At 48.0% G+C, this 121,896-nt stretch overlaps 4 protein-coding genes and 1 pseudogene across 4 annotated transcripts; all 5 read right to left on the bottom strand.

The window, feature by feature from the left end:
• Positions 1–5,964: 5,964 nt before the first annotated feature.
• LOC136660253 (solute carrier family 2, facilitated glucose transporter member 5-like) lies at positions 5,965–27,392 on the bottom strand. Its single transcript, XM_066637378.1, has 12 exons — positions 27,195–27,392; positions 23,582–23,695; positions 20,422–20,576; positions 16,889–17,025; positions 15,840–15,992; positions 15,634–15,759; positions 12,615–12,802; positions 11,863–11,976; positions 10,392–10,493; positions 8,267–8,342; positions 8,029–8,156; positions 5,965–6,207 (listed from the first exon to the last, which is right to left on the bottom strand). The coding sequence occupies exons 1-12, from the start codon at positions 27,390–27,392 to the stop codon at positions 5,965–5,967; spliced, it is 1,734 nt and encodes a 577-aa protein (XP_066493475.1).
• A 1,986-nt stretch (positions 27,393–29,378) lies between these two features.
• On the bottom strand, positions 29,379–57,205 carry LOC136660252 (solute carrier family 2, facilitated glucose transporter member 5-like). Its single transcript, XM_066637377.1, has 11 exons — positions 57,167–57,205; positions 56,506–56,604; positions 54,441–54,601; positions 37,884–38,008; positions 36,376–36,528; positions 35,768–35,893; positions 34,398–34,585; positions 33,031–33,141; positions 31,186–31,287; positions 30,649–30,724; positions 29,379–29,398 (listed from the first exon to the last, which is right to left on the bottom strand). Exons 1-11 carry the CDS (start codon positions 57,203–57,205, stop codon positions 29,379–29,381), a joined length of 1,200 nt encoding a protein of 399 aa, XP_066493474.1.
• Positions 46,406–51,305, bottom strand: LOC136659948 (solute carrier family 2, facilitated glucose transporter member 5-like). Its single transcript, XM_066636833.1, has 8 exons — positions 51,176–51,305; positions 50,971–51,096; positions 50,633–50,820; positions 49,447–49,557; positions 48,500–48,601; positions 48,100–48,175; positions 47,859–47,986; positions 46,406–46,549 (listed from the first exon to the last, which is right to left on the bottom strand). The coding sequence occupies exons 1-8, from the start codon at positions 51,303–51,305 to the stop codon at positions 46,406–46,408; spliced, it is 1,005 nt and encodes a 334-aa protein (XP_066492930.1).
• On the bottom strand, positions 51,624–51,740 carry LOC136660722 (5S ribosomal RNA; annotated as a pseudogene).
• A 1,727-nt stretch (positions 57,206–58,932) lies between the features above and the next one.
• GPR157 (G protein-coupled receptor 157) lies at positions 58,933–78,111 on the bottom strand. Its single transcript, XM_066637373.1, has 5 exons — positions 77,729–78,111; positions 64,878–65,091; positions 63,341–63,535; positions 60,940–61,224; positions 58,933–59,626 (listed from the first exon to the last, which is right to left on the bottom strand). The coding sequence occupies exons 1-4, from the start codon at positions 78,109–78,111 to the stop codon at positions 61,000–61,002; spliced, it is 1,017 nt and encodes a 338-aa protein (XP_066493470.1). The 3' UTR covers positions 58,933–59,626; positions 60,940–60,999.
• Between the last annotated feature and the right edge of the window lie 43,785 nt (positions 78,112–121,896).

The raw sequence follows: 121,896 nt of genomic DNA, 5'->3' as shown, positions 1-121,896 counted from the left end.
AAATTGGCTCGCGACCCACCTAGTGGGTCCCAACCCACAGTTTGAGAAACACCGCAGTAGGGCTATGGAATTGGAAGCAATTCTGGGTGGGGTTGGAGTCAGGTTTTGTCTACTAACTCCACAGCCCTGGTCACTAGCTATGTTGTCTGAGGGTTAGTTTTGTTCATGATATACTAGTATTGGCACCAGAATGTGACAGGCTGTGGGGTGGGGCAAGATTCTGGCCCCCCGCATGCACGTGCACAGGTCCCCTGCGCATCGCCATCCATCCTCTACACACACACGCCATCCAGTCCCATAGTTTCCTTTGGCATCAGGCAATCCTCCAGGTTTCCGCTGAGCATACCTTACCAAGGCTCTCGAACCCCACTTGCCTGGGAAACTCTGGGGAAGGAGATGAGAACAAGGAAATGCTCACAGAGGCACATCCTCCTTTATCCCCGCCCCAGCAGTCAATTGGAATTCTCCCTTCCCTGGGTTCTAGAGTGTGCTTGGGAGAATCTCATTGCATCCTGGACACCTCACAGCCGCCTAGAACTTGTGTGGGAAAATCTAGAGCTGTGCAGTGACTCTTTATTTTCTCACACAACTCCTGGCCTGCTGCAAGCAGGCATTGATGGAGTGGGTCATCCCTGCAGGACCCTTGGGGGCTGTTAGCCCTTCCCATGGGCAGTGGGGTAGCTGGCAGGTAACACCCTTTCTTTACATTCCACGTAGGGAAACAGCAAGTGGTTGAAATGCTCAGCACAGGGCCACATCCTTTCATTTCCAGGATTCTCACTATGCCAGCTGTAACCAAAAAGGGCTGTTACGTTTTAAGGGGAATTATTATATTACCCTTTTTGGAAACTTCAGGATCGCAGGCTGGATAACAAAACAGCGTAATGCAGAGATAATCCCTTGTAGCTTAAAGAGGAGACTGGGAGAAAGATAACTTTCAATCAACGATTATATTTTTATTACAAAAAACACACAGGTAAACATAATGCAAATGGAAAATGGTAAGTATATGTTTCTTGGTTCCTAGTACTTGGATCCTGTGTACCTAGCTTTATGGTGGTTGCATGTGCCATGTATTTGGTGCATCCGAGAAGGAATCAGAAAGGATAGGTTGTAGGGAAGGATTTTAGGGGTCCCTGGTCTGCATAACCCAGTTGCTAACTAAGATGGGGAGAGAAGGGGAGAAATAGGTAGGATAGAAGGGAGAGAGAGTTCCAGACGCAAGATATAGTTACCTGTCCTGAGAAGCAGTTGGGGGTAAGGGGGAAGAGTCCTATGGAGCACCTGTGCCTTGGAGGGCTGCCAGAGAGAGACAGCATGTGCTCCGGCCTCTCTTTTAAAAGGGTTTTTGCTGACCTGGATGCTGACCTAGAATTACCCGGATGTGTCCTAGAGCTGTCCTAGATACGCATGCTCAGTATACACAGTGGGACACGTGAAGTATGTAAAACAGTGGAAGGGTCCAGAAATCAGCTATCAGCAAAGGCTGGCTTTCTGGGAGAGGGGGGTAGCTGGCTGTTTGAGTACGGTACTTAAGAGTGATTAAGCTACAACAATAGGAAACATTTAAACATTGAGACAACAATAGGAGACATTTACTCTTTAGCCTTGGTTGCTAGAGTCTTTCTCCCCTAAGGTGTTTGCATATACAGTGATTAAGAGACACTTCCAGTGTCTCTAGAGAAAAGGGTAAGCTTGTGACGTGACTCCTTTGTGGCCTGTATGAGACGTTTTAGGCCTGCATGATATTTTAGTCCATAAAATCACAACTTAAAAGGAAACAGGGGGTTTTCACGTAACACAGCCTCCCTGGCAAGATCAGTCACATTCTGGATAGTGCCTGGGAGGAGACAAACCTGATGGCACAATAACTGGGCAAAAAAGGTGCATTTCTGGCTGGCTGAAGTTGAAACCTGCCCTGCTGGTGTGAAGACACAGGACAGGTGAACTCTCTGGGTCTCCCGGTGGTTGCCTCTGCAGACTTGGGCATCCAAATCTGCTTCTCCAGCACCTACTGACTAACAGCATGATCTGTTAGCACTTGCAGTGTCCAGGAGGAGGACTGTGTGTTCTTGGGAGCCTGTCCCCTGGCCCTCACTAGAGCTCAGATGACCTGAGGGGAAGGGGTGTTGAGGCCCTCAGCAAAACCCCTGTTGCAAAACTTCCTGTGGTCATGTGGCGCAAACTAGTTCTCACTCTCTTGACGGGGCCAATTTCACTTTCAGGAGTGTTTTTTTCCAGCCTCCAGGGCCTCTGAGAGGAATTTCATCAGGGGGTGCAAAGTTTCTTTTGGGCCCCTTTTCAAAGTGGGAGTGGGGGAGGTTAGTGATGGGCAAGCAGAATGGGGGTAGGGAGGGGAAAACAGGGAAGGGGGATGGTAGATACAGCTGGAGAAGTCTTTGAAGCCCAGATCTACCCACCCATATGGGCATCTGCAGTTAGATACAGTAATATGGAAAACCAAACATACTCCTAAGTCTCTCTAAAACCTTTTAAATATAGAAAATCATACTGTTACCCTGCACATGCCTGATCTCGTCTGATCTTGGAAGCTAAGCAGGGTCAGGCCTGGTTAGTACTTGGATGGGAGACCGCCTGGGAACACTGGGTGCTGTAGGCTTATACCATAGTCTTTCGAGACTGAAGGTTGCCAAGCATAGAAAATCATGTAGAAAATTAGCATCATCATATTTAGGCTCACACTAGAATGGAACCTGTCCTATTTGTACCAAAATTTGCTTCTGCAGCAGCTGTAGCCCCGCAGCAGTGTCCCTGAGCTCCTCTACACTCCTTCATGGCAAGCAGATTCACAAGCCAAAGAGCTATTATAGCAGGCCAATTTCCTCCCAGATGGACACGGTGTTAAGGAGTGTCATGCATGCATTCCTCGGCCCAGCATATATGGCTTGCTAGTAGCTGCAGCTGCAAGCTCATGGTAGAGTCACCAGCATCCCGTGTGGGCAGTAAGTCTGAGTAGACAGGAAAATGTAAGATCCCAGGAAATTTCTGGACCCCCTCCTTTGGCTTCTGGGCCCCCGTTTTGACCCTGGGCCCAGGTATAAATTACCCCCCTCTCCTAGGCCCTGCCAGTCTCAGATTGTCATCTGTAAAACCATCAAATTCTGCAGTACTAGAAGCAAGAGAGGACCTGTGGCAGTACCAACCGAGGACCCCAATGCCCCGTTAGTGATGCAACCAGATGTTCATAGACATTCTCACTGGTAGTGACGTCAGCATTTGTGGAGGGTGGGCGAATCCTGCTGCAGAAATATCACAGCTTCCAGTAATGAGAATTGGGAGCTGGGCCAGCCTTAGAAGCTGCGGGGCCCAACTGGAGACTTTTTTGGCGGGGCCCCAGGTTCACAGCCAAGGTCTGTCGAATTGCAGAGATATAAATAACATTTATTATATATCTCTATGGTAGAATGGAAAGCAGTCAAAATGTGCACTTAAAAGTGCATGTGAGTTAATGGACCAAATGAATCTAAGTACATTTTAATATAAAATTGCATATTCTGGTGTGGGGGGACCCTTAGGCATGGGGCCGAATTGGGAGCTATTGGTCCAATCGGCTTAAAGCTGGCCCTCCCTGGGAGACTGGTTTGGCCGGACGAGAGAGAAGAACTTTCCAGTAGTTCAGCACCAGAGACGATTCAGAGACTCTAAATTTAAAAAAGGAAGGAGGGGGGACCAGGAAACTATAGGCCTGTCAGCCTAACATCTATACCAGGTAAGATGGTGGAATGCCTCATCAAAGATAGAATCTCAAAACACATAGACGAACAGGCCTTGCTGAGGGAGAATCGGCCTGGCTTCTATAAGGGTAAGTCTTGCCTCACGAAACTTATAGAATTCTTTGAAAAGGTCAACAGGCATGTGGATGCGGGAGAACCCGTGGACATTATATATCTCGACTTTCAGAAGGTGTTCGACACGGTCCCTCACCAAAGGCTACTGAAAAAACACCACAGTCAGGGAATTAGAGGGCAGGTCCTCTCATGGATTGAGAACTGGTTGAAGACCAAGAAACAGAGAGTGGGTGTCAAAGGGCAATTTTCACAATGGAGAGAGGTGAAAAGCGGTGTGCCCCAAGGATCTGTCCCAGGATCAGTGCTCTTCAACCTCTTCATAAATGACCTGGAGACAGGGTTGAGCAGCGAGGTGGCTAAATTTGCAGACAACATCAAACTTTTCTGAGTGGTGAAGACCAGAAGTGATTGTGAGGAGCTCCAGAGGGATCTCTCCAAACTGGCAGAAAGGGCAGCAAAATGGCAGATGTGTTTCAATGTCAGTAAGTGTAAAGTCATGCACATTGGGGCAAAAAATCAAAACTTCACGTATAGGATTATGGGTTTGGAGCTGTCTGTGGCAGATCAGGAGAGAAGATCTTGGGGTGGTGGTGGACAGGTCGATGAAAGTGTCGACCCAATGTGCAGCGGCAGTGAAGAAGGCCAATTCTATGCTTGGGATCATTGGAAAATGTATTGAGAACAGCTGTTGGCATCCTTCAGTCTCGGAAGACTATGGTATCACGCTCTGAATGGTGGTTCTGGAACAGAGTGTCCTCTCCAGTGCGCGAAGCCTGAGTAAAGTAGATATGGAGGATAGCCTGTTTCCAATGCAGCAAATCCCCCCTCTCCACGTCGCTGAAATGGTCCAATGGAAAGGCAAAGGCCAATACGGTTGGTTCCAGCGGCGTTGCAAGAGTTGCCAGCGCGTGACTGTGTTCACCCATGAACTGCCTCAGGAACTCCGGCTCTGGATTTTGCCTTGAGGTTGACTCCTGAAGCCTTTTCCGTAACTGGATGTAGCCACAAGGCAGTGGAGGTTTGAGATCAGAGTTTTCCTTCTCTCAGATGAGCTGCCTTCCCAGGCTGATGAGCCCCATCTACCCGTTGGCTGTTTAGTCGCCTCTTACTACAAGTACAGCCAAACTGAGGGCCCATTTTTATCCCCAGCCCCCAGGGGATATTGAAAACAAAACGGCTACTATTATAATGCCATTGTACAAATCAATGGTAAGGCCACAGCTGGAGTATTGCCTCCCATTCTGGTCGCCACATCTCAAAAAGGACATAGTGGAAATAGGAAAGGTGCAAAAGAGAGCGACTGGGGCTGCAATCCTAACCACACTTTCCTGAGAGTAAGCCCCATTGAACAAAATAGGACTTACTTCTGAGTAGACCTGGTTAGGATTGTGCCCTAAGATGATTGGGCTGGGGCACCTTCCTTATGAGGAAAGCCTCTGGCGTTTGGGCCTCTTCAGCCTAGAAAAGAGACACCTGAGGGGGGACTTAAATTGAGACATACAAAATTGTGCATGAGAAGGATAAAGTGGATAGAGAGATGCTCTTTACACTCTCACATAACACCAGAGCCAGGGGACATCCACTCAAATTGAGTGTTGGGAGGGTTAGGACAGACAAAAGAAAATATTTCTTTACTCAGTGTGCGGTTGGTCTGTGGAACTCCTTGCCTCAGGATGTGGTGATGGCGTCTAGCCTGGACGCCTTTAAAAGGGGATTGGACAAGTTTCTGGAGGAAAAATCCATTATGGGGTACAAGCCATGATGTGTATGTGCAACCTCCTGATTTTAGAAACGGGCTATGTCAGAATGTCAGATGCAAGGGAGGCACCAGGATGAGGTCTCTTGTTACCTGGTGTGCTCCTTGGGGCATTTGGTGGGCCGCTGTGAGATACAGGAAGCTGGACTAGATGGGCCTATGGCCTGATCCAGCGGGACTGTTCTTATGTTTAGAGTAGGGGAAGCAGCGCAAGGAACAGATGAAAGAGCCAAGAGAGCATTGATGTGCTCAGCTCTAGTATGGATGCACCTTATAATTTAATAAATTAATTTTCATGGCAGCAAAGTCTGTAATTAAAAAAAAACAAAACCAGTTCGGGTCACTCCTTTGGACCAGAAGGGAAGTGAGGATCACCAGTGTGTCTGCAGAGCCAGCACGTTAGGGAAACAAGGTCTCTCTCCGCTTGCTTCTTCGAATAGAACGCTGTGTGGCCCGTCGACTGAACTTCTTTCTGCTTCCCTTTGACTTGCGCATCACGATTTTGAGCACATGGATGGTCATGATCCTCCGGATGTCCAGGAAGCTCCTGTTTGTGGTTTCCGGGATGATCTTGAAGACATAAATAAAGTTGGCTACGCAGAAAGGCCAGTACACAAAGAAGCAGTAGGCTCCAATCTTTTCCTAAGGAGGAAAAACAAAGAGGGAAAGCGAAAGAGATGGACATGAGCAGGACAAAGAGGCTTTTTCATTTATTCCAGGGTATTGCTTTTCATGAACAATGGAAACATTGACCACCCTCATGAACGCCCTGGAAAGTCCATATCAGGTCTGGCTGCAGCAGGTGGTCTCTTGTTGTGAGCTTAGGATGGGATGCTGTGCATGAGAGTGGCACTGGAGTCATACCCAGAGGCAGTTTATAGCTGGATTGCCTGAATGGACACAAGAAGGTGAAAGCAAGGCTTGCCCACCCACAAGGCTGTCCGAGGTCTCAGGCAACTGTCTCAGGCAGCAGACTGATAGGAAGTGCCCACCTTTGCTTGCTTCTCCCACTCCCAAGCTTGTAAAAGGAACAGGGGACTGGAACAAAAGTGCAAGAGTGGGGGACAGAGCAAAAGGTGGAGGAGAGTGTGGGGGGGGGGCTAAAGTGTTGGGAAGTGGGGGGAGGAGAAGCTGCTGCATCATCAGGGGAGGGCCAGCTTTTGGGGCTCTGACGCAGATGCCAGGAAGTCTTGGAGCAGCTCTCGGTTAATCTGTGACTTCCCTTCCCGGAACCCCAGCTGTGCTGCAGCCTCTGCAACATTCCACCGCTTGGAGAAAAGGGACACGTAATGCTGTGAAACTAAACTGGGGGTGGTACATTTCAATCAAATATTTCTGTAGATAAATACATAAGACGAGCCCTGTTGGATCAGGCCAAAAGCCCATCTAGCCCAGCTTCCTGTATCTCACAGTGTATCTTCCTGTTATCTCATGACTGAAGGCGAGGTTTGAGTTGGACCTTGGAGGTGTCCAGTGTGCGAGTGATCTTGCTTTGCTGACCAGGCAAAAGAAGGCGACCGGACTTGGTTCATCATGAACCAAGCAGGCTTCATACTGCCCGCTAGTTGTAGTGGCAGATGTTGCATTAATACCCTATGTCTGAAAAAGGCTCTGATCCCTGAACGCGCACAGTTGACAGTAACTCCCAGTCTTGGACTGCAAGGCTCCTAGCTAAAGCCCCAGATCCCCTGACAGCAAGTGAAGCTGGAAGAGAGTAACTTACTTAAGATGAGGCAGAACGTTCTGTGGGCAACGGGGAATTAGAGCTCCAGTCAGGGCCACTCCGCCACATGTGAAGGATGCACATATCTGGCGTGCCCTATTGTTCAGTTTAAAAGCAGTAACACCATCTGAATATTTCAGGCAGCAAACAATAATGATTTGGTCAGCCTAAAGACACACACACCTCCTTTTGGGGGGCGGGTGGGCCAGGGCTTGGGCTTGATTTACAGCCCAAAACCACCTAGACCCCCATGTGATGATGCAATGGTGCTGCTGTGGCCTCCACTGCACCCTGCAGGGGAGTTTTGTCTGTTGAAGTTCTTCTTACGGTAAGGAGCATTTGTCCCCTTGCCCTGGGGTAAGCCCCAACAGCTGCTTTGGGTCAATTCAGACCTGCTGGCACAAATTCATGTTGACCCATGTAGGTGGATCAGGCCCAAGAAGTGGGTTTGGATTTGGCTGGTGCCTCCCAAACCTATCCACTTCTTGGGCCCTGTCCACCCCCCTCTGCCCCATCTCCTCCCTGTTCCACCACCCACCCTTTCCACCCCTTGCACCAGGCTTACCTGCCTAGACAGCCTCCCAACATCCTGCTCTTGCCAACTGCTTGTGATTTAAGATTGCTTTGCAGCAGCCTGTGCTGGTAGAACAAGCATTCTGCTGGTACTATTATTAGTTAAGACTGGGCTGTTAGTATCTCAGACAACCCATTCCCTCGCAAAAGCAGCAGAATCATCTCACCTTTATGTAAACAAATGCGAACCCGGTACAGAAGCTGCAAAGCCACTCCACAAATCCCCCAACCACAAAGGCTGAAGACCTCGTTGACTGAAAGAAGAGTTCGGTGACAATCACGTCGGGAATCGGACCTAGGTGGAGAAAAGAAGATCGAGGCGCTGAGTGTCTTTTTGCATTGGTTCATCTCATTTGTTGCTTGCCTTTTCCTCCGAGGAGCCAGGTACACCATCCGCATGCTTACTTGGCCCCATGACGTGTCCAGTGAGGAAGATGAGGATCAGAATCAGGCTGATGTAAGACATCCATGGGAGGGTGGCCTGTTGGGGAAAGATGATGAGATTGCCAGAGGCTCCTTTTCTTAAGGAACGTCTCTTCTTGGCAACTGGCATCCTTTATTACACTGCATTTCTGGCCCATAGAAAGCAACAGATGCTACAAAATATCAAGGGCTATGTGGCGGCAATGTCAGCTTTGCAGGAAATCTCTGCCCGTGGGAATGCGTGCGGCCGCCCAATCAGCTCCCCGCTCAAATTCCTGCGTCACGCAAAATGCAAGTGCTTTCCAAATTCCAAAGTAACTGGCCTTCACGTGTTTTCCTGCCAAGATTCTGCTTTTCAAAATATCACTGTTTGAAAACATGCCTTTTAAAGTCATTCATTCATTCAATTCATTTCAAAACACGTGTGTCCTGCCTTTCCCTTCCGAAACAAAAAGCCCAAGGTAGCCATGGTCTGTGTAACTCAGGGGTGTCAAACATAAGGCCCGGGGGCCGAATGCAGCCTGTGGAAGCTTTTTATACAGCCCTCAGGCTTTCAGCTGCTGAGTAGTTACTGTTGAAAGGGCCGCCCACATGAAAATTGAGCTCTCCCATATCTTGAAATATGATCAAGATTTGTATGTTTTCTCTTTTGTTATTTGCAGCTTATGAGTTGCTAAGTGAGAAAAAAGTGTTTGTTTTTGGTTATGACCTGTTTAATGACATCACTTCTTGCCTAATGACATCATTTCCGGCCCTCAACAGGCATCATAAATGCTATGTGGCCCTCCGTATGAAATGAGTTTGACACCCCTGGTGTAACTGGTCTGTTAAGTCTACCAACAGTTTCCCGGCAAACGCTAATCTGTACACATCTCGGGGAGGAAAGAGAGGGAGCCAACAGTTAGCCCATTGTAGGATTATGCATGGGAAATTATTCTTGGAAAGGATAGAGAGATGCTCTTTACACTCTCACATAACACCAGAGCCAGGGGACATCCACTCAAATTGAGTGTTGGGAGAGTTAGGACAGACAAAATAAAATATTTCTTTACTCAGCGTGTGGTTGGTCTGTGGAACTCCTTGCCACAGGATGTGGTGACAGCATCTGGCCTGGACGCCTTTAAAAGGGGATTGGACAAGTTTCTGGAGGAAAAATCCATTACGGGTTACAAGCCATGATGTGTATGTGCAACCTCCTGATTTTAGAAATGGGCTTTGTCAGATGCAAGGGAGGGCACCAGGATGCAGGTCTCTTGTTATCTGGTGTGCTCCCTGGGGCATTTGGTGTGCCGCTGTGAGATACAGGAAGCTGGACTAGATGGGCCTCTGGCCTGGTCCAGTGGGCCTGTTCTTATGTTCTTAACTACAATTCCCAGGAAGCCTTGCAGGTCTCTTGTTATCTGGTGTGCTCCCTGGGGCATTTGGTGGGCCGCTGTGAGATCCAGGAAGCTGGACTAGATGGGCCTATGGCCTGATCCAGTGGGGCTGTTCTTATGTTCTTAACTACAATTCCCAGGAGGCCTTGCAGGTCTCTTTTTATCTGGTGTGCTCCCTGGGGCATTTGGTGGGCCGCTGTGAGATCCAGGAAGCTGGACTAGATGGACCTATGGCCTGATCCAGTGGGGCTGTTCTTATGTTCTTAACTACAATTCCCAGGAGGCCTTGCAGGTCTCTTGTTATCTGGTGTGCTCCCTGGGGCATTTGCTGGGCCGCTGTGAGATCCAGGAAGCTGGACTAGATGGACCTATGGCCTGATCCAGTGGGGCTGTTCTTATGTTCTTAACTACAATTCCCAGGAGGCCTTGCAGGTCTCTTGTTATCTGGTGTGCTCCCTGGGGCATTTGGTGGGCCGCTGTGAGATCCAGGAAGCTGGACTAGATGGGCCTATGGCCTGATCCAGTGGGGCTGTTCTTATGTTCTTAACTACAATTCCCAGGAGGCCTTGCAGGTCTTTTGTTATCTGGTGTGCTTCCTGGGGCATTTGGTGGGCCGCTGTGAGATACAGGAAGCTGGACTAGATGGACCTATGGCCTGATCCAGTGGGGCTGTTCTTATGTTCTTATGATGTTCAACTCTGAACTCTACCGGCACTTGACAGCTTACAAACCTGAAGTTCCAGACTCATGGTCAGCAGAATGCAGGTGATGCTGCAGATGGCAAAGCCCGTGAGAAGCAGAGTCCTCCGCCCCACAGTTTCAATGATGAAAATCTGGAGAATATAGCCAAAGAAGGGGGCAAGGGGAGAGAGGATTTGTGAAGGATGCTCTGCCGGAATATTGGATTTAGGTTTTGATCCAATCCGTGCTCAGCTGTAGCTCATTGGCTGATGTTGGATCCATCGCTGTGGGCAGGAGAGCCATTTTCTTCTGCCAGCTGCCTGGAGCTCATTGGAAACGGGCAGAAGAAAAATGTACACAAAAGAAAGTGTGGCTCTTACGTGGTACGGGCCAGTTTGTGGGCACTTCTTATGAATGAATTGAACTCACATGGGCATAGGAGGGGTACATACCCTTCCTTGGTGACAAGTCCCTTTGTGAACTGCACAGACCCAAATGGATTGTTGGTTCAGTTGGTGGGACTCTTGCCACTGTCAGGAGTCAAAGCCCTTAAATGTCAGGGAACTGAAGCAGACGTGGAGGGTGTTCCTGCACCTCCCACTGAACTGGTTTGTCATCGCTGTTCCCCAGAAAATTGTAGAAATGGGTGGTACTGCGCATGGGGGAGAAGAGTTAGGGCTTCCCATAGAGTTGGACCAGAATTACAGTTCCATTGCTGAGGTCACTTCTGACACAACTGTTCCCTCCAATACAGAAAAACAGCTGCCCATAGATACAGTTCCACTGATGCTGTAGGAAGCAGTGGTCAAATTGGGCGTTCACCATGGCTGTGACTGTGTGTGTGTGTAACTATAGGCGCAATCTAAGTGCGCCTTGGGCCAGTGCAGGTCCCCGTTTGCGCCTCCTCTAGAGACAGCTGGGCAGGGATGCGTGCCAGCCTGCGGAGACTGAATCTAGCCTCTGCGCCAACTTGAGCAGGGAGGCTTGTGTCAGCTGAGCTTGGCCGACGCAAGGGTCTGGGGTGGGCAGGGAGGAAGCAGGAGGGAGGCATTCCAGGGTGGGGGGTGGGCAGGCAGAGGGCAGTCCTGGGGGTAGGCAGGCAGGGAGCCAGAGGTAGGGCCAGGATGTGGCAGATATGCCGGATCCTAACCCCTGTTCCTGAGCAGTGCGGAGTGGCTGCAAGCTGCTCTGCTCTCCTCGGACTTATGCCACCTCAGGAGGTGGCACAAGTCCAAGGAGACTCATAGGGGCTATGGTGGCTTACCTGGGGGTAAGGGGAAGAGTTTCCCCTTGCCTCCGGCTGAGCCACTTTGGGCCCCTATCTTGTGCTGGATACAGTGCAGGCCTCCTGGCCTGCCTGTTCTGGCGCAAGATAGGATTGTGCTGTACTCTCTAATGAAAGATCCCTCTTCAAGCTACTGTTGCCAGGATTCTGTTAGCTCCACTGGCATGCAACTCACATAAACATTGATAGCAAAACTAGGAGTGGCTTGACGATGAGGCGAGGCAGGAGAGGCTTACCGTTATCAGGAGAGTGATGATGACAACAGTAGTAGACCCCATGCTGACGTACCGAACCTTTTCCACTGTTATCCCTGCTGCATTTACGAACAATAGTTCTGCATAATAGTATGCCTGAAATTGGACACAGCAACCAAAGTCTCTTAGCTGCGTGGAAGGAGCTCGTGGAGACGCAGACTTTTTGGTGGGTTAAGAACCCTGTACCAAAGCTTTGCTATCGACTACCCATTTTCCATGGGTGGGTCAATGGACAGGTTGCCTGTGATTCTGACTTCTGAACAAGTATCTTGAGAACAGAATCTTCCCCCAAGAGCACAGAAGTTGGCCCTTCCTAGAGACATACAGTGACTTAGGGATGTCCCAAGACCACCAGTAGAGATAAGCCCCTGAAAACACTCTAGAATGCTCTAGACCAGAGTAACTCAAAGTGTTCTTGTGGGAGCCCTGGGATGCCTTCAGGGGCTCCACAAGCACACCATAAGTGGCTGCCATCTGCTCAGTGCCACTCTGTGCATGTGCCAGCACTTTGGGGCTCTCCAAGACTTAGCGCATGCGCTAGTGGGGCTCCCCAAGAATCTGTTTAGGAGAGTAAACGGCTCTGGAGGCCGAAAAGTTTGAGATCTGCTGCTTTAGGAAAGAGTTGGCAAATTGAAATAGCAACGATCTTTTCACAATCTCTCAATCTTGATTAACACAAACCCCAGTGCCGGTGTCTTTCATCACATGATCTCCCCAAACCTCTTGGGACTTACAGCATTGATGCCTGAGAGCTCTCTCCCAACCATCAAGATGATGACACTCAGGAGCTGCCACCGCAGGTCTCGGAAGCACAGGAGATTAAAAACTGTTATGTCTTTCTCCGGCATCTCAGCTATGTCTTCCTCCTGGAGCTCTTCAATCTCATCCTCCACATCATCTTGGCCTCTTAGCATTTTTAAGGCTGGATTGGAGGAGAGGAAGAGAGGGGCTGAATGCATGAAGGGAGTGCAGGCTCATGGGGGAATCTTTCAGGTACCAAACCTCCAACCTGAATGGCAAGCCAGTGGAGCCAGCAGCTCCAGGATTTGGGTGGTCCTTGTGCAGGGCCCCTTCAGCATGTCCACCAGAGGTGGAAGGTTAATAAAAACAGGACTCCTAACCAGACAGACCTTGCTCTAGGAGAAATACATAATTGCTAAGAGGCAAGAGGTAGCAACTGTTACCCTGCACATGCCTGATCTTGTCTGATCTCAGAAGCTAAGCAGGGTCAGGCCTGGTTAGTACTTGGATGGGAGACCGCCTGGGAATACCAGGCGCTATAGGCTTATACAATGATCTCGGAAGCTAAGCAGGGTCAGGCCTGGTTAGTACTTGGAGGGGAGACCACTTGGGAATACCAGGTGCTGTAGGCTTATACCATAGTCTTTCGAGACTGAAAGTTGCCAACCAAGGAAAGGGGTTAAAAATATCAGCTGTGACCTCAAATGGAAGATCTTTCCTCATCCTTGAGGGCATCACTGTAGAAGCCCAGCTTCTTGCAGCTCAGTTCTCATGTTCCCCACTGCTGGAACATGATGCAGGGCCTGATCTGAGAAGTGTAACTGGCTCCAAATGGATGGTCTATAAATGCACATTTACGTGTGCATTATACATTAAACGAACATATGTACACGCACACACAACACCACATATGCAAAATGAAAACTGGACAAGACAGAAGTGCTCTTTGTCAGTACGGGACCCAATGCAGGAGTCAGTGAAACGCTTGTTCTGGATGTGGTCGTACTCCCCCTGAAAGATCAAGCATGTTTTGTGGTGGCTACTTCTGGATCTGGCTTTGCTCCTGGATGCTCTTGTGGTAACTGTGACCAAGAATCCCACGTGTGAGCTACACTCCTTAGACACAGCTGAACTGGCCACTGTCACTTATACTTTGGCCATACTTGAGGCTGTTTTTGAAAGTTCATTATAGCAAGTGACTGACTCCCTCGACCTACCTTCGGCACTGGCTTCTAGTTCGTTTTTGGGCACAATTCAAGGCGCTGTGTCATATTTAAAACCCGCCGAGTTGGTTTGAGACCCAGTATCTTAAGGGCTGTCTCATCCATATGAACCTGCAAAGACTGAGAACTTTCAGTGGGTTCCGGCTTTGGTGGCATTCTTCTCAGAGGTAAGATTGACAGTGACTCGAGACAGAGTCTATTGAGTGGTGGCACCTTGATCTCTTGTTCCAGGCATGATTAGGGGCCATAATGTAGCTAGGTGATGATGTAGCTAGCGCAGTGGTCCAAATGGGAGTTCCAGCAGGGATTCCCACCTTGGATAACTGAAGGGCGATTGAGCTTAGGAGAAAGTAGCAGGAGAAATAGGGGGTTTGGCCTCTTGAATAGCTCTGAGGGAAGACAAGAGATCAAGATGGATACTATAATCTAAGCAGGTTCCAATGATGCTCCAATCTGGAGCTCACTGCAGAGGTATATATGTTGTTGGCATCCTTCAGTCTTGGAAGACTATGGTGTCACGCTCTGAATGGTGGTTCTGGAACAGTGTCCTCTCCTGTGCGCGAAGCCTGGGTAAAGAAGGTATGGAGGATAGGCTGCTACCCATGCAGCAAATCCCCCCTCTCCACGTCACTGAAATGGTCCAATGGAAAGGCAGAGGCCAATACGGTTGGTTCCAGCGGCGTCGCAGGAGTTGCCAGAACGTGACTGTGTTCAGCCACGAACTGCCTCAGGGACTCCGGCTCCGGATTTTGCCTCGAGGTTGACTCCTGAAGCCTTTTCCATAACTGGATGTAGCCACAAGGCAGTGGAGGTTTGGGATCAGAGTTTTCCTTCTCTCAGTTGAGCTGCCTTCCCAGGCTGACGAGTCCCATCTACCCAGTGGCTGTTAAGTCGCCTCTTATGACAAGTACAGCCAAACTGAGGGCCGATTCTTATCCCAAGAGATCAAGATGGATACTATAATCTAAGCAGGTTCCAATGATGCTCCAGTCTGGAGCTCACTGCAGAGGTATATATGCAGCTATGCTAATTAGGGTAGTTTGCTTTGCCCCGCACCACAGGAAAACTTTCTTGTGCCTTAAAGAGTCCTTGTCCAATTTTGTGGGCATTGGCTATGCTGGTTCCTGGGGATGTTAGTGCCATTGGAGGATCCTTTTAGGGGTCCTCAAATTCAGAAAAAAGGCAGAGCAATGTTTTCTGCTCAGGATATTGGGTCCGGCACCTGGTGTTCCCCTTGTGCAGAGGGTTCAGGTGGGTTGACGGAGTCCAGGGTCTGTGGCGAAGGAATTCCCATCCCAATCTGCTTCATCCTCTGAGCTGTCCACCTCTTTTCTGAACTGATCTGTGCCTGCAGACATGAAACCAGGCTATGAAATTCTCTCCCACTGGAACGTCAGACCCCATCACTGAACTGCTTTTAACTGCTGGGCAAAAACCTTCTCGTCTGGGCAGGTATTGGCCTGCTGAGCATTTTGGCTGAATTTATATTCTGTCTCCTGTTGGTTGTTTGTTTTTGTACTTTTATTGGATTGTGTTGCTGTTGCATTATTGTATATATCTGTGTTGTACACTTGTTTGCATACATACATACATACATACATACATACATACATACATACATACATACATACATATATATATATATGATCAATAATGTTAGGAGATCACATGAGACAGGCCTGTGATGTTTGCCACACCAGGTTGTGTTGGGAGATGACAACCTGAAGAATTATCACAGCAACATAGGATGCTGTATATACTGGGGCCTTTCCAGGACTACTGATTGTACCTTGTCTGGCTTTCTCTTCTTTCCCCTTCCGAATCAGTAAATACCTAGGACTTTCAGGAAAAGAGGGCAGTAGAAAGAGCTGAAATATCGCCAGGATCCCAGTGAAGCTCAGATAGAGCGGCCAACCTGTACGAGAAGATAAAGTTATGAACTGTGATGACAGATCTGGTTTGCTGCAGGCCAAAAGATGCTCTTCTCCCATTTACCTTTTTGGGTTCCCAGGATCTCAGGACGGCCGAGAATTTGAGCCACTAAGACACCAAAGGCGACAAAGAGCTGAGCCACCATGATGATGGCTCCCCTCAGTCTTTGGGGAGCTATCTCTCCGAGGTACATAGGGACAGCGATGGAGAATATGCCTGGTTAGATGGTAAATCAAGTGATAGTTCACAATAAGTATGTGGCATGTGCAGAAACATATCAACATTTTCATGGGTCCAGTGATAGGTCACCCCCCCCCCCAGATATTCTCTGTTTAGCTCGACAGGGTGCTGTTCTAACATCTGTGCTCACTGGTGGGTTGTGCTGGGATGTGGCGATGCTGATGGAACTTGGTTCCTCTGAGGTCACACAGAAAAGCCTTGTGAGTCCCTTTCTCTGATGACTCACCAGAGCCAGAACTCTGGATTGGTTGTTGTTGTAGCCAGAGAGAGGTTGAAAATAATTAGCATATACCATTCCCTACCCTGAGCCCTGGTGCTAGGATGTCCTATAAATCAAAAGGTCAGCACAGTGATCTTACTTCTGCACACCAAGTCAGAGCATCTTTTTCCCTTGCCGTTTTTATGGTTTTTATAATAATACGTTTTCCACTGAGTTGCAAGATCCAACTCTACACACTCTCCCACTCACATCCCTGGAATGCTTCCTCTTCATCAGGGTTCCAGAACCTGGCCCTGATACGAAGCGGTGGACTGTGCATGCCTTGAGAGACGCATGCTCTTTGCTCATGCTTTCCTTGGTACACTGGCTGCAGCAGCTCTGTCTGCCAAGAGGCAAGCCACTGTTTGGTTGAAGAGAACAAATGGTCTTTTCTGTAGTGGTAAAACTTTCAAAACAGAGTTGTGGTCAAGGCTCTCCTATGCGCAAGCACACATGGCAGTTCTCTTTTCCTGTGTCCTTGCCCGATGTGGTGAATGAGGGGAGTGTTTACCTGCACCAGAAATGAGGCCAAACACATTCAGGCATATTTCAGCCCCAGCACACGCACACTGTTTTTTAAAAAGTAGACCAGTGAATTCAAGATGGCGACTACCTGAGCATATTCCAGTGATCCCACGTGACAAGAGGGAGAAATGGTAATAGTAGAAGGTCCCCATCATATAGTTAGTGGAACTCATGATGATAGCAGAGATTAAGGATAGCAAGTTATTTACCACCAGGGCTCCTTTCCTGAAAAGACAATGAAATGGAGCAGGGGAGAAGACGTTAAAGGACATGTGGTAGCATAAAAGGAGCAGGGCTGGCCCCGCCTCCTCCCCCATTCACGATGAAGGGCCAGCCTCTACTCTTCTTACTCCCTGGTTTGGAAAAGGAAGAGGGGTGACAGAGCAGTGGAGAGGAGAGGAGAGAGAGACACTCTAGCCCACCACTTTTCTGTCCCCCACGCTTCCTCTTCTGCTCCTTCCCTCGCTTCCTTTTCCAATCCAGGGAGTGGAAGGAGGAGCAGTGAAGTGGGCAGACAGACGTGGGAGCCTTTTGCCAATTTGTTACCTGAGGTGACCACCTCAGTCAGCTTTGTGGGTGGGCTGGCCGTGGCGGGAGGATTGGGTTGGGGGAGGAACGAAGGAATTGGAAGGGTCTTGATCTTTCCATGCCTAATCTGATCTTGTGAGTTATAAGAAGAGACAAGGAGCTGCTGAAACTCCACCCCACCACCACCCCCACTGCAAGCCTTATACCCTGTAAGCCATCTCAGTTGGTTTCTGAGGTTTCGGCAGGGCATTGCTGACGTATTTTCATCTCAAAAAAGACATAGTGGAAATGGAAAAGGTGCAAAAGAGAGCGACTAAGATGATTACGGGGCTGGGGCACCTTCCTTATGAGGAAAGGCTACGGCGTTTGGGCCTCTTCAGCCTAGAAAAGAGACGCTTGAGGGGGGACATGATTGAGACATACAAAATTATGCAGGGGATGGACAGAGTGGATAGGGAGATGCTCTTTACACTCTCACATAATACCAGAACCAGGGGACATCCACTAAAATTGAGTGTTGGGCGGGTTAGGACAGACAAAAGAAAATATTTCTTTACTCAGCGCGTGGTCGGTCTGTGGAACTCCTTGCCACAGGATGTGGTGCTGGCGTCTAGCCTAGACGCCTTTAAAAGGGGATTGGACGAGTTTCTGGAAGAAAAATCCATTATGGGGTACAAGCCATGATGTGTATGCGCAACCTCCTGATTTTAGGAATGGGTTAAGTCAGAATGCCAGATGTAGGGGAGAGCACCAGGATGAGGTCTCTTGTTATCTGGTGTGCTCCCTGGGGCATTTGGTGGGCCGCTGTGAGATACAGGAAGCTGGACTAGATGGGCCTATGGCCTGATCCAGTGGGGCTGTTCTTATGTTCTTATGTTCTTATGTTCATGAGGTCTAGAGATTTGCTTTTGCAGCCTTGCTGTGCAAGGTCCTTCTAACCGGAGACTGAACCTGCCATCTTCTGCTTGAAACGCCCGAGTTCTGCCACTAAGCTATGGTCCTTTCCCGAGTGGCACACTGGAGCTGGAGACTGCCCTTAGATAGTGCCCTAGAGACAGGACTGATTGCCGCCAAATTGGGCAATATTATCTAGTGGTGGAAGGACAAGCTCTTTAAAAAGTTCCATTCGCTGGTAAAGAGGAATCTTTTTCCGGTTCTTGGATTCAAAGGGCCTAACTAAATGTTCTAGAAAAAAAGGTGGCTGAGATGTTCCCCGTATAGACACAAGTGATGTGACATCATAGTGTTGACCCAAATCTTATTATTTACAGCCCAATCCTAATGGGATTGTACCTATGCCACAGTACAGCAGTGCAGAAACAATCGCCGCTGCATCCCAGGTGCCAAGGAGGCAGCTGGGAACATTTGTTCCTTTACCTCCTTTACCATAAACCCTGACAACTTTGAACGGTCTTCTCAGATCTGAACCAGCTCAATCACTGGTGCAGATCAAAGTAGCCTCATGGAGGGCTTTCAGGCCCAGGATGGTGAATAGGATCTGGCGACAGTTTCTGCCACCATCATTGCCTTCTCCCCGCCTCTCTCTGCCTCTATACTGGTGCCCCCCTCCTTCGGGCCACCATAAAGCGCCTTACAGCACTTTTGTGACAGCCGTCTCCTGGGAAGTTTGTGGGAGACTGGTGCTGGCCCGGGGTTTGATTGAGTTGTAAGTGTATTTGTATACAGCTTTTCAACAAAAAGTAGTTCACAAAGCAGTTTACGTAGTAATATAGATCCATAAATACTTAGCACTTGTGTAACTCTCTCTCTCTCTCTCTCTCTCTCTCTCTCTCTCTCTCTCTCTCTCTCTCTCTCTCTCAGTGTGCAAAGTACTTTACATGGATTATCTTGGTGGAATATCTACAACAGCCTTGGAAGCTACTGTCTACAATTTATCTGAATATTGTAGATGGGAAAGACTGAGGCTAACAATGAGCAGATCACCCAAGACCACCTAATAATAATAAACTTTATTTATATCCCGCCCTTCTCCCTAAAGGGACCCAGGGCGGCTAACAACATGTAAAAAACACATTTAAAAACATAAATTAAGACAAATAGCAGATAAAAACATTAAAAACACATTAACAGAGACCATAAAAACAGTAGTCAGATTAAAAGACAGAATAAAAAGAGTGCAAAAGAGCAAGTCACAGAGGAATCAGGCCTGTAAAAACTACAAAATGTGTAAAAAATGTTAAAAAGGCCAAAAAATCAGAAGGCTTGTGTAAACAGCAGTGTCTTCAGGCCTTGCCGGAAACTCTCAAGAGAGGGAGCCATTCTCAAGTCAAGGGGAAGGGAGTTCCATAATGTTGGTGCCACTACCGAGAAGGCCCTATTTCTTGCAGCCGCCCCCCGGACCTCCTTGGGTGGCGGCACTTGCAAAAAGGCCTTCTCTGATGACCTGAGAGGGCGAGCCGGATTGTACGGGTCTCTAAGATATTCTGGCCCAGAGCAGTATAGGGCTTTAAAGGTCAAAACCAGCACCTTGAATTGGGCCCAGAAACGAACGGGCAGCCAATGTAGCCCCCGGAGAAGCGGGCTGACAGAGTCAAACCGCCTAGCTCCAGTGACCACACGGGCTGCCGCATTCTGCACTAATTGCAGTTTCCGAACCGTCTTCAGGGGCAGCCCCACATAGAGCGCGTTACAATAATCTAACCTCGATGTCACTGTGGCATGGATCACCGTGGCCAGGTCTGCACGATCCAAGTATGGCTGCAGCTGGCGCACCAGCCGAAGGTGAGCGAAGGCCCCCCTAGTCACAGCCGCCACCTGGGAATCCAGGAGCAGCTGCGAGTCCAGGAGGACCCCCAAGCTGCGAACCTAGTGAGTCCGTGGTAGGGGTGAGATTCAACCTTGAAGTCAAATTTCCTGCTTGGCCTCTGTTAGCCACTATGCTACACTAGTTTTGAAATCCTGCAGGCAGGGAAAGGGGAACTGCTTAGAGGCAACAATTCCACATATTCATTTTACTAATGTTATCAGGGAGCCCTGGGTTGGTGGCCGCCACTCTTCCTGTCTGTCCATCCCCTCCATATGGTTACACCCTAGGAGAGGTCATTCATCAATCACAGAGTCATCCCTATATACCTGCCACATTTATCCGTCAGGATTCCAACCAAAAGGGATCCAACGAGGCCTCCAAGGGAAAAGAAAGATACTAGGAGAGCTTTCCTGAATCTCTTCTGTTGGTCAGTGAAATGGGTCATGTGTCGGAAGCTTTTATTGAAAAATTCGCTACTGAGCTAGGAAAGAAGCACATCATAGTTGCATTAGAACCTCTCCACCAGTGAGCATGGCTGAGCATACATCTTCACAGGGAGCCAGTCCTGGTCGCACAATGCATGTCTGTGTTGCTCCCTTTTTTCCTTTTTTAGGCGTAAAAATGCATTTTTATATGTTTATTTTAAAGCATTTGAATCCCCCCCCCCCATTCTCCTTACACTTAAGGTGCCCAAAGTGACAACAGCACAAGAATCAGAACCGTGCAACTAATAAAATTGTGCAAGATACTAACAGCTGTGCAAAAACAGAACAAGGGAAACGCCAAGCCACAAAAATTACATGTACTAACGGGGACCTGTCGGTGCTCTGTCCCCTGACCCAATGAGACTTCCAAAGAGGAAGAGCAGGATCCGACAGTGGCCGCAGCTCAGATGCAATCTCCAGTGTCAACACTCCCTGAGCGTCAACTGGTGGCATCAACATCCCCACTGCCTACGTTTGGTAGCCTGAGAACCTCAATCTAGGTTCCAACGGGCAGTCCAATCCTGACCTTCTAGGCACCTGCTGGAGCAGTGGCACCAAAGTATCCAGCAGGCAGCCAGAGGTCTCCTAGGAGGAAGGGGATTTTTGTCCCCTTCCTCTGGGGAAAGCCCCAAGCCCCGCAATGGGGCTTCTCAAGCCTGCACCAGCGATTTTGCCGACGTGGTCTTTGAGAGACTGCGTTGGGCCTTCTGGCCCAATATGGATTTCAGGATCTGGTGGAGCAGAATTCTGTCGGTCACACCCCTTCCTGCCCTGGATTCTTCCCTCGCCCCTCCCTCCTTCTGCCCTCCGCCACCTCCCAAAAACTGCATCCCCATTGGCAGTATGTCCTCCTTTCTGCTGACACTGGGCCTGGTACCTGACTGGGAAAGGGCCAGTGCCAGTGCTCCCCACTTCCTGAATGCTGTAAACTTGCTTTAGGGCACATTTATGACACCCGGTGCCAGCGCTAGGGCTCTGCACTGGTGCTGAGGGAGCTCAGGATTGGGTCCTAAGAGAACTGAGCACAGCCAGTAAGCAGTTCCTGGATTCAATGTCATACAGTGGGGGTGAGGGGAGCCCTCAGCAAAAATCCACTGCATCCCCGCTTAACTTGCTGGGTGGTGACATGCTGTGCAGCAGTGTTTACAATCTGGATAGGCAGATATGGAAAGAGGGACACCCAGCACACCATGGTTGCATGCACGCACAGATACATGCATTCACAGTAGAGTCAAGATGTGTATCCCCCCATCTTCCTCAGAGATTTGACTTTGAGAGGCCAAGGGGAAGGTACAAAAACAAAGGCACCCACATGCAGACAATGCACCCCCAACCAACTTTCCAAAAAGAAGGGTCTCCCACATAAGAACATAAGAACAGCCCCACTGGATCAGGCCAAAGGCCCATCTAGTCCAGCTTCCTGTATCTCACAGCAGCCCACCAAATGTCCCAGGGAGCACTCCAGATAACAAGAGACCTGCATCCTGGTGCCCTCCCTTGCATCTGGCATAGCCCATTTCTCAAATCAGGAGGTTGCACATACACATCATCTTCCCCAAAGGCCAAATAAGGAAGAGGTATTGGAAATATAAAAAATCTTTGGTCAGTGGGGAATCACCAGAGCCTCTGCTTTAACCCCTACTCTAAGAAGTCACCTGCATCTTACCGCAAAGGGGTGGTTGATGCCCCAGAGGTGGTAACCAAATTGGAGAGAAGACCCAAAGGCAGTCATCAAGACAAGCAGGATAAGCGTCACTGTCGGCTTCTATGGAAAGGAGCATCCTTTTTTGAATTAATTGTTTATTAAATGCATGTAGAAGAGAGGAAAAAAAACCAAAACAAAACCTCAACTGATATATAGAATAAAGGAAAGTGTAGGCATTCAGATGTCTGATAAGTAGTGTGTAGACTGAAGAATACAGATGTGGGTCCATTCCTCTTACATTTGTTGTAATCAATGCTAAATGTGAAAGGAAGGGGCCGCAGCCAAGGGATAGAATGGTAGCTTTGCACACAAGTAGTCTCATGTTCAATCCCTGGAGGTATCACCAGGTGGAACTGGGAAAGGCTCTTCTCTGAAACCCTGGAGAGATGCTGCCAGTTAGTGTTGAGTACTTGGACCAAGATTCTGACTCAGTAGGCAACGGTTTCATGGGTTGGCTCATTTTTTTAACAATGGAAATGGTTCTGTGTTGCAGACAAGACGATATGCTCTTGTGCAAATCGAAACAACAGGAGACTGTCGTAGCAGTCAAAGACTAACATTAAATACACTCAGGACACTTACAACCCCAAGGCTTAGAGTGAGCCCCGTTCAACCCATAGTGGGACTTGCTTTCAAGTCAACATATATAAGCAGTGCCGACAAACGCTGTGGTGATCAGAAGCCTCTGAAAGGGATGTAATTAGATGAAATGGACCTGGGGTGGTCACTGAGGTTGGCCAGGTCAGTGACTTCCTGTTGTTTCCTGGGCCTTGTAACAACTTTGTAATAATTAACACATACCCTATTTATTTCTGGTGTATTTATGGAACATGGCTTTTGGGCCCCATCCTATTGAACTTTCCAGCACCAATGCAGCCCCAAGGTAAGGGAATAAATGGTCCCTCATCTCGAGGAGGTCTCCACAACCAACCCTCCAACCTCAGGATGCAGAGTTTACCCATTGATAAGGCTGCATCTGTGCTGGAAATTGGAATAGGATTGGGTCCTGTCTCTTTCCCAGAAGCAGATGGAGGGTCTATCCATAATTAGTACCCATTAATATAGCTTACATCAGCGGTTCCTAAACTGTGACTTTGGACCTATTGGTGGGTCATGACCTGATTTTTGGTGAGTCCCTGGAGGGTGATGTAAAGATCAGATAAGTAATTGCCTCAAGCCCTGTGTCTATTCAAAAATCAGATACTGTAGCTGCTAATTACACTGCAAAGAGCTCAGCTCACTTTGGCACACCAATGAGTAGAAATCTGTTGGGATGGACAAACACACTAAACTCACCTGTTTCTTGGGTGGCTCTTCTTGTTCTTCTTCCGATCTTGACTTTGATGCCTGTGTTAACTTTCCTCCTCTTTCTGAGTCTTCTGACATTTCCATGGGCTCCATGGGTTCTGCCTACTTATGGGGAAGAAAAGAGGGGGAATATCAGGAGATTGACATAAACAGCACTATGGCAAGAAGAAGGTACGGACTAGTATAGACGTAATGCTGCCTGCTTTCCTAGCTTTGGTTAAGAGATTGGTAGTGCCCCATAAGCTCACACAGTCCCCCCCCTTCTCTTCCTGTCTCATGTGCACATTTTCTCCTTCCTTCCTTTTTTTAGGGCTAACCATGGTTAGCATGCCATGTGCACTGATCTAAATCCTAACCATGGTTAGTGCAACCCACATGCATTGATCCAAATGATAACCACAGTTGGTTCCTGGTTAGTGCAAACCAGAGTTTGTTTCTGTCACTAACTCTGCCTTGCATCTAAACATGGTTAAGAGTCAACCCAAAGAGATGTGGCAACCTTTCCACCTAGGTAAGGACTGGCAACGCCCTAGGTGAGAAAAGTTAGGTGAGAAGAATCGGTGCATTTGAGCTGCCATACTTACTTCTCAGTAGTCGGCAAGGCATCTGGCAGGGTGGAAATCATGGAGCCCTTGTAGAAATGCACAGCAATCCTATGCATGTTTACTGAGAAGTAAGACCCACTGTGTTTAGTGGCACTTAAAACCAGGTAAGTACACAAAGGATTGGGGCCACAGGATGGCAGTTGCAGATACCAGTGTAAGAATGATTTTGCTGGATCAGACCATTCTGTTTTCAACAACAGCCAGATAGATGCCTCTTGAAAGCTCCCATGTACAGCACAAAAATGCTGACTTGTGTTGTCTGCCTTCTTAGCATCTTGGACTGGGGGTACACAGACTCTCAACACGGGGGTCCTGTTTGACTGGCATGACCAAGTGATAGATGTGACTCCTGCATGAACGTCCCAACAGTTTTTAAGACATCACCTAAGCTTGTGGCACTGAACGTTCCTGGGAGGGCATCGCTCAAAATCTCTGATATGTCCTTTGCATGTTGAAGTGACAGCAGAAGCCAGAGACAGCTCAGGAGCTGCTGTGCCCCCCAAGTACTGACTGCACAAACCAAAGGGTGTTTTGTTTTTCAAGTCCTGCTTCCTCCAACTCGCACCACAAAACCCTTCCTGCAGTGAGCGAGAAGGTCTGGCTGTTGCTGCTGCCTCCTGGTCCTCCTTGTCCAATCTGCCCCCTTTTCAAGGGGAGGGACCAGGCCTTACAGCCACACCCCCACTTCTGTGGGACTAGGCCAGGCAGAACAGGGCCATGTGGTCCCCATGGCCAAGGCAACACTTTACACACATATCAAAGAATCAATGTGGCCAAGTGCCATTTGCTGCAAAATACCACCAGCTGGCTGAACAGCAGTGGTCGAAAGAGCCTGGCAGCTGGTTAATGGGGCAGTATGCTTCCAGGAGCCACCCCCTGTATGAAAGAGGGCATCATTCCCACCCAGGTGGCTGGGGACCAACAGACAAAGGATAGGCAGACTGACCAGAGCTTTATGTAATGGTTCGTAAGGGAGAGCTTCACCTTGCCTTATTTTTTCTTGAAATAATTGACTCGAAAGGATAGTGGCCTTGCGAGAACCAATCAGGAGAAGGATTCCAGAAGGTTCCAGGGAAAGCTGTTAACAGTTGCAAGTTGGCTTGAGGCACAATAGAGCCATATAGTATTGGGACAGCCAGGATGGCGTAGTGGTTCTGGTGTTGGGCACCAGAACCACTTGGCAGAACTAGGTTCAAATTCCTTGCTTAGCCATGAGGCTTCCTAGTTGACCTTTGGTCAGTCACTGTCTTTCAGTCTCACCTACCTCACAGGGTTGTTGTGAGGACAAAAGGAGGGACTGTGTATGCTGCCCTGAGCTCCTTGGAGGAAGGGTGGTGTAAAAATGTGAAAAATAAATAGTGGCTTAGACACTTTCCACAAGATCATCTCTGCCATGAATGTGGCACTTAAGCAAGCACTCTTGCTAAGCCTCACCCCTTCTATCTGCATCGCTGGAATCATCTTGACCTACCTTATGGTGGTGGTAGGACTGCAAGATGTTTGCAAAGCCTGTTCAGCACTGCTATGGAAGTGCTATATATTAGGGTTTTTATAGTACTGTCTTGTAGGCTTGCCAACTCTGGCATGGTTCAGCATATTCAGCATGATGTTGTGTTGGAAATTCTTGGAGGCCCAGTTCAAATCTCCAGAATTGCTTTCAGCAGTCACTATGTCAGGCAGACAGACAACCTTTATTAGGCATAGAACTTGGCAGCTGCCTGAGCAACTTACACAAAGATTGCATTCAAGCAGGTCATCAGGACAAAAATAAGCGTAGATTCAGATAAAATTTCCCTCCATCTTACGTTTAGTTAAAACGTAACTCATATAAAAGTCTGCCATTGGTTTTACCATTTTCTCATTTGTAAGTAATATCTGTAATTTCAATTCATCATGGCAGTCAAAGTGATTGACAAAGAACGGATCCAAATACATAGATCTAGACTCCTTGTAAAGCGGGCAGTGGAGCACTACGTGGATCAGAGACTCCCTGGATCCCAACTCACTGGAACATGTCAATTGCTGTTGCGTAGTTTTATTAAATTTCAGATCCAGTTCTCAGGAGGGGAACACATTACATCTGGCAAGCATAAAAGCATGACGAGATAAAGGATTATCTAAAATATATTAAAATCTAGAACACTGGCCAGAAGAGGGATAAATCTGAAAGTGTAAAGGTGAGTGGGTTTTGTTTGCCTCAGCAAGGAGTTCCTGGTATTCAATATCTTTCAGTCTAGAAATTATTATCTTTCTGTCCCTCATCAAAGAGTCATTACCCACCAGGTCCTCCAGTACACCAATCGATCGTAGCTTACTAAAAAGGCGAATATAGCCAGAGTGAGTCCAAGAATCAGAAAGCAAATCCTGAATCAGTGAGTTATTCCACCTATTGAAACAAATACTTAACCAAAAACTGAATCTACACCAAGCTGTACATTCAGGTCTTTGTTGTCCTGCTTCTAAACAAAGTGCAGTGTAAGGGACACAATGGGGTAAGCCAAAAATCTTATAAAGAAAAATTGAAAGTACTCTTTCCATTTCCTTATTGAAAATAGCAGTCCAGATTGGTATCCCATAAAAATGCCATATATGGCTCTCTCTTATTGAGCAGTCACCATGTGATGAATGCTGATGGAGACACCAGGTCAATCATGGCAGGTTTGCAACTTTGACTTTCTCCAGGATTCAATCTGAACTAGTGTAGAGAGCTGGTACAGCACAGCGAGTGAACAGAGAGGCCCAAATGCAGATCAGGATTTCTCTGCTCCAAATATTACCCTGCCATGAACTCACTAAATGACCTTTGTCAAGCCACCGCCTCTCAGCTTTACTGCCCAATCCAATGTAAATCCCAGCGTGGTGATACAGTGGTACCTGTGCAAGGGCAGACCCAGTGTTTGTGTTGGGGGGTCCATGAGCCCTCCTATAACTCCAGAGCCCAGGTCAAATGGGTAGGTAGACCTGGGCTCCCACCTGAACACAGAGCCCAGGTCTACCTGCTGGGTAGACCTGGACTCCCACTTTAGCTTATGGCCTCTGTGGTTGTTTGCTGGGCAGATAGTCTTGGGCTCCTGTCTGGACATGGAGCCCAGATTGACCTGCCGGGTAGACTTGGGCTCCCATTCCAACTCTGCTCCCTCGGCCACCATTGCTTTGCCCAGTGAGCGTTCCCCTGGCTCCTGGCTTGGCTCCATGTGTCAGTTGGGGGGGGGGCATGCACCTGTTGGCTATGCTGTATCCCACGGCGATTTTTGGCTGCTGGAGGTCTCCTGGGGTTAGAGAGTATTTGTCCAGCAGATCAGGGAAACCCCAGCAGATCTGTCCGCAGCAGCAACGGGTCCTCTTGGACTGCACCAATCAGGCCCGGAAAGGAGGGTTGAATACGGCACTCATCAGGATTGGGCCATTAGTCTTCCCCATCTGCAGTATGGGGATAATAATACCTTACTACTAAGGTAGGCTCCTTCACATATACAAGACATTAGTGATTTTGCAGTTGTTGACACCTAAACAAAGATGGTTGAAACACCCGCTTGAATGCTAGGTCTGCAAGTGTGAGCAGAAGCTACACATTAACCAGGAAAATACACCCTTCACATGCTCTGAGGCCTGCTTCTTTTGTGGTCACCTTCCAAATTAATAAAGATACTTAGCATTTGCACAGTATTTTGTGGTTTAAAGCAGGGGTCTCCAAACCCCGGCCGGGGGTCAGATGTGGCCTGCGGCAAGCCTCTATCTGGCCTGCACTGCACCTGTATTATGATGTCCTTAGTCTTTCTAGTGAGTCAAACCCTTGATCCATCTAACTTAGTAGCATCATAAGAGACCAACAACATTGTTCCACGGTTTAAAAGTCAGGGGTCTTTCACAGCTCTAACTGGACATGCTAGAGATCAAACTTTCCACATGCAAAACAGGGGCTCCAGCCTGTTTCTGTCTGTCTTCAGTGGGTTGTCTGAGTTTATTCAATGTTTTTATAAATGGTATTTTTAAATCTTTTCTAGACTCAACAAGAGAGTCTGGTCCAACAAGAAGCCGACGGAACATAGCAAGATCCAGGTCTACAGAGCTTGCATCCTGAGTACACTTCTGTTCTGCAGCGAGTCATGGACTCTTTGCTCACAACAGTAGAGGAAACTGAACACTTTCAACATGCGCTGCCTCTGACGCATTCTCGGCATCACCTGGCAGGACAAAGTTCCAAACAACACAGTCCTGGAATGAGCTGGAATCCCCAGCGTGCATGCACTGCTGAAACAGAGACGCCTGCGTTGGCTCGGTCATGTCGTGAGAATGGATGATGGCCGGATCCCAAAGGATCTCCTCTATGGAGAACTTGTGCAAGGAAAGCACCCTACAGGTAGACCACAGCTGCGATACAAGGACATCTGCAAGAGGGATCTGAAGGCCTTAGGAGTGGACTTCAACAGGTGGGAAACCCTGGCCTCTGAGCGGTCCACTTGGAGGCAGGCTGTGCAGCATGGCCTCTTCCAGTTTGAAGAGACACTTGGCCAACAGACTGAAGCAAAGAGGCAAAGAAGGAAGGCCCATAGCCAGGGAGACAGACCAGGGACAGACTGCACTTGCTCCCGGTGTGGAAGGGATTGTCACTCCCGAATCGGCCTTTTCAGCCACATTAGACGCTGTTCCAGAACCACCATTCAGAGCGTGATACTATAATCTTTCGAGACTGAAGGTTGCCAACTACTACATTTTTGAATCTATAAATTGTAAGCCGCCTTTGGTATCTGCTCCGGCAGAGGAAAGGCAGGATAAAAATCTTTTAAATAAATACATAAAATAAACAGAGCCAAGACAAGTTGAAGGACAATCAATAAGGCTGCAATCTTGTGCATTTTTACTTGGGAGTAAGCCTCATTACATTGAGTGGGGCTTACGTCTGACAAACATGTGCATTGGATTGCACTATAAGAGCTCTTTAAAAAACAACTTCTTCAATTTTTGGAATCTGTACCTCTTTTATTATTACAAATTATCAACATTATATAGATGACTTCTAAGTTTTCTACGTGTCCGTCGGCTTCCTGACCAGAACCTTCCTGGTTTTGTGGGCTGCCATGAGACTCCTGATTTCCAGAAAGGTCAATTTCTTAGTTTCTGGAATAAACTTGAAGACATAATAAAAAGTGGCTACACTGACAGGTAAGGAGATGAGGAAGCTATAGAACCCGAGATGTTCCTAAGAGAAGAAAGAGAGAGGAGAAAAAGAAAGAACTGTATCAAATGGATACAATATAGATGTGTATTTATCCATCACCTGTACCTCTTGGTCATTTTCTACAAAGGATCTCCACGGGCCCAGCCCAAACCAAAATGGCACCCAAAGTGGCACCCAAATTTTTCCACCTCCTCTTTTCACATTTTTGTATATGCACTCATTAGCATGTGCATCCTGCAACCCCCTCCCCTGCCGTTATCCCCTCCTCATCTACGTTTTAGGGTTTGATGGCACTGGGCTTGATTTACTGGTTGAGGCCATCCATTCCCCACCAAATGGATTTGCAAAATCACACGTGTGTCAGCACCTAATTAATCTGCAGAACTCCTTGCCACTGTATGTGGTGATGGCAACTGTCCTAGATGCATTTAAAAGGAGACCGGACTGATTCATGGAGAAATTTCTGTCACAGGTTACAAGAAAAGATGACTGCAAGAGAGCTCTGAGTTTTAGAGGTGGCCTATCTTTAAATGCCAGATGCAAGGGAACGGCAACACGATACAGGGATCTTGTTGACTTTTGTGCTCCCAGAGGCACAGAGACACAGGAAGCTGGACTAGACACACCCTTGGCCAAATCCAGCAGGGTTCTTCTTGTGTTAGGTAGACCACAGCTGCGATACAAGGACATCTGCAAGAAAGATCTGAAGGCCTTAGTAGTGGACCTCAACAAGTGGGAAACCCTGGCCTCTGAGCGGCCCGCTTGGAGGCAGGCTGTGCAGCATGGCCTTTCCCAGTTTGAAGAGACACTTGGCCAACAGTCTGAGGCTAAGAAGCAAAGAAGGAAGGCCCACAGCCAGGGAGACAGACCAGGGACAGACTGCACTTGCTCCTAGTGTGGAAGGGATTGTCACTCCCGAATCGGCCTTTTCAGCCACATTAGACGCTGTTCCAGAACCACCTTTCAGAGCGCGATACCAGAGTCTTTCGAGACTGAAGGCTGCCAACACAAAAATGTACACACCTCTAAAACATGGAACAGCAAGTCCGAAATAAAGCACAATATCCAATGTACAAATCCCCCAATTGCAGAGCCTGAGGCTCGGGATGACTGAAGGAACAGCTCTGTTGTCATCAGGATGGGAACAGGACCTGGGTAGGAAGACAGGGTCAAGTTTTTGAATCCCATTTTGCATTGATTCACCAAGCTATCCACCCCATTTGTATCTTGCACTTCCTCCGAGGACCCCAGTACATCATCTGAGCGTTTACCTGGCCCAATGGCTTGTCCAAAGAGGAAGATGATGATGAAAGCTGTGCTGAAGTAAGACATCCATGGGATGGTGCTCTGTGGGAGAAAAAGTGTCCTTTTTAAACTCATGCACAAGTGAGGCTGCTAAGTGCTCCTTGCCTTAGGGAATGTCCCTGTTTTTGCAAGTGGCTCGTGCTACGTTGTAAGAGCTTTTCTTTATCTGTATATTTTTAATGTTGTTTTTTTCAGTTTATTGTGTGCTTCTTTTTTCCTCTTTCTTTCTTCTATTATGATAAAGTTAAAAAAAAAAAAGAGTCTGACCAACATGAAATAGGGGACAGTGCACAAGCAAACCTTTTAGGAAAGATCTAGAAAGGGGAACCTCTGTTCTTGCACGCACCTCCACTTGAATCCACAATTTCAAAGCATACAGTACATTATTTTTTTTAGGACTATGGCCAGCTCTTGCCCAGAGAACTGTCTACTGATGGATTGCTTCTCCTTTTGTGGAAGCTACAAAGTTTGCTCATTTGGCTAGAAGGTTTTAAGTTACAAACCTGCAGTTCAAGACACACAGTCAACGAAAGGCAGGAGATGCCGCAGATAGCAAGGCCAAGGAGAAGTGGAAACCTCCGACCCTCAAAATCAATCACATAAATCTAGAAAATATAAAGGCAGAGAAGTGTTGGGGAGCATGAAGCCGTTGTGAACTGGTCTGATGCAGTGGAAAGAGTGCTGGGGCTTCTCTCTGGGTTGAATTCTTGGTCATGAAACACATTGGTTGAAGTTTGGTTCATTAATCAACACATTGGTTGAAGTTTGGTCCAACCATCAAACACCAGGATGCACACACATCCTGTGTGCCCAACTGAGCCTCCCTCTAGCCTGGGTGTTTTATCTCCTGTTCCACTAATGCCCTGACTCTTCAGCAAGTCTGGCCAAGCAGACATCCTAGAGAAAATATATCTTTGCGTGGTGATCTTCAACCTGCCCAGAGCAGGGACTCACCTGGACCCCCAACCTGCAAGAGCCCAGAGGGCCAAAGCAATCCCTCCAATGTCTCCTGGGTGACTGACTTCATCTAGGACCTCTTGCTCTGGCGCTGTTCAAACTGTGTAGTCCTGAGCCTCAAAACAAAATGGTGGCCCCAGCATTGCCACATCCCACCTGAGGTCCAGTTGGCACCCATTTCTTGGTCCTGACCCACATGTGCTCTGGCGTTGAACGTACCAGACGTAGTGAGCTGACTCCCCGGCCGTATTAATTCCATATCTCAAAGAAGCCTGGCACTGGCATTCTGAGCAGTTTGAACTAGGGCTGATCTGCTTTGCCACTGCCATTTTCTCCAGCCTTTGAAATTCCAGAGCAAATGACGGTGGGGGTCTGCATTTTAATGGGGTAGTTCATGAAAATGATCCATTTGCGGGGCCTACCAGAGATGTTTGGGGGCTTCTTTCATAAGAGCTTAAGAAGAGCCCTGCTTGATCAAGCCAAAGGCCCATCTAGTCCAGCTTCCAGCATCTCACAGTGGCCCCCCCACTGGAGCACACAGGACAACAAGATACCTGCATCCTGGTGCCACTCCCTTGTGCCTGGCATTCTGAGGTAGCCTACTTCTAAAACCAAAAGGTTGCATATAACTCATCATAGCTTGAAACCTGTGATGGGCTTTTCTTCCAGGTTCTTCCTAAACCCTGAGATACTGCTGCTTTTGCAAGCAGCTGTATCACCATTTTCTACCCTAGATTGCACCTGTGCATCATGAGCACATATGATGCCCTGGTGCATCTCGCTCCGTTCAAGTGGCAATTTCACCACTGCCGCTGCCCAAGTTGTCTGGGCAAACTGGTGCACTATTTTCTGAACTGTGTCCATTTTCCCGAACAAAGCTTAACATGACACATGGGGCATTTGGTGGGCCGCTGTGAGATACAGGAAGCTGGACTAGATGGGCCTATGGCCTGATCCAGTGGGGCTGTTCTTATGTTCTTAAACTACCATTCCCAGGAGGCCTTGCAGGTCACTTGTTATCTGGTGTGCTCCCTGGGGCATTTGGTGGGCCGCTGTGAGATACAGGAAGCTGGACTAGATGGGCCTCTGGCCTGATCCAGTGGGGCTGTTCTTATGTTCTTATGGGGATCTATGGCCTTGAAAGCCACTTTTGAGGGTGATGTCCACCCATACTGTTTTTGTCACTTGGTGTGCCATAGATTTGGCATAGCTGCCCACTTTTCACATGCCACACCAATAAATAGTATCTGAAGTATGTTTGGGATGCAGCTGGTCCGCTGTCCGCGTGCTTTGAGATAAGCTGTAACAGCTAAACTGATGGAAAGCCAACATAAACAGTTGTCTTTTTTGAGCAGACGAAGTTTGGGGACTTAAACAGAGGAGAGGCTTACCATGACCACAGTCACTAACACAAGGAACATAGTTACTGGCATTGCAATATACCACATATCATGCTGCTGGACCCCTACGGATGTGTAGATCCTCTCCATATAAAAATACACCTGAAATCAGAGCACAAGAATAAAAAAATCTGACTTGACTGCACAGAAAACATAACAGCAATGAAATTTTTTTTGGGGGGGTGAAGACTCTTGTGAAGACCCATGATATCAACTGCCCATCCACAAGACATCCACAAGACATGCTTTCCTTTGCTGCCGCTACTGCATCACAGACATGAAACAACAAGGAGTGGAGCGAGCCCTCATCTCACAGCTCATGGGAGAGGTCAAACAGTAGCCCTCACGCTGAGAGCAGTTGCGTTGGGCCAGTGTGGGCTCCAACAAATCTCCGGAGGGCCAGAGGCTCATTGGAGACTAGGGGCTGCACTGAGAGGCCTCGAGGGCCGCAAGTGGCCCCAGGGCCAGGGTTTGGGCACCCCTGCCCTAAGTGATTGTTTCTCAAACTAGGCGGGTTGCCAAACAATTTCAGGTGGGTCCCCATTCATTTCAATATTTTATTTTGAATATATTAGACTTGATGCTACCATGGTATGCGACTGCATTTGGGGAAATGTTACAGACCTGTACTTGTAACAAGCTACCTATGTATATTATTTTAACATTTTAATTTATTTTAATTTTAAGTAAATGGTATTTACTCCTTGCAGCCTAGGATTGTTAAAAATTTTCCTGCATGATGACGGCCGCAATCCTAACCCTTTATATCAGTGCTTTCCAGCACTGACTTAAGGGCAATGCAGGTCTGAGGTAAGGGAACAAACATTCCCTTACTTTGAGGAGGCCTCTGTGAGTGACACCCAACTGCAGGATGCAGCACACGTCCCATTGGCACTGCTATGCCAGTGCTGGAAAGTACTGACATAAGGGGTTAGGATTGCGCCCAATGTCACTTCTGGTCAGGACATCGCTTCTGGTGAGTCCTGACAGATTCTCATTCTAAAGAGTGGGTCCCAGTGCTAAATGTGTTAGAGCCACTGCCCTAGGTGATACCATCATTACAGATGTCATTATCCCCCCCCCCCATGAGGGCATTGGAGGGTTCTTCTAACCCCCATGCAAACAAAATACCCAGAAATGGGTCATCAATTTGTGACCCACACAAATTGGCTTCCTCTGTGACTTTTGGAAGTCTGGAGATCATCTGGGAAAATACAGGCCTGAGAACAACCTGAATTTCCATATTTTTATGGAAAAGAGCTGACAAATCAGAAAAATGGTCCTCATGTCACAGACTCTGGACCCTGATTGTGCCTCTGGCCTAACTCCCTAACTTCTTTGGCTCTTGCTTAACTTGCCAGATGGATGCCGCTGAGTTGATGGCTGGTCAGCATCACAATTTCAGTGAAGAGGTGACTCCGCAGGGCATGCAAGCCGATAAGTTTGAGGGGGCTCATGTGCTTTTCAGCGTCATCACAGATGTCCTCGAGGTAGAGCTCTTCGATCTCATCCTCCACATCATCCCAGCCCCGCAGTTTCTTCAGGACTGGATGGAGCGAGAGGCAGAAGGGATTTGAGTAGGATTTGAGGAGTTTTCCAAGTATCACACAAAGAAATTGAAAGACATTCAGATCTAGGGACAGTGGGGTTACCAGTGGGGACAGTGGGGGGACAGTGGGGTTATGCATTACTCTGTCATCACCCTCTCCCCTCCAATTCGTCTCTTCCCGTACTCCCAAAATGTAGATGATAAACTTGGTTGGGCAAAGATTTGCCTTTACTTAGATTCTTGGTCAAAAAGTGCCATTCATTTATTTACTTTTTTTGGAATGTGTTAAGAATGCCTGTCCAAAGCTCAATGCAAATTATTTCAAAACAAAACAAAACAAAAAAACCCATGCAGAGCTACTGCCAGTCAGTGTCAATCATACTGAGCTGGATGGACCAATCATCTAACTCAGGCTGGCAGTATCCTATTTTCCACAGCCACAGAGCCATCCCAGTAAAGACTAAATCTGGCTGCTACAGTTGTAATGTTTCATTCAGTTGCGGACCTACCATAGATGTCAATGGGGCAAATGCCCCAGGTTGTAGGATTCCGCGTGATGGGGTCGGAAACTGTGCTTCTAGTTTTCCGGAAGCACAGTTTATAGCATCGGGGAACCTCAGAGAGATTTCCCCGACTCAGGCTCAGGTCACACGAGTCTCTATGAGCCTCAGGTGAGTGGGGCAGGCAGATTTTCCTGCAGGAGGCAGTGACAGCCCACGGAGGGGCATCATTGCAGACCTTTGCCCTGGGCGCAGGGCTTGGAAGGTCTGCCGCTGGTTCCATTCTGATGAAATAAAAACCAGTGTCTGTTTTGATTTGTGCAACTGGCTCCTCAGAAACCCTAAATTTATAAACGGTACCTCTTTGGAACAAAAAGCCATTCACAAAGCAGTTTACAGTGCAAGATAAACAAATGGTTCCCTGTCTCCAAAGGGTTAGCAATCCCAATCAATCAATAAATGTTTGCTGATGGACATTTTCATGTATATTGATAGCTTCACAATGTGGTACGTATGCATCAGAGAGAGGGGGGGCGTTTCTCCAGACTGAGAGTTATCACTGCTACATGGGATATCTGCACCCAGAGGTCTTTGTGTAGTTCTGTGCCATTGTAATAATAATAATAATAAAACTTTATTTTTATCCCGCCCTTCTCCCTAACGGGACCCTAAATTGTACCTTGCCTGGCTTTCTCTTCATCCCTCTTCTGAATCAGTAGATACCGAGGACTTTCGGGACAGAAGGGCAGTAAGCACATCTGGAATACTGCTGGAATCCCAGTGAGGCTCACCATTATTACCCAACCTGTACATGAAGGGTACCAAGACAGTACAGTCACAATGGGAAAAGGGCACAGCCTCCCAATCTCTCTTTTTCCCTTCCCTCCTCTCCTCACACAACCACAAATCCTATCTTGTTTAAACTGGGGCTCATGAGAAGGCAGAAACCATGGTTCAAGTCTGACTTCCAAACTAGGTTGTGAAACCAGCGTTGAAGTTGGTTTCACATCCTGGTTGGGAAGCCAGAGTTAAACCATGGTTTCTGTTTTTTTACAATATTTACAGTTGGTTCACAGTCACATTAGTTTCCAGAGTCGAGGATGAAAGAAATCAGGGAGATGGCAATTCTGAAATCCCAAGGGGTTGGGAAAGAGAGAGTCCACGAACCCACAGCTTTCCAGGCTCATTCCTGTGGCAGGGACCCATGGTCTCCCATTCCTTCTGAACCGGCTCACAGCTAGTAGCTGTGGTGTGACCCATCCGATCAGGACAGGCTCTTCCATTTACCTTCTTGATCTCCGAGGGCTTTTTGAAGACCAACTATCTGAGCCACCAGGATGCCAACAGTGAAAAAGAGCCGATCCATTAGGACAATGCCGCCCCTCAGGTTGTGAGGAGCCACCTCTGCAAGGTACATAGGAACCACGCTGGAAGATATGCCTAGGTAGACAATAAATCAAGGATAGTCCTTCACAATAGCATCTGCAAAAACACAGGAGCATCTTCATGCAATAGAGGAGGCTCCAAAGGGCTGTGCTGGGTTATGGCTCTTCATGTACAACATTCCTCTGGGGGGGAGGGGCTGGTAAAGTGCCATTTTACCAGCCTATATGCATTTTACTCTCTATATGCATGAGAGGCAGTTGGGTGAAATTATATACAGCAAGATGCTATTCAGTGCCATTTGGGGGGACTGAAGATGTTCAGCTGTACCTCCCCACCAGATCAGATCCTTCACACCAAAACATCTGCAGTCCCTGCTTTCCACTTTCCTGCTCAGTGCTGAAACATGTGCGCAAGGACGATCGTGGCTGCTGACTGTAGCCTGGCCACAGGGATGATGAAGCAAGGATCTTCCCAAGTCAAAGGCAGAATTCATCCCTGGCACTTTTCTTTGTTTAATAAAGTGTAAGGCGTGGAAAGGCGTGTAAGGCGTGGTGACGGCATCTGGCCTGGACGCCTTTAAAAGGGGATTGGACAAGTTTCTGGAGGAAAAATCCATCACGTGTTACAAGCCATGATGTTTATGTGCAACCTCCCGATTTTAGAAACGGGCTATGTCAGAATGCCAGATGCAAGGGAGGGCACCAGGATGAGGTCTCTTGTTATCTGGTGTGCTCCCTGGGGCATTTGGTGGGCCGCTGTGAGATCCAGGAAGCTGGACTAGATGGGCCTATGGCCTGATCCAGTGGGGCTGTTCTTATGTTCTTAAACTACAATTCCCAGGAAGCCTTGCAGGTCTCTTGTTATCTGGTGTGCTCCCTGGGGCATTTGGTGGGCCGCTGTGAGATCCAGGAAGCTGGACTAGATGGGCCTATGGCCTGATCCAGTGGGGCTGTTCTTATGTTCTTAACTACAATTCCCAGGAAGCCTTGCAGGTCTCTTGTTATCTGGTGTGCTCCCTGGGGCATTTGGTGGGCCGCTGTGAGATACAGGAAGCTGGACTAGGTGGGCCTCTGGCCTGATCCAGTGGGGCTGTTCTTATGTTCTTAACTACAATTCCCATGAAGCCTTGCAGGTCTCTTGTTATCTGGTGTGCTCCCTGGGGCATTTGGTGGGCCGCTGTGAGATCCAGGAAGCTGGACTAGATGGGCCTATGGTCTGATCCAGTGGGGCTGTTCTTATGTTCTTAAACTACAATTCCCAGAATGCCTTGCAGGTCTCTTGTTATCTGGTGTGCTCCCTGGGGCATTTGGTGGGCCGCTGTGAGATCCAGGAAGCTGGACTAGATGGGCCTGTGGCCTGGTCCAGTGGGGCTGTTCTTATGTTCTTATGAAATGAAGACCTTGACTCACCTGCACATACTCCAACGATCATGTGCGCGAAGACAATGAATTCGTAGGTGCGAGCTAGTTTGGAGCAACCCATGAGGACCGTGGACATGATAGAGAACACACTATTGATCAGCAAGGTTCCTTTCCTGGAAAGACAGTGAAGGGGGTAGCGAAGGGATGCAGATCAATGTGGAGAAGCATGGGAATCACGGAGGAGGCATGGGTGAGGGAGGAGCTGCGCAGTTGCTCATCCTGAAAAGAAAATTATTTCCTTCCGGGTTTGCTAGATATCAGAAAGAAGGAAGAGGCACTGAACCTGCAACCACGAATGGTAATAAACCCTTTTTTGCCACCTCCTTCGGCCTTTTGGCTGCAGGGAGAGGGTCAAACATCTCACACACAGCAGGAACAGAGTTGCCAGGTCTGTGGCATCTCAAGACATGAGCATCAAGTCAAGGGGTGGGGCAGTGGCGTTGCTAGGGGGTGCAGGCCACACCAGGTGACACGCATGGAGGGGGTGACACCACAAGTGACCAAAATAGCTGTTTGTAGGAATAATACCAGCATGTTATGTACCATTTGATGTGTAATTTAATGCAGAATGCAATGAAAGAAAGCAGAGTGAAATATCTCCATTCTATCAAAAGTTATGGCCACAAAACCAGAAAATGCAAGTGTTTTAGTATAAAAGTATAATATATAAAATGTATAAAATTACATTTCCTTAATTCAAAATGGACCCGTGACACTGATTGTTCAAAGAGCCAATGAGATGTTTTTATGACACAGCATGGAACCAATAATAAAATGTTAGTAAGGTGATATCCGGGGGTGTGTGTGACACAACCGTGTCAAACCAGCAAGCCTCTGGAGGGCCAGAGGCTCATTGGAGACTGGGGGCTCCCTGCGGGCCAGATTGGGAGTCTGCAAGGGCCGCAAGTGGCCCTTGGGCCGGAGTTTGGGCACCTCTGGTGTAGAATCAGTATCAAAGTGGAGTCTGGCACTCCCCCTCAGTGGCACTGAATAAAAGAGAAGGGTGACATTGCATACTGTTTCCCATTGCACCAATCCCATGTGAGCTTCCCCACAATGTCACGGTAAGCACTGTGTAATAAAAAGACTGCACCTGTCACAGTGTGGTCTCTGTACCTGCCACAGTGATCTGCCAGGAAGCTAATAAACAAGGATCCAATTACACCTCCGAGCGGGAAGAAAGAAATATTGAGATGCCACAGGTGTTTGAGCAAGTTTCTGGATATGTCAGCGCTGTTCTTCTTCCAATAGGTTTCACTGTAAAACTTTAGAATGAACTAGGAGAGAGAAGTACATTCAGTGTTAAGGTAGCAGACCTGCTAACTGGCTGAACAGATAGCTTTTAAAGCGATTTAGCAGCAGGGGAGCCGCTGTTGTTTGGGACAGTTTATAATTTATCCAACACCATCACCATGGCTGCTTTACAAAAGGTGAGAGGAGACCTGCCCCAAGGAGCTCACAATCTAGAAACTGATACTTGGGAGACAATGGCCAGATGAAGGGGAGAGGAGTAGTGGCAGGATAAACATGGAAAGACTGGGTGGTTCTTTCAGGTCTGCTGACTTCGGTTGCAGTAGGGTGAAGGCACTTGGGTGTTGTGCCCTAGGCTTCATGGAAAAGATGGGTTTTGAAGAAGGAAGGAAGGAAGGAAGGAAGGAGACATCCTGAGGGTGATCTGGGAAGCGGTTCCAGCCATAATGGGCAGCAAGGGAAGAAGGGTGGAGTCGTTTGAAAGTATAGGAGGTCTTTGAGTCACTGAGGGTGGTAGGGCTGGAGGGATAAGAGTCTTGGGCAGAAGTGTAAGTGGGTATGACCCCATGGAGATAAGGAGGGCCTTATAAGGAGATAAGGAGATAAGGATAAGGAGATACAGAAGGCTTTGAAAACTTTGAAGTAGGGCCTTGTGCTGGATCTAAGAGTGGACTGAAAGCCAGTGTAGGAGTTTTGGGACCTGTCAATACCCTTCCCATGTCTCATGCATGTGTCTCCCTTGTGCTTCTTTTTAGAGCATGAGCCTCTTTGAAAAAGCAAATCATCTTCTCATTCCTTTTGCTCCGTAAGCTGCTTAGAGTTCCTTTTCATTGAACAGCAGCATATAAACGTTAATAAAAGAAGAAGGACAATCATCCACTATTGATCCTGGCTGCTTGGTGAACCTATGAAGCATTTGCTTCCAAATGTGTGCCTGTCACAGAAGTATCATCATTCTGTCTCCCACTGTGAGATCTCACCAGATTGCTTAATTTAACTTTGTATTGGCAACCTTCAGTCTCGAAAGACTCTGGTATCGCACTCTGAAAGGTGGTTCTGGCACAGCGTCTAGTGTGGCTGAAAAGGCCAATCTGGGAGTGACAATCCCTTCCACACCGGGAGCAAGTGCAGTCTGTCCCTGGTATGTCTCCCTGGCTATGGGCCTTCCTTCTTTGCCTCTTTGCCTCAGACTGTTGGCCAAGTGTCTCTTCAAACTGGGAAAGGCCATGCTGCACAGCCTGCCTCCAAGCGGGCCGCTCAGAGGCCAGGGTTTCCCACTTGTTGAGGTCCATCCCTAAGGCCTTCAGATCCCTCTTGCAGATGTCCTTGTATCACAGCTGTGGTCTACCTGTAGGGCGCTTTCCTTGCACGAGTTCTCCATAGAGGAGATCCTTTGGGATCCGGCCATCATCCATTCTCACGACATGACCAAGCCAACGCAGGCGTCTCTGTTTCAGCAGTGCATACATGCTAGGGATTCCAGCACGTTCCAGGACTGTGTTGTTTGGAACTTTGTCCTGCCAGGTGATGCCGAGGATGCGTCGGAGGCAGCGCATGTGGAAAGCGCTCAGTTTCCTCTCCTGTTGTGAGCGAAGAGTCCATGACTCGCTGCAGTACAGAAGTGTACTCAGGACGCAAGCTCTGTAGACCTGGATCTTGGTATGTTCCGTCAGCTTCTTGTTGGACCAGACTCTCTTTGTGAGTCTGGAAAACGTGGTAGCTGCTTTACCGATGCGCTTGTTTAGCTCGGTATCGAGAGAAAGAGTGTCGGAGATCGTTGAGCCAAGGTACACAAAGTCATGGACAACCTCCAGTTCATGCGCAGGGAGGTGAGTCCACATCCTGAACCATGACCTGTGTTTTCTTCAGGCTGATTGTCAGTCCAAAATCTTGGCAGGCCTTGCTAAAACGATCCATGAGCTGCTGGAGATCTTTGGCAGAGTGGGTAGTGACAGCTGCATCGTCGGCAAAGAGGAAGTCACGCAGACATTTCAGCTGGACTTTGGATTTTGCTCTCAGTCTGGAGAGGTTGAAGAGCTTTCCGTCTGATCTGGTCCGGAGATAGATGCCTTCTGTTGCAGTTCCAAAGGCCTGCTTCAGCAGGACAGCGAAGAAAATCCCAAACAAGGTTGGTGCAAGAACACAGCCCTGCTTCACTCCGCTTCGGATGTCAAAAGGGTCTGATGTAGAGCCATCGAAGACAACAGTGCCCTTCATGTCCTTGTGGAAAGATCTGATGATGCTGAGGAGCCTGGGTGGACATCCGATCTTGGGGAGAATCTTGAAGAGGCCGTCTCTGCTGACCAGGTCGAAAGCCTTTGTGAGATCTATGAAGGCTATAAAGAGTGGCTGTCGTTGTTCCCTGCATTTCTCCTGCAGTTGTCTAAGGGAGAATACCATATCAGTGGTGGACCTGTTGGCTCGGAATCTACACTGCGATTCTGGATAGACGCTCTCTGCAAGTACCTGGAGCCTCTTTAGTACAACTCGGGCAAACAGCTTTCCTACAACGCTAAGGAGAGAGATGCCGCGGTAGTTGTTGCAGTCACCCCTGTCACCTTTGTTCTTGTACAGCGTGATGATGTTTGCATCCCTCATGTCTTGAGGTACTCCACCTTCTCTCCAGCAGAGACAGAGGATTTCATGCAGCTCAGTGACGATGATCGCTTAATTTAACTACTTTTTCACATTCCTGATTCTAATTAACTCGTCTCATATAGTTCTTGCTTCTCCATCTTCTGGTGACAACCAATGTTTTATCTCAAAATGATCTGGTTGTACTGACCACAGAACAGCTGCAACTCAGACTCAGTAATGTCAATGATGAAGCCAGGTTGCCAGGGGTCTTGGGGAAACTCCATCCGGTGGAGCTCCCTGGCCCCATTCATTCACCCCTTGATGGCGCACTGGTACTAACAATGCCAGTGTACTGACAGGTAACTGGTCAGACTGCGTAAGTAGATCCCCTGATGGGCACGGGCTCCAGGACCAGAATACTGAAGCCACTTTAAACAATGCATACGGTCTGCATATGGGGACCATGAAGGGGGTTTCTTGGGAAGGGGGGGCTATGGAACGGAATAAACACAGTGTGCATCCATACACAAGCTTTGCCATTCATGTGCAGGAGAGTCAAAATGCATGTCCTTCACAGATATTGGAACTTCTGGAAACCAGGCAAAGGGAAGGAAACTTATATGAAAAATCACAGGACATTTTAAAGTGTATTTTCTAGTGGCCGATTGCTGGTGTTCTTCTGCATCTTTTTAGATTGTAAGCCCTTTTGGGACAGGGAGCCATTTAGTTTTTTGACTTTGTCTGTAACCACTTTGTGAATTTTTTTTTTCCCACCTCCCATAACAAGCAAAATTGGGGACTTGACCCATAGCAGAGACTAACCCTGGTAGCAGAGGGGAGTTGCTAACCCCTACTCTGACAGGTCATACAGAAGATGCCGTAGGGCCTTCTTACCACATTTGGGTAGTGGATCACCCAGAAATGGTAACCGTTCTGAAAAGAAGATCCGAAGGCAGAAATCAGCGCAAGCAGGGCGAGCGACCAAGTCAGCCTCTACGGGAAAGGAGCAGCAGACGCCATCGCTCAAGTATTCAGGGTAAATATTCACAAATACTTACAAGATACAGCCTCTAATCAGATAAACATTTAGATAGAAATAAGTCCTGCTGATCTCAGGTAAAAGCTAGTTTATCCTCTTAGCATTTTCCTTGCCTTTGATACTAATGTATATTATCTTTTCTCTGTTTTGTCTTCCTACTTGTCATAAATTGTTACCAGCTATAGAATTACATATATTACAGTTTCTGCTTACTTATGGGCCCTGTCCACAGCATGGAAAACAATATAGATCAAACCTTTCTCAACAGCCAAACCTCAAAAGCTCACCTCTTTTGTTGCTAGCGCGTTGGGTAGCTCTCTTTCCATGCTTCCGTTGACAGGTATCAGAAACCAGGCTCAGCTGCAGGGGAAGGAAACGAGGATCTTCTCAGGAGGCTACTGATTCGTTGAACTTACTTAAGAACATAAAAAGAGCCCTGCTGGATTCCACTAGGTGCCATCTAGTCCAGCCAGCCAAATGCCACCAGGAAGCTCACAAGCAGGGCAGGAACGCAGATGACCCACCTTTGTGGTTTGTGCCCCAGCTCGACATTTGGAGTTAAACTGCTTCTGAACATGGAGGTTCCACTTAGCAAGCAATAGCTGTAGACAAACCTAACCTTCCCCATGAGTTTAGATCATCCCTTTTGATAAAGACCTCTGAACTACTGACAGTGACCGTTGATGGAAGGGAATGCTTTTCAACTTCCAGTGTACTCCCTAAAAATTTCAACTGAGACAGAAGCTTAGGAAAGTAGTGGGCAGAGCATGGAGATTCTTGGGTGAATTAAGTGCACAAATAGCCCCCAAACTGGGGGGCTTATCTGAAATCTACAGGCAACTGCCCCACCCTCTCCAGGGATGCCCCCTTAGGTTTTTTTTGGAGACAAACAAGCAAAGAGTACACAAACCGACCATAGCTTTCAGTATGGGTGAGTACAGAACAACTCAACCAAGGCTTATGTTCACTTGAAATAAATCACTCAAAGGGGTAATGACATCACGAGAGCCAATCAGGAACAAGGTGCCAGAAGATTCCGGCGGAATCTGTTGGCAGTTGTAAGCTGACATGGAGCCAGAAGAATGCGCATGGAAGCACATCCCCACAATAATTCAAGATGGAGTGTGATAATTAGGGAGCTGGTGTGGTATAGTGGCCAAGAGATGCTCTAGGAATCGGGAAGTCTGGAGCTCAGGCATCACCTCTGCCATGCACGTTTTGAGTAATCTTTACCTGAAATATGGGGGGATACTCTTGGCCTGCAATCTTAGGATTGCAGTACAATGTCAGAAAAGCACCACAAGCACTGAAAAGCTGTATATTATATTTCCCCGTACCATTCCCCAGGATTTAATTGGGAGCTGGGAACAGGCAAAGTGACAGCAAAACACAGGAGCCCTTTTTCCTATTGGAACACAAACAGAGAGGATAAAATGGAGTTGCCTAGAAAAACAAGCCTTCCTTCCATCCTTCCTCATAAGTGCACACATGCAAGATCACTAGAAAAGGTATTGAGAACAAAACGGCTACTATTATAATGCCGTTGTACAAATCGATGGTAAGGCCACACCTGGAGTATTGTGTCCAGTTCTGGTCACCGCATCTCAAAAAAGACGTAGTGGAAATGGAAAAGGTGCAAAAGAGAGCGACTAAGATGATTACGGGGCTGGGGCACCTTCCTTACGAGGAAAGGCTACGGCGTTTGGGCCTCTTCAGCCTAGAAAAGAGACGCCTGAGGGGGGACATGATTGAGACATACAAAATTATGCAGGGGATGGACAGAGTGGATAGGGAGATGCTCTTTACACTCTCACATAATACCAGAACCAGGGGACATCCACTAAAATTGAGTGTTGGGCGGGTTAGGACAGACAAAAGAAAATATTTCTTTACTCAGCGTGTGGTTGGCCTGTGGAACTCCTTGCCACAGGATGTGGTGATGGCATCTGGCCTGGATGCCTTTAAAAGGGAATTGGACAAGTTTGTGGAGGAAAAATCCATTACGGGTTACAAGCCATGATGTGCATGTACAACCTCCTGATTTTAGAAATGGGCTATGTCAGAATGGCAGATGCAAGGGAGGGCGCCAGAATGAGGTCTCTTGTTATCTGGTATGCTCCCTGGGGCATTTGGTGGCCGCTGTGAGATACAGGAAGCTGAACTAGATGGGCCTATGGCCTGATCCAGTGAGGCTGTTCTTATGTTCTTACATCCTCAGTTGTGATACTGCAAACTTTCTGTTTTTCTCCTCATAGTAGTGGATTTGTATTTTACCTATTTTAATGTAAACTTTTATGTATTTTAATTGGTTGTCAGCTGCCTTGGGTGCCCTTCTGGAAGAAAGATGGGGTAAAAAGCAAATGAATGAATGAATGAATGAATGAATGAATGAATGAATTTGCAACTCAAGCCTGGACAAAGTATACCCATCTCCCCCATGTTTGGACTATGTTTCCAGGGTCACATGTGTGGCTGCTAAGCATGGTTCAGCTTTAGGAACAGACATTCTTAAAATGGGAAAAGAAGCAGTGAAGGTGTGTAGCTCGGTGGAAAAACTCCTGCTTTGCTTGTAGGAGGTCTTTGATTGCTGGCAAAGTAGATCTGGGAAAGACCCCTTTCCGACACCCTGACGATAGCTGCTGCCAGTTGGCAATGGATGAACGGCCTGACATGGGCTGACAGCTTCCAAGTCTTTGCAAGGCCTCGAGGTGGAGAAAGTTGGTGAATGCCAAGTTGTGATTTTAAATATAATATGTACCTGAATATAGCCGAACCCTGAGCAGAGCCAGGTGTGGGTCAATGAATGAAGCCAGGGAAGCAGATTTGAGCAGGAGTGAAGCCTGGAAGGGTCAAACTGATTATGGGCTAGACCAGGGGTGTCCAAAGTTTTTGGCAGGAGGGCCACATCATCTCTCTAACACTGTGTCAGGGGCCAGGGGGGAAAAAAGAATTAATTTACATTTAAAATTTGAATAAATTTACGTAAGTTTACATAAACAAATATATTAAAGATGAACTTATATGAATGAATGAAGGGCTTGCAATAGCACAAGACCTATAAAAGGCCTTGCACAAAGCAAGGCTGGCCTTTCCTTTGCTGCCACTACTGCATCACAGACATGAAACAGCAAGCAGTGGAGGCAGCCCTCATCCCACAGCTCATGCGAGAAGTCAAACAGTTGCCCTCACATTGAGAGCAGTTGCATCAGGCCAGTGCAGGCTTCAACAAATCTCCTGAGGGCCAGAGGCTCATTGGAGACTGGGGGCTCCCTGAGGGCCGTATTGAGAGTCCTGGAGGGCCGCAAGTGGCCCCAGGGCCGGGGTTTTGGCACGCCTGGGCTAGGGCCCCTGGATTATGAAAGCAAAATTCACACACACATTTTCCTCTGTAATGGTGCATATAATTTATAAGGTGATAAAAATAAATAGCTGTTAATTGCAAGACTGTATGGAGAAAGACAAAAGGCCAAACCACTCCTTTGGAGTAGATGGGAACCTGATGTCAGCAATGCATCAGCAGAGCCAACTGCAGGACTATGGGAAAGTTCTCTTGCCATCTTTCCTTTTCTATGCTTATCTGATGAAATAAGAATATTGCAAAGAATGACGCGCCCCCTTCCCCCAGTGTCTGTCTGTATGTCTGTTATGCTGCATACTTCTTGACCAGGTTTGCTCTGATCTCCAGAAAAGTCTTGTTCTTGGTTTCTGGGATCACTCTGAAAATGTAATAGAAGGTAGCTATGGAGAAAGGCAAGAAGATGAGGAACGTATAGGTCCAGAGCATTCCCTACAGAGGAAAAAGGAGAGAGAAAAGGACATCAGTGCAATGCAGAGGTTTATTGATTTATCACTGGTGCATCTTCATGACCTCCTCCTCCTCCAAGAGATGCCTCATTCTCTGAGCTTTTAGAAAATAGGTTAGCAGGGGCAGGCTTGAAAAGAATGTGCTGTTCATGAAACTAGCTGCAGAGCGTGCTTTCTCTAGCTAGGATCTCTGCAGTCAAGATCTGGAGACAGAGTTTTGAGAGGGAGCCTGGAGGAGCTCGGGGTGCAGAAGATATAGCTCTGCTGAGCAGGCAAAAGCAAAAGTCCAGGCTGGTTATATTTCTTCTAAGCCAGGCTAGTCCAAAGGCTTCACACAGTCTGCTAATCATTCATTCATTTCATAAACCTTTATTGGCATATAAAAACAATCAAATACACAGGATAAAAACCAATCATTTTAACTTTGTTGTGGAACTTGGCCTTCATTATCACATCCCAGATAATAATTCACAAGCGACTACTTTTTATTTTATTTTATTACAGTCACCAAGAAATCTGCTACCAAGCTGGTAATTACATCGGAGCTATCCTCAAGGAGGAAGCCCAAACGTCCTTCAGAAGGACCAATAAAGCTAGGTAAAATTGGCTCTAATGGGTGTTCACAAAGTTAACTATGAGCAGAGCAATGACACAAAATATGGACAACTGTGTCAGGTTCCAGTCTGCTAATCACAAGCGCAAATGTGATTATTATTGAGGTATAATGTGATTATTATTGAGGGCAGGAGGCCTACAGGGTTGAGCCTCCGTTTGCCTAAAGATAACATCCAAAGGTCGCCAGTTCGAGGCCACCGGCACCGTGCGACCTTGAAGCAGCTGACAAGCTGAGCCGAGTCATTCCATCTGCTCTGAGCGTGGGAGGATGGAGGCCAGGATGGAGGTCAGATCAGAACGAAACATCTGAATTGTTGTAGCTCTTGAAAGATAGAGCCTTCTTTCAATTGTAAAAATCCCTACGGGGATTTAAATTAGCCTGCCTATGTAAACCGCCTTGAATAAAGTCTGAGGAGAAATCTGAGGACCTAGAAAGGCGGTATATAAATACCTGTATTATTATTATTATTTATTATAAACGTCCTGTGCCTGAAGAGGGCTGTGACTCCTGAACAAGCACAGTTCACAATAACTCCCAGCCTTGGAGCATGAGGTTTCTGGATCACACCCTAGAAGACCCCTTGACAGCAGGCTGAGCTTAAATGACCAAGAGAATGATGTCCATCAACTAATTTGATCAACTGTTAACCAGCAAGCAGGTCTGCAAAATCACATACCTCTATATGAAAGAACACAATCAACACAATTAAATTGCAGAGCCAGTGCAGGGATCCTCCAATCACGAAGGCTGTGGATCGGGAAGACTGAAGGAAGAGTTCTGCTATTACCACACTGGGAATCGGAGCTGGGTGAAGTTAAGAGAATGGATCAAGGTGTTGCATTGCTTCACCAAGGTATCCACCCCATCCATATGTTGCACTTCCTCCAAGGATCCCAGTATACCGTCGGAGAACTTACCTGGCCCGATGATGTGTCCAAAGCGGAAGATGATGACAAAAGCTGTGCTGAAGTAAGACATCCATGGGACAGTGTTCTGTTGGAGGAAAGGGGTCCTTCTTTACTCATACACACAAGTGAGGCTGCCAAGTGCACCTTGTCTCAAGGAACGTCCCTTCCTTGCAAGTGGCACCCCTTCTTGTACAACATTACAGGCCCAGAGAATGCAACTCAACCCCAAGAGTCTGGCCCACGTGAATTGGGAGACAGTGTGCCAGCAAACTTTTCAGGAAGACCTGGAAACGGGGACCGATGATCCTGCCTGCTCCTCCACTCAAATCCACCATTCCAATGCACACACCATTTTTTTTTTCAGATCTATGACCAGCCGTTATGTGATGCTCAGCTCTGAGTTACAGACCTGAAGGTCGAGGCTCATGGTTAAAAAAACACAGGCAAGGCTGCATGTTCCAAAGCCAGTGAGAAGAAGGCACCTTCGCCCCCAAGAATCGACAACAAAGACCTAGAAAATATAAAGGTGGGAGAGCGAGTGTGAAAGCACTGGAGAGCCAGAGGCCATTGGAAGCCCATGTGATGTAGTGCAGTGATTCTCACATTTTTAGCACCAGGAACCACCTTTTAGAATGAGAACCTGTCAGGACCCACCAGAAGTGATGTCATGACTGGAAGTGACATCATCAAGCAGGAACATTTTTCACAATCCTAGGCTATAATCCCACCCACGCTTACCCAGAAGTAAGTCCCGTTTACTATCATTGTTAAACGCATATACATAGTAGCCTGTTAAAAGTTCAGAGGTTTAACATTTCCCCAAATGCAGTGACATACCATGGTAGCATCTAGTCTGATATATTACAAATAACGTATTGAAGTTAAATGGGGACCCACCTGAAATTGGCTTGCGACCCACCTAGTGAGTCCCGACCCACAGATTGAGAAACACTGGTGCAGTGGATCAAAGAGCTGGGTTTGCACTGAAGCTTGTTGGATGACGTTCAGTCAATCTCTCCCTCTCATGCCCCTGTTCCCTCCTGCAACTAAACTTTCAATATGCATAATCACATATTCTTCCTCTGATTACTCTGCCTCCTTTCCTCCTTCTCAAACCCCGACTCTCCCCAGTAATATGGGGATAATCCCTGTTACAAGAATATGCAAAATGCCCTGATTGTGCTAAAGTGCTATAAAAATGTCAAGTGGTGTTTTCACTTTGATCTGTAACCAAAAAACAAAGCAAAAACACTGCCCCACCCTCGGAATCCTTGCGCTAAACTGGCAGAAAACCATTAGTATTCAGGTTTGTAGTCAAAATATCTTCTTCAGAATAAATTGTGTGGAGTCGCTTACCGTTCCAAGGACTACTAACACAAGGACCAGGGTCACCACCACACTGAAATACTGAATGTGGACTTCTTCTATCCCTGTAGACAGGTAGATACTCTCCAGATAAAAGTACACCTGCAATCAGACCACAGCAACTGAAAGATTTAGCTACTCTTGGCAGAGAGTTTTGGGGTGTGTGAATGAATCCTGAAAGTCAGCCCTGCTTAATCCAAACATTTTTCACTTCCTAGAAGATGAGCCCTTTCACTGTGGGTTATTTCCCAACAACTGCCACATTCCAGACCCTGGTATGTGCTTTTGAAACATCATATTTCTTTTTCCCAAGCAAGGGCTCATTTTGATGACTCACGTGAGTTGTGAATTTCAGTGAAGGACCTCATTAAAGGCTACACCAGTTTTTTCTCCTGCCAAAATGTGCCTCCCAGCCCAACTGGTAAACCTAAGAACAATCCTGGAGCCCTTATCTCCCTACAATCCCTTGACATACATTCAGGAGTGCACCTGAATCACACTTGAAGCGTAAGCTAAAGAGCCACTGTTCCTCATGAACAGGAATTGTAAAAGTCGAAAGAGTCAACAGACCCTTAGTAAAATTCAAGACTTGGGACTCACCTCTCTTTCTTTGCAGAATCAGTACCCTACAAGGTCACCACTATGTGTCCCAACCCACATTTCTCCCATGTACATCACCAGCAACACTGGCTTTAAAGAACATGTGGCATTTTGCACATGTTGATTTCACATGTGAGAAAAAGAAGCCGTTGACTTTCCTGACTTATTTCCTAGAAATGTTACTATAAAGCCATAGCAAGGCCTGATTCTCGACTCTAGATTGCCCCAAGGACCTTATCTCTGAGTGAAGGAACTATCTGTGATGCTTGTACCACTAGGTCATGCCAATTTCACGACAGAGCCAGATCATCCATGAGGCCTTTAGGGAGTTCTAACCATCCATGTACAAGCATCTGGAGAACAAAATGATGCCCACTGTTGACCATCCCTAGAAACACACAGTGATTTATGGATGACACACAGTTAAGGTATGGACCTGAAAACACCCTAAATGTCTTCGTTTTCTCTAGACAACCCAAGAGAACAACCCTCACATCTGAGCCTTTGAATCTTGATAGACCAAAACAAGCTCTGGTGTCCATGTTTTTCCTAGTTATACCCCCCTGTTGGAACTTACTATATTGATACCAGAGAGCTGCTGGCCAAGGATCAGTACAAAGACAGAGATGACTTGCCACCGCAAACTTGGGAAACATAGAATTTTAAAAATATTCATAGATTTTTCTGCTGCCTCAGCAAGGTCCTCCTGACGGAGCTCTTCAATTTCATCCTCCACATCATCCCGGCCTCTCAGCATCTTCAGGGCTAAATAGGAGAAGAGGTAGGAAGACATTGAGTTAAGGTGTGGGGATAGTCGCTTCTCTTCAGCTTGACGTCATGTTATGTCATGACAGCTGTCATGTCAGGCATCACAGCTACAACCAGAGGTCTCCATGAATTTCAAGACCATTGTACCTTGCCTTGCAGCCATTTCATTCTTCCCCTGAATCAGTAGATACCTGGGACTTTCAGGGAAGGAGGGCAGTAGCAAGATTTGAATGAAGGCTGGGATCGCAGTGAGGCCTAGCAGTATTGGCCAACCTGTGCAAAAAGATATCGTTATAACCCACAATGGAATGTCTGATCTGCAACAGGCCAAAGGGCACACCTTGTAATTTACCTGTATTGGTCCCTAGGACTAGGTGCAGACCAAAGACCTGAGCCAACAGGACACCAATTGCGAAAAATAGGTGAGCCACCATAACAATGGCTCCCCTCAGGTTTGGAGGGGCCATCTCGGCAAGGTACATGGGAACGACATTGGCAGAGATACCTGGTTACATGGTAAATCAAGGGATAATTCATGATAGGCATGAGGCATACACAGAAGCGTCTGAACATTTACATGGTATTGTGCTCAACAGACATTGAGAGGCAATTGCTCTTTGCCCCAAGATGTTCCCCATGAAGTTTAGCAAGGCGCCTTTCTGTCCCTGCCATTTAATGGTTGGCAACCTTCAGTCTCGGAAGACTCTGGTATAAGCCTACAGCACCCAGTATTCCCAGGCGGTCTCCCATCCAAGTACTAACCAGGCCTGACCCTGCTTAGCTTCCGAGATCATGGTATAAGCCTACAGCACCCGGTATTCCCAGGCGGTCTCCCATCCAAGTACTAACCAGGCCTGACCCTGCTTAGCTTCCGAGATCAGATGAGATTGGGCATGTGCAGGGTAACAGTTGCTGCCATTCAATGAGCTGGATGAAACTGTGTACTGGAAGCTGCCATCTACTGAGTTTTGGTCCAGCTAGTTCCAGACTGCTTTCCCCAGCTGGCAGCAAATCTCCAGGGTCTCAGGCCGAGACGGGCCTTCCCAGCTCCACCTGGTGTTTCCAGGGATTGAACTTGCGTCCTTCTTTATTGAAGCATGTGCTCTTTCACCGAACTGTGGCCCTGTTCCCAGGTCAGATATTAAATTCACCCAACTATACACAGTCTGGGGTGCCCTTGGGATGCGGATGACGCTCATCGCCAAGAGGCAGGCACACAAACAGGCATTTGCTGTTTCGTCCCCCTGAGACGCACAAAAAGCACATCTGGTACATCTTTCAGAAGATGTTTTTATTCAAACTAGCTGTTGGGAGGGAGGATTCAATCATTAACATACTGTTACTCACACAAAGCCCTTGGGCTGGGATGTCTAGTATATCAGAGTAATCAATAAAATAATCTCAATTATGCACAGAGGAGCATCTTTCAAGGTATTTCCTTCATCAGTAATTTTTATAGGTTTTAAAATAGGAATGATAACACAGGCCTGCAAAATTGAGGGTCAGAAAACTTTTCCCCAAACTTTATGGTGGTTTGATATGAATTTGGGGTGCCGATTCCAAAAATGGCATCCGTTTTGCCCTATCACATCTAGTTTTGGAGATATAGTCTAGCCTCATTTTTTCCTGGCTTCCTCATGAGGAAGCTACTTGAACCATTCACTAAAGAGGCTATGCTGTGTCTCCAAAACGATAGATGATAGGGCAAAACGGATGCCATTTTTGGAATCAGCACCCCAAATCTGCCCAGGAATTGGTGTAACGTTTAAGGAAGCAAAATGTGTGTTGGCCTGTGTAATCTATTTTTGAATACCAGAGGTAGGTAAGAGCCCTACCTCTTACCCCTTTACTGGTCCAGAAGGCTTAATTTGAAGCAGGACTCCAGAACCGGACTATGAAGCCAGTTTGTGAGATGCACATGAGAAAGAGACATGCTCATTGTCAATGCTTTGCTAGGTGCTTTAGCAGCAGCAATTCCTGCCACTGAAGAGCCAAGCCACTGTTCTGTTAAACAGCTTGTTTCTTTGGCAATGCACATTGCAGAGGCCAAAAAGAGAAGCTGTGGTCATAGCTATCCTATGTGTGTGTTTGTGTGTGTGTGTGTGTGTGTTTGTGTGTGAGAGAGAGAGCAAGAGAGGCTAGTACCAAGGGGCTTTTCCATCTTCCTACTCGGCTCTGGACCATGACAGTAAGGGTGTTTAATGGTTGAATAGGCACTGGCCTATGGAATAATGAGCAAAGATACTCTCAGATGAAAGGGCAAGAATTCCAGGCAGAATTCAGCCCACCGCCTTTTTTCATTAATAAAATATAAACCACCAAATTTAAAACTCACCTGAACATAATCCAATGGCCACCCGTGCAATGAACATTAATTCATAGGCAAGTGCTACTTTGGAGAAACTTATAAGGACTCCGGAGATGACAGACAAAATGCTGGTGCCCAGTAAGGTTATTTTCCTGAAATGATAGTGAATGGGTGGCAGAGAGATGCTGAAGAATGTCCTTATTCCTTTGTTTGCAACCATTTCTATTCTACCCTTCCACACCAGTGTGACATGGCAAATATTTAAAATCAGGAGATGCAACTACCATCATCTTGTAAAATATGGAAAAGATCTTTAGACAGCTCTTAAAAAGTGCACCATTTCTAAAATATGGATAGTGCCAGATGTTTAAAAAATAAAAATAAAAGGCAACTCTGTAAGCAGAAGCCTGATGGAAATAGAAGAGTCCTCACCCTTATATTCACCTCACCCACTACTACTACTACTACTACTACTACTACTACTACTACTTTATTAATGAGAGTATTTATGTTCTGCTTTTCAATTAAAAAAAATTCACAAAGTGGTTTGCACACCAAATCAAAATTTGATGATCCATTTGTGGTTTTACCTTTTAGTTTATTGTGTGTACTACTACTACTACTACTACTACTACTACTACTACTACTACTACTTTATTAATGAGAGTATTTATGTTCTGCTTTTCAATAAAAAAAACATTCACAAAGTGGTTTACACACCAAATCAAAATTTGATGATCCATTTGTGGTTTTACCTTTTAGTTTATTGTGTGTATGTGCGTGTGTGTTTTAATGACTGTAAGCTGCTTTGGGTGCACTTACCAGGAGAAAGGCAGGATAGAAATCCAATAAATGAATCAATAAATCTTGGGGGAGAGAGTGCCACAATTTAGGTGCCACAGCCAAAAAGGCCCTGCTCCTCGTTCCCCGGAGTTGTGCTTCATTGAAAAGTGGGACTCAAAGCGAGGGCTCTGATGTACTACGATGTGTGTGGGCAGATATGTATGAGAGAAGCTAGTCCTTGAGTATGGTAACACTGAAAAAATTATAGGGGAGAGGAGAGAGGAGCTGTGGCACTGAATAGGATCCTCACAACAGATAGTTCTTTTACTGGAGTTTGGAAAGGACAAGGAGCTACCACAGGGCTCTGATACTCGAACCAGCCCATTGAAAATCTAAGAAAACCTATCAGTGTCATGGTATAACCAACTTTACTATTTTCCCTCACCTGGGGCAGCTTCCTCCCATAATCTCAACAGAAGCCCTGGGAGTACTGATCACAAAATATTGTGCAGAGATAGTGCTGTACCTGCCATAACTATCTGCCAGGGGGCCAGTCAAAAGAGACCCAACGAGTCCTCCAATCGGGAAGAAAGAAACCATGAAATCCCACAAAAAGCTGAGCAAGCTTCCGTCGATGTTGATCTGGGTTCTCTGGTGATAGGTTATATTGTAGAAGTATTGAATGACCTATGAGAGACGCGCATACAGATCAGCACTGAGATATTACCATACACTGCTCAGGTGTGGTGTATGCACAACAAGGACCCATATCTCATCCTGGCTCCTCGATTCCTGTACAATGCACTGCTTCCCGAAATGGTCTCATTCATGCATGACATGCTTCCGTCGTACATATCCCAAAATTAGACTATCCCAAAATTAGTGGATAGAGAGTTGCTCTTTACACTCTCACATAACACCAAAACCAGGGGACATCCACTTAAACTGAGAGTTGGGAGAGTTAGGACAGACAAAAGAAAATATTTCTTTACTCGGTGTGCGCTTGGTCTGTGGAACTCCTTGCCACAGGATGTGGTGACAGCATCTGGCCTGGACGCCTTTAAAAGGAGATTGGACAAGTTTCTGGAGGAAAAATCCATTACGGGTTACAAGCCATGATGTGTATGTGCAACCTCCTGATTTCAGAAATGGTCTACGTCAGAATGCCAGATGCAAGGGAGGGCACCAGGATGAGGTCTCTTGTTATCTGGTGTGCTCCCTGGGACATTTGGTGGGCCACTGTGAGATACAGGAAGCTGCAGTAGATAGGCTTATGGCCTGATCCAGTGGGGCTGTTCTTATGTTCTTATGTTCTTAGACTCTGTTTGAAATGGTGAATGTGTGGGGGGCGCGGGATGCAGATGGTTCCGTGTTTGGTGGAATGGCCCTGAGGTTAAATAGTATTGGAAGATGGGTAGGCAGTCAGTTCTGTTTCTTGGGGAAGTATTTGAATTACGATGCTGTAACACATTTCATAGCTTAGATGCCTGAAAATAGTCAAGATAGATAGATAGATAGATAGATAGATAGATAGATAGATAGATAGATAGATAGATAGATAGATAGATAGATAGATAGATAGATAGATAGATAGATAGATAGATAGATAGATAGATAATCATCAGTACTAAGACTGTTAAAATAACTCTTGCAAGACCAATTTGGGAATCTGGGAAACAGGAATATTGCCCGGTGTCAGCTCCAGCTTTTGGGTTAGGGGGCCCTGGTTCAGAAGCCAGAGCCAGCCCGTGCAGAAAGGAGGCGATGCAGCCCACGCTGAGTGGCAAGTGATGGGGGGAGTGGCAGATCCGGGGTGCCATTTCATCCAAACCTACCGCCACACCCCTCCAAGCTGCCGTGGATGAAGAGAGATGCTGTGCTCCCGGGACTGCTCTCTGCTGCCAGCCTGGGGCCTAGCCTACCAGGAAGCAATGGGGGGCAGGGGGCAGGAGCCACATACTGGTGCTAAATCCCTGGGGATCCTTTCTGGATGCCCCAGTTCCCAACAGAGCATTGGAGGGCAGGACATCTGGGAACCAGGAACAGGCACTAGGAAAAGAAGCAAAACAGTCCATCGCTGCTCCCCATTTTCTCCCATTAAGCCAGCCAGGGTCCAGTGGGCAGATTTAGCAGGTACGAAATGGGATGGTGTGCCCCTGAACGTCCATGTCACTGAACGTCCATGTGGTTGCCTTTCTGTACATGTGCACATCATCAAGATGCATGTTCCTCACCCAGTGCAGAGATTTTAATTTCTGTTGAGTGTAGGAAGAGACTAAAACTTATGTGAGAACAGGAACCACTCATAAGCATGACCTAAATGCTTCTTCGTATTCATCACCACCAGCTTTGCTGGCACCCCCCTGGTCCACAGTGTGAATGCTTAAACATTTGCCTAAGACATTGCCAACTTCTCTTGCAAAAGCAGAACAAGAGCTTTGTACCACTGAGAGAGAGAGAGAGAGAGAGAAAGAGAGAGAGAGAGATTTTAAAAAACGACCTTGATGCAGCATGTAACAGAATAGAGAGGGTTTCATTTAACACACAAACCCATGCTCTGTGAAGCTATACACACTGCAGGGCCATCTTACCATAGCTGGGTGGTTTAGTACCCAGAGGTTGTAGCCATATTGGAAAGATGATCCGAAGGCAGCAATCAGAGTCACCAGGACAAGCGAGCGAGTCAGCCTCTGCAGGACAGAGCAACAGACACTGTGGTCTGAGGGCGTGGAGAAAGCAGTTGTCAATATTGTCAAGAGACAGGCCCGCAACTGAGACACAGTTATTCCAAAGTGGTGTGTGAGTGTGTGCGGACTGTATCCACAGCACGGAAAAGAAATTCACATCAGCTTGGACCAAGACCCCCAAGCAAGAGTCTACAGGTCATATCCAGCACCCCAAATCAGGCTGGCCAATTGACTGGCCAATTGAGTCCATGAACCTCTCTGGTTCCTTCATCTTCTCCTCAGACTACCAATCGCCACGTGACCCTCTTCTTTGTGCTGGATTAAGTAACTGCTGGGCTGCTAACATTGAGAACCCAACTGAGGGAGAGAGAGAGAGAGAGAGAGAGAGAGAGAGAGAGAGATCCCAACAGCTGCAATCTCCAGTGATGTACAAAACATAGGGGAGTATATTATTTTCTAAAACTGACCCACCAAAAATGCAGAACTGCAGCCCTGGCAGCTGAAGTCTGCAAGCCCCTGACCTAAACTGCCAATGATGTTAAGCAACCAGACTCTCAAAGCTCACCCCTTTCTTCAATGGTGCACTTGGTAGCTCTCTTTCCATGCTGTCTTGGAGAGAGATCTGAAAACAAGCTCAGCTGCAGGGAAATAAGATGAGGGCCTCCTCAGGTCATGGATTAGTTCAGCATAGACTACTCAAGAACATAAAAAGAGTCCTGCTGGATCCCACCTGGGTCCATCTAGTCCAGCCAGCCAGATGCCACCAGTAAACTCATAAGCAGGGCAGAAAGGCAGATGGCCCAACTTTGTTACTTGTATCCCAGCACCTGACATTTGGAGATATATTGCTTCTGAACAAGGAGGTTCCACTTAGCAAGCAACACCTGTTGCGAAATCTATCCTTCCCCATGTCTTTAGATAATTCCAATAAAGATGTCTAAACTACTGGCAATGACCATTGATGGGAGGGAATCCTAATCAATCTCCAGTGTACCCCTTGAACAATTAAGCTAATGCAGAAGTGGGCAAAAGTATAGGATGGAGGACAAAGGTTCTAACTGACTAACAGCTCCCTAACTGGACCTGACTGAGAAGGTAGAAGCTGGGAAGGGTAGAGGAGCCGTTATCTCTAAGCTAACAAACAGATCCAGAAGTGAGTGGTGGCGAAATTTATTTGGAGACAGCCACCCAACCCCTTGCAGGGAAATTCTCACCAATGTGCTTGGGGACAAATAGGCAACGTCTAAGTGAAGTAACCATAATAGTTTCCGGTGATGTTGAATCGGGGAGAAATCATTAAAGGCCTCTCTTGAAACAAGGCCCTGGGAAAGGTTACAGCACTGTGAGAGCCAATCAGTGGAAGGATACTGGAAGGTTCCGGGAGAAGCTGTTGACCGTTGCGAGTGCTCCAGAAGAAAGGGGACAGATGTCGGACACAGCCTCGCAATTGTTGGATGCAAAGTAGCAGACTGCCATAATAGGCACTATGTTGGACCAGCTCTAAGAGACTTGAATCGGGGATTCAAGGGGGGTTTAAATCTTGCCGTTGTTGTGAGTGCACCAGCAGGCCTTTCTCCGCTTCAGCCACCTGCAGTGTTGGTTTATATTGCCCTCTCACAGAGTTGGTAAAATTTCCAAAAAATCAGGGGTGCCACTGGTGTTCAGTAAGGGCAGGTAGTGGGGGGCTGACATAGGGCCCAGTGGAGGGCGCAGTTCAGAGTTCTCCCAATCTGGTGCAGCCACTATATGTATAATATCTGAGAAACTCAGATGTGCTATGCTAAGCTAAGACGTATGGTTATGTTGTTATTCTTCAGTATCCTCTAGGATTTAATCTGAATGTGAAATGGAAAAAAAAGTGCCTCTGGGCATGTGAAGGGTGCATTTTCCTGGCTACCAAGCAGCCACAGCTCACATTTGCAGGGGTCCGGACAGCTGATTCAGGTCATGTGTAGACCTGACCACTACACTTGCTGATTTTCTGTATGATAGAAAGTCAAGGCTGGAATTGGGCACACATACAGTCGAGGCTCAAAATATCTGATTTATTTAACTATACGTATACAAATAGCTAAGTAAAAATGAACAGGCAGATCTAATATCCTTTTGCCAGCAAGCTTCCCAGCATGTCCCCAGGATCCACGCCCAACCCCACAGCTAGCCCCTCCTGTATTTCAACAGCGTTGAATAAAAGAAACAGAGCCACACAACTCTGACAGTTGTTTGCTGAAATAATGGCACTTTTATTTATGACCCTTTTACAAAAAACACAACCCACCTCCCAGAGCAGCAGCAGGGACAAGAAAATTGGACTTAATTTAGAATTTTTTTTTTTTTAAAAAAGCCAAAACAAAAAACACATGGTTTGTACTCGGACAACTGTGGCTATTAACCAACAAATTCTCACAGAGGTCCTTCCACAGCTCTGCAGCACGTCACAGCTTGGATCTGTGGGTCTTCAATTTTTGAAGCAAGTGTATTTTAAACCCAAATCCCCGCTATGCAAATACCCGAGGTGGCACAGTCCCTGCGTGAGGGCTGTATCACCTCAACTGTATCAGAAGCAGGCCTCTGGATATGACACCACCTATCATTTCAAGCATACAGCAGGAGAGTTTTACTGGTGAATTCTCTGACCAACAACATGGGATACATTTAATACTCTTGAAATAAAACAGAGTCCTCTCTCCAGAGCTACTGAATCCCTGAGCTGTTTTTCAGCACTTTTTCTCCCTTTGCACCTGTTCCTAAAAGATACACCTTCCCCCCCCCCAAATATATAAATGCCCAGGCCCACACTACTAAGAACTCCAAAGAAGAGAATAATTAAAATTGGAAGCTGGAACTTGTCCTCATCACATCTTCCAAGAAACCCTGAGAAATGAAAGCTAAGCTTGAGGAGGGTCTGAATTCCAATGAGGAACATTTTCATTCCACCCCTTCCGCCCAGGAAGAATTCGAAAGTTGGCTAGTTTGTCCCAGGTCGGTTACGCCCTCTGCAGGCACTTCACAGCTTTTCACTCACCTGTCCGAAATAAAAAACACATACAGAGAGCCAGTGAGATGATATGTTCTCATGTTCCAAACACACAAGCGTTTGCGTTACATAGGAATCTTTTTTCAGGCCCAGTTGTTCAGAGTAAACCTCTTGGGACATGGATTTAATAGCCTGGTGCAGTGTTTCTCAAACTGTGGGTCAGGACCCACTAGGTGGGTCGCGAGCCAATTTCAGGTGGGTCCCTTTCATTTCAATATTTTATTTTTAATATATTAGACTTGATGCTCCCATGGTATGTGACTGCATTTGGGAAATGTTACAGACCTGTACTTTTAACAAGCTACTATGTATATTCTTTTAACAATGATAGTAAATGGGACTTACTCCTGGGTAAGTGTGGGTAGGATTGTAGCTTAGGATTGTTACAAATTTCCCTGCTTGTTGACATCACTTCCAGTGGGTCCTGGACAGATTCTCATTCTAAAAAGTGGGTCCCGGTGCTAAATGGGTGAGAACCACTGGCCTGGTGGAGAGCAAGTGAAAAGAAGCAGAACTTTCTGTAATTAAGAAAACTTGGAATGAGTGGGAACCTATTTCTGCTTTTCTGTTGCAGACCAATGTTCACTTGTTCCTCCCTCCCGTCCATTTCACATGTATTCCTCATTTTCTGGCTAACAATAGCTCTGTGCCTCGCCCAAAAGAACTAACTCAAAGTGGATTTTAACTGCATCTAGGAGGACTGAATCCATTTCAAATGCTGCTGTTGGCTGAGCCACTGTGATGCAACAGAGCGTTCACGAACATTTTAGAACATAAGAACAGCCCCACTGGATCAGGCCACAGGCCCATCTAGTCCAGCTTCCCGTATCTCACAGCGGCCCACCAAATGCCCCAGGGAGCACACCTGATAACAAGAGACCTGCAAGGCTTCCTGGGAATTGTAGTTTAAGAACATAAGAACAGCCCCACTGGATCAGGCCACAGGCCCATCTAGTCCAGCTTCCCGTATCTCACAGCGGCCCACCAAATGCCCCAGGGAGCACACCAGATAACAAGAGACCTGCAAGGCTTCCTGGGAATTGTAGTTTAAGAACATAAGAACAGCCCCACTGGACCAGGCCATAGGCCCATCTAGTCCAGCTTCCCGTATCTCACAGCGGCCCACCAAATGCCCCAGGGAGCACACCAGACAACAAGAGAATTTTAACTGACTTTGACGGGAAGAAGGGGGAATGAATCCACTGTGGAATGCTGCAAAATAATAGAGGGACCTCTGCCCTAGCAAAGAGAGGAATCACAATAAAAAAGGCAGTGGGGACTATAGGCTAGAGAACACTCACAGTCAAAATCTGGACCAGGTAAGGCCACATCCTTTTCATAAGGTGAAGGTGCCTTGAAACTCAGGTGCTTGAAAATTCAGCTCTTGCCCAGTCGCATTCTGGTCCTTCCCACTGCTTGGCAGCTGGCACCTGGTAGTGATAGCGAGTTTCTGGGCTTGATAAAGAGTGTCCCCTTCCATCATACCGCCAGCAGCACAGGGAAGAAAGGAGCTTGTTTCGAACCACCCGCGTGCAAAAGACAAACATAATGCAGTTGGCTCCTCCCTGGAACGTGTTCCCGACGCCCTGGGGAGAAAGAAAAAGAGGCAGGAGGTTCTTGGAAAGCTTATTTCTGGCATCGGAAGTTGGCCCTGTGCTCCTTTGGAGGCAGAGAACTATTATTCACTAATGTACTTGGTGACCTTCAGAATAATGGGGGGGGGGAGAGAAAAGAGGCAGATCTCTGCCCCCAAGGAGCTTACAGTGTAAATTATGATGAGAGGGGGGGCATGGGGAAAGATAACACAGGAAAGGGAAGGAAGAGACAAATACAGGTGTCTGTATGCAAATGGAGTTAGATGGATTCAACACAGGTGGGGCCAGGGTTGGCGTATCCAAGAGGCTGCCTCAAGAGATGGGCTGGAGGAGGCAGTGGGCTGGCGGGAACCAATAGGCTCCACCCAAACCAGTTCTTCCTGGCCATTGCCCTATCCTCTTCTTGTTTGCTCTCCTGAATTTCCCCCTCAGCATTACTGCCCAAGATCTCAAACTGAACTGGAGAAGGAAACAGTGGCTGCTTTAAAAGTCCTTTTCCTGATCCATCTCCTATCAGGATCGAGAAGAGAAATCAATGGCCTCCCTCCTCCTATTGTCACCACCACTGCTGGTTCTTCTCCTCCATCTTCAACCTAAACGGGAGGAGAGGCAGTCTTCCCCTTCCAAGATCCTCTCTGATGGCCTGCTTTGAAGAATGGAGGGTGACAAACACCCAGGGCAGAGGACGCAGTGGAAGCACTGTTTGCAGCAGCGGGGAAGGTGGGGCAAACACTGATATGTATATTCTTTAAAAAGGGGGGGGAATTGGGACACCCATTAAACGCATGCCTAGGATTGCCCTGCCAGAGATTCAGCTATAAATGGAGACTCAGTTGCCTCTGCCATGAATACACCAGAAAGCTTCAAGCAAACAACTCCTTCCTAGACCTCAGTCTTTCCCATCTGAAAAACGGGGATAGTAAGCCTTGTATATCTATTTGTTTAAACGATTTTTGCCCCATCTTCTGTCCATCCTCCCCCAATGGGGTGCCCAAGGCTGTTTACAATGTAAACAATAATGTCACAATAAAAATACGATCAAGCAACAACAAAGACAACACCGGCCACTCGAGTAAAGTAACAACGCTCAAGAAACAGCAGCACCAAATAACTGCTTGCTTGCCTTACAACGCTGTTGCAAGAACTACCTCGAAAAAGGCAGAGGTGGCACTACATGGCAATCACTCAGAAGGCAAAACATACAAATGCCAAGTACCTTTACGCTGCAGAAGTGATACCTTCTTTTTTGCTGTGAGATGAACTTAGCTCACTGTGCCAGTCACATGTTCACCACTGTGCTATTATTGGACCTACTGATGCACTCTGTGGTTTTTTAAAGTGTTTGTTGCAGACAGTATTTTTACTATGTTTTTAGAACTTTGCAGCCTACTAAACAAAATGTCCTAAATGTTACGCTGCAGTATTTCTCAGTTCCTTTTCAATACATATGCAGGGAAGTGAACAGCTTCCACTCTGTTCAAATGTTAGAAAGCCCCAGAGGCAGAATCTCTGGGAGAGAAAGAATTCAGAAGCAGCTCATTTTCCTCTTGCTCAGGGATGCCGCTTCAAAAACAGGGGTTTCTGATTTAACAAACATTGACGCACCAAACCCTCTCTCTCTCTCTCTCTCTCTCCGGTAACCTTTACTGGCAAATTAAGAGTTTACAAAACAATTATATCATAATAAAATAGGTACAACTTTACAAAAGGATGTTAGCTTCTGATTTTAGCCTTAGAGACTGCCGCTAAAAATTCCGCCACCAAGTTGGTAATGGGAGGGGAAAAATTGCTGCACCAAACCCTTGAAACAAAGCCCTTTGGAGAACAGCTTGCTACTGAACCATATTTGCTTGACAGCCCACAAACAGAATCGTTTCCTCATCTTGATTTTTTTAACCCTAACAACTGCATATTCATAACACGAGTTGTTGGAACCTCAGTTGAAACCCCTTTGCGTGCTGGGTTAAGAATGAGTCGGAACATAAAAGGGACACTCCTATGCTTGCCAGCTTCATCAGAGGGGTTTTCAAGGTCTCTCGGAAGGGATGAGCAGCTTCCACTATAGTCCCTCCACTATAGTCTCACTTTGTAATACTCCAGGACTCACGTGAAGGACTACCAGCACTGGGTTCTGTACGGCAGCGGAGTCGCAGAGAGTCAGCACAAATCGGATCGTGCTCCAGATGCGGAGGAAGATGAAGATAACTGGGATGAGGATCAGCTTCTTGTCAGCTACAGACATCCCAGGCGAACAAGCCGGGGTGCTTGAAAGGATGGGGCGGTACTCAGAGAGTGCTGCGTGCTTCATGAAAGGAACAAGAAAAGACTGTGAGGAGCTGGGAGAAGCTACACTCTGGGCATCTATGTTACTCGTGCCATCTCTAACTGAGGTGACAGGAAGGCAGGATACTGATCTTTTTATATCAATGCACCCAGACCAGCAGCAGCACTTCCTCTCGCAAACAACCTTCAGCTCTCTGGGGAAAAAAAATCCCTGCTGTTCATCTGCAGAGTGGTTCAGATTCATAATCTCCGTAATCTGTGCAAGCACCAAATGAGCCAGGCCAGCAATACTGCCATGTCACAGAGGGCCAAGAGAGGGATTTGGCCACAGACTTCCTAGCAAGTTCATGCCTGAGAGCAACTCTTTTATATATGGAAGATTCATCTGCAAGAATCTGTTTTGACAAAGGGTTCTGAAACTGGTGTCGAAGAAGAAATTCTTACTCAAACAGCAAACGCAAAGACAAGGAGAGTGGCTTGCAGTGTCTAGCAGGAAACGCAGCTGGAGCTGGGGCAGATCCAGTTTCCAGGCTGTTGCACCAACAGCTGCTCAAACAAATACAAATCCTGCCTTGTTAATAGATGGGCGGCAATGATGACAGCCTCCAGGCCCCCAAATCTGCCTCTCTAAGGGGAGGGCATGGGGCAACAAGAGGATCTGGAACTTTCTGTTGTTTCCTGGGTATGCTTTGTGGCCAGAGGGAGCCAAAACTGTGCCGTGACTAAGCATTCCTTGCAAAGCGAGCATAAATGAAGATTTTATTGCAACTGCAACATATGAGGGAATGTTTATTTCTTATGCAAATTGGGGGAAGGGTGGAGAAAGAAAAAGTTGGGAGAGCACAGCCTGGGAGAAGTCTGGTAGGGCAGTATTTTTCAGCTTTTGTCCCTTGATGTGCCACTTGTTATGGTCTGCCATCTGACATCTGTCATCTGACATCATCACTAGTTACTTCTTGGTTGGGAGGCCAGACACTACAAATAGTGGGAAGAGGCTCAGAGCAAGTGGGTGGGCTTGATCAAGCATGCAAAAACTGTGCGCTGGAGCTCTGCCTGCTGAGTCAAGCCTCCTACAGAGTTTGCAGTGTTGTGTCATGGTCTCATTCCTGGGCAGCAAGTGTCCCCTGGGAGCCACACGTACCTCTGGACAACATCTCAAGTACCATGATAGTAAATGTACCACCAGCTGAAAAACACTATGGTAGGGGGAGGGAGAACAGAACTCCTCTATCACTGACTGATGAGCATTTCTCTGCCTGTTCACGTGGAAGAGATTCAGGCTTGCCAAAGGTGGTCAGACGAGAGGCTGCCAGTAAGGTTGTCCCTATCTGGAAAGAAAAAAACAAACTCAAAATACTAACCGCTCGGTTGATGTGCTTCTTGATAAGGATGTAGAAGATGGGCAAAGTCACATAGGCCAGGATCTCCCACAACTTCCCTGTAAGGAGCATCCATAGGACCCGATCCTCTGCGTCAAGGTTGATCCAGCACCAGCCAACAGAGACATCGGAAGCATCATAGCCGATCTTGTTCATGACAACTGCTACCACCGTAATGGTGAGTGGAACCCCCCAGCTGAAAGAGGAAGAGAAGGGAGAATAGAACAGAGAAAAGCAAAGAGGCACCTTGAACACGCAGCATCCACGCCTCCCTCCCTACAAACCCCCCCCCAACATGGACAACAATTTTGCAACCGGTAAGAACAGAATTTTAAAAAACCCATTAAAACTGTATCATTAAAAAATGATAGTGAAAAATAATGCCAAGTCTGTAGCTTCCCCTCAAATACATGGGGGGAGGGGGTGAGAAGATGCTGAGAACTCTTTTAGAAGGCCCTCACAGGACTCTGGTTCCCAGCATTCTCTGGCTGGGAGCCATGACAGTGTCACAGACAGCAAAACTTGCATGCCAGTGCAGACATGCCCCAAGCCAAATCAATGCAGGCGAGCCAACCCTCCGGCCTTGGAACACAGAAAGGCACCTTGAAGCACCTTGTCTCTGACTGGCAGAAGCCCTTTTGGTTCAACGGGCAAAATAGGCTCTATCACTGTGCCATGGTACATCTCTAGAGAAAAATACACCTGATGGCCTCACCACCCCAAACACCATCTTCAGGGCGACCTGGGATGTTCAGCGTCCACTTTCTAAGCAGCACTCAGCTGCCTGGAATTGGCTGTTTTTGTCCTATTTCCCGACTCCCCCAAAGAGCTATATATACACACTGGTCACAAGCAAGGAGGCTGACCAGATCGCCTTTCCTTCCTCATCTCCCTGCCAGGCCCCGACCTTGCAGGACCTGTGCTGTCGTCAGTGGCTGAGCTCTCCAGTTTTGACACTCGAGCACCAGGAGGATTTGTAGCAGCTGGAACAGACTGTCAAAACAGATCCTCTTGTGAGGGGTGAGACAGCTGCAGCCCTGCTTGTTTCCTATTTTTAAGCTGGACTTCTTTCCGAACTTATCCCAGTCGTCGAGCCTGGGTTATGATTAGTGTTTTGCACAGTCTGAAAGAGCGTGGTGCAAATGTAGGATTTGGGATTGCTGGCAGAAGTCCAACCTGCTGAGAAGCACTTGCTCCCCCAAGGCTTTAACTTCTGAAGTATGCAGCAGGGAGGCAACTGCTCAGTGGTAGACTCCTGCTCTGCTTGCAAAAGATCCCAGGTTCAATCCCTGGTATCACTGGGAAAGACTGGGAAATCCTAGAGAGCTGTTGCCAGTCAGTGCTGAAAAGTGGTTGAATCTCATTATTCACGAGGGTTCTGTTCTCAGAACTCATGTGGATAGCAAAAACCCCATCAAAGCAAATCCATTTAAAAAACAATGTTCCTTTGCTCAGTGATTTAAAAACAGCCTTGCTGACCTCTGAGATAGCAGACAATCCATCAATCTGTCTCTCTCCAGGCACTTAGAAAGGCTTCACTCTGAGCCAGCAACCCCTTCCCTCACCAATGCAAAGTGATTTTTGCAGGAAGGGAGGGGTCACCTGCCTTGGAGCGAAGCTGTTCTAAGTGCCTGGAGAGGGAATGATTGATGGATTGTCAGCCAGCTGCCCCCTCTCGCATTAACGAGGCTATTGTTAAATGACTTTTTTCCTTTAATTCAAATGGCCCTTCTCATGTGGCTGAGATAAAACCGCAGCTAAAAAAAAAATCTGTGCATAATTAGGTTATACCTGTATACTCACCTGGATGGACTGAGGGGCTGACTCAGCAGAAGGCAACTGCCTACCTACATTCGTACATTTACAGACCAACTTGCCACAAGCTGTGTTTCTGCCTGAGTCCCTGGTCTGGACAACCTGCTGAGGGCAGGGAGTTCTGCTACACTGGGAGCAATTCAACCAGTAAATCACATCTGATGCAGAGACAGGGCAAAATTATTCAGCGCTAGTGGAGGGCAATTTAAGGCAGCAAGGCCAAAGCAGTGACTGCTGAAGGCAGGGAATTCTGCTGCATCCCTTCAGCAGGAAAGACGGACCCATATAAATATACACGCAATGCATGGACACAGAAGAATGAGAGGACCCTGGTAGAGGCAAGGGCAGAGCAGGAAATCTAGCAGGCTCGCAGCAGACAGATTGCAGGTTGATATTTTAAGCTCAGAGGTGCCCTCAGTGCGAGCAGTACTATCATGGGATGGTTGCAGTTTCCAAATCTGCCTTCACCCACTGCACTGCCATCCTGGTTCATATTGAAAAGCTAATCAGAACTTTTGCCAATCACTCACAGAGAAAAGCCAGCGTTCACGTCTGTTCATCTATCTCCCCCCAACTGCTGGGTCTTAAATCCCTCCCACCCCCAGTGCAGCTGCTGCTCTTAAACAGCTGCAGCTAGTAAAGCCATGGGGGACGACACAGAACACGCTGCTGTTGGGATGGATGAATCTGGGGTGGGGACCGGCGTTGTTGTCTAAACCTGGCACACATTTGGCTGTGTGCTTCCACCAGCTGCCACGGGACAAAATCCACAACAGTGAGTAGAGGAAGCCTGTTTCCGCACACATTGATCAACTGCAAAGTCATGAGCAACTGGAGGATCCAGTTCCTCCCTTAAGATTTTTCTCCCCAATTGCTGAAGAATTCATCCTATTTTCATTTCCAGGCACCAATTGGCCAGTTTTGATCAGAATGTAGGAATGCTGTACTCTGTGTAGATTTCTCACAATCAAGCAGCCAGCCCAGGTTGTCCCCTAGGCACACATGCAATAGGGAGCCACAGCTGAGCCCAAATCCTGATGTTGACAAACATGCTCTCGCAAAGGTACAAACATTGTAGCATTGGGTTTTTTTATATTTTTAGGTACAGTATATACTTAAAAATAAATCAGTCTGTGGCATTTTCATCTGTTCCCCTTTCTGAATACAGTTCTTGGGTTGGAACAACTGGCAAGGAGTAGAAACACATTACTCTCTCCCTTTGCTACAAAGGAAAGGCAGGAGGCCCTGTCTCTCTGAAGCGTTTGGCTGGGAGAAAGCTCAGTGTAAGAAACAGGGTTGGTCAGAACTGGCTGACAGAAGGCCAGATGTGGGGGATGACTCCGCGCGGAGGGAAAGGCGCTCTGCATATACTCAGAGTCAGTCCATCCATCACAGGTTTTAGTGATTATGAGCACCACTGTTCACGCAACCAGAGTCAAGGGCCAAGCCCACAGAAATCCTGACACAGGATACAAACCACCATCAAAGCTCTGGCATTTGTCCAGGAACCAAAGTACAAACAGCCTGATGTTTGCACTTCTGGCCAGCAGGATGTGTAAAAGCCCTCTGAACACTCCCGGAACAAAAGCTGGTAGCTATCAACAGCTCATCCAGGCTTATTTATTTATTTTCAATTGCACCTCCTTCATTGGAGAACATTGCGTCAAAACACACACACACACACACATGCACACACACACACACAAAAGCTAAACTTGTGATGGCTATAATTCACTCCATGCGAGTTGCTGGGTTTGCAGGACTCATTCCTGAAACTGCACAGGCTTCCCCTACGTTCAGACTGCCAGGATGTAGCAGAGACAGCCCTCATTTTCCTAGCATCTGATCATACTGCCCCTATTTTGCTCTTGAGAGATGCCTTTGGGAGATGTTTAGATGTCCACACGTACTGTGCCCTCATTGAAGTTCCAGCCAATCTCCCAAGAGCTTTTCAGTGGCTGCGTGACTGCACAGCTCGAAGCCCTTGGAAGACGAGCACTGCACAGCTCAGAGCTTGGTGTTCCCTGGAAGTCCAGCAATTACATGTGGTTGGCCTTCATTGCCATGTGTTTGGAAACACCACAGGGGTCCAGTGGGACTCTGAAGAGGTTCATATACTGGCATGTATGATTATTAGAGCCAGGGTGGTATAGTGGCTTGGGAGGTGGACTTAGACCTGGAAGATCCAGGTTCAAGTCTCCCCTCAGCCACAAAGCTTCCTGGGTGACCTTGGGCCAGTCACTTTCTCTCAGCCTCACCTACCTCACAGGGTTGTTGTGAGGACAAAAGGAGGGCAGCAGCTCTGTACACTGCCCTGAGCTCTTTGGAGGAAGGGCGGTATAAAAATGTGAAAAAATAAAATAAATAAATAAAAATAATAAAATTATTGCCTCAGGGGCTGAATCTGTGGGGCTGCACCTCAACACATGCAAACACAGATCAACCCCAAAGGCCCACATAGTGCCAGCCTCTGCACCTCCCACCCCCTAGACTGGAAAAGGGGGATGGAACAGAAGAGTGTAGAGGAGAGTGGTGCGCTAGAGTGTCCCCCTCTTCTTTTTCCATCCTGCCCCACACTCTCCTCTACACTAGTGGCATAACGAAAGGGAAAGCAAAGCACTAAGTTTTGCAGGGAGCCTGGCCACAGCATGCAAACGGCCCCTCCCCTTCAAATTCAGAGCTTCAGCCTCCCTTTTGCTCCCAACTGCCTGGAATGGCTCTGAGGTGGAGACTCCCTGCAGCCCCGTCAGAAGGGAAAGTGGAGTGATCATGCTCCGCTTCTGGTTTAGCGGAGGCGAGGCGCGATTGCCCCACTCTCACTTTCCCTGACCTGGGGAGCCCTGCTGAAGGTCGCGCAGGGCTCCCCGCACCCCCAGGAGGCTGCAGGAGGCTTGGGCAAGTGTACCCAAGCCCCTGCAGTCCCCCTGAGCGGCGCGTTCCTAGGGATCGCACTGCTGCTTCCTCCCTGCCTCCTGGCTGCCTCTGCCTCTTAAAGGGAAAGAGACCAGGACCATCAGGCTGGGGCGTCATGATGCCCCAGTTTGAATAGCACTGCCTTACAGTAATAGATCTTTTAAAAACCTCCTTGAGGAGCACATTTTTAAAGAATGTTGATCATTTTTACTGAATAAGAACATAAGACGAGCCCTGCTAGATCAGGCCAAAGGCCCATCTCGTCCAGCTTCCTGTATTTCACAGTGGCCCACCAAATGCTTCAGGGAGCAGACTAGACAGCAGACACAACCTGCATCCTGGTGCCCTCCCATGTCTGGCAATCAGAGGCAGCCTACCTCTAGCTTGTACATACCTACCATGACTTGTAACCCGTGATGAACTTTGTCCAATCCCCTCTCCTTAATCTCCTTATAAAACTTATAAGTGCTTATAAAATAATCTTATAAACTCCTTATAAAATAACTCCTTATAAAAAACTCCTTAGAAAATAATCTCCTTATAAAACATGCAGGTGTTGCTGAAACCTTCTAAGGTTCCATCTGAGGAGAGGCTTTCCCTGTTTTACTCTCACCCAGGAGAGAAAGCCTCTTCTAAGATGCCTGCTACATCCATGCACTGTCGAAAATCTGAAAGAAGTTTTTTTTTCCTTCAAAATTATTGTTTTAGTTGAAAATACATTTGCATGTATGCAAACTGAATTGATGGAGTGGTTGCGTAAAACTAATCTGATTAACCATCTAGTGCAGGGGTGTCCAGAGTTTTTGGCAGGAGGGCCGCATCATCTCTCTGACACTGTGTCGGGGGCTGGGGGAAAAAGAAATAATTTACATTTAAAATTTGAATAAATTTACATCTTGTTGGCAACCTTCAGTCTCGAAAGACTCTGGTATCGCGCTCTGAATAGTGGTTCTGGAACAGCGTCTAGTGTGGCTGAAAAGGCCGATTCGGGAATGACAATCCCTTCCACACTGGGAGCAAGTGCAGTCTGTCCCTAATCTGCCTCCCTGGCTATGGGCCTTTCTTCTTAAATTTACATACGTTTACGTAAATGACTATATTAAAAATGAACTTATATGATTGATTGAAGTTCTTGAAATAGCTCAAGGCCTGTAAAAGGCCTTGCACAAAGCAAGACTGGCCTTTCCTTTGCTGCCGCTACTGCATCACAGAAAGAGCAAGCAGTGGAGGGAGCCCTCATCCTACAGCTCATGCGAGAGGTGAAACAGTCGCCCTCATGCTGAGAGCAGTTGCGTTGGGCCAGTGCGGGCTCCAACAGATCTCTGGAGGGCCAGAGGCTCATTGGAGATTGGGGGCTCCCTGAGGGCAGCACTGAGGCCTCGAGGGCTGCAAGTGGCCCCAGGGCCGGGGTTTGGGCACCCCTGATCTAGTGTATTTTTAATTGGGTGATAGGTCTACCTCAAAACATTGTTGTGAACTAGGAATAGGAGGTCTGGCTCATCTGTGAGGCTGAACTGAATTGGTTGCTTCAGGTAGTACCAATTGAAGGGGCATCCAGTTCCATCTAGCCATGTGCATCCAACTCCTTGGATTGCAAAGGAGAGATGTAGATGGAGCAGAAGAGGAAATGTGCGCAGTGGTGTAGCTAGAGGGGGTGCAAAGCGCTACGTTTTGCAGTGAGCCTCACCGCAACAGTGTACAAGTCTCAGTGGGGCAACTGCGCTCCACTTCCAGTTTTGTGGAGGCAGAGCACAATCTCTCCACTCTCCCTTTCCCTGACCAGGGGAGCCCTGCAGGCGCTTGCACCCGGCTCCCTGCACCCAGGGACAGCTGCTGCAGGGACTGGAGGGTGCACCCCAATCCCTGCAGCCCACTGAGCGACGCGATCCTGGGGATCGGGTCGCTGCCTTTCCCTTGCCGCCTCCTCACCGCCCCCGCAAAGACTTACTGCGGGTTTCAAACTCCCTGAGAGTTTGAAAACCGCAGCTGTAACGGATTGATTGATTAAAGGTTGCAACCTGAATGAAAAATACAAGAATTGTCATTATTTTTGGTGAAAATTGCAGTTGATGGGGCGGGGGGAGGGGGAAGCCGGTTGTTAGAAACAATGGAAAGCAGTCTAGAAACCTGGATCAAGGGGATGCCTCTGCCCCAGCCAGCAGGTCTTACCTGTCTAGGCAGAAAAGACACCACCCTGAATCACTGAGCAGACCAGTTTCCCCAGTCAAACGCCACTCCTAAGCTGGGCTCTCAGTACGCCAAATTCCAAGACAGCTGATGAGAACACGAGGAGGGAGGGAGGGGAGAACGAAAAGGGTGTGGAGAGCCCAGGGCGGGCAGAGCCCAAGCCTTCTCTGGGTCAAGTGCAGGGCAGGCTTTCCTTTGAACTCCAGGAGAAAGGTGAGATGGAGTGTGCAAACCTGCTAGACGTGGAGTTAGACCTTTGGGCCACCGAGTTAACACACTGCTGCTTTCAAGGGCGCAGGCAAGAATCTTTTCCAGCCCTTCTACTCAAGATCCTACTAAGTGAGAGATGGTGATCTAGAAGGCTGTGGACCTTAGACACCCAAAGTGCGTGGTGTGCAGCTGAGCTCTTCCTGTTTAGAAACCGACAGGTCTAAGTCAGTAGTCTAGCTAAGCACTGCCTGCACTGACTGCAGCATCCCTCCAGGGTTTCAGAGAGAGGTCTTCCTGGAGAAGTGGCCAGGGCTTGAAACTTGGGCCTTCTGCATGTGAAGCCCAAAGGTGTCAGAGCAACAGGCATTCATTCTAAGAGCCAACCAATAAGGATGCCGTTCCTCAAGACCAGCCACCTCTGAGAGGGGCCCACAGTTGCACCAAGATGCTATGTAGCCCTCCGAAACGTGAAGACTTTCTCTTCATCTGTTCTCCCAGCATTACAATGGACAAAGTGCCCCAATTCATTCTGTTCTCCAACTGGCTAGCTAAGTGCAAGCAGGGCAAGAGCCCTCCCTTATCTCTTGCCTGTACTACCCAGAAAGCAAAGGTACACTGCCTTGAAGCATGGAGGCTTCACTTGGATCATTGCAGCTAATCTCTACTGACAGACCCATGTGCAGTCTATAATATGCTGTGGCCATCAGTCAATGCATATAACTTCATTATTATTATTATTATTATTATTATTATTATACAGATAGTCTTGTATTCCATGAATTAGTCCACAGCAGTGTTTTCCAACCAGCGGTACTTGAACCATCAGTGGTACTTGAGGTGGCGTCTGGTGGTATGTGCAGGACCCCCCAGATCCCAGCCACCTGGAAGCAAGATAAGCAATGCTCTTAACAAGCAACAATAGGAGGCTTAGCTCGGTGGGCAATGCTCCAGCATGCGCTTTACACGTGCTCAAAAACCCCTCCTATCCGCCCTGAGCCTCTTAACTGCTGTTTATCATGTTGCATCTGGTCACCCTATCCAAAGGTAACTGGTGATGACATCGTTACCAGTTACTTGTGGGAGTACTCCCCAATTAAGTGGACCATGCCAAGTGGCACAACAGGAGACAAATGCTGAGAAACGCTGGTCTACAGCACTTTTATTTTTTTTAAAAAAGAACTGCATCATCTAAATCTAGAATAGTTTTTTACCGCCTTCCTAAAATCTAAATCATGAAAGCAACTGGCCGTTACCAGGCTTTGTAGCAAAGACATCCAGAAATATAACATTTCAGACTTGCGAAGAAGTTCCGGTCTTTTTAGACAGCAATTCAGATGGGTCGGCTCTACTTTCCACTGTGGATTCGTGCAGCTGTTTACTCTGAATTCCCTTCCCTTAAAGTGGTTTTAAATTTCTAGCTTGCTAGTTATTTGCCATTCCTATTTTGCAACAGTTTATCTAGATCTATCAGCTGTCCAGAATGTGCCCATCAGTTAAGATCATGTGCTCAGCCTCAGGATCATCTCTGTGTTCTCCACCTCCAGAGATCAGGTGGGCAGCAAACGTAGGCAGAGCTTTTTTTGTGGTGGTGCCCGGTTTATGAAACTTTCACCCCAGACATATTGGCCTGGTACATTAGCACTGCATTTATTTCCCACCTTTCTTCCATGGTGAAACTAGGCAAGGTGCATGGGGTTCCCTAGACACTCTCATTCAGGTACTGACCACACCTTCAGCACAAAGGCTGCATCATTCGCTTTCAGAACATACCCTGTCATCCAGGCATCTGGCTTCAATCACCCTCTTTCCTGCAGTTTTCTAATTAACAAACAAGGTCGTTTATTTCTGATTTCCTGGTTTCACTCCCTGCTGCGATAACCCTCTTGTTTTCAGTTCTGTTTTATTGTAGTATCACATTTTTCAAAAGGGTGTTGTATTGTTTAGTCCAGTGTTTCTCAAACTGTGGGTCGGCACAAGTCAATTTCAGGTGGGTCCCCATTCATTTCAGTATTTTATTTTGACTTGATGCTACCATGGAAGGTGACTGCATTTGGAAAATGTTACAGACCTGTACTTTTAACAAGCTACTATGTATATTCTTTTAACAGTGATAGGACCTCAACAGGTGGGAAACCCTGGCCTCTGAGCGGCCCGCTTGGAGGCAGGCTGTGCAGCATGGCCTTTCCCAGTTTGAAGAGACACTTGGCCAACAGTCTGAGGCTAAGAGGCAAAGAAGGAAGGCCCATAGCCAGGGAGACAGACCAGGGACAGACTGCACTTGCTCCCGGTGTAGAAGGGATTGTCATTCCCGAATCGGCCTTTTCAGCCACACTAGACGCTGTGCCAGAACCGCTGTTCAGAGCATGATACCAGAGTCTTTCGAGACTGAAGGTTGCCAACAACAAGGTTGCCAACAACAAGATAGTAAATGGGACTTACTCCTAGGTAAGTGTGGGTAGGATAGCAGCCTAGGATTATTAAAAATTTTCCTGCTTGATGATGTCACTTCCGGACATGACATCACTTCTGGTGGGTCCTGACAGATTCTCATTCTAAAAAGTGGGTCCCAGTGCTAAATGTGGGAGAACCACTGGTTTAGTCTTTAAACTTGTAGCTGTCCAAGTGGATGTGTTTTTTTTATCACAGGAAGCTCTACTCGTTTCATAGAACCAATGGGTTGAAGTTACAGGGAGGTAGACTGAGGCTAGACACAAGGAAGAATTTCCTAACTGTCTCATGCTGGAACAGCCTGCCTGGCGCAGTTGTGGACTCTCCCTGTTTGGAGGTTTTCAAGCAGAGCCTGGATGGCCACCTGTGAGGGATAATGTTGCAGTTGGACTAGATGACTTCCAATGTCCCATTCTATCTTCTACTGAATGAGACCACTGGCCCTTCTAGATCAGTACAGGCAACACAGACAGGCTGAACCTCTCGGGGGTTTCAGACAGATTTTTTTCCTCTCTGCTCTGAATGCTACTGGGATTGAGAGGTTGCTCCACGTTAATAAATGGGAAGTAGGCTATGAGGTTTTAACATCGGCAGCACAGTCCTGTACACAATTACTCAGAAACAAGGCTCATTAAGGTCAGTGGAGTTTTCTCAAAGTTAACTGTAAAATGGGAAGAGCGGCAAATCCCTAAACAGAGGAAGTTGCCATTCAACAGTCTGCTTGGAAACTTTTTTTGGCTGAAAGAGGGAACAAAGCATAGAAAATGAAAGTGTTTGAAAATTCCCCGTTACTTTCTCTTAACTTGGTCACTTTCCACATAATTTGTTATCAAAACCTGCCAGCCCAGCACACCAAAGGCGCATTCTGTTGTCCTGGGCTCAGAGACTGCCATGTGACTGCACTGTCTACCAGTACATAATGAGGACCTTTTTTCCAGACTGGAACCAGACGAAAAAGTCTCAAGCCCCACAACTGTGTGTGTTGGACTGTCCTTGATCTTTCCCAGAATGTTTTCCTTGGGTTACTTATTGATGGCATTTACATTCCACCCTTCCCCAAGGAACTTACAATCTACATTTCCTCAGCAGGAGAGATAACAGATAGGGAGGCATTTTTCTTCTGGGGAGGAAATGGGAATTCGGGGAAGGGGGAGGGAACGAGACAATGGAGGGGATAAAGTTTACAGGGAAGAAGATGAAGGGGTTTTATGCATTTAATAGAGGTCAAGCCACACACCGGTTTAGGGTGGGGCGGGGTGGGGGGACGCTCAAGGCCTAAGCAGGGATGTGCAGTGGGTGGGGAGGCAGATGAGGAAGAGCCTCCCCACTGGAGCCCTTCGAAAAGCACTGACGCCCAGGGTGACCAGTTGTCATACCCACAAAAGAGGGAAAGGCATCCCAGAATGTAGGACATCCAAGAAAATGTAGGACATGACAAAATAAAAACTAAAAACACTCGTATATTGATTTCATGCACTTGATTTAAACACTATATTACTTATTATTAAATTATATTACATGTAATTAATTAATTACAAGAAGGTTATGCGCTGCCTGCTCACAGAGAAAAGGAGGACATATAAGTTCTTTTCCAAGGCAGGAGGCTAATATAAGAGGACTTGTCCTGGAAAAAGAGGGCATCTGGTCACCCTGCCGCTGCTGTGGGAGGTGTGTAAGCACACACAACCCATGCACTGTGTGCAAGGACTGTGTGTACTTGCGCACCTCCCATGGTAGTGGTGCTCTTCGAAGGACTACGACGGGAAGGCTCTGCCTCACCTGCCTCCGCACCCACCACACGCTCTAGGACCTCATGGTCCTCATGGCAGCGCTTTTCGAAGGACTCTGGTGGGGAGGCTCTGCCTCAGCTGCCTCCCCACCCACTACATGTCCTGCTGCTACAGGACCTCATGGGAGTACTATTTGAAAGACACTGGCAGGGAGGCTCTGCCTCACCTGCCTCCACATCCACCAGACGTCCTTGCTGCTCTAGGACCTCAGTCCTCATGGCAGCACTTTTTGAAGGACTTTGGTGGGGAGGCTCTGCATCACCTGCCTCCCCACCACTGCACATCTATGCTGCTCTATGACCTCAAGAACCTCAGGCGGTGCTTTTCAAAGGACTCAGGTGCGGAGGCTCTGCCTCACCTGCCTCCCTACCCCCCCCACACATTCCTGCTACTCTAGGACCTCGTGGTCTGCACCGCAGCAGTGCATTCTGAAGGACTCTGGTGAAGAGGCTCTGCCTCACCTCCCCCCACCCACCGCATGACCCTGGGTCCCACCCGGGGCAAGGGACCCAAGAGCAAGACACTTGGGCATAGCTGATGGGGGGGGAACACCCTTGCTGTTTGGCACTTTTTGAAGGGCTTCAGTGGGGAGGCTCTGCCTCACCTGCCTCCCTACACCCCCCCCCCGCACGTCCCTGCTGCTCTAGGACCTCATGGTCTGCACCACAGCAGTGCTTTCTGAAGGACTCTGGTGGAGAGGCACTGCCTCACCTCCTCCCCCCCCCCCCACTCACCGCATGACCCTGGGTCCCACCCTGGGCAAGGGACCCAAGAGCAAGACACTTGGGCATAGCTGATGGGGGGGCACCCTTGCTGCTTGGCACTTTTTGAACTCCAGTGGGGAGGCTCTGCCTCACCTGCCTCCCTACACCCCCCCCCCCGCACGTCCTTGCTGCTCTAGGACCTCATGGTCTGCACCACAGCAGTGCTTTCTGAAGGACTCTGGTGGAGAGGCTCTGCCTCACCTCCTCCCCCCCCACCCACCGCATGACCCTGGGTCCCACCCTGGGCAAGGGACCCAAGAGCCTCATGGACCTCATGGGCTGCACCACAGCAGTGCTTTCTGAAGGACTCTGGTGGAGAGGCTCTGCCTCACCTGCCTCCCCCCCACTACACATCCTTGCTGCTTGGCACTTTTTGAAGGGCTCCAGTGGGGAGGCTCAGCCTCACCTGCCTCCCTCTACCCCCCCACCCCCGCAGGTCCCTGCTGCTCGAGGACCTCATGGGCTGCACCACAGCAGTGCCTTCTGAAGGACTCTGGTGGAGAGGCTGTGTCTCACCTGCCCCCCCATCCTTGCTGCTTGGCACTTTTTGAAGGGCTCCAGTGGGGAGGCTCTGCCTCACCCGCCTCCCTTCACCCCCCCCCGTCCCTGCTGCTCTAGGTCTCGTGGTCTGAAGGACTCTGGTGGAGAGGCTGTGCCTCACCCGCCCCCGGTCCCCACGCTGGGGCAGGGCGGATGCCAGACGCACCTGAGCAGGTGGAGGGCGGCGAGCAGCGCGGGGCCGGCGCGCCAGCCGCGCACGAGGGCGAGGTAGAGGTCGAGGGCGACGGCCACGGTCCAGAAGAAGGAGCTGCAGTTGGCGAAGGCGGAGAGCGCGCCCTGCGCCACGCAGTCCCAGGAGGGCGCCTGGAAGTCGCGCAGCGCGCCGTAGAAGCAGGCGGCGGCCGCCAGCAGGTCGGCCAGCGACAGGCACAGCAGCAGGCGGCGCGGCCGCGTCCGCAGCTCCGGGCACAGCGCGTGCGACGCCACCAGCAGCAGCGCGCCCAGCGCCGAGAGCGCGCACGAGCCCAGCACCAGCCCGCGCGCCCAGCAGGGCACCTCCGTGCGCAGCCCCGCCGCGCCCGCCGACATGGCTGGCCGGCCGGCCCGAGGGCAGCCCCGCGCCAGCGCCGGCGCCGGCGCCGCCCCGTCATGTGGGCGCAGCCCCGCCCCGCCCCGGGGAGCCTGCCCTCCCCAGCGGTGTGCAGGGAGGCAGGTGAGGCAGAGCCTCCCCCTGGGTTGGGAGTGCTTGCTTTTCCAAGGACTAGGGCGCTGCCTCACCTGCCCCCCCCACCGCACGCCCCTGCTGCTCTAGGACCCCATGGTGAAGGACTGCAGCAGGGAGGCTGTGCCTCACCTCCCCCCCCCACACACACCCCTGCTGCTCTAGGACCCCGTGCTGAAGGACTGCAGCAGGGAGGCTGTGCCTCACCCCCCCACACACACACACCCCTGCTGCTCTAGGACCCCATGGTTGTGAAGGACCACAGCAGGGAGGCTGTGCCTCACCTGCCGCCCCCCACCACACACCCCTGCTGCTCTAGGACCCCATGGTGAAGGACTACAGCAGGGAGGCTTTGCCTCACCTGCCCCCCCCACCACACACCCCTGCTGCTCTAGGACAGGGCTCTCCAAACCCCAGCCCAGGGCCAGATGTGGCCCACGGCCAGCCTCTTGTCCCCTGAAAGCCCCTGGCCCACTTGGCCAAACATGACTGGAACTATGCTCTGGTTGCATCTGGAGGGTGTTCTAAGGGCCAGAGAGGTTGAATGAATGAGCCCATTCATGCATTTATTCACACATCTAAGTTCCATCTCTCATTTATTTATATTAAAAAAAAAACTTTTCGGCCCTCAAAACTGTGCCAGACATTCGATGCGGCCCTCTGGCCAAAAAGTTTGGAGACCCTTGCTCTAGGACCTCGTGACGGTGCTTTAAGAAGGACTACAGCAGGGAGGCTCTGCCTCACCTGCCTCCCCACCCACTGCATATCCCTGCTGCTCTAGGACCTCATGGCGGCTCTATTCAGTCAAACAGCTTCTATATTTAAGAAAGGAAATGTGCTTGTCTTTGGCACAAGGAAAGTGCAAATTTCTCCTTCTATGTGACCAATCCATACGTGCCGGTTACACATCAAATTTGTGGAATTGGTTTGAACCCCCCCCCCATGGGGCTTCCCCTAGGGTAAAGTATAAAATTGCAGTCATATCACCTCTGCATGTGGTTATGAACTCAGCCTTGAGGTTACTTACTGAGCCTTGGTGGTTACTTAGGGGTTTTCTCTTGAGCAAGGAATTCCTCCGTGCCAGATTGCTGGCCACTTGATTTCTCATCTCCGTTTGGCAGCCTCCTGTACATGTTTCACTGTGCAACCAGCCCTGCAGAATTCAGTGAGACTTACTCTCAAAAAAACCAAGCAGAAGACCACAACTTTATTGCTGCACTAAGGTGTGCCACAAAGTGTATCATGCCTTGTTAGAGTCTAATTTGGCCAACTTAACCAACGGCAGGAACTAAAGGAACACCACTGTAGTATGTTTTATTAAGCTACGTATTTGTTCAAGTATCCCAGCACTTGTGTTCACCAGCACTTTGCAGACAGTACGCCCTTAAACACGAATTAAAACTTTTTGGAAGCACATCCATCTACAATGGAGGTTGCCTGCTGATCTCTGCATGAGTCGCTGCTCTGGGCTAGCATCCTTCCAATCTGGCTCTGCTGTCATCAGGTAACTTCGCTGTCTCTCGCTATCATGTGTTTGGATCATTCAGTTGTACTGGACACACAGCAGCAGCTGAGTCACTCCATTCCATGAGGCTGCTCATAATCTCTCTGCATGTTCTTTCATCTGAGCTGGCTGAATTCCAATTTGCAGGCATGGCCAGAACAGTGACTCGTGCAGAAATGAACTCCTCTGAAGGCGGGTCATGCTTGCTCCTAGATTCTGAAAGCAAACCATTTAGGATAAAAGAGTGAACTGTGTGTCTGCAGTTTCAATTCAGGGAAAGGAGAGGAGAAAAAAAAACAAAAAACCTTCAACAACTTATCAGAAGTTTTGGGAAACACTGATTTAGTGTATGCAATCTCCACTATGGCCTCTAGATGTCAGCATTGTTCCAAACCGAATACTCAGCTACAAACTTTAGACCAGCAATTTTCAATCTTTTTCATCTCAGGGCACACTGACAAGGCACTAAAATTGTCAAGGCACACCATCAGGTTTTTGATAATTACCAAGGCACACCATGCTGCCAGTGGGGGCCTCACATCCCTATTGGCCCTACTAATAAATGACCTTCCCTCAAATTCCTGTGGCACACCTGTGGACCACTCGCAGCACACCAGTGTGCCACGGTGCAGTGGTTGAAAATGGCTGCTTTAGACAGATGCGGTCAAGATACTTTCTAAATACTGTACAACAAGCCTGCACAGTTGGCCAGTGTTATTAATCCCACCCCTTGCAGACAGGAGAGAAAGTTCTTTAGCTCCAAGCCTTAATCTTTACAAGCGCCCCCCAGAAGGTAGCCCAGGAGGTCTTTCCCAGTAGTAAGGTATGGCTGTGAAAGCTGGACCATAAGGAGGGCTGAACGCCAAAGAATAGATGCTTTTGAATTATGGTGTTGGAGAAGACTTTTGAGAGTCCCCTGGACTGCAAGGAGATCAAATCAGTCAGTCCTATAGGAAATCGACCCTGACTGTTCATTGGAAGGACAGATGCTGAAGCTGAAATACTTTGATCATCTCATGAGAAGGGAGGACTCTTTAGAAAAGACCTTGGTGCTGGGAAAAATTGAAGGCAAAAGGCAGAGGTTGAGATGGTCAGATAGTGTCACAGAGGCAATGAACATGAATTTGGACACACTCCAGAAGTTAGTGGTAGAAGGGGGGCCTGGTGTGCTGTGGTCCATGGGGTCATGAAGACACAACGACTGAATAACAGCAGTGATTAACTGGCAGCAGGTTGGATTGGCTGAGCTTGCAGGTCCAATTTGAAGTGTCTAAGATCTGACTGACCTCTGCTGAAAGCAGAACACTGGGATGGGGGGAAATTGCGAGGTGGCTTGCAGGCGCCTCCCAAGGCTTTAAAAAAAATGTATCCGTGGGTTCTCTGGCCCTACACCAGAGTCTCCTCCAGCCACTGTCAAGAGATATGTAAAAAATTCCTAATTAATCCAGAGATCTTTCAGACACAGAGTTCCTGTTTAGGGAGGGGCAGGTCCCAAAGATGTTAGTTTTAATGCAGAATGTCACACAAATCTTTCAGGGTGGTAACAACATCAAGCATAGAAGCAGCATTTCCACTGACATTAATTTCATACAAGGTGAATTTATGAGATACAAGGTAGAATGTGTGAAGATGGGATAATTAATTCAGATAATTTATTTATCAATGATTTAAAGAGATGGATTTTTAAACTCCAACTAAATTGTTTTTGGGCACCCAAGCAATGCCAGACTCATGCCATAAAGCGGGCCAAATAGCATTCCGGCCTGCTGAGGGCCGGAAGTGATGATGTCATTTGGCAGGAAGTGATGTCATTAAACAGGTCAAAACCAAAAATAAGCACCCTGTGGGAACTCATTAGCTGCAAATGACAGAAAATACACAAGTCTTGATCATATTTCAAGATATGGAAGTCCAATTATCATGCGGGCCACCCTTTCAGTAGTGAGACCTCAGCATTGCTCAGCAGCTGAGAGCCCGAGGGCCAGATAAAAAGCTTCTGCAGGCTGCATCTGGCCACCAGGCCTTATGTCTGACACCCATGGTCTAACAGGGGTGTCCAAAGTTTTAGGCAGGAGGGCCACATCGCTCTCTGACACTGTGTCGGGGGCCGGGGAAAAAAAAGAATTAATTTACATTTAAAATTTGAATAAATTTACATAAGTTTTCATAAATGAATATATTAAAGATGAACTTATATGAATGAATGAAGGTCTTGCAATAGCTCAAGGCCTATAAAAGGCCTTGCACAAAGCAAGGCTGGCCTTTCCTTTGCTGCCGCTACTGCATCACAGATGTGGAACAGCAAGCAGTGGAGGGAGCTCTCATCCCACAGCTCACACAAGAGGTCAAACAGTCGCCCTCACACTGAGAGAAGTTGCATTGGGCCAGTGCGGGCTTCAACAAATCTCTGGAGGGCCAGAGGCTCATTGGAGACTGGGGTCTCCCTGGGGGCCGCATTGAGAGGCCGCGAGGGCCGCAAGTGGCCCCCGGGCCAGGGTTTGGGCATCCCTGGTCTAGAAAAAGCAGAACATTTACACAGGTTTACACAGGTTAAAACAAGACAGGTTAAGACAAGACACGCTTAGACCTTACATGAAGCTTATAGTAGACATGAGCTGCCTCCTCTTTATTAACATAACTTACAACCTGCTTTTCAAAGTAACATGCTCACAAGGCAGCTTATTTATTTAAAATAGCCAAACCCAACTGCAGTTCAAAAATTAAAAATGGTTGCATTCTTTACAAGTTGTGTGTAAGTTATAGAAAACCTACTGAATATGACACTGGACACAAGAGAGACTCCTGAGTAGCACAGCTTGTATTTAAAAAAATCCAGGTTTCTAGTGTGTATGTTTGTGAAGCTATCCTTATATATACTATATGGCAATACCTGCTGAATTCTCAGTGGTGGCTGAATAAAATGTCTGGTGTGACAGGGAGCTTCTTAGTGTATTTATTTACTGTATTTCTTCCCTGTATTTCTTATCCCCTGGGGGCTGGGGATAAGATCAGGCCCTCAGTTTGGCTGTACTTGTCTTAAGAGGCGACTAAACAGCCACCGGGTAGATGGGACTCGTCAGCCTGGGAAGGCAGCTCATCTGAGAGAAGGAAAACTCTGATCCCAAACCTCCACTGCCTTGTGGCTACATCCAGTTATGGAAAAGGCTTCAGGAGTCAACCTCGAGGCAAAATCCGGAGCCGGAGTCCCTGAGGCAGTTCGTGGCTGAACACAGTCACATTCAGGCAACTCCTGCGACGCCGCTGGAACCAACCGTATTGGCCTCTGCCTTTCCACTGGACCATTTCAGCGACGTGGAGAGGGGGGATTTGCTGCATGGGTAACAGCCTATCCTCCATACCTACTTTACGCAGGCTTCGCGCACTGGAGAGGACACTCTGTTCCAGAACCACCATTCAGAGCGTGACACCATAGTCTTCTGAGACTGAAGGATGCCAACAAATTTCTACCCTGCCTTTCTCCCCAAAGGGATCCAAATTTAGAAATAAAAGACAAACTTGGGGATGGGGGGGATGATGGAGTTTTCTGAAGCTACAACCAGTGTGGAGAAAGCAGGCAGAGAAAATGATTTTCTTCCTCTTCCACAATATTGGGAGGATTGTCCAATGACATTAAGGGCGCAATCCAAACTCACCCTTTGGCTGGCGCAAGCCGTAAAGAATGTTGGCACCTCCTCTAGAGTTGGCTGGGCTGGCACAGGGACGCGCACCAGCCCGCAGAGGCTGAATCCAGTCTCTGCGCTGACTCAGGCAGGGAGGCTTGTGTTGGCTGAGCTTGGCCAATGCAAGTTCTAGGGTGGGCATGGAGGAGGCAGGAGGGAGGCATTCCAGGGTGGGAGGAGGGCGGTCCCGGGGACGGGCAAGCAGGGAGCGGGAGGTAGGGCTGGGACCCGGCAGATATGCCAGATCCTAGCCCCTGTTCCCAAGCAGCACGGAGTGGCTTCAAGCCGCTCAGCTCTCCTCTGACTTATGCCACCTCCATAAGAAGAGCCCTGCTGGATCAGGCCAAAGGCGCAAATCAGAGGAGACCCATTGAGGCTGGCTTACCCAGGAGTTTCCCCTTAACTTCAGCTGAGCCACTCTGGGCCCCTATCTTGCATTGGATAGCAAGGGCCCCCTTTTCCAACTCAAGATAGGATTGCGCTGTAAGTAGCAGGAGATTCAGGACAAAGGAAAATGTTTACATGGTGATGGGTACAGGATTAGTTGACTTTAAAAAGATCAGACAAGCGCATGAAAGAAGAGAGGTTTAATAGCTGCTATTAGCCATGACAGTGAAATGGAACCTCCATGTACAGAGACAGAATACCTCTGAATGTCAATTACTAAGGGAAAAAAACAGGGAGAAGCTGTTCTGTTTGTACAGTGACTAGATACAATGGAGTACAGAGTGCCAATACCATTGTATAGAAGAGGGAATTTAAGCAAATTTTGGCAGGCGCAACTTTAAACCCTTCCAAGTTGAGTTGCACCTGCCAAAATTTGTCAAAATTCCCTCTTCTATACAATGGTATTGTATAGAAAGAGAGATGGTATTGGGTATGGGATTGGTATTGGGTATTGTATAGAAAGAGGGATGGCCAAAATTTGTCAAAATTCCCTCTTCTATACAATGGTATTGTATAGAAAGAGAGATGGTATTGGATATGGGATTGGTATTGGGTATTGTATAGAAAGAGGGATTGTATAGATGGGATTGGTATTGGGTATTGTATAGAGATGGCCAAAATTTGTCAAAATTCCCTCTTCTATACAATGGTATTGTATAGAAAGAGAGATGGTATACAATGGTATTGGCGGGAAAAAAATTAAATATAAAATTTAGATGAATGAATACATGAATGAATAGGCTCAAATGTCCAGGATTTCTCCAAGCACCGAAATAAAGCACACACTGAAATCGACCTCCATTCCCTCACCCCACAAGCACAACTCTGGTTGTGTTTGGTCAGCTAGGCCGGAGGTTCCCAGGGAATCAGAGGCTGGCCATGGGCAGGAAGGAGGCTCGCTTTGGGCCGCATCTGACCCCTGGGCCGGGGTTTGGAGACCCCTGCTCTATAGAGGCCTTCCTGCATTTAAACTTGTCCCACAGTTATCCGCAATTAGCCTGACGTGTTTTGTGGAGAGAGACTCTCTTATCTTCATTAAATATGCTCAAGTTATCGCTAGTATTGACCTACTGTAACTATGGCTTTTAATTAGTTAATTAAGTCAATCCATCAAGTTGCTTAATAGGCTAACAGAGGCTTTTATCAAGCTATAGACTGCCGAGCAAATATGTGCTACACCCCTCTGCCCCAAACAGCAGTGGTTAAACTGCCAGAATATGAGGTTGGGGCTGTAGCAAGAGGACATTTGGGTATTTATTGCCTAGAATAATATCACTCAGCAGTGGGGCCAAGGTTGCCATCATTTTTCCTGGCAAGGCTCCTGTGCCTTTAACTGCAGCCTGATACACAGAAATTAAAGAGATGAAATTTTCTGGTACAGAGAGAGGTCAGTGATGGAAAGAGTATCACCAGCTCAGTCTCTGCGGGTCAGGAACAGAAGCAGGGGTCAAAACCCAACATTTGTCCACCCAGCTCACAACTCATCCTGTTTCTAAACCCTCCCTCCCAGCATATGGCTGCCAATTCTTTTTCCAGTATGGCTCCTGTACCTTTAACAAGCATACATTTAGCAACCCAAGCTTTTCTCAGCATGGAAGCAACAGTGGATTTGTGCCAAAAATGGGCCAGCCTTGACATACCCAGACTCTCCTCCAACGCGAGTGCTTTCTGTAGCCCATCAACAGGCACTCAATTCTTGCTGGTTTTTGAAAAGCTCTCCGGAACAGGTGCAGGGCGAACAGAGCCTGTTTCGTGTCCAGAAATGGCCAGGTTGCCTTTTTGCTCCGACTCAAGCTCTGCGTGGGCCCGAAAACGTGCAGCACTTCTGGGGCAGTATTCTTGCTGATTGCTTCCTTGATCGTACCACACAACAACCAGCTAAGACACTGCCAAAGAAACACTCACAGTCAGCTCTGCAGCGCCAGCCAAGAGGAGAAAATTTTTCTCCCATCTCCTCTTTTCTCTTAAAGATGGACATCCTGGAAACAAAAAAACAAGAGATAGCAGCACAAACTTGTATCTGAACCACAAAGAACAGAACAAAACAATGAGGACTAGAGGACTGATTCCAGTGTAACACTTTGCATCAGGCTTTTGGTGTGTCTTTGGCAAAAGACCCTGGGGCACACCCCACCAGCAGCCTTAATGGCCATTTCCTCTCCCAAGAGGAGCTGTATTTCAGCCAAAGAGTTCTCTTCTGGGGAACTCTCTCTGAACTACAGTTCTCAGGATTCTCAAGGTGTCACAGTGTCAGGACTCAACAAGTCTCCAAGCAACAGGTTCTGGGACCCCACAGACAGGAAGGAAGGTGGGCCAAAAGGAGGCAGGGATCATGTTTGTATCCTACAAGGATCAGAAGGCAAAAAAAAAAGTCTGGGCTCAAGAACCAATGCATCAAACGGGAACTTCATCAATATCCCCTAAACTGGGACACCTATGCTCAGACTGTTGGCCATTGCTGAAGTTCAGCATTTATAGGGCCTGGGGAGTCAGCTGATTTAGCTCTCAGGTAGCCTAGATTGATGCACAGAGCTGAGTCTGCCAGGCTTATGGTTGGAACTAAGTCCTGATACAGGAAGTCAGGTGCTGGACCCCCAACACACAGATGCAGGCTCATGCCTTGCAGATAGTTAAAGAGGTCAATCTATTATTATTATCATCCTCATCCTCATCATCAAGCCAATTGAAGCATTTGGTTAACATATGCCATTGAGCTGTTGGAGGAGGGGGCAAAGTGGGGCCAGCAGTGAACCGAGAACTTTATCCAAGGCTGCGGTGTGAGTCCAAGGTAAGTAGAGGAGAGTGGAGCTTGAGGACTTTTTCTACAGCAGGAGCAGTGATGTCATCAGCTGGGGGAGCTTGGGTGCTGCCTCTGAAACCATTTTCAAAGTACTTTAGCAAAAAAGAAGCATCAGGCTCATAAGAACATAAGAACAGCCCCACTAGATCAGGCCATAGGCCCATCTAGTCCAGCTTCCTGTATCTCACAGCGGCCCACCAAATGCCCCAGGGAGCACACCAGGTAACAAGAGACCTGCAAGGCTTCCAGGGAATTGTAGTTAAGAACATAAGAACAGCCCCACTGGATCAGGCTGTAGGCCCATCTAGTCCAGCTTCCTGTATCTCACAGTGGCCCACCAAATGCCCCAGGGAGCATACCAGATAACAAGAGACCTGCATCTTGGTGCCCTCCCCCCTTGCATTTCCCATTTCTAAAATCAGGAGGTTGCAAATACACATCATGGCTTGTAACCCATAATGGATTTTTCCTCCAGAAACTTGTCCAATCCCCTTTTAAAGGCATCTAGGCCAGACGCCATCACTACATCCTGCAGCAAGGAGTTCCACAGACCAGGCTCAGCAGGAGGCAAACTGAGAAATCAGCTAGGGACAGAACTGAATGTCATAGTCTTTTTCAAGGGATACCTGAGAGGCAGTATGTTATATTAAGGCTACACTCCTTTACCAATTTACCTGGGAATAAGTCCTACTGAACACAGTGGGAAATTCTTCTGAGTTAACATGCCTGCTCTAGCCCTCAAATAAACCTGTTACATTTATTTGCCATATTTTTTTACCCCATTCTCATGTGTAAGCTTTAAAACTATGGCAACCTCCAAGAGCCTGGGATGAAATGAGTGAGAACTTTAAATGAAATGCAATAAGTTGCAAATAACACAGGCCTACAAAACTGAGGGTCAAAAAAGTTTTTCCCAAATTTTATGGTGGTTTGATATGAATTTGGGGTGCTGATTCCAAAAATGGCATCCGTTTTGCCCTATCACGTCTAGTTTTGGAGACACGGCATAGCCTCCTTAGTGAATGGTTAGTGAATGGTTCAAGCAGTTTCCTCATGAGGAAGCCATGATGTAGGCTCATGAGGAAGCTGCTTGAACCATTCACTAAAGAGGCTATGCCGTGTCTCCAAAACTAGATGTGATAGGGCAAAATGGGTGCCATTTTTGGAATCAGCACCCCAAATCTACCCAGGAATTGGTGTAACGTTTAAGGAGGCAAAATGTGTGTTGGCCTGTGTAAGTTTCAAAGGAGGAATGACTGGCAGGAAAAACAAATGCTCTAGTGAAGTGATTTAATGCTGATTTTTTTTTTCATGGTCTAAGCAGGGTGTTGTGCTTCAGAAGTGACCATGACGCTCCTGCTCCTGAGAAAACCAGGTCTAGGAGTCGGTGGCCCTATCTCAGGAGGCAGGTTTGAGGTCCCATGAAAATCCAGCACGCTGTCAATTATTTAGGGCACAATCCCAACCCACTTTCCAGCACCGACATAAGGGCAATGCAGCTTCAAGGTAAGGGAACAAACATTCCCTTATTTTGAGGAGGCCTCTGTGAGTGTCACCCAACTGCAGGAAGCAGCAAACGTCCCATTGGCACAGCAATGCCAGTGCTGGAAAGTTGATTGGGATTTGGGCCTTAGTTAACTGCATTGTTGCTACTGTGGGAGGACCACTGTGCATTTTCTGCATCTCTGGACAGTTTCTGCTCCCGGTTTTCTTCCAAGTAGGCTTGTCAGCTGGTGGGAAGCCCCAAACCCTTTACACCACTGAAATAATGGCCTAGCCAGGGGGAAGAGAGAGCCCTCTGTCTTCTGCGGATATTGGCTATATTAGCATTCACGGGATCCATTGCTGTGATTGGCTTGTCCTTCCAGCTCTGCCCTGTGCCTACCAAAGTTCTAGAAGACTGTTGCAGCAGGATGACAGAGAGCGGAAAAAGGATGCTCAGTGATTCATCACAAACCCACAGAATTTGCCCCGAGTCCTGCGAGCTGTATCACTGTGTTATGGGGAACTGAACAGGCACAGAGAAGCGAAAGCAGAATGCCATTGCAGGATAGAAGAGCAAGGAGTGGGGAAGTGTTAAAAGGGGTGAGGCAATGGTTCTCACACTTTCAGCACTGGGACCCACATTTTAGAATGAGAATCTGTCAGGACCCACCAGTCAGTGATGTCATGACTGGAAGTGACATCAGCAAGCAGGAAAATTTGTAACAATCCAAGGCTGCAATCCTACTGACACATACCCAGGAGTAAGCCCCATTGACTATCATTGTTAAAAGCTTATATAGCAGTGTTTCTCAAACTGTGGGTCGGGACCCCCTAGGTGAGTAGCAAGCCAATTTCAGGTGGGTCCCCATTCATTTCAATATTTTATTTTGAATATATTAGACTTGATGCTACCCTGGTATGTGCTGCATTTGGGGAAATGTTACAGACCTGCACTTTTAACAAGCTACTATGTATAATCTTTTAACAATGATAGTAAATGGGACTTACTCCTGGGTAAGTGTGGGTAGGATTGCAGCCTAGTATTAAAAATTTTCCTGCTTGATTATGTCGCTTCATGGTATCACTTGTGGTGGGTCCCGATAGATTCTCATTCTAAAAAGTGGGTCCTGGTGTGAAATGTGTGAGAACCACTGATATATAGAGTAGCCTGTTAAAAGTACAAATCTGTCACATTTCCCCAAATGCAGTCATATACCAGGGTAGCATCAAGTCTTATATATTAAAAATAAAATATTGACATGAATGGGAACCCACCTGAAACTTGTTCATGACCCATCTAGTGGGTCCTGACCCACAGTTTAAGAAACACTAGGGTAAGGAATTTGTAGGCTAAAGAGCTGTGCTGGGATTCCTTGGCACAAAGGAATCTGGGAGGAAGGCCCGTGGCACTCAATGGGACTTAGTTCTGAGTACTTAAAATTAAATCTACCGTTGCATCTTTAGGAGACACAGTTTTTCAAGAGAAAGAAAGAAACATTTACCTGTTCCATAAACCTCTCCAGGTTGAGCATCCTGCCTCTCCTCTCTTCAATACACAACTGCCTTGGATTTCACCCAGCCTGGAGAAGGAATGCTACTTCCTGGGTTGGGCTCCTGCAGTCAGCGGCACTTTAACCCGGACTTCATGCTCTCTCTCACACACACACCCTGCTGCAAGAAAGTCAGCCTTGCCCTGGTGTGCAGAGAGATTCCAAAGATTTCAGGTGTCCTGGGCAGGACAGGCAGAGGGTAAGCAAGCTGTCTTTGCAGGGAAACTATTTTGACTTTCTGAAAAATGAAAGCAGGAAGGAAGACGAAAAGGAGACAGAAGGAGATCATTCGCATGATGAGTCATGTCAAGCAAAAAAACTGGATATCAAAAGTTTAAAAGGACAAAATGGAATATGGACCTCCCCATTATCACTTTTCAGCCCCTCTCTCCCTCTCTCCCCCTCTCCCGCCTCATATCTCTGGGAGACTCTGAGATACAAGCTCCAAGCAGCACCAAAGGGGACCACAGGATGTAGAATTCAGCTACCTGAGAAGGTCATTTCATAGAACCACAAATGAAATGCACACAAGTCACTAGTCCTTACAGTTATCTTCCAGGTGGTCTTTTTTTTTCAGTGATGTTTTGTAATTTGTGGTGGTACTATCATTTTAGTTTCTGGTTTAAGGCTTTTGATTTTTTTTATAGGCCTTTAGTTTTTGTTTTATAAATAGCCCTTTAAACGTCTTGAGGGCAGAGGTGCAGCCAGTGCTGAGAGGTTACAATGAGGCTGACACAGGGCAGGGAGGACAATCTTGTACATCCCCCCACTCCAAGCTCCTTGGAGGAAGAGGAGAATGAATATAAGTGAAATAATAATGCAATCCAATGAACCAACACTCACCCCTTAGGAAAAGACAAGGAGTTATTGGATGGGGAAAACAGGTATTTGCACAAACTTCTCTGCTGTTGGCCACCGTCAATCAGTGCCTGTTTCCGTTCTCGAGAAAGCGGCTTAATCCCTCCACCGGCTCAACCAGGTGGGGCAGCTTTCAAAGATGTCAAGTTTCAGAGGAGATGATCCCCCAGCTCAGGTGAAGGAGGAGGAAGAAGAAAAGGCAAGGGATGGGGCAAAGTGCAACTCACGCCCTAAAAACACACATGGTCTCTGGGGCTGAGTCACTTGCATAATCTGCAGGCAGAATGAACCGGGCTACAAAAAGCCCTGTGACTGTGAAAGCCTGAAGGCCATGCACTAGCTTGTTAATTCCCAGACCCTGTGCGGGGCATGCCGGTATCGCCCAGTGCGTGGGCTGTGAGAAGTGAATGAGCAAAGGCAGTCTAGGCCAAAGGACATGCCATGAAGGCAGATCCCCACCACTAGAGGAGGGGCATGGATTGGAACCACGTTGCAGGGTCAGGAGATTTTAGTAGTAGTCCCTGCCATGAGCTTGATTTGGGTTGGCCCCCCCGGAGGCTGGTGTTTGCCATGGGAAAAAAGCTTCAGTTGGCGCTACTGTGATGCAATGCATGTGTGTAATGGAAGATCAGAAGATCATCAGGTGGATGATGTGGTGTTGACAGCAATTCCCTGTTTTGACAGCTGTTTGACAGCTCTGGGAAGGGCAGGGCTGGCACCACAGCTGTAATCAATCAAGGGCAATGGAGACCTGGATGGGCACCTGAGCTTCATTTGACCTTGATGGGACTTTGAATGGACATGGACTGAAGGGATGGCTCACCTGAGCCTAATTTGGAGCTAATGAGGTAGCTCACAGCTGAGCTGCATTTGTATCATGAGACATCCAAGGATAAAAGGCAGCTTTGGAAGGAGACAAAGCTACCCTGACCCAGGACCAAGAGCGGGACGCTGACCCAGCCGGAAGCTGGACCCTGACCCAGAGCCAGAAGCAGGACGCTGACCCAGAGGGAAACCCGGACGGACCCACACTGGGAGAAGAGAGGACTGCCAGGACCCTGCTGGAGGAGACACTCTGCTGGAGAGAACACTGCTGGAGAGGAGGAACTCTACTGTAGAAGATTGGACTGGGAAGACTGGACCGTGCTTTGGAGACTGGATTGGACTTCGACTGGAGGCTTCAGACCTCTACCCACTAAGTTAAGTGGAGTTTTGGGGAGGGAAAGCCTCTGGACAAGAGGACTTGCAGGGAGTGTATGTGTTTGTAGCAATAAATTCTTGTTAATTGCTATAGATAAGAAGTTCTGTGTTTATTCCTTTGCACACCACAGCTGTGCTTCTTGGAAAAGGGGGGGTGTTAATTAGCCAAAAAGTGGGCATTAGAAGGGAGTTGAGATATTTGGTAGAACAATGTGTTAAAGTAAGCATTGTCTTAGAAGAGGCATTCCACATTCACACACAGGAAAGAACCTTTTCTTCTAGTTCCATCCCGGGAGAAGCACTCTCCCTTCCTTCACACATAGCATGCCTCTTCTAATAGGAGAGGCATTCCCCCTTCTCTCACACACAGCAGATGGAGTGCCTCTGCTAAAATGATGGTCACCACCTGCAGTGTGTATACGCACAACTCGTCAAAAATAATGCAGTCGTCACAAAATTCTCGTTAAATTATTCTCACCGAGTAAATAAATATTTAACACCATTTTGCTGACAGACCTCAGTGCGTCACCTGGGAGCCAATGACTGTTCAGAAGTGAAATTGCCCATCTTGAGCGCGACGTGATCTATAATAAAAATAATAACATTTGAGTCTATCTCAGCACTCCCCAAATCGATACATCCAGTTCATCCTTTTTGTGCTTATCTCATTTAATATATCTGGCCTGTCCACCCATTGAAAGATCATTTCGCTGGATAACCATATGACTTTGAAATAATCAATTGACTTAAATACACATACAGTTGGCGAATGCAATGCATCCCTTGAAACGCCAGGAAGATTCTGGCCCTATTCTATACATTTAGGTTAACAGATGACATTACAGGTCCCGCCCACAGGCTTACAATCTAATAAACGCCGTACAACAAAGAACATTTGGAAGGGATTTGTTACAGCTCAGGGAGAGAGCCCCGGCTCTGCCTGGAGAAGGTGCCAGGTTCATTCTCTGAAATCCCCAAGTCGGACTGAGAAAGACTCTTGTTGGGATTTCTGGAGAGCTGCTGCCAGTCTGTGCTGACTGCATTGATCTAGAAGGGCTAAGGGCCGGAATCAGCATGCAGCAGCCTCACATGCATTGGCATAACTAGAGGAGATGCAAAGCACTAATTTCTGCAGGGAGCCTCACCGCAGCGTGCAAGTGACCCCTCTCCCTCCCCTTCAGAGCCGTTCCAGGCATGGGAGCCAAACGGAGGCGTTTGTCTGGCTCAAAAGGGGAAGGGGAGCAGCCACCTGCATGCTGCGGCAAGGCTCCCTGCAAAACTTGGCACTTTGCACCCCCTCTAGCTACGCCACTGCTCACACAGGAAGAGGAAAATAACTTTGATGCCAAAACTTTCAGGTTAACAGTAATAAAATCGTTTTTTGAGGATTTTGTGTACCCATTCTGATGAATCTGGTCAAAAATCATTAAGACAGAGCTATGGGGACACTCCCTTGCACACTGCCTTCAAATCCCTTCTTACGACTTATCCTCCAAGACTTTGCTATGAAAAATCCTGTTCCGTTCATCACCTTGACTGTTTTTAGACCAGCACACTTGGAAATCAGTTTGGTTGACCCTTCAGGAGGCTCCGGATCTCAATCTCTATCACTAGCTATATTGTCCATACTAATTTATCCATTTATATGCAGGGAATTTCTAGAGCAGTGTCTCTCAAACTGTGGGTCAGGACCCACTAGGTGGGTTGCGAGGCAATTTCAGGTGGGTCCTCGTTCATTTCAATATTTTATTTTTAATATTTTAGACTTGATACTACCTTGGTATGTGACTGCATTTGGGGAAATGTTACAGACCTGTACTTTTAACAAGCTACTATGTATATTCTTTTGATAGTAAATGGGACACTCCTGGGTAAGTGTGGGTAGGATTGCACATAGGATTGTTGAAAGTTTTCCTGCTTGCTGATGTGATTTCGGTCGGTCGGTGGGTCCTGACAGATTCTCATTCTAAAAAGTAACTGTGTGAGAACCACTGTTCTAGATAATTAACATACTGTACATTGAACCACCTTCTTTAGGCATCTTAAGTGTGCAAGCATTAGAGTGGCACGGGTCTCTTCCTCAAGCAGAATGGAATCCTATTTTTCTGTTGGAAAAACAGTCACCAATTCTTCTACCAAAAAATTGTATCTTCTTCCCCTCCCTTTTCATTTTCACTTTCCCATCTCTTGGCTGAGGGGCACCCTTTGATGCCAGATTGTTTTGTTCAATAGTGTGCAATGGTTTGACTTGGCCAAGGCTTCCCACCTGAATTTGGGGCCTGGGGAGGTGCCTCCAACCTGACAACCATACAACAACACATGCCAAACAGCAACAGATAAACACAAAAGCATTGCACATGCATTTATTTCACTGAGGGGTGCTCCAATTACACAGGGTGGACTAAATTGGGGGGGAATTGGGGGATCAGCCTTGTGAATTTCATTAAGGGCCCTCCAACTTGTTCCCCCCATTATAGGAGCACTGCCAACACAGACATGGAGCACTGTGCATCATGCATCAGCTCCACAGACAGGCAGGAGGTCCTTCCTGCCCAGAAGAACAAAGTGAGTTTACCTTTCTAGAAAGAAGAGCGCTGGGACTTTGTCCGGCTGTGGTTTTTCCAAAATGCCAGAAAGGGGCTTATGAAGATAGGATCCCAGAGCAGGCTCCTTCTCTCCCCGATCTCTTCAGTGTGGGACTGAACAAGCCCAGACAAGCCCAGACAAAATCATTTTCAAAGACTTCCCTGCAGGCTTGCCTCCCCAGACTGGCTGTGAGCAAGCAGCAGCCTGACTGAGGAAGCATTCTGGAAGGAGCAGGGCGACTGATCTTGCACAGAAGGAACCAGCTTCCAGCAGTACAGGTTTGGGGTTATGCAGCATTCCCCATCAAAGACTGGGAAAGGAGAACTGCATCTCTCTCTCTCTCTCTCTGTTTTTTTGGGAATATGGAATAGCTCAAAATTCACCAGCTGGCTTTTGGCAAACCACTCTCTCCCATTCTCAACTCTGCCTCCAAATCTGCAATTGGGGTGCACTGTGACCAGCCTACCTTACAGGGTTGTTTTGAGGGGGGGGGAAAGGAAAGAAATGACCCAAATCCAATTTGAGTTATAGAACTGGTGGTCTTAGGTGGGGATAAGAATGTGGTGCGGGCCTCAGAAAACACACCCAGTCGGTTCAAGAGGGCCTAGCTGGGACTTATGACAACGTATATGGGATGTGCATTGAGTTGAGGAGAAGGGCTGTGGCTCAGCAGTGGTGCTCAACCATCGCCTTCAGACAGGGCAGAGAAAAATTCCGATGTGCAACACTGGAGAGCCACTTGCCAGTCTTTGCAGCCAGTACTGCGCCACATGGAGTGAAGCTGTGATGCACTCTAAGGCAGCTTCCTATGAACACCTGTACAGGTGGCGCACTCAGAAGGTGGCCTCCATGGGCACTACGTTAGCGCGAATGCTCTGAAACACACAGAAGTTAATTAGAGGTGTTTGAAAACAGTGTTATTTATTTTACTCAGAAGTAAGCCCATTGTGTTCGTAAGACTTAGGCTGCAATCCTATCTTATCTTACTCACCTCTAGTTATTGTCCTTCCTTCCTTCCTTCCTTGGCATCAGAGAACCTGACCCTGAACCTGCACATAGAGTGCAAAAAGAGGTCCCTGCCCCAAAGGGCTTATAGCAGGGGTGCTCAATAGGTGGATCGCGATCTACCGGTAGATCGCGAGGCAAAATGAGTAGATCACGGAATGCCAACCCCCCCCTTCAGGTGCCTCTGGGAGGAAACGCCAGGAGTAAGGCCCATTGTACTCAATGGGGCTTACTCCCAAGTAAGTGTGGCTAGGATTGCAGCCTCACAGCCTAATCCTAGGCATGTCTACTCAGGAGCAAGTCCTGTTATACTCAGTGGGGCTCAAGGTACATCAACATACATTGTACACATAAATGTTATATGTTATGATGGCGCGAACATTGTAAAAAAACTCTGGTAGATCTCCAGGCCTTGCTGGGTTTCAAAGTAGCTCTCGAGCCAAAAAAGTGTGAGCACCCCTGGCTTACAGTCTCTAGCTGATGCTTGTCATTGCCTGCTGCAAATTTTTTTTTGTCTGCCTCTGATTACATTTCAGTTGTAGAATCTGTTCTTGTTGTCAATCATTCCTGTTTTTCTTTTATTTTCTTTTACTCTTGTTAGCTGCATTGGGACTGTTCACTGAAAGGCAGGTTAGAAGTGAATTAAAATAAAAAATAAAAATAAATTGTTATATTATAAAGAGAAATACCATTTTTTTACCAATACCAAATACCAATATTTTTTAAAATAAAAAATAAAAATAGTTATATTATAAAGAAAAATACCAAGCCTGTACAATTGCTAATGATTAACTTTGAAGAGGTGGTGAGTGTTTCAGGCCAGTTTCCAACGGGAAAGCACTTCTGTACAGGTGATTTATAGCCCTGGAAACAGCCCGTTCTGAAGTTGCTAAAAATATTTATACTGTCGCTTCCAGAGAATTAACATGCATTGAAGCCACTTCTTCTTGGCTTCTTAACTATGCAAGCTGCAGAGTTACACAGAACTCTTTCTCAGTGACAATGAAATGAAAGTCCCAGCCTCCCAAGGAGAGGAGCAGCTCTTACCAAAAGCATGGCCATTTCTTGGGGATCCTGAGCATTCTCCAAGCATCCTAAGTGTCCTGAAGGGGATTTAGCTTCCTGTGAGCCTCGGTGGCCAAGCTGCAGGCAACAAGGGGTCTGTAGTGCTTCCGAGTATCGTACGTGCTCCAGTGTCCAGCATGGCTGAAGCACAAGGGTGCAGACGTGCGGCTCCTTTGCTGACGCTGCACCAAAAGAATATATTCAGTGGAAAAAGACACCTACAGGAGGGAACAGGATAGAAACTGATAAAATTACAGCAAGAGAGTTTTGTGGTTTTTTGCACCCTCTTTCTTGAACTTGGGGAGTCACCCAAAGAAGCTGAATGGGAATAAATGGAGGACAGACTGAAGAAAAGTCTCCTTAAAAGTTAACTTATGGAACTGACTGCCACAGGATGTGGTGATGGTGGTTATTGCTTAGGATGCTGCAGTGCCAGGAACGGATTGCTGGGGTTTTTCGGGGAAAGATCTGCACTGGATGCCCCCTCCCCCCAGGCTTCCTGAGACCATTGCTTCCAGTGTTGAAGGTCTAGGGGTCAGCCCGCCCAAGTACGTCCCTTAGAAGGCATGACCCCTAGGAAGCTGCCTTGTACCAGTTTATCTGGACAAGACAGCATGTCCTGACTGGGGGAGAGCAGAATGTTTGGCCCTCTGGGGTCCAGAAAACAACCCCACATTTTTAGAAACATAGGAAGCGGCATCCTACTGAATTGGCCCGCCTGGTTCAGGCCTGTCTGTACCCCAGGGTGTGGGTCTCAGGGGTCTTTCCCGGCCTGAGGTTGCACCTGGGACTTCTGCACGCCAAGCAGATGATCCACTGAATGCATCAGTGTTTCCATTTTTGCGTGCAAAGGACGTGCTCTACAGCTGAGGCACGGCTCCAATGCAATAGCCTCGGAGATGACTTAAGACAGCGATGAGGCCCATTTGTGGCGGAGGAGAGGTCGAGCAGCAGCTCGGAGCCTGAAGCCTGGTGACAAACAGTGATGGCCTGCTTGAGGGCTTCCCAGAGACGGCATCCAAGGTGGTGTACAAGATGGACCTTTGGTCTGATTCGACCAAGCTCATTTTATGGCCCCTATGTGTTTATTTATGGTTCAGAGCTCAGTCGCAGCGGAGGGGGCCCCTTCGCCTTTGCCATCACACAGCAGCAGTTCCCACTTTGCAGACAAGTCATCCTGGAGACTTGAGCAATTGGGAAAAGCCCCGCTGGCAGCCGAGGCAGGCGTACTGCAGCAATGACATCACAGACCACAGACCAGAGTGAGCGGCCAGATGCAGCCCACTAGATGCAGCTACCACAGATGCCTTTGCCCCCCCCTCCCCAGCATCGCCCTCCTGCCAATTTGTGCTCCTCCAAAACTGTTGCTCTGGCTGGGAATGGCAAGAGGACCCTTTGCTGCCTGCGCCGGGAAGAAACTGCAATTCACAGAAAAAACTATTCGAGGAAGCCCAGCCCGGCTTCTACTTTCCTCAAGTCCAGTCCCCAGTGATGTAACCATTAGGCGAATGGTGAATCAATGGCCCCCTGAATGGAGTGGCATGCAGGTCGAGTGGCAAGCCAGCCCCCAGTTGTGTGTGCCAAAGACCCTCTGCAATCTAAGGGGTATGCCAGTCTTACCTCCTGGCAGCTCTGCTTTGAAATGCAGCTGCCTTCTACTGAGTCAGGTCATTGGGCTAGCCAGACTCCCATTGCCTACACTGGCCGGCAGCTGCTCCGCAAGACTGCTGGTGGCTTTTTCCTCCTCTCAGATCCACCTTGAGATGCCGCCAGCGACTGATCCTGCAACGTTCTGTATACAGTTCAGTACTCCCCAACGAAGGTTGGGATCAACAGCCTCGCAGCACAATCCAAACTGGCTTGCCAACCCTCACAACCAGAGCTTCCACTCTGGCGATTTTCAGCGGCTTTCCTCTGAAACCATACCCACGAGGAGGCCTGTCTCAAGATGCCAATTCAAGTTCCTAGACCTCATGGACACAGAAACCTCTAGCATCAAGCAGCAGCGAAGCGTATCCTGAAAAGTCCGCCCTTGGCCTGCACAAACTCTGTTGCTGCAATCGAGGGCAGAGGTTTCTTATTTAGAATTTGATGCATAGAGGCTGTAATACCTGAAGCGGTTCACCTGTATGGGTTTCGAGAGGTGTGCAAATGAGTCTACCAGCAGAGGCTATATATAATATATATACATTCCCCTCTGGAAGTCTTGGGGGGGGAACTAACCATCGAAAAAGCGTGTCACCCAAAGAGTGTTTAGTACGATGTCATAAATCCAAAACTTAATCGAGTTCCAAGTGTCATCGTAACTTATCCTGACACTAATTTTTCCCTGCAGTAATCAAACTCCACTCCTTTGGATAAGCCACTAGAAGAGCTGTGATTGTCAAGAGAAGGGGGGAGATGCCCTGGGCAGAGTACAGGTAGCACTGACATAAAAACCTACCAAGAATTTTGTCACACCTGAAAGCCTGTCACATTTATCTCAGCCTCAGCTTTCTGGAATCACAGTCTACTTCATCACACTCTTTCCAAACATTTAGGAAACAGATATTCTAATTTATAGACATGCATTTTTAATATTCCTGGCAGCCAGGCTCCACTCTCTTAATTTACTCACAAGTAAATGCCCCCCCAGTTCAGTGCGAGTTACTCCCATGCAAGCACGCCTAAGACTGTAGCCTTCCCAGCCGTCCCAAGGTTTGAGATGATTTGGACTCTGCAAATAATAGTACTCAAGAAATATTTTTGCTTCCTGGATCTATAATCTGTCTCTGTCAGGGAAAATAATCTGAAAATAACCCATTATCTGTCTGTATAAGGGATATAGAACTAATCACAGAAATGGGGCAGGAAAAGAGGAATAATTAGTTCCATTGACAAGCCGGTGAAAGCTGCAGCACTTGGTGAAATCCAAATGTGGGGTTTGAAATGGGGGGAAAAAAATAGGATTTTGATTTAAGTGGGATCCCAAAGAGTTTCCATAGGAGGCTCCGGCGGGATGTTCAGCTTTGGGAGAGACAACGGAAGGAAAATCAAGATCTTTTGGAAAAGGGAAAATTGGGGTGGATAACCTTCCTGATCTTTTTTTTTCTCATTTCAGATGCCTGAAGAAAGGTAGACAGAGAGGGTCACTTACCTGCTTTGCCAGGGTCTAGGGAGAGCTGCCCTGGATAGAGGCTGCCTGGCTGGCTGGCTGGCTGGCTGGCTGGAAAGTTGACTGCAGTGTCTTCCTGAACACAATGACATTGTTCGGGATCTCTGGCAGAGCAAACTGCTCAGCTCAGCATCGCTTCCCCCCACAGTGCGGCAACATGGGCTGCAGGAGTTCTGCATATCAGCATGTGCCGGGGACTCTTAAAGGGGAACGCAGCCTCACCAAGAAGCCTGAGGCAGGCATGAAATGAGGAGGCAGGGGGGCGAGAAGAGCTGCTGGCGGTCGCAGCCTGAAGGGCGCATGGGAGCACTGGCAAGGTCACCAGGACCCCTGCTCTCCTCCTGCTCCTTTCTCGCCCTACTCATGGAGAGATGCTTGATCAGGCAGAGGGACAAAGTGTTCAGGGGGTCCAAGGTCTGCGTGGCAGCCACAATGCATGCACTTCCCCTGCGCACGGCCCATTAAAACAAATGGGGCCGTGCGCAAGAGCACTGCAGTGGTCTCGCACAAGCCCCGTTCATTTCTGTGGGACCATGCACAGGAGAAGACTCCAGCTTAGCATCATGGCTTAAGTAGCGATCACAACATCTGTGCTCCCCTTGTGTGTGGCCACACTGAAATGAGTAGGGCCATGCGCAAGAACACTGCGGTGGGATGGCACACAAGAGAAGCTCCCGGCTGATAACACCCCTTGCATTAGCTATGCAAAACTTTACACATTATTATCATTGCTAAATGCTGTTGCTTAAGAAAAGCCCCCTCATCTTTAGCTGCACAATAGCCCTGCAAGGTAGGACAGTGTGAGTCCCATTTTTACAGATCAGCATGATGGTCCCAATTTTATGGCTGGAGGGGCTGAGACACACACACACACACACACACACACACACACACACACACACACACACACACACACACACACAAAGAGGGGGGGATCTAAAGCTGCCTAGCAAAGTCATGACAGGGCTTACCCAAATGAATTGAGCCAAAAAGAAGGGCCCCAAGTTCAGCCTCTTTATTTCATGGGATTGAAAGGTTAATATCCCACATCCCAGAGGAACCCATGCAATGCAGATTACAGAGTGCCACTAACAGCAAAACAAATGTGTAAATGGCAACAAGGTGCCTCCTAAGCAAGACAGATCGCTCAAGCAAGCAAGCCAAGTAGCATGCTATGGATGATAAGAAATGACAACACCACACAGAATCGAGGCAACCTGAGCTGAGTGGGGGGAAAAAAAATCCAAACTTCCAAATGTAGCGATTATTTAGACCTGATTTCCCAAGTTTCTGAGAAGTGAGAGTGATTGTGCCTCTGCTAAAGTAGGAGACATGCTTCCCTCTTCCACTCACAAGCCAAACTTGGAGAGTGTGTAAGAAACAAAACTATGCAGGCTTTGAGGAGCCCAGCTCCTGCTGCCTTGGCCTCCCAGCTAGAAGGAACCAAGTGTAGAACAGTGCCTCACGCAGAGGGATAACGGGCAGCCTCCTTAAAGGGGAGGTGATGTTGGGTGTCACTGGATCAACAGTGATTGAATGATTCGATTCCCCCTGGCGAAGAAACGTGGCAGGGTTCGCACCCTGGTGGAGGCTGATTGGGAGACGGCAAAGCCAGAACAGAGAGACTGACACCGCAGGCAGCCTCTTATGTGGGTGGCCATTTGGGGCAAACATCGAAGATCTTTTGTGGTGGCGTTTAATGAGTTAATTTACTGAAATAAGCCAGCAGTCCTCTTGAGGAATACACCTTGGGAATGGCTGATGTCACAAACTCCCACCCTCCCCAAATCATTCTAAAAGTGTGCACCTGTCCCACCCACCGTTCTGATGTGACCTTTAAGCACCAGTTTGTACTTTTAGAATATAGACACTTGCCTGGCCAAAGGACTACATTAAACCATCCACACTGACTCAGGTCTGGGATGCTAAACAAAGCTTGTGTTTTTCCTCCGAGAAGAAAAAGAACAAAGAACACATACCACTGAAAGTGCAGTGTTACAAGCCACTCTTTCAATCCAAACCCTTGCTGGGTCTTGAAGGCGCAAGTACTCCTAAGCCCACAGATCTCAACAGACTAAATCCCCATCACTCAGACTGCAACATGTCACAAGGCAAAGTCAATAAGAACTCTGGTTGGTGCCTGCGGGTCAGTTTATTTAAAGCTACTTGTATCACTCAGGCTAATAAGCCAGTTCGCATACTCTGGAATGAGGGCATGTGATACCACCATTTTACTAAAGCTAAGTAGGTCTAAGTCTGATCACTCCCTAGATGGGAGACTGCTGGGAACCTATGGAGGTGGCCAAGACTGCGTATTGAAGAAAGGGGGGGGGGATATCACATGCAAAGTATATTGAATACATAAAAAAGCTCCCTACATAACTGAAGATTTACAATGGTGCATCCTGATCCTTTTGGAGGAAGGTGGTTGCTGTTCCATTCAGCCCAATCCTAGGCAGCTTTGCCCAGAAGTAAAACTAATTGATTTTCATCAGCATTTGCTCTATAGGAACCGTGAATAGGATCGGAGCCTGAACTACCTGGGTACCATAATGTCTGCCTATGTATGACTGGAGAGAAGCAAAGCAAGATTCATTTTGTGACAAGCTTCTCCATAACCAGTGGGTGCTGCAGTTGATCTTAGGGGTCTCCGGCACAAATGTGTGACTTCCTATATGTGGACAGTGATACAACATGTCATCAAATTTTCCTAATCGAGTTTCATATTTTTCTATTACTGCAGTTTTGGCACACGAGTCTACAAGCCTGGTTATCCTCAGAAACAAAATGGTTTCTCCTGTCTATTAGTCCGTTTTTTCCTTCTGCATTTGTTGTTGTTTTTTGTATTTCCCGCCAGTGGTGTAGCTAGAAGGGGTGCAAAGCACGAAGTTTTGCAGGGAGCCTCACTACAGCGTGCAAGCAGTCATAGTCCCCTGCTTTGGTGCCAGGCATTCACCTCCGTTTTGCTTCCCCTGCCCAGAATGACTCTGAAGAGCAGGGGAGGGGCCGCTTGCACGCTGCAATGAGACTCCCTGCATAACTTAGTGCTTTGCACCCCCCTCTAGCTATGCTACTGATCCCTGCACATATTTTAAGAACTAAAACTCATACATATTTTTTCTAAAAAGCAATAGCATCCTCTCCCATGTAAACACAAAACTGACACGGGTTCAGGAATATTGTCTATTTGGGACATCTTCAGGAAGACATGATAGCAGAAAGCAGGGTCACAAGGGGAAACCGAAGAAGCAATGGGGTTTTAAAACTGAGGACTAGAAACTTGAAGGGGAATGCAGGAAGCTTATCAAAAGGAAGTCTACTGAGGAGGCAAATTAGAACCCAGAGTGATCCAGCTGCATGCTCTGATTCAACCAGGGCCTGTCAAAACTCACACAAAATGAAGCGTCTCTGAAAACCAGATGGAAGTTATTTATAACATTTTGTGATCAGCACTATGAAGACAACGCAGCTTCCATTTTTAATTCAGCCTAATGTTTGGTGTTTCAAAAAGTATTAGAATTTAGGGCAGGCACTCAATTATAGAAACCGTAGTCAATTAATTGCATGAGTCTTACATCCATTAATTCAATCTGCAAGTGCCTAAATTATCCAAAGGGGGAAAAGAGGCCTTTTAAAAAAGTTTTCAGGTGCTGCATTCCCATATCATCGAAGAAGAGGCATTCCATCCTATGCGTGTGAGAGAAGAGGAATACCTCTACTTAGATGGCATCACCCGTCTCTAGTTTTCATAAATCCTTGCACTAAACGTGAATCCAAACGTATCAAAATACACTCTAATGTCCCCATGGAATTAAGTCCAACTGGGTTCCAGAGATGGTGTAGACTGGGTCTGAATTACAACAGATTCAGGAGTCTAACCCAAAACCTCGACCTGCAGAACTGCACAAGGACCTGGTGAAAGGCATAAGGTCACATAGGCAGCTGCAGGGCATCTGAGAAGAATTTTATCAGGGGGGTACAAAGTTTCTTTTGGGCTCCTTTGCAAAGCGGGAGGGGTGAAACAGAGTAGGGGAGGGTGGTGACGGGGCGAGCAGAACAGGAGCGGGGAGGGACGAATCAGGGTGAGGGGAGGGTAGAGACAGCTGCAAAAGTCTTAGGAGCCCAGGTCTACCCACCCATGTGGCCTCAGTAGTGTCCCCAGCATCCTGTACGGGCAACAAGTCTGAGTAGATAGGAAAATGTCAGATCCCAGGAAATTTCTGGGCTTTGGCTTCTGGGCCCCCCTTTAGACCCTGGGTCCGGGTACAAATTACCCCCTTTACCCCCCTCTCCTAGGCCCCGGGGAGCTGCCTTCTGCAGACTCTGAACCTTGGTCCCTCTAGGTCAAGATCGTTAGACACTGACTGACAGCATCTCTTCGGTGTTTCTCATGGGGTCTTTCCCAGCCCTACCTGAAGATGCTGCCAGGTACTCAACCTGGGACCCTCCTCTGTATGCCCGCTACTGCTGAGCTAAAGCAAGGGGGGACTGAGAAAGAAGCATTTGTATGAGCCATTGGAGAGTCAGGGCTGATTTTTCACTATTGGGAGTCAAAAAACTTTCTCAAACTACAGCAAAGCAGCCAGAAGAACCTGATTCACCTTCTGTTCAGAACTAAAACCATTCTTCTTTTTTTAAAAAGGGTGATTTTTTTTTTAAGAAACCCTCCAGTTAACTGCAGTCATGAGACCCAGGAAGCGTAGCCAGATATACTGAGATACATTCTGGTCTAGCGGAGACTGCAGGGGAGAAAGACAGACAGACCTGATCAGGGATTCTATAAATATCACAGGAGGTAAAAGTCTAAATGAATGAAGGGTTGTTGTTTTTTTTTCTCCAGAGTCTCCGAAGAGAGAACAGATAAACATTAAGAGCCCCCAGGTAAGGGAGGAAGAGTTGGAGCAAGACATTAAGGTTGAAGAGACACAACTGAGCCAAGAGCAGCACTTCACCTCTGGGAGAGTTGGAGACCACCCCCCTCTTGCATGCAGATGCTCTTTACACTCTCACATAACACCAGAACCAGGGGACATCCACTAAAATTGAGTGTTGGGAGAGTTAGAACAGACAAAAGAAAATATTTCTTTACTCAGCGTGTGGTCGGTCTGTGGAACTCCTTGCCACAGGATGTGGTGATGGCAACTGGCCTGGACACCTTTAAAAGGGGATTGGACAAGTTTCTGGAGGAAAAATCCATTACGGGGTACAAGCCATGATGTGTATGCGCAACCTCCTGATTTTAGAAATGGGCTATGTCAGAATGCCAGATGCAAGGGAGGGCACCAGGATGAGGTCTCTTGTTATCTGGTGTGCTCCCTGGGGCATTTGGCAGGCCGCTGTGAGATACAGGAAGCTGGACTAGATGGGCCTATGGCCTGATCCAGTGGGGCGGTTCTTATGTTCTTAACTACAATTCCCAGGAGGCCTTGCAGGTCTCTTGTTATCTGGTGTGCTCCTTGGGGCCTTTGGTGGGCCGCTATGAGATACAGGAAGCTGGACTAGATGGGCCTATGGCCTGATCCAGTGGGGCTGTTCTTATGTTCTTAACTACAATTCCCAGAATGCCTTGCAGGTCTCTTGTTATCTGGTGTGCTCCCTAGGGCATTTGGTGGGCCGCTGTGAGATACAGGAAGCTGGACTAGATGGGCCTATGGCCTGATCCAGTGGGGCTGTTCTTATGTTCTTAACTACAATTCCCAGAATGCCTTGCAGGTCTCTTGTTATCTGGTGTGCTCCCTAGGGCATTTGGTGGGCCGCTGTGAGATACAGGAAGCTGGACTAGGTGGGCCTATGGCCTGATCCAGTGGGGCTGTTCTTATGTTCTTATGTTCTTAAGGTCCCAGGTTCAGTCTTGGGCAACATCTCCAGCTGGGGAAGACCTCCCTCTGAAACCCTGGAGCAATGCTTCCAGTCACTGTTTACCACACTGGACCAGACGGCCCAAGGGCTGAATCTGGATGGCAGTTTTTGAGCAACTTCTGTAGAGAATGTGCACGAGGGGCAAATGCAGCCCCTTCTCCCAGCAGAGCACCTGTGAGTGGACTGAGCTTTACCTGATTAATTAAGCTGAACATATTTGCATAAAGATGAAATGACGGTGCAATCCTATACTCAGAAATAACAAGCCCCCAGAGCTTAATGGGACGTACTCCCAGAGTCCCAGGTACACGTCTCCACAGATGTTGCAGCCCCAGTGACTTTGAAGGAATAATGGCCAGAGTAGTAAACCTTGTACAGTAGTCAACTGCAGCAAAAGCAAGCAAAAAAATAATTTTAAAAGATGTATCAGTTGAAGTTGATTGTAGTTCACAACCGCTTCTGCTACACAATAAATCTGTAAACACAAGACCCTGTGTTTTGCTGAAGGAAAAAAGCAGCCTTTAATAGCGCAAGCCTTGGCATGCCTGCTCAAAAATAAGCCCCTCTGTGTTTCAATGGGGTTAGCTTCCAGGAAAGTGCATACAGGATCGGTGCCTAAGGGCACAATCCTAGCCAACTTTCCAGCACTGACCTAGCCGCAGTGTGGCCCCAATGTAAGGGAACAAACCCTTACATGTAAGGGAACAGACCTTAAGGGACCCTTAAGGTTTGTTCCCTTAAGGACAAACCCTTTCAAACCTTATTCCCTTACCATGAGGAGGCCTCCTTGACTGCCTCTCCTGTGCATGCCACACTGGCACAGCTATGTCAGTGCTGGGAAGTTGGTTAGGACCGAACACTCTAAGGCTCTTATCCAGCCCAAGTGCTTCGTGATTCATGTTCCCGAGAAAGCACTGGCCTGAGGATGAATTGTTGTTCAGTGCATTCGGAGGGGCTTAGGAATGACTAAATTGTAGCTGGATCGGGGCCTTGATTTTTAAGGAATGGGCACACCCACCACAGACACCCCAGAAGAGGTAGATTCCCTCTTGCATGCCAGAGAAGGGTGATGCGGCCTCGAAAATGGGGTCAGCCTCCTTTATCTCTTGTAAGCATTTTTATTTAAAAAAGGAATTTGTTGCGATGGTGTGTGCACTACAGAAGCCAGTTGCACCAGCAGGAAGGCCCGCACCATTTCACCAGTGCCAGTGGAAGCCTTGACATGTGCAGTGGAGGAGTGTAACAGGGCGGGGAAGGGCAATGATGGGGTGGAATGGACCTGGGAGGGGGAAGGATCTGTGGTGCTGGTGCACGCTTAATCCCATCCCCGTTCCCAGGTCAGATCTGCCAACGTGGATTCACTCAGACTTGTGCCAGCAATTTAGCTCATGCAGCGTCAAGTACACCAATTGCGCAGGCTGGAGTTTTCCTCAGGGCAAGGAGACAAATGTCCCCTTACTTCAAGGAGACCTCCAGCCTGGTCAGTTCTCACACTGGATACAGCACAGCCACACTAGCCCCCTTGCATCCGCACTGGATAGAATTGGGCTGTCGGACTGCAGTCCTATCCACATTCACCCGGGCACAAGTTACATTGAATTCAGTGGGGCTCACTTCTGAATTGATTTGCACAGCAATGTGCTGTAACAGTTTCAGCCCCGGTGGGGGAGGAGGGGTGTCTCATGCAGTCTCAAAATCCATGAGGGCACACCGGAAGGAATCTTTTATCCTGCCCAGAAAACAATCTGGGGGAAGATACAAAAGGGCAAAAATGTATTTCTTTGCTGAAAATATTATGCATTTTCTGAAAATATTTATGTACCACTTTTCCTGAAGCTCAGCGTGGTTTAAGACAGTTTCATGCAGGAGGTTTGCAAGTTTGGCCCTGTGTTCGAATTCTAAAAGAGAGGGCATGATAGTTGTGCATTAATGTTCACACCCTCCCAATATTTTATTGGAAGTCTTACTGATTCTCACAGTGTTAACTTTCAACTAAGCATACTTAGGGTTGCAGCCTGATTTTAATTTCCAGTTTATGATTCAGCAATGGCGGGGGGGGGGGAGAGAACATGCCTCTACCACCCCCCACCCCCGGGTGCCATCTATTAATCCCGTTGGTTTCGAGCAGATGACTAATTCTGACAAATGCTGTCCATGTGGTTTTTCAACATGGAATTCCTCCCAAATGCACTCTGGAAGGAGCACATTTTTTCTGGGCCTGACTCTGCAGGACTGGGTCACAGGCCAGGGGGAGTGAACTGCTGAACTGTAGTTCACAGCATCATCTTCTCACCAGGAAGCAAGGAAAGTGGAGTGCCATGTTGCGGACTAACAAAATGACTGCCCGTACAACTCAAAGCAAATGCTGGTTATCTCTCTGCTGTTGTGAATTGTTTGAATAAAACCCAAATATTCTATGCCTATAACAGTTCGACTTTTTTAATCACGCAAATGATATTGATACAAATATATCAGCCTGCTAACAGAGTACCATCCAGGGGCTGGCCCATCCATGAGGCCAACTGAGGCAGGCAGCAAATGGGTAAGGGCATCAATAGTGTGAGACCTCTGCAGAAGCAGGACTGGAAGACAGGCCTTCGAGATTCTAGTCCTGACTCTCTATCAAATGGTCCCTGTGTCTTAAAAGTCTCCCACTTAAACAGAATTATGCGCCTCCATGCAAGCGCATTGGGGAGCATTAAAGCATGCCTAGGCAAGGATGGCAAAAGAAATTATGCTCCAGGAACAGCAAAAGCTGAACTTCTGCCAGAAAATGCCTGGCATGTTGACAGACAAGTCCATGTATTGCGACAATCTCTTGGACATGGGTCAAGTGTTCGCATTCTGCTGGGTGACCAAATGGGTTCCATTTCTTAGTCACACACGAATGTGACAAACAGGCAAATGCCGGAAACTGGCAGTGGCTTTGTGTCACAAAATTAAATTTCCTTCTAATGTCAGCAATCGGGACGAAATGCAAATACGTAAATGCAAATACACCTGATGACATTAACTGCCAGAGAGGCGCCGTGTCTTTGTCAAGTAATTAAGAGCCGTGCAGCGCTCTCCCATGCTTCCATTTTGCGCACTGCTTCTGCAACACTGGGGGTGGGGGAGGCATCTGGAATTTGCCATCTGCAGATGGCTGCTGAGTTGACGGCACGATTTTCAGGAGAGGCCTGTGCAACAAAGCATTTCCGAAACACCATTTCCCACCCTGAATTAGTCACAGGAACCGACGAAAAACTCAGGAGTGCGCTCACTTGGTTACTCAGAGCTATGCAGGCCATGGCAGAGGGAGGAAGGAAGGTAACTGTGGTTAGGAAGGGGAAGCCACCAGGAGATGAGCTGTCCATGACTTAACTTTGTTTTTCACCCTGTTGCAAAGCCCACCCCTGCACACTAGCGGTCTGTGAACTCAAATCTCCTTTTCCTTTGATGAGCCTAATTAGGCCAAGCTGGCGGCCAGGGCTGGTCCAGAGGCAGAATCCAAGCTGGATTCGGATATTTGCTCCCTCAGACCATTCTGGAACCAGGTGGGAGGTTCAGGATGGACAAAAGAAAGGACTTCTTGACACCGGGTGTCGTGAGCAAGTGATGCAGTGATAGTCAATGGCTTTAATAGGGGAATTGGACAAATTGATGGAGAAGAAGTGTGCTATCAATGGCTATTAGCCAGTATGGCAAGAACCAGCTGCTAGAAAATGCTGCAGCAGGGTGGCTTTGGGGGGACAGATATAAGAATCATCTTTCCCCCTTGCTTTTCAGCCTGCATGGGTTGCCAGTTCATTCAAAGGCTCTAAACAAGGTTCTGCTGATTACCTTCCTTTAGGCTTTGAGACCAGGTATCAGGACAGCTTCTTCGCATACAAACCTGCACAGGCTGTTAAGATCTTCCGTGGGGTTTCTGTTCCGCATTCCCCTCCCTTAGAGTTGGTGGTGGCGCCTCTCTAGCCCAGAGTTGATGGGAACCCATTTGACCTCAAGGAGGATGGAAAGATTGGCCTCCAGCAGAGGCCAACTAAGTGGAAGCAAGATCAGAGCTGCAACTCATGCAGAGACAAGGCCACCATCCTCCTCTGAGGACAGACTCTCCGGCCCACTGGCAACTGTCTCGCTTTTGCATGCAGTGTGGGAATGACAATATGTTGACCCAATGTGCGACAGCAGTGACGAAGGCCAATTCCATGCTAGGGATCATTAAAAAGGGGATTGAGAATAAAACAGGTAGTATTATAATGCCATTGTACAAATCGATGGTACGGCCGTACCTAGAGTATTGTGTTCAGTTCTGGTCCCCAGATCTTAAAAAGGATATAGTGGAATTGGAAAAGGTGCAGAAGAAAGCAACCAAAATGATTACTGGACTGGGGCACCTTCCTTATGATGAAAGGATGCAGTACTTGAGGCTCTTCAGCGTAGAAAAGGGGCACCTGAGGGGGGACATGATTGAGACATACAAAATTATGCAAGGAATCAAAAGTGGATAGAGGGATGCTGTTTTCCCTCTCACACAACACCAGAACCAGGGGACATCCCCTAAAATGGAGTGTTGGGAGAGTAAGGACAGACAGAAGAAAATATTTCTTTACCCAGCATGTAGAACTGTGGATGGAACTCCTTGCCACAGGATGTGGTGACGGCATCCAGCCTAGATGCCTTTAAAACAGGATTGGACAGATTTCTGGAGGAAAACTCCATTATAGGTTACAAGCCATGATGGATATGTACAGTTTGAGATTAGCTGGTCGTACATTATGAGGGCCAGATAGGAATCTTTTTCTGTCATCCACATTGGCCATGGATGGCAGTTTTTTTTGCCTACCCCAAAATGGGAAGAGTGGGAAGGTGTATTCAGTAGGTTTCATGCATTAAAAATTGGTGACTGCATTTAATAAAGTGGCACACGTAGCGCAAGTTAAGCCCAACTGTAATCTGGTGTCTTTGCTTGGAGGTGCGAGTGTAAATAGAATGCTAGATGCAGGGAGGTGGCAGAGAGATCTTGTGGTCTTGTGTGCTCCCTTAGAGCCCAATCCTGTGGTTCGTGGCACAGCTCCGTGCCACAGACCACAGTCGCAAACGTGCTGTAAGGCATGTCTGCGGGGCTCACTGCCGGGCTCCTGCCAGAGCTAGCCCAGCGCCACCAGGAAGTGGGCTAGCGCGTGGTGGTCGCCCAGGTTCTGTGGCTTGGCGGTCTCCTGGACCGCCGGGCTGCAGAACAGGAGGTGGGGGCGTGGCCGGGGGCGTGGGGGAGGCATTCTGTGGAGGGGGAGGTGTGCCAGGGGGTGGGCAGGAGATGTGTCAGGGGGAGGGGAAGAGGCGGATCCACAGAGCTGAGCTCTGCAGGATCCAAGGCGCTCGTGGAGGGCTGCAAGCCCTCCACAAGCGCCTTTACTTTAGCGCCAACCTTTTGGTCGGCGCTAAAGAGAGTAGCCCCATTGTGGAGCTGCTTCCCTTACTCAGGGGAAGGGGACGAACGTCCCCTTCTCCCGAGGTACCTCCCATGGTAGTGCGGGAGGTGCAGGATGCAGCAGCAGCCCTCCACAGAGCCGCTGAGACTGGGTGCTGCGGGCAGCTCAGGATTGGGCTGCCCGGCATCTGGTGGGCTGCTGTGAGATACAGGAAGCGGGACTAGATGGGCCCTGGGCCTGATCCAGTGGGGCTCTTATGTTTCTGCAGTGGTTCTCAAGCTTTTAGCACTGGGACCCACTTTTTAGAATGAGAATCTGCCAGGACCCACCGAAAATGATGTCATGACCGGAAGTGACATCATCAAGCAGGAAGAATTTTAACAATCCTACCCACACTTACCCAGGAGCAAGCCCCATTGACTATCATTGTCAGAAGCATATACGGAGTAGCCTGTTCAAACTAGAGATCTGTAACATTCCCTCAAATGCGGTCACATACCATGTAGCATCAAGTCCAATATATTAAAACTAAAATATTGACATGAATGGAGACCCACTTGAAATTGGCTCGTGACCCACCTAGTGGGTCCCAACCCACAGTTTGAGAAGCACTGTTCTTATGACTGGTCAGAGAGGAATGCCTTCCTTGGTCGTACCATGCAGGTGGAGCCTACAGCTCTAAACACAGTGAGTGCCAACGTAGCTAGCAGCGTGGGGATTAGAGCAGGGCTGGGCAACCTATGGGTTTCTTTTTGAAAGACCCACTTTTCCACATGCCACCTTTTGCAGGAGCACTTCTTTCCCACCCCTGGCACCAGAGACAGCACCTGTGCACAAAATTAGGCAGCTTGCCCCACAGCTTGCCCACAGGCTCTGCCCCCCCCCAAACCAAGCCTCTTTGGAAGAGCTAAGCCATGACACAGCTGGACCTTGACCACTGGTGTGCCACTGACCCCACTGTCAGCAGGAGGGACAGTGCCACATGGTCATCACGGTGGTGGGCAACCAATTACCACCTACCTTATGGAAGAAGACCACCAATAGTACTGGTACCACTGGTGGAAAAGCACTGGGTTAGAGTATGAGAGGACTATGAGAACACCCTTACCACAGAACACCCTTACCACACCCTTGACACACCTGTGTGCAGGTGGCACCCCCTCCTGGACCATGATTGGGTGGTTGGGCATTTCTTGGTCAGATACTTTCCCCCTGCAGTCGACTGGCACAGTCCACTGTGCCATTCTAAGAATATTCAGAAGCTCACGTTCTCTACCACTCCACAAAAGTGCCTTCAGCTGCTGTTTTGGACCACCAGGAAGATAAAGAGAAAGAACGGAGCATGTTTTTTAAAATGTATTTTGCTTCACAAACTGCTTTATGAACTTTTTGGGCGGGGGGGTGGGTGGGAAAGCAGCAAATAAATATTCTTAATGGCAGTAATAACTATCCCCTGGGGGCTGGGGATAAGAATAGGCCCTCAGTTTGGCTGTACTTGTCGTAAGAGGCGACTAAACAGCCACCGGGTAGATGGGACTCCTTAGCCTGGGAAGGCAGCTCATCTGAGAGAAGGAAAACTCTGATCCCAAACCTCCACTGCCTTGTGGCTACATCCAGTTATGGAAAAGGCTTCAGGAGTCAACCTGGAGGCAAAATCCGGAGCCGGAGTCCCTGAGGCAGTTCGTGGCTGAACACAAGTCACGTTCTGGCAACTCCTGCGACGCCGCTGGAACCAACCGTATTGGCCTCTGCCTTTCCATTGGACCATTTCAGCGACGTGGAGAGGGGGGATTTGCTGCATGGGTAACAGCCTATCCTCCATACCTACTTTACCCAGGCTTCGCACACTGGAGAGGACACTCTGTTCCAAAACACTATTCAGAGCGCGACACGATAGTCTTCCGAGACTGAAGGACGCCAACAACAACTGCCACTGCAAGCCTGTGCAAATCTACTCAGAACTGTCCCTCTTGTGTCCCGGGGGGGCGGGGGGGGGGTTACTCCCAAAGAAGCATGCGTAGAACTGCAGCCTGTGGGGCGCACATACTAAACAAGGCTTTCAAGGATGTGCTCAGTTTTGGGGTAAGTCCATAGAGGGCCAGGTCTCCTGAGCTTGAAAGCCCCAAATCAGCACATTGAATTGAGTCCTTGTCCACATCAAGTTGCCAACTAAAGAATTTGTCATGGTATGTTCTGCTGTTGAATCAATAAACTGCAAACTATTAAGAAAAGTGATTTAATTCAATTCGCACCTTAACAGCACCCAAAAGGTGCAAGTTTGGAGTTCACGTGGAACACTGCTTTGTGGTATTGGGTTGCAATGCACAATTAGTTGTGGTGGACACGTTGTCCATCAGAGAAACCCATCCTCCATTACCTGTCTTATCAGCGAGGAATCCTGTATCTCAAGGTTCCTCAGAACACTGTTTGAAAACCTCCAGGCTGAGCAACGATGGTTTGCTCGAGAGCACCCAGTGAACTTTCTGACCGAGAAGAGAGTTGAACCCAGGACTCCCACATCCTGAACTAAGAGGAAGCCGTGTCCAAACATTCTGTAAGCCAACGTCCATTCACGGCAGGTGGAAAACTCACAGAGTTGTGTCACTCCAGTCAACGTTTGATTTCCGCAGAAACTCTGATCGCACTGGGCTCTCGGCCAGCAGCTCAAAATAGAAAGGGAGAAAGTTAGCCAACTCTTGCAAAACTCTGTACAAATACAGAGGAAGCGTCCCAAATGCCTACATCTCACCATCCGCAACCCCTGGACGCCTGGGCCCTTTCCCCCTGCTCAGAATGAGTGAGAACTTCCGGCAGTCTCCGCGGGCTTACGCTATTGCCGTCGGCACGTGTGGGAAGGTCTTACTCAAAAAGGAGGGCCGTTCAAACCTGCCGTGTTCCAGAAACGTAGACTGAAGGTGCATTTGATGCAGACTGCAGGAGCGAGACAATGTTCTCCACATGGAGAAATTCAGGCCTGTCCTTCAGGAGAAAACAAAGCTCTCCCTTGCGTGTTTATGGCTGCAATTTTCGCTTCCCGTTTCCCTGCAATGAGGCTGTCAAGCTGGTTTCTGTGCTGCCCTTTTACAGTGGAGGCTGGGAGCTGGGGAGGTCTTACCATGATTTAAGAACATGGACAGAACCCTGCAAGATCAGACCAAAGGGTCATCTAGTTCAGCACCCAGCCTCCCGCACTGGCCCACCGGATGCCTCCAAAAAACTCATAAGAAGGGGCCGAAGGCTATTGTCAGTAATTGCGTTCAGTGTTCAATTACGAATAGCTGTTCTCCATTTTTATGAATTTCTCTCATCTCCTCTTAAAGCCATGGCATTTCATTCAACAGCCGTCATCATAGAGCCGTCATTGCATCTTGTAACCATGAGTTCCGAAAGTTAATAATCCACCAGATCAGCGATTTTCAACCTTTTTCATCTCACGGCACACTGACAAGGTGCTAACATTGTCAAGGCACACCAACGGTTTCTGGACTATTGCCAAGGCACACCACGCTGCTGGCAGGGAGCTCAAATCCCCCAATTGCCCTACTAATAAATGACCCTCCCCAAAGCCCCGTGGCACACCCGCAGACCATTCGTGGCACACCAGTGTGCCACGGCGCAGTGGTTGAAAATCGCTGCGCTAGATGAACATACCGTCTTCGCTCTGTTCTGAATCTCTAGTTCTGTCCATCACTTTCACTTGATGTCCCCAAGTTCTACGACGATGGGAGGGAAAAATTATCCCCACCTGGTTTCTCTATATTATGCATAATCTGTCACTGGGCCAGCCCTTCCATGAGGTCAACTGAGGCAATTGCCTCAAGCAGCAGATTGATGGGGACACCCACCTCTGTCAACCCACTCACTTCCACTCCTCCTCCAACTTTCCACTCCCTCAAATGGAAAGGAAGAGGAGGATGGGGCAGACGAGGAAGTATGGAAGAGAGGAGAGCATCAGAAAAGGGCAATACTGGCCTACCCATTTCCTCTTCTTCATCATTCTGCTCGATCCCCCTTTTCCTTGGTGAGGCTTGCAAATTACCAAGTAAGTAGGAGAAGCACTCGGAACATCACTTCAGACCCCTAGACCAGCCCTTTCAGCCATGTCCCACTCTTTCTAAACAAACAAAAAAATACAAGCCATTAAGCCCGCAATCCCAAACTCTGTATTTGTATTGGCAACCTTCAGTCTCGAAAGACTATGGTATCGCGCTCTGAAAGGTGGTTCTGGCACAGCGTCTAGTGTGGCTGAAAAGGCCAATCCGGGAGTGACAATCCCTTCCACACCAGGAGCAAGTGCAGTCTGTCCCTGGTCTGTCTCCCTGGCTATGGGCCTTCCTTCTTTGCCTCTTAGTCTCAGACTGTTGGCCAAGTGTCTCTTCAAACTGGGAAAGGCCATGCTGCACAGCCTGCCTCCAAGCGGGCCGCTCAGAGGCCAGGGTTTCCCACTTGTTGAGGTCCATCCCTAAGGCCTTCAGATCCCTCTTGCAGATGTCCTTGCATCGCAGCTGTGGTCTACCTGTAGGGCGCTTTCCTTGCACGAGTTCTCCATAGAGGAGATCCTTTGGGATCCGGCCATCATCCATTCTCACGACATGACAGAGCCAATGCAGGCGTCTCTGTTTCAGCAGTGAATTCAAACTCACTTACGAGGGTGTAAATCCTACTAAACTCAATGGGACCAGCTTCTGAGTAAACACACTTCGGATGGAGCCAAAGATCAGCCTTCCAGTGACTGTTAACCATAGTAGTGGAACCTACTACTACAGAGCCATCCTACAGAACATAGTTCAGAGCCATTCTACCTTTGAATGCCATCTCCTGGGAAATGAACAGTTTGGGGTGGCCACTGCCTTCACACCCTGCTTGTGCGATAGGCCTTCATTGCTTGCTTCCATATCTGAGTGCTTCAAATACCCACCTTTACCATGAAGGTAAAGGTATGTCACCACATATGTCACCGTCTGTCACTGTCTTTGCTGACACCAAAGACTTTCGTGAAATCTTCATCCCCATTCCCTTCTACAACAAAGCTTAAGTCCAGTGGCGTTCTGGGCCACTACACCGCCTGGGGCACACCCCCAGTGGTGCCACCCCCCAACCCACCATGCATGGCTTCCCTAGCCCTCAGAATGCCTCTTGGGGGGGAGGGCTTCAGTGGACAACCCTCAGATGCCAGTATCAGTGGCTGACCGGGTGCTGCAAGGGGGAGGGCGCTGCAGGGGGAAGTGGATGTTGGCACAATGCCACCCCCCAAGCCTAGCATCTGGGGCATTAGCACCCTTGCCCCCCTCAGTACACCACTGGCTTAAGCACACATCAATGGAACACATATATTTCCCTAGCTTATCCCAGCCCTCACTTCCCCTTTCCTCCTCTCCTGACTTCTTTGTGCCAATATCTACACCAGTGTTTCTCAAACGATGGGTTGGGACCCACTAGGCAGCTCTCCATTCATTTCAATATTTTATTTTTAATATATTAGACTTGATGCTACCCTGGTATGTGACTGCATTTGGGGAAATGTGACAGATCTGAACTTTTAACAGACTACTGTGTATAAGCTTTCATGGTTGGTTGGCAACCTTCAGTCTCGAAAGGCTATGGTATAAGCCTACAGCCCCTGGTATTCCCAGGCGGTCTCCCATCCAAGTACTAACCAGGCCTGACCCTGCTTAGCTTCCGAGATCATGGTATAAGCCTGCAGCACCCGGTATTCCCAGGCAGTCTCCCATCCAAGTACTAACCAGGCCTGACCCTGCTTAGCTTCCGAGATCATGGTATAAGCCTACAGCACCCGGTATTCCCAGGCGGTCTCCCATCCAAGTACTAACCAGGCCTGACCCTGCTTAGCTTCCGAGATCAGACGAGATCGGGCATCCAACCATGATAGTAGATGGGACTTAGTCCTGGGCAAGTGTGGGTAGGATTGCAGCCTAGGATTGTTTAAAATTTCCCTGCTTGATGATGTCACTTCCGGTCATGACATCACTTCTGGTGGATCCTGACAGATTCTTATTCTAAAAAGTGGGTCCCAATGCTAAAAGTTTCCACAGTGACCTACACTGTAAGCCCCTTTGGGCAGGAAGTAGTCCACTCACTGAGTTCACCATCCCGGAGCAGAGAATGTCAGCATTCAGGAGCATTCTGTGGTGCAGACCTTGATGCTTCCCACTTGCATATGGAGTGTTCAAGGGCGAAGGCTGCCCCCATCCCCGCTGCCCTTCTCTGAACTTGGAATTTCACCGTGGTACGGACTCTGCACAATCTCAGCCTGCCGTCCTCTCGTCCACCTCGCACAGATACATGGCAAGCAGTTTCCTCCTCTGCCAGCAGGTTGTGCAGCCAAGAGAACAGTGTTTGGAGAGAACATTGGAGTTCCTGCCATGGTTGGGGCTGGCCGTCCAACACTGCGCTTGGAGCAGCACACCAAATGAGCCACTCATCTGAGATGTGCACGGGAGAATTACAGATGGAGACGGGGTTGTGGCTTGGCAGAGGGGAGCTGTCTAGAACTTTCCCCTGGAATGTTTGAGCTTTTTCATTTTCCAGAAGGATAATTCTGTGATATCTTTCAGAGGACACTGCAGGGTGACGTCATACATTGACACGAACCAGTCAAAGTCACCAACTTGACTTTGGGTCAAGTCAACCACCCTATTCCTGCTAAAGTGCGTCCTTGTCATCTGCAGTCAACCTTAGCCTGGCCTGAGCACCGGATGGACCCCAAAGGGGATGACCATCATGGGGGGCTGAGTTCACAAGAGCGACTGTGAACAATGGGTATCTCCATTGGTCTTGTTCAGGAGAGGCCGCCTCCCTTGGCAGTGCTTCACACAATCTTTCTGTACAAGAGTGCTTTCCCCCAAAGGGGGACGGCAGGTGGAGAATTTGGGTGCTGATATTCCAGCGGACTCCTCTGCTCTCCAGACAGGAAACATGTTTTGACCCCTGCACTGAGCAGTAGTTCAGAGTCATTTCCGTACAAGAAGGGGCTACTTGGATTGGAAAGATGAGCCAATCGTGGTGTCAGAAGGTGGGCTTGCCCTGGCGCATGCCCAAAGGACCCAGCCAAGCTGCCCCTTGGTTGCCACAGGACTTGTAGATGGCAGACAAGGAAGAGTTAGGCTGAGCAGGAGTGGCTTGCTTGAGGCCACTGAGCGAATCTGCAGTGGAGGCCAGATTCAAACCAGGCAAGTGCTGGTTTGCTGGTCTTTCTCTTAGTCGCCGTGCTACACCCACTCTCTGCCGTACTAGTGAGCATCTATTGCCCTCATCTTGTAGCAGTGAGTTCCGCAAATTAATTACACCTTGCATGACAGAGTCGTCCCAGAATCTACTGTCAATCATTGATCACTGAGTGAAGCCGAGCACTCGTATCTCGGAGCGAGGGGCAAAAATCTCTCCTTGGCCATCCTGGGAAATTTAGCGCAAAATCCCGGCAACATCTCCTTTTTAAGGGATGGAGCTTAAAATTATAATTATGGAGCTCCTGACTTAGCGCTAAAGCGCTAAGCTGCCCCTCAGCCTTGGGGAACCGACACCAATCGAACAGGGAAGGGCACCTGAATGCCAGAGCCACAACGCAGCCGCCTGCAATCTTGCCGAAAAGGGTATACCTTTCGGGGGAGGGGAAGCATGCGTTTGCGCACCTGGGAATAGAGGGAGAGACCATTCTGCTTGCTGCAGGGGTGGGCTGGCTGAAGGCCAGAAACAGGGGTGGCTGAATGGCCCTTGGAACCAAACACCAGTGCGCCATGTGCAGCAGGATTGCCAGCATGTTTCCAGCCCCCCCCTCACCTGTGTGCAGGCCCACTCCCCCAATTCCTGCAAACCTGCAGAGGTGCAGCCGTGAAAGGAAGTGCGAGGGAGAAATGGGCTTTAAAAGCCTTTATAAGGGGAAAAAAGGTCTTGCTTTGGAACACAATGTTGAACAGGGGGAAACGGCCATTGTGGATTTCAAGAAGCTGCTTCCTGGCCGGGGGACAGGGAAAGAGATGCAATTCCATGTGCTTGGACACCTGGAAACGCAATGAGTCCTGAAGCATTTTTCCCAGCTCGACCTGGCCTGTGGCATGAAAAATGTCCTGGTGCAGCATTCTCATGAAATGGGGGGTGCCTCTGTGTGTGTGTGGGGGGGGGGAAGTGTTTAATTCATACCCCACTTTCCAGCCCCTTCAAAGCAGCTGGCCCCGTACAAACACCTTCCACTGCCATCGAGGAATTTGCTTAAAGAAAATCAATGACAAGGCCAAGGAAGGACAGGGATGTCCCGTCTCCAAAAGGAGCGCAGGGAGCTGGAAAAGGCAAACAAAGGTCAGAGGGACGGAGTTCCTTCCCAGCAGCAAAAGGCAAACACGTCGGGCATCAAAAAATGATGCCCGCTAAGGAGAGACAAAAATGAGTTCTGTGTCTCTCTCTGCTAATGCTAGACCTCAGCGTCCTCCCGTGAAACTGACAGGCTGCGCAGATACAGAACTCATGCTGCTGAAGCAATGGGCTGAATTTGCTGCCATGGGACGTAGGGAGGGCTTTGAAAGGGAATGAGACCAATTCATAGAGGAGAGGTCAGTGATGGGCCCAGCTAGACAGAGAACCTCCACCTTCAGGGGCAGCGTACCTCTGAAAGTCAGTTGCTGGGGACCAGAACTGAGAGGCGATTGCTGTCACAGCCTGCTTGAAAATTTTCTAGCAGTATCTGTTTGCCACTGTTGGAAACAGGACACTGGGTCAGCTGGACTCAGCAGAGCTCTTCCTACTTCCTTATGAGGCATTTTAAATCCTTTGCCCAGCAATAACTAATTCTACCAACACCTCAATATACAAACGTCTTTGGAACTCTTCTCCCATTTACGCTCATGTCTTCCTAGCAATGTGCCGTATACTCAGAGATATGTCCCCCTGTGGTTGGTGCAATGTATTCCTTGGCCAGCACATTTACAACTATAGCCATACAACCCACGCCTTTGACGTGTTTACTTGGAAGCAAATCTCACTTAATGCAATGCCTCTTTCCCAAGGACATGGGTGCACGAGATTGGATTGCAGGCATCTTGAAAAATAAGTGAGGAAGGAAGACAGGGACCTGGCCTCCAAGAACCACTTTATGTGTGTTGGGCTGTGTCCCCAGTGGGATCTCTGGCTTGGTCTCTTTTGAAGACCGACATTTAGATTCCATGCTCCATGCAAATGCATTGCATTTGCGCCATGCAAACAACACATGGTGTTTTTAAAATCCTTGCAACAGCCATGACTAGTCAATCAGTATTATTCTCCCCATATTGCAGAGAGAAGACTAAGAAGAAATGCATGCCCAAGGACACCTTGTAGGTCACAGCAGACACAAACTCTGAAATCAGATTTCAAAATCTGAACCAGATTTGTAGCTCAGCCTTCTAACCCAAAAACTACCCACAGGGAGGAGCCACAGCTCTGTGGTAGCGCATATACAGGGTCCCAGCAACCATCCCTGGCAGCATCCCTGGATAGGGCTGAAGAAGACCCCTGTTCAAAGTAAGCTGCTGCCAGTCAACAGTGCTGAGCTAGATGGGCCAGTGGTCTGACTCAGCAAGGCAGCAGGTTCACAAGCTTATATATGATACCATCTCACTTCATGAGCTAGAGCTGGACCAGAATACCACAATTCCACCAACCCTCCACATGCTACATTTGATGGGTAAAATTCATTCTGTAAATGAACGGTGAAGACCGGCCTCAAAAAAGGGTTGTAAATTGCATTGGCAAATGCTGATTGTGCTGGTTTCAGCAAGGGTCACCTATGGAAGCTGTAGGCTGTCCAGCACACAATGCAATCCAATGCTCCCTAACTATCAAATCCTGCCAGTTCCCATCAATCTGGGGAAGTGAATTATCAATATCAAGCACTGAGAGAAAAATTGGGGAACATCCGCGATGAAAATTTGCGGTGAAGAACTGCCGGAAGCAAGTTCGCTTTCGTCCCAATTTCTGCCAACTGTTACAGCGCTCTGAATTTGCAAAATGGCTTACAGCCCATCAGCAACTCTGCAGTCCAGATTCAGAGAGGAAACTGTAGCTAGGTGACCTTAAAATCCCCCCCCCACCTGGGCTAACCTGCACTGAGATGTAACATAAACCGTGATCCACACTCACTGCATGAACATCCATGAGGTTCGGGCTGATCTGCTCTCTGTCCTTCCCTTCCTCCTCAAACATGCAGCAATTAAAAACTTCTGACTGTGGTTATAGAAGTCTGAACAATGAGGGCTAGAATATTGCAGCAAGGGGCAGCTTCCGAAGTTCAACAGTGGTTTGCAGTCCTGGTTTCTGAAGGAAATTGTGGTTAGCAGGGTGCAGATACGGGAGGAAAGTCTGGTTCAATGAGAATTAAGAAGCAGATTAAGAAATGCGAGGGGAGGCAAAGACCACACGAGTTTGAGGCTGGGGGCTGTCTGCACACTTCAAAACCACATCTGGATGCAGCTGCCAAAAGAGGTGGGCTCATAATTTAGTGCTCCGTAACAGTCCATCATTAGATGCATAAGGACAATCTAGGATGCCGTTTATTTTCTCTCTTCTTGTTGCATCATTCTAGTCCTCATTGTTATAATAAATGCCTTCTTTATTTGGTTACGACATTTCCACCCTCATTTCCTTTTTTGAATGGGGTACCCTAGTCCTCATGGTTAAAATGATAAACATCTGCTTGCTTATTTAAAACTTTTCTACTCTAGCTGCTTGGCTTAGATTCTGGAAATAATGCAGGGTTAATGTTACCAAATCACCCACTGCCTTGCCCTGAGACTGGAATAGTATTTGCTCCCAAACTTTGTTGTTGGCATCCTTCAGTCTCGGAAGACTATGGCGTCACGCTCTGAATGGTGGTTCTGGAACAGAGTGTCCTCTCCAGTGCGCGAAGCCTGGGTGAAGCAGGTATGGAGGATAGGCTGTTACCCATGCAGCAAATCCCCCCTCTCCACGTCGCTGAAATGATCCAATGGAAAGGCAGAGGCCAATACGGTTGGTTCCAGCGGCGTCGCAGGAGTTGCCAGAACGTGACTGTGTTCAGCCAT

Source organism: Tiliqua scincoides, chromosome 9 (assembly GCF_035046505.1).
Source record: "Tiliqua scincoides isolate rTilSci1 chromosome 9, rTilSci1.hap2, whole genome shotgun sequence".
NCBI classification, from domain to species: domain Eukaryota; kingdom Metazoa; phylum Chordata; class Lepidosauria; order Squamata; family Scincidae; genus Tiliqua; species Tiliqua scincoides.
This window is presented reverse-complemented; position numbering and strand designations above follow the sequence as displayed.

Bases quoted from the DNA above. Each gene is read 5' to 3' on its own strand.
- LOC136660253 (XM_066637378.1), bottom strand. From the start codon at position 27,392: ATGGAGCCAAGCCAGGAGCCAGGGGAACGCTCACTGGGCAAAGCAATG. The intron at 15,760-15,839 runs GTAAATGGGAGA...CTTCTCGTACAG, and splicing joins GATCCTGGGAACCCAAAAAG to GTTGGCCGCTCTATCTGAGC. The intron at 6,208-8,028 runs GTGAGATGATTC...TTTCCTCCTTAG, and splicing joins TCGCATTTGTTTACATAAAG to GAAAAGATTGGAGCCTACTG.
- LOC136659948 (XM_066636833.1), bottom strand. From the start codon at position 51,305: ATGTACCTTGCCGAGATGGCCCCTCCAAACCTGAGGGGAGCCATTGTT. The intron at 51,097-51,175 runs GTAAATTACAAG...CTTTTTGCACAG, and splicing joins AGTCCTAGGGACCAATACAG to GTTGGCCAATACTGCTAGGC. The intron at 48,176-48,499 runs GTCTGTAACTCA...TTCCTCCAACAG, and splicing joins CCATGAGCCTCGACCTTCAG to AACACTGTCCCATGGATGTC.
- LOC136660252 (XM_066637377.1), bottom strand. From the start codon at position 57,205: ATGGAAAGAGAGCTACCAAGTGCACCATTGAAGAAAGGG. The intron at 34,586-35,767 runs GTACAATTTAGG...CGCTCCATCCAG, and splicing joins TGAAGAGAAAGCCAGGCAAG to TCCTGAAGAAACTGCGGGGC. The intron at 33,142-34,397 runs GCAAGTTAAGCA...CTCTGATTTCAG, and splicing joins AACTCAGCGGCATCCATCTG to GTGTATTTTTATATGGAGAG.
- GPR157 (XM_066637373.1), bottom strand. From the start codon at position 78,111: ATGTCGGCGGGCGCGGCGGGGCTGCGCACGGAGGTGCCCTGCTGGGCG. The intron at 65,092-77,728 runs GTGCGTCTGGCA...TTCCTCTTTCAG, and splicing joins GCCGCCCTCCACCTGCTCAG to CTGGGGGGTTCCACTCACCA. The intron at 61,225-63,340 runs GTGAGTCCTGGA...CTTTCTCCCCAG, and splicing joins CAGTGCTGGTAGTCCTTCAC to GGCGTCGGGAACACGTTCCA.